Below are 144,179 nucleotides of genomic sequence, written 5' to 3' on the forward strand. Positions count from 1 at the left end.
CTTTACACACTGAATCTTGGCAGCCCAGTGTGGTGTGCCGAAGGATTCACATTGCCCCCGCTTGGCCATGAGTGGACACAGCAATGAGGTGGCCCTGACTGGGCTGCCAGACACCAGCAACAGGGAAGAGTCCTAGAAGATGTGACCAGAGGCTCAGTATACATTCCGGGCCAGACACCGCAGTGGGGAGCCGATAGCTGAAGGGAGAGGGGGGTCAGCTAGTCTGCCTTTTGTCCAGCTGGGGCATTAAAGCTGCACATGGCTGAGAAGGGCTGTGGGGGCAAAACTCATCTGCACAAGGACCCTGAACCCTGACACTGGGTGAGGCTCCTTTGTGTACACAATCATGATAGTATGGTGGAGAACCCCCGGGGCTGGTGCCAGGGCTTAGTGGACACAGCACTTGCTGAGCAAGCATGAGGACCAGTGTTTGGATCCCCAGCACTCACTAAAAATCCAGAAAGAAGTGACAACCTGCATATAATCTCAGAGCTAGGGTAGGGGGTGAAGACAGGAGATACCAGGGGTGGGCTAGCTGGAGTATCTGAATCAGTGGAGACCCTGCTTTCACAGATGAAGCAGAAAGCAATCAAGGAAGGCATCCAGCACCATCCGGTGCCCTCCAGGCACATGATCACAGATGTGCGTGTCCACCTGCAGGCATGTCTGTTCCTACACACTGGAACACACACACATACATGCAAGAATGTATGCACACCACATAGACACACACACATTAGAAATCAAAGGAAGTGAACACCTGGTGTGATGGTGTCTAGGAAATGGAGGGCCGTAATGTGAGGGTGTGAGCTACCACCATGCCCGAGCTCACGGGGTCTTTCATCCAGACTCTCCAGACTCTCCGTATAGATGACTGACACACACACCCTCTTGTTCTGAGCTGGGCATTCAGAGTTCACCTGGGAATCTCTGCCAAATGACGGCGGAGCGTCTTGTCTTGTTTCATCTTAGCTGAAGGGGAGGATCCAGGAGGAAGTATTTAAGAACATGTTGAAAGAGATATCTCCAATGTGTGGAAAAAGTGATTAACACTGTGGTTTCAGCCTGGGGCAGTGACAGAGGCACAGGAGCAGCTCCCTGAGCAATGCACGGCCGGTTTGTAGCTCTGTAGGGTTTCTATCATTCTGACAGTCGCTTCTGGCCCATCAATCCCTACTAACCTCCCAGGGAATCTTCCCCATCCACTGGTCCCGAAGCAGTCACGTGACCAGGCCTTGGCCAAGGGAGCTGGATAGAGTGGGGTTCCTGCTCTACAGCATGGTGGAGTTCAGGGGATGAGAGAAACTTCCTGGAAGAATCCCTCAGTTGATGCTACACACACGTATCTTCACTTCCCCCCACCCGTGAACTGGACAGAACAGCCATGCACAGTGCACATAAAGGACCTGGAGTTCCTAGCTGTAACTCCGAGGCAAGACGTAAAGCCTGTTGTGGAGTTAGTGCCCAGCACAACAGTGGAACAAAGTTGGGGTGGATGGAACACTGTGAGATGACAAACATCTAGACTGAGGGATGGGGCTGGGGATTTGTGTACAAGGGGATGGGGGTGGGGAGATGGGGAGCAGCATCAAGAGGTGGAACTCCTGCAGGAACAGAGTCCCAGGTAAGCGTGTCTTCAACAGAATGGACCGGGCGGGAAGGAAACTTCCGTCTACACACCTCTGTCATCAGCAATCAGGCACATGCTGGTCCGCGTTGTGTTACTGCTGCCCTATGTTCGAGTCCCAGGCTCTCTACTGCTTTGTATCACCTACCCTGGCCAATCCTCTCTCCTCCTCATGATCCAACTCTTGGGCATCCCGCTCCCTCCAGGGCATGCAGTGACTGGGAGGTGCTACCTGCTATCTCCTCTCTCATCCATTGGACAGTCCATGGTTACATGATGGTGCCTTGCTGCAAGGGACGCTGGGTTGTGTCTTTGTTCTGGGATACAATGTATCCAGCTACATCCAGGAGGCTGTAAGCTCCTGCAGAGGGATGGACTCCGGGATATGCAGCCCAGCCCCAGAGCTCCAGGGTGTGTCCGTGGCACTGACAGCCTTCCATCTGTGACTGCAACCAGTTCCAGGCAGGTGAGGGAACTCAAGAGATGGACAGCAGCCTGCACAGAGGGTCCCCGACAAGCTGGAGAAGGGAAGTCAAGCTGGGGAGTCCAGACAAGCTGGGATTTTCAGTAGTGAGACTTGTTTTCCTAGAAGTGATTGGAGGTCACAAATTCAAAGGTGAAAACGGAACCGACAACAGTTGGCGGCATGGGGAAGAAGCTGGAAACTGTTGCTTTGGTGTTTATGCCCCAGCGTAAGGGCACACTGCAGATGTGGCATTATTAGTTTTGTTTCTCCTGTTGGGCATCGTGAGCAGTGCCATCATGACAAGCCTTAGCACACATCCTCTGTGATGCTGGTCCCTCTATTTGTAAGCTACAGGCGTGGCTCTCCCCAGCAGCTCTGGATTTCTTGGTCTCTGACACCACATGGGGGAATTCAGGGACTGAGATGTTTCGTCCATTTACACAGAGAGATGTGACCAGGGGCTGGGGACAGCTTCTCAGTATGCACCCCAGGCCAGACACCGCAGTGGGGAGCCGATAGCTGAAGGAGGGGTGTCAGCTAGTCTGCCTTTTGTCCAGCTGGGCATTAAAACTGCACACGGCTGAGTCTGCTGCATGAAGTCAGTGCCGCAGCTATGAACACACCAAACACTCTTTTACAAGGGATTATTTCCCCCAGAGCTGCTGACAGCTCACCTCTCCATCCTGAGAACAACTGTCCACCCAGTTAGTGTCACAGGGGCACTGTCTTACATACAGGCAAGGGATGCAATCTGTATCCCTCACTCAGTTGACTGCTTCTGCTTTCTGAATGTCCTCGTGACCTTTATGTGTCCTGAGAGAGTCCCTGAAGGACCACAGGAACCTAGCTAAGGATGCACGTTCAGGTGTGTTTCTAAGGTTACACTTCAGGACCATTGTCTCCCTGCCTGTTGCTCCTCCATGTTGGGTGGAGGGTTGCAGCTAGTGTTGGAGATGGCCGGTCCTCTCTCGGGGAATGTAGAAGCAGGCAGAGAGAGGGAGCCACAGAGGTTACCGAGCCAACTGCTCAATGATCAAGTTACCTGATCAATGTTTGGGCAGCATCAGTGGGTCCTCTTCTTCTGTCACTCACCCTAGGACCTGTCACAACCTTCCCTGGGGACTGTGTGTGCTTTCCTCGGCTGCTCCAGTGCCTGGGTCACACACACACAAGTCCATGAAAGTCAGCTCCATCTGTGCAGGCTAATCCTTACTTTTAAGAAGACCGTTCATGACAAAGTTGGCCATAAGCATCTAACCATCTCTGCTTGTGGAAGTCAAGTCTGACTGTGGGGCTCCTCTCTCTCTCTCTCTCTCTCTCTCTCTCTCTCACACACACACATCTTCCTCTGCATGCTCCCCAGTTACCTCCAGGAAGCCGCACAGCAGCCGCAGCTGCCAGTGTGCACCACTCTGACTGCAAAAGCACTGTTCCAGTCACAGCTGGTTTCAACAGCCTGCACTGGATCTTTTTGCCAACACAAGTCTCTGCATTCTAGAGGACCTTGTTTACCCTACAGCTATCCTCTCTCAGGCCAGATGGGGAGCCCTACCCTGCTGGTCCAGCCTAAGGCCTTTGATTGGTGCAAGCACAGTCCTTCATTTACAGGACGGTTCACTATGATTGGCTGAATCACCCTGGCCACACCCCTTTTGAGTTTATGAGCAGGCTGTTTGGCTCACTGGCCCAGTCACCTTAGGGCAGAGAGTCCCAGCACTGGAAGGCTGTTTGGGAGCTGTAGCACTAGCCTGTTGCTTCTGCTACTGTTGAAAGCTGAGGATTACAAGAGCTCCCAAGGACTGCTGGCTAAATCCTACAGCAATAAACCTTTAGGTAGGGTCCTATTAGCCAAGCACTTAAATAACTCAGTGCCTAGAGTTGTTAGCTTCTAGGTGTGTGTGGTATGTGGCTACCCTCAGAGCCAAGCAACCACCATCTTGGGGAGTTCAGCTGCACTCCGTTGTAAAAGGGTATAACTCCTGCTGGGTTTACTGACCCTTTACACCCCATGGAAAGATGGGGAGTTGCAAGACCCTCTCCTAAGAATCCAGCCACTTCCTACAACCTGTTTTATATACAACTCTGCCTTAAGTTGCATGTGGCATCAGAAAGGAGTTAGCATACATAGGCTGGGAACACCAGGGGAAGGGAGCTCCATCTATGGTGCTGTAGGGCAGCCATCATCTCTTCATCCCTGTTGAAGTCGACTTTCACTGCGGCCTTTGGGACAGAAGAGCACCCACACCCCTGTAAGTCACCCCTTACCTATGTTCTGAAATGAACCCCAATAAACTCATTGGTTCCCACAAGTGAACTTTGGTGGAACTGTGCCTCAGTTTGTCATTGGAACCTCCAGACAAAGGACAGATGTTGCTTACGTTGTCCCCACCAGGAAGGAATTTTAACAACACTCTGCTAGTCCAGCTCTCAGGCACTGGGAACTTCGGGAGCCAAGGCTGACAGTTCTGGGGAGCTGCTTCTCTGCTCTGAGTAGAGTGGAAGGACCCAGACACCTGAGTGGAAACAAGCATGCCGGGTCTACCTGAGTTTATTCAAAGCTGGTCCCCCAAATGACCACCCTTGAAGCAGAGTGACCGTGGCTGGCACAGGTGTCTGGCTCTTAATTGCCTTTTTGCCTTCCACATGCTGGCCCTGGATGTCCAGGAGATCTTGGACCCCAACTATTGGGACTAGCAGATCTACAAGAAGACAGGTCACCCAGAAGTTTTCAGGAGATGCCAGTATACAGAAAACATGAGTCCCGACTCTCCACAGCCTGGAGCCACCTGCATACTTGGAGCCTCAGCAGAATCAGGTTCTGGATCTATGGATTTTAATATGGCTGGGAGTCCATGTCTCTAACAAGCTCCAGGATGTGCCTTGGCAGCCTGCCCATGAACCCTAAGGAGGAGTGAGGCCTCAGAGCATCCTAAAGGGATTGGGGGGCCTATTTTGGAGGCACCATGCATTTTGAATAAAGTTCTGGATATTTGGAACTGTGAAAACAACTTAACAGTCGAGAGAAGCAAACACAAACCTTCGTGGGAACCCAGTGCTACTTGGCATATATTGCAAGGCTCTCCAGGGAAGGGCAGAGGGGGACATGCACACTCAGGTACTGGGTGTCCTGACCTCCCCACAGGAAGCTTGGACAAAAGCACAAGCTGCCCTGTTGTCATCTCTTTGGTCTTTCTAGTATCTCAGGATGCCCGTGGGAACCTACAGAAGCGAGGAACAAGGGGCTGGAGAAATGGCTCAGAGGTTAAGAGCACTGACTGCTCTTCCAGAGATCCTGAGTTCAATTCCCAGCAACCCACATGGTGGCTCACAACCATCTGTAATGAAATCTGGCGTCCTCTTCTGGTCTGCAGGCATACATGGAGGCTGAACACTGTGTACATAATAAATAAATAAATCTAAAAAAAAAAGTGAAGAACAAGCCCCAGGGTCCATCAGACTCCGGTTCCTGCCAGATGAGACCAAGTGTCACACAAAGCTGGCCCTTCTTGCAGGTCTCAGCACCTGAGCTGATCGCCAGCAGATGCGCAGCTCTGAGGCCTTGAGCCACCTGGGAGGGTGGAGCAGCTGGTCCTCGAGTGGTGCGGACTGTGGTGATGGTTCTGAGTGGTTCTGCTTATGGCAGTACTGGGAGAGGCGGATCACAGTGATGGTCTCTGGGGTGTGTGCTTAATCCAAGTTCACATGTTAACTGAACACAGCTAAGTGTCAGCCTGGCAGTGGTGGTGCACACCTTTAAACCCAGCACCCAGAAGGCAGAGGCAGGTGAATCTCTGAGTTCGAGGACAGCCTGGTCTATAGAGCGAGTCCTGAGCAGCCAGGACTACACAGAGAAACCTGTCTTGAAAAACAAAACAAAAAAAAGTTGCTATACCTTTTCTCTGATCCAAAATGGGAGTTGGATTGACTGTAACCTGGCCCTTGCAGTTACATGGTGGGGAACCTTGAACTGTTCCCCCAAGCACAGAACACACGTTTTTTTCGTAAGGCCAAAGAAGGCCCAAGAGTCCACGACTACCTTTGTTGGGTACTGGACCCTCACTAGGTGGTAACAGGCCTCAGACCTTCCTAGGGTTTCACCATGGTCACGGGCTGGTCATCATGTGAGTGCAGATGGTCAGTTCAGCCCAGGACTCAGAGCACACAAATCAGAATTGCAAGTGAAATGTGTTTTGTTTTGTTGGTTTTTTTTAACCAGAGGTTTGTCTAGAAAAGGATGCCACGTGGTATCATGCTGGATGCTGCTGCACGACAAGAGCTGGATGTGGCTTTAGGAAGCTTCAGGAATGTTAACCAGAACCTATAGTGTCAGGCACCAGGTAGCAGTGCCTGGTTGGCAGGCAACTGAGTGGGAAATGTGGCACTGGGTTAGATCCTTGCCCAGAGAAGGTGTGGTTGGGACACATGGAGACCGTGAGGGAGTCTCAAAATGTGACGACCTGGGATTTGATGGCCCTCAGGAGTCATGTTCTATAGGACACACGAGACAGTGTGCGTCTAGAGACTTCATCATACCCAACGACCTGGGGCTGGAGTAGACACTCTTATTTTCTCTCCCCAGCCTCTGTATAGGGCTGTGAATCAAATCATGAAACACAAGGGTCCAGCTACACACACTGCCCAGAAGCCAGAGCACTGGTACCTCCCTCATTTACTCTCCCTGGGAGACCCCTGGCTGCAGCAATGGAGGGAGGGGTGGTTCAGAGAACTCTAAGCCTGCTGACTGTTTCACTCAAGACTAGAGACACAAACAAGTTTTTGTACTGGAGATCAAGCCCAAAGCCTTGGGCACGCTAGCCAAGTGCCCCACCACTGAACTGTCACCTGTCCAGTGTAGAAAAATTTTTATTAGAGTTTGGGTTTTTAAAATGAGAGAGACACCAGCCTCTGGACGGCTCCAGCCTGCAGGCCTGACTTTCAGCGCTATGTGACAAGGGCCCTTGGGACTCTTCTCACTACCGTACTGGACGGCTGTGTTCTGCAGGCTGGTGGACAACATGGGACATCATAGGAGCGTGCTGTGACAGAGGACAGAGTGGGGTGGCCCCTATGACACCGCAGACCCCCACTCTGTCCTGTCTAGCCTGGCAGATGGGTGTAGGATGGGGTGGGCTGCTCACTCCTCCCGACCATGCTCGATCCTGGGCTAGGAGGGAGTGGCGCCAGTGCCCTGTATGTGACGTGTGAGGCGGGTGTGCAGAAGCCTTTCTTACCTGAGATGGGACCAGTCGGGGAGGGGTGTGTCATCACATGTCCAAAGGCAGAAGCTGCCTACTATACATCCACGCCTACATGGGTGGCTCCGCCCCTGGGCTGTATGTGTGTGTCCCTCAGGCCCATCCCGCCCCAGAACCAGCTCTTTCTTCATGGACCCATGAAGGTCTGTCCCTCAGAACAGCAATTATTCCACAGCTCCTCCATCTCCAAGGCCAGGGCAGACCAGGAGGCGACATCATCATGGCCCTGCAGGACACTACTCTTAACCTGGCCGTGCTGAGTATCCCTGCAGCTGCCCCTTCCCAGTCCCCCTGTGCGCCACCTGCCAAGTTGCCATTCCCCTACTCAGGGCCTGGGGTAACCCAGCCACCGTTCCTTAACTGAACCCCCACTTTGATGCCAGGACAGCCACAAGCCTAAGCTGCAGGGTCTCAGCCCAGAACCATATGGGGGCATTCTGTGGAAGCAATGGGCAGGAGAGATGTCTCTACAGGCACACCCCCAAGCCACAGCACCCCGGGGAGACCCACAGTTCTCTCCTGGCCACACAGAGGGAGATAACAGGACGTCGCCTCCACTTAAGAACAGCTCGTCTAAGATGAAGCGAGGCAACTGCTCCTGACGGTTGGAGCGAGGCGCCTAGCCAGCATCTGTAGATCCTGAGTGTGACTGGTCCTCTGCAGTGGCAGATGTGGCTCAAGCTGCTGCAAATGGCAGTGGATCAGACGGCTGGCAGGTACCCTGTCCCCACTCTGTTCCCCGTTGGGCCATCAACTCGCTTGTGAAACCGGGGCCGTGGCCCCTATGGACACTGTGAGGACCTCCCCTTGTCCCCATCAGCCCACCTGCAGCTGACATCAGAGCTGCTCAGGTGCGGACAAGGCATCCCCGGGATGTGACAGCCAGGTGTGAGCAGCCCAGTAAGGTGCGAAGAAGCAGCATGGTGTGCAGAAGAGGAAGGAGCACCGCCTATGGCTGCTCCAGGCGGGGAGGGCACATGGATGCCACTGGTGGGACTTCTTGTCCCAGTTGGAGGCTACTCCAGCAGAGGGCACAGCACCCCTGGGTTTGGCGGAAGGAAGGAAGGAAGGACCGGGCGCTTGGAGCACAAGTCCTGCTGACTACTGGCCGGTATGTCCCTGCCCTCCTCGGCTCCTTGATCCGCAAAGCCGGCACTGCCCTCAGGATGCCCTTGTGGAGACTGAGGTCCACACGCCCCACAGCAGTGGCGGCAACAGCAGTAGAGATGGCGATGAAGACTCGTGTGCATCTGAAGTGCAGGAGCAGACTGCTAGGCTGTCCTGGGCCCCACTGCGGCCCTGGGGTCCAGGCCCGACTTCCTCTGCATCTGCCAGCGGCTCGCCACACACCAGCCAGTCCCGGGCTGTAGACTGGGGGTACCCAGGTGCTGCCTCCAGCTCGCCATCCAGCACCTTCCAGTACTCCTGGCCTCGGAAGAAATAGGATGCACCTGTAGGGTACAAGAGGGTGGCTGAGCTGGTCCCTCAGACACAGGGAGGCTCTGCATAGAACTGCGGTTTCTGAATAGAGCTGCGGGGGCTGGGGGTGGGTGGGTGGGCAGAGGTAGGACATCTTAGGCTGTCTGGGCCATGCATGAGCCTGACTTGGGCATCTGGAGGAGACTCTGGGACACAGGGACAGATTGTCAACTTCCACTCTTCCTTGCTGGAGTTTGCCCAGCATCGGTTCTGCGTGCATCTCTTTTGGTGTTGGAGGGGAGGCTACAAGTAGGGTACAGGTGCTCTAAGGAAAATGTACAAAGGCTGGAAGTCCGGTGTGTTTATGGAGTGAAAAGTAGGAGGTCAGGGCGGGTGGCAGAAGGGAGCAGAGCCCATGAGGGAGGAGAGGGGTGAGGTCCTGAACCCCTCAGAGCTCACGACAGGTTAAGTGCGGTTTAGCAAATCCCGCCCCCACGCCCCATCACAATCCCTATCTACAGTCAAGGAAATATGCTGGACAGCACTGTCCCCTGCCTGGCGCTCACCATCAGACCAGCGCATGGCGTCATCCAGCATGCTGGGGACACCCCTCCACAGGGGGCCCTGGGCAGGGTAGCCAGGGTCCATGCGCCGTGTGCGGTCATCATAACGCCAGTACAGCTGGTCCTTAAAGAAATAAGTCCTGTCATTGTGGGCCCAGGAGAAGACAGCATCGATGCCACCTGGCGGGAGGCTGAAGTCGGAGACAGGTCGCGGGTACCCTTCCTCTACGTTGTTGTCCTTAAACACCCAGTATCTGTCTCCTGGTGGTGAGAGAAAGAGCCATAGGCTGCAGCAAAGGCTCCAGTCTTGACTTTCATGGGTGTCCCCCATCTTCACCCAAGGGGCTGTACAGAGTAGTTACCCTATGTCACCAAGTCAAGGAGGAGCCCTGTCTGACATTTAATGAGCACCTACTACATACGTCTTGGTGTGCATCTGAGAATCAGCTCCTATTCTGGCAGTCACTGAGAGACAAGGAACCAAGACAACTTACCCTGCTCTATGACTGTTATGTATGAAGGGTAGGAACGTTCCCTCCCCCGTTTGGAGACAGAGTCTCCTACGGCCCAAACTGGTCTCAAACTCACTACGTAGCCTAAGGGGTGACCTTGAACTTCTGACCCTCTGGCCTCCATTACCTGAATGCTAGGATTAAAGGCAGGTACCACCATGCCTTGTTTATGGGCTTCTAGGGACTGAACCCAGGTCTTCATATGTGCTAAGCACGTGCCGTAATAACCGAGCCACCGACCTAAGCCAGGTATGGCCATCTTATGGCAGAAGGCATTCAGTCTGAGGCCTAATTACAAGTGAGATGCAGGTCTCTTTGTGAGACTTTATAAACCAAGATGCTGAAGAACCGTTGGGTTCCATGGGAACAAAGATGTGTGGGCTGGGACCAGAGAGACTCCATCCAGGGGTACCAGTGTGTGGGGTGAACTCAGGGCAAGATGCTCAGGTGGCTCTTGCTGTTTCCAGAGTGGAAACAGTATGTCCAAACCATCAACAAATGGGATGGGTCAGGACACCGTGGGTGCTATTACTGATCCACAGGACACACAGGACACACAAGGGGTAAAACCTGGGGTGGGTAGATACTGAAGGCCCGAGAGAGTACTCTAGATTGGAGACCAAAGACACCACCATGTAAGGGAGATCCTGGCTGGGACCCTGGTGATGCAGGAGTGGGTGTCTATGGACTAGATGAAGGCACAGTCGCTGTAACCTCATTGGCTTGGGTGGGCAGCAGTGCTTAGGAACAACTGGTATTGGGGTTCTCGGCTCAGTCTCAACTGAAAGTCCCAGAGAAGAAAAAAAATACTGGCCACCCTGGGGATACACAGTCAACTCTAGGCCAGCCAGAGCTACACGGTGAGACCCTGTCTGGGTAAAAGGAAAGGCACGATGATGATTAACACTGTCAGCTTGATAGCAGGTAGAATCCAGCCTCTGGGCGTGCCGATGAGGGATGTTAATCTCGAGTGGGCTGAGGTGGGAAGACCCACCCTGAATGTGGGCAGCACTGTCCCACGGGCTGGGGTCCCGGACGGAATAAAAAGGAGAAAGTGAGCTGAGCAGCAGCTCCATCTTCCCCGACTAAGGGGGACGACGTGACTGGTTGTGACCCGCTGTTTCATCCTCCTGCCACCCATTTCTTCCCTAACATGCTGGACCGGAACTGTTAGTCACAACAAAACCTTATTTGCTGCTGTCGGGTATTTTATCACGGCATCGAGTCAAGTGACCTGAGGCCAAGCTGGCTCAGTGGCCTCAGAGGGACCTGAGCTGGGAGGGTGACCTAAGAATGGTGGCAACTTTGAGCTAAGGGCGAGCCGCTGCTCACACCAACCCCAGGTTTCTGTCTGTCCATGTCTCCCTGTGCATGGGCCCAGGAGGCTCACACCTCACACGTGTTTCCCTCCTCCCCCTGCCTTAGCTTCTTCCTTCCTAACTTAGGCTGGTCTCAAACTTGCCAACCGGCTAAAGATGACCTTGAATTTATAATCCCCCTGCTTCTAACTCCCAAGTGTTGGGATTAATGCACCCCGTGCGTGCAATGCCTTTGTGCACGTTAAGCAAGTACTCAACCGATGGAATGATATCCCTAGGCGCTCAGCGCCCAAAGTTTTGGGAAACAGTCTTAGTATGTAACCCAGGCAGGCTGGGAATTTGCAGCAACCCTCCTGCCTCAGCTTCCCGAGTGCTGAGATTATAGGAATGTGCTGCCTTCCTGGCCCAGGTCTCTTTTCCCTTTCTGTGGGATAGAGGCGGACGGAAGAGACACAGCCCATCCAAGGCTAGTAGTGAAGGCTAGGAGCCTTGCTTCCGAGTTAGGGACAGGGTAGGGTGGCCTAGACTGAGGCAGCTGCTAGGGGTTGTGGCCTCACAGTTCCTCTTGCATTTCATGGCCTCTCTGGGGCCCCTGTGGCCTCTCTCTTAGTTCTCTGCACGCAGAAGGGATGTTTCTGCCTTGGGGGTCTTCACACTGGCTCACCTGACCTGGACCCTGTTCTTGGAGTTTCTGCTCAATGCAGGTCCCTAGATAGACTTCGCCTGCCGTTGTTTGTTCTCTCCCATTGCCTCTTTGAATAAACTCTCTCCTGTGGAGGAGCTCTTCACACCCTACCTCACCCCCAACTTCCGCTGCCCCAGCAGAGATTTTCCTTTTTTTTTTCTTTTTTGGCTTGCTGTGTGTATCTGCAGTGCCCCCTACAGGATGAGACGACAGTAGGCCTCCATACACATCCAAGGAGTACACTGCTCTTCAGACTGGTGGAGCAAACTGCTCGCTCAACCAGGCTGGAGGTGCAAGGTTACAGCCAAGGGTTGGCAGGGTGCAGGGGAGGCCAAGGCAGGTCAGATGGCACAAGGGGAGGCCATGGCCAGCTGTGGCCCAGGAGAGAAGCTCACTCACCTTTGAAAAAGACAATCTTGTGATCGCTGGTACGCTCATACACGGCATCCACACTGTCCAGGTGCAGCGGCAGGCCCCGCCAAAAGCGATGCATTTGAGCTGGCTGCAGGGACACCAGGTGCCGATCCCGGGTCAGCCGCCAGAAGTACTTGCCTGGGTGATGGAAGGGAAGGTGGCTGCAGGAGCCTGGCTATGGGGATCTGTCCTTCCATTCCACAGGGTCCCCCAGGGTCGGTTACCTTTGAAGAAGAAGGCTTCACCTCGGATCTGGGCCACGGCATCAAAGTGGGCAGTGCACCTATGAGGCATGTCCTTCTGGGGCCTGCAAGGCAGAACGTGAGAGGGTCTGAGAGGGAAAGCAGCCGGCTGAGCTACGGCTGCCAGAATCATGAGGGGGAGCATCCTGGAAGGACCCACAATAACCCTGTGTCCGCATGGTAGACGGAGCTCACCAGGCAAGAAAGGGCAGTTAGAATGAGGGCCCCATAAGGCTATAAGCTGCATCGTGAGTCGGAGGCTAGCCTGGGCTATATGAGACTGACTCAAAACCCCAAAGTTAACTCCCCTAAACCTAAAAACACCAGACGATAACAACAGCACCCGAAACGAACAAATAACAATGACAAACAAAACAAAAGCAAAGAATGTGAGCTTCAGTCGGGCTTGTGGCCACACTAGGCCTACAGTCCTGTACTCAGGAGGCTGAGGCAGGGGGATCACTATTGTCTGGTCAACTCAGGTGTTGGGTTTCAATTGCCTGGGAAAGAAAAACATTCCTAGGAGGGACAGCCCTTACGACTTAGGAGGGAAACAAAACTCCTAAGTCTCAGGAAAAGTTCCTGAAACTTACAAGAGTCACAGGCCCCTTCCTAAGGTTACGTAAGATGGCTGGGGCAGAGGAGATGTCACAACTGGCTACCTGCCAGTCATGCAGGAGTTTCAAGGATACAGCTTTTTTCAGTTCTCACTCAGCCTGGGGTGGGCTTTTCCGTCACGAAGCTGTCTTTGCATCACCTATACTCTTATAGGAAGTAACCCTCATGCTTGCTCCTGTGAGTAGCCCTGGAAAACTTACTGGCTCACTATCCTAGACTAAAATCCTTTCTTTGGTCTGCTGTGGGGGCCTTATCTAGGGTAAAGAAATGTTTTTATAACTCCCTATGGAGTCATACAACACCGGGCTCCACAGTAAGACCTTGTCTAAAGCGAGAGGGAAAGGAGCTGGGGGAAGTGCTGAGTGGTTAAAACCCAGGTTGGGTCCTCGCATTCGCACTGGGTAGCTCAGAACTGCCTGTAACTCCAGCTCCAGGGGATCCAGCGACTCTGGCCTCTGTAGGCACTATAGGACCATGCACGAAGCCACACACAGACACAAAATTTTTAAAAACCCTTAAAATTGATGGAAGGGCAGAACGGCTTCTCAGCTTCCCAGATAGGTCAGTGTCTCAGCACACAGAGCCCCGTGGGTAGGAGTCGGGGTGTGAGTGTTCACTGATGCACACTGCAGACAGGAGAACCATGTTACACGCCCGAGACTGAGAGGGTCCTGTCGACCACAATGCTAAGTATGCAAACATGAGCCCCAGAGCATCACCCGACACAAAGGGAACGGAGAGCAGAGCTGTGTCAGGGACAGCGAGTGTGAGGAGCCCTGAGGACAGCGTGGTCCATTTGCTGAGAAACGGCCAGTCCTGAGGGTCTGTGGCAGAGGGCTTCCCAGCAAACCACCTGCCAGGGCCACACACAGTAGTGTGCCATGCATGAGGACACTCTCCCTTTGTCACAACGCAGAACCCTCCGGCAGTGTCACACATGGGTGACCTAGAGAGCTTGGTGGGAGGGGTTGGTAGGAGAGAAATGATTCTTGCAGGGACATATAGCTCAGTGATAGAATGTCCTGGGTTCAGTTATCACTTAAAAATGAAAGAGAAAAGAAAAAGAAGAAACAGCAAAGCCAAGCGTGTGGCTTTGTTTCATTCAGCTCATATCTGAACGCCAGCACGCAGGAGGCAGAAGCAGGGTGTTCATGATTTTGAAGCTGGCCTACGCCATGCAGCAAGTTCCAGGCCAGCCAGGGTTACACCGCAAGACCCTACCTGAAACGAATCTGCAGAGGGTCAGTGCGGTGGCTCAGTTCATTACAAGGACTTGCTGTCAAGGCTGATAGCCAGAGTTCAGTCTCTGAATCAATATGGTGGAAGAAGAGAGCCAGTTCCCACCAGCTGTCCTCTGACCTCCATACACACTGTGTGCCCACACCAAATGTGTGTGTGTGCGTGCACACATGCACAATCACATATGCATGCACATGCGCGCATGTGCACGCGCGCGCGCGCGCGCACACACACACACACACACACACTGGGGATGAGTATTTGCCTAGCTTGCACAAAGTTCAAGATTCAACTCCCAGCACTGCATTAACCTGGATTAGTGGTACACGCCTGTAGTCTCCGCACTTGGAAAACAGAGGATGAGAGGGTCAAGGCTGTCGTCATCCTTAGCTACACAGGGGGTCTGAAGTCATCTTAGTATACATGAGACCCTATCTCAAACACCAAACCAAACCAAAAAGTACCAACAACACAAGAAACACACACACTCCAGCAGATAGGAAATAACAGTGGGTTGATCATATTGACTCATACCTACAATTCCAGCACTTGAACTGTAGATGAGTGTGGGCACAGCAAGGAGGCCAGGGTGTGGGGGTTGGGGTCAGACAAGAGAAGGGACAGGCTGAGAAACAAAAGGTGTGCACTGTGCACTGCTGTACTGAGAGCCCAAGTCCCAGGGACAGCACAGATGTGCGCCGGGGAACTGTCTGAATAAGCACAGTTCTCAGTCAGCTCTGCAGAGGGACTGGCAGTAAACAAGCCACTGTTTGCAAGATGTCCTAGCCCCCAGGTCCTGGGCTTTGTGAACCAGGCTATAGAAGAGGGACTATTTGAGGTTCATTGTAGCTCCACGGGGTAGCGGGTCCTTTCCCGTCCCATCTCCTATTAGGAGGTCTAAGAGAAGAAAGTGCCCCTTGGGCCCAGTCAGCACATACAGCGATGCCTTCCTCAGGATCCCAGGCTATACTGGGTATTATGTGCTTGGTAGGGACAGCAGGGAGCTAGGCCAGGCTGGCTAAGGTAATGTGACAAGGGACAGGGCTTACGGGGTGCTAGACCGATTGCTGGGGGGATCCGGCAGGAGGGGTGGTTCTTCAGGCTCTGGAGTATCCAGCTGTGCAGTAGGGGACACGGACTCCCGCACACCTGCGGAGACAGAAAGTGTGTGTTCAACCCAGGGCCTTAGTCTTACCAGCCTATCCTGCGGCCCTGGGCATGCCAGTCTGGGCTGTGAGGCTGGGGGCCCCAGGTTCTGCTCATTCAGCCAGATGGGTGTCTAAGTGGGGCAGACCACAGCAGCAGTCCTGTGAACTATACTGTGCCCCAAGAACTTGTGGAGAGCATCACTGTCCCTCACAACCACGCTCCTGGGTGGACACCCCTGAAAGATGGAAGCCAGGTGATCCACAAGAATTCCGCACCAAGGTCCACAGCGCTAGTCACAAGAGCCTGACAGGGAAGTAACCCTGTGCTCAATGTTGAGTTCATTCAGCCATGGAAAAGAACCAGGCCTGACTCCGGTCGGGGAGAAACCTTGAAAATACCACACTTGGGGAAAACAAACAAAACAAACAAAACCACACACACACACACACACACACACACACACACACACACACAAACCCACTAGCCACAGAAAGCCTCATTCTGCATGGCTCCCTTTCCTCCGAGTGTCACACCTCAGGCAATCCTCAGAGACAGTCCCTTGGGGTTAGTTCAGGGTGGCAAAAGTTGTGGACCTAGGTAGGGTGGCGCCTGAACAGCCCTGTGACACACGTGGAGATGAGGGATTTTACTGCATTAGAAACAGCACTGGGGCTGGAGAGGTGGCTCAGCCGTTAGGAGCACCAGCTGCTCTTGCAGAGGACCTGGGTTTGGTTCCCAGCACCCCCATGGCACTTCACAACTGTCCATTAACTCTAGCTCCAAGGGATCTAACGCCCTCTTCCACACTTCATGGGGCAGCAGGCATGCATGTGGTGCACACACATACCCACAGGGCAAGAAATTCATACACATAAAAAGGAGTGACCCACAGGGTTGAAGAGGCAGCTCAGTAGTTATGGGTGCTTGGGACTCTTGCAGAGGGCCTGATTTCAGTTCCCAGCACCCACACTGCCTGAAACTCTAGTTTCAGAGGGTCTGATGCCCTCTTCTGACCTCTGTGGGCACCTGCATGCGTGTGGTGCATGGACATATATTCAGACACTCACACATAAGAAAGAAAATTCTGCAAAATAAACAAAACCACCACCACCACCGAAACAGCAACAACAAAAACTCCACACAGATGGGGTGGGGAGATGGGGCATGGAAAAGCAGATTAGGGGAGCGCAGAATGAAGCTAGAGGCAGGATGGGGGCCAGGCTGGCTCTATTTGGGGAGGAAAATGTTTCTGTATATTAAACATCACCTTTGTATATTAAACATCACCTCTCCCACCCCATTCAGAGTACCATCTCTTGGATGAACATAGGGGCAGACACCTCTACTTATTTCCAGATGTGACCTGGGAGCAGCCCTGGACCAGATTCTGGTCCTATTTTGGCTGTTTATACTCCTGTGGGGCAATACCAGGCAAGCTGCCTGCCTCTCACTCTCACAGATCGACCCTGGCAAGCTTTCTACCTCTTGGTCCTGTGGGCTATTCTGGGAAAAGTGCCTGCCTTTTGGTCCTACAGGGATATCTTCATAGTCTTATGGGCTATCCTGGGAAAACTGCTTCTTCTGAATCTCGTAGGGATGTTCTTTCATTCTTATGAGCTATCCGGAACAAGCTGCCTGACCCCAGCCCACCAAGGACTCCTCCTCCCTTAGAGTCATGTAATTAGATGGCCAATTTAGCACAGACCTGGTGCTTTGAAGGCCTGGATCTATCTTTACTGCTGCCAAGGCTCTTTGAGGGACTGATTGACATCCCTGGGGCTCTACGCACCAGGGGGAACAGCACTAGAAGGCCGAGACCTGTGTCCCACACTCTGGGCTCCTCTCCTCTCTCCATTGTTCTGTTTCCAGCAGATGTCACGTGCCCACAGAGTTCTAGACTAAGAGGGCACAGCCATAAACAGAACATACAACTACCTGGGGCATCTGTTCCTAGCACCGCCCTCCATGTGGTCCATACTGGGCTTTAGGGACACTCACCATATAATTGCCAGACACGCACCCTGTCCTCGTAGGGAAGCCCGTAGCGGAGTGGGTCACCAACAGGGCCCTGGTAATACGGTTGCATGATGGAGGTTGGGGCAGCAACATGGCTCAGACCAATGGCATGACCAAACTCATGGACAGCCACTGCAAACAGGTCCATCCCATGGGCATCTGGAGACACAGAAGCTGCATGAGCCGGGGAGGACAGGACCCCGTCACTGATGATGGGGCTGGAATACAGAGCCGGTGCTCAGAGGGTCCCTGAATCCTGGCTGTGCTGGGAACTCCAGCTAGCCACGTGAGTACTGCAGACCTGCTCAGATCATGCTGGGCTCTGATGGAGGCCCTGTGTGGCAGAAGAGGCTTCCCAGGGGTCTCTTACACTTCCACAGTATGGAAGCCAGCCTGTTTAGTGTCTGACCATAGTGGAGACATCCCAGGATTGGCAGGATTTTCCAGGCTCAAATACAATAGCTGTCACCCCAAGACTTGAGAGATCTGGGTTTCAGCGCACTGGGCAGAGAATTAGCTGGTTTGCCAAGCCACCTGCAGACACTCGGTGGATCAGATCATGAGAACGGCCCACCAGGTCTCAGTTAGTAGCTAACTTATGAGTGGAGTAGGACTCAACTATTTAAGTCTAACCTGGGACTCGTTCTGGGGGAGACAGCTGCACCTTTTTAAAAAAGATTTATTTATTCATGTATTTATGTATATGAGTGTTCTCTGTCTTCGTGCACACCAGAAGGAATCTGACCCCACAATCAGACGGTTGTGAGCTACTACAGATGCACCTATCTTTAAAAGGTTCAGGGTGTTACTGTGGGGTCTGCAGGGCCCACAGGGGCTGCCCAGGCTCAGGGTTCTAAATACTCAGGACTGACCCCCTACATACCTGAGGAACGGAAGGTCCATGCCTCGTCATCATCAAAGTGGGTATCCCCTGCCGTGTGGTGGTCACCGGGGAAGAAGGCATGGGCCACTGTGCCCCCGGGGCCATCAAAGGGGTAGCCGTCATTGTGGTCGGCCTTGGAGAAGTCGATCTGGATGTCAGCAGTGTTACCCGCTACCTCGTGGAAGTTCAAGGGTGTGATGTCACTCCAGACTTTGAGGGCGTAGTACATGAGCGCCCGCACAGTATCCCGGCCCAGGGGTGAGTCCCGTGGGAAGGTCCGGACCCTAGGGGCAGGGTCAGAGTAGAGGCCAGCTGTCCCTGAGGTCTTTACGGACCTCCCTCTGGGGTAAAATATTGCCCCTCCTTGGCATCAGTGTTCCCTTATCATCTGCCTTTTTCTAGTCCCCAGGAGATGAACACAGATAAGTCCAGGGGACTCAGGAAACGCCAGCTCTCCAGACGGCACGGGCAGGCTGCATCTCAGGGCTTGGTCCACCCTCCATCCAGTCTACACACTGGTGGGATCCTCTCTGAGCTGGTCTGGCCCCCGGGGTAGTAGAAAGACAGAGAGACACTATCCTGGGGAGCCCCCACTCCGGCCACGCACCTCCAAGAAAGGTTCCTCTTGCTCCATTTGGTTGGTGGCAGAGTCTGTCGCTTCCTTCTTGTATGGGCCCCAGGGGGCAGGTCCGGAAGGGAGCAGCGAGGGGTCTTCATCAGGGCCAGAGTGGCCTCATCTGCATGGCAGACATAGGTCAGCAGGTAGACCTCATTTTACCTCCCCAACGAAGACCCCATGACCCCTCAGAGCCAATGGTCTCAAGGCCAGGTGTGTTCAAGCCCCACCTAACCCCCACCAGGTTAAGGCAACATTCACATTCATGGCTCTGGCCAGTCTGAGTTCTCAGTGGCCAATTTCAGGGTCCTGAGTAGCCAGGGTGGGTATTGCCAGGCTGGCACAGCCCTGATGGGACCAAGAAGCTTCCTGGTGCCTCCCGAAAAACTAACCCAGGATGCCGGTGGTCTCCAGGCCGCCAAACTGCTGCATGGCAGTAATGGCCTTGGACAGTTCCTCCTGGGTCTGTAGCTGTCCTGTTGCTGGGTCTGCAGGAGGCAGGTAGCCAAACCTGCTCAGCCATTCCTGGGGACACAGAGCAGAGCAAGAGGCTGTTAGGGCAGAGCCCAGCGGAGGAGGAGCTGGCCAAGCTCATGGTTGCAGGGGAAATGCCGCTTGAGCCCTGGCCACTCCTACCTAGCCCCATCCCAACATCCCTGTCCTTTAAATCGGGTTATAAGCCATGATCAATGTTTGCCAGCAACCACTAGATGGTGCTGCAGTCCACATGCCAATTGTGACAACAACTCTGCCTGCTGCATGGACCTGTCTGGCTCCTGATCCAGAGGTCCTGTAGGGCAGGATGCTCTAAGCCAAAACCACCCACCTTTTCAAGAAGAGCCCAAACATGGGGCCCAAATCTAACCTGTAGACTTGTTTATTTCCATCTCATCAACACACACACACACACACACACACACAATTTTGAAACAGGGTCTTAACGAATAGTCTTGGCTATGTAGATCAGGTTGTTTTCAAAATCCCAGAGATCAGCCTGCTTCTGCCTTCCAAGTGCTGGGGTTAAATGCATCTGCCACCACACCCAGCTACACCACTCTTTTGAGAAAGGGTCCCATGTAGTCCAGTCTGGCTTCAAACTTACCTTGCAGCCAAAAATGATCTTGAGCTTCTGATCCTCCTGCTCCTACTGCCCAAGGGCTGGGATTACAGGCACGTACTACCATGCCTGTTTCGTGTGGTGCTAAGGATTGAGCCCAGGGCAAGTACTATCCTTACCTATTTTTTTTTAATGTTTAGTTATCTAGTTGTGGTGGTGCATGTCTTTAATTCTAGTACTTGGAAGGCAGAGGCAGGCAAACCTCTGAAAGTTTGAGGCCAGCCTGGTCTACACAGGAAGTTCCAGGACGGCCAAGGCTACACAGAGAGACCCTGACCAAAAAAGACTACAAAAAATTAAGTTACATAGTTTTGTGTGTGTGTGTGTGTGTGTGTGTGTGTGTGTGTGTGTGTACGTGTGCACATGTATTCAGATAACCTCAATCCCCTAAGAAGCACTAGTCCCCTTGGAGATGGACTTAACAGGCAGTTGTGAGCTGCCCAAGGTGGGTGCTAGGAGCCCAACTAGGGTCCTCTGCCAGAGCAATAAGTACTCTTTTAAAAAAAAAGAATTTATTCTAAATTCGAATTGTTTTATTTTGTGTGAGGGGGTTTTGCCTGCATGGATATATATAGCCACAAGCATGCTTGTTGTCCACAGAGGTAAGATGGCATCAGATCCCCAGGACTGGAGCTTTGGGTAGTTGTAAAGCCCATGTGGGTGCTGGGGATGAACCCAGGTCCTCTGCAATAGGAAGGAGTGCTCTTAACCAGAAAGCCATCTCTCCAGCAGCTTCTCCACGCCTTTTTGAGACACTGTCTCACCATGTAGCCCTGGAATATGCTATGTAGACCAGGATGGCCTTGAACTCACTAAGATACTCCACATCTGTCTTTGCTTCCCAGTGCTGGTGGGCACTGAAGTTGTGGTCATCATGCCCAGCAACTACTTCTGTTTTGATGAACACACACACACACACACACACACACACACACACACACAATACCACCCTATTCAAGTCCTTCCCTGACTCTCCAGTCCCAAGGACGTCACCCAGACTCCTCTCTTGCACTGGTTACTGCTGCTGAGAGCTGTTGCTTGGGAGTCCAGTGGATGTGGTTGAAACTGGGTTTCATCTCCCGGGACTCCTTGGGGTGTCAAACAGCGGCAAGCTGCCCAGGCTAGGAGGTCCAGCCTGGATGATGTAATTTGCATACATTTGCAGTGTGCCCGCCAGGTCTCTTCTCTGCATAACATGTATCCTCATTGGGGTTTCCCTGTTTCACAATTCATCCCACCTCAACCCGTCCTACATCCTGTTGGTGTATATGGGGATGCCAGGGACCGGTTTCTAAGGCTGAAGGGCAGGACCTTCAAGCAGCCCGGAAAGTGAGAGTCATGCCCCGGGCACACGCCCAGATCTCTCTACTGCCCCATTTTGGGTTCTGTAAGGAGGCCATCTTTGGTGAGACCCTGTTCAGAGCTCTCCTCTCAAAAACTGTTTTAACATTTTAGCTGTTTTCACGTGTCAAAACACACACGCATACGCACACACGTTTTCACAGCTCAGACGCGGGGCCCCATGGCTGCCTTTCCTTCCTACAGGAAGCCCCCCTGAAGCTTCCTCAGAGAATGGATCCCCCTCCTGAGAGTGTGCATAGATGGGGAACAGGGGCTGGAGGCTGGGATGGTAGCCCTTGCTTGTCTAGAACAGACCGTAATTGGGCTTGGCAGCATTGCACCTGCAATCTCGGATGCCCTGCCCCCACCAAGAGAGAGCTTAATACTCTTGCATGTTGGCAGCCCCCTCCCTGTATCCAGGAGCCTTCTCCACAGTGCTGAGTCCTGGGAGGGGCTGATCACAGTGGACTTTGGCTTGGGGAGGTGGGTGATCGCCAGCACTGGCCTCAGGTGGACACCCAAGGGGCAGCCAACTGACCAAAGTCATACATCAGCAGAGGATGGGTTGTGGAGGCCACAGGCAGCCAGCTCATCCATCTCCAGGCGGGTGAACCCCAAACGCTCACATAAGCTTCCCATTATCATCTGGGACTAGAACCTGATAAATGTCAAATGAGGATAACGGGCCTTTGAGACGGCAGTTAGCCTAGAGGACTTGGGGTTGCCTAGGCTGACAAAAGCCACGCAGAGGACAAGGTTTCTGCAGAAGAGGCAGCCTTGACTGACACCTTGCACCTAGAGAACCGAGGCAGTCCCATGTCACCCCCATCTGACCTGCTCTGACCTCTGCAGGTGTGAAAGCCTCTCCCCACCTCCCCGTCTGCAAGATGGCCAGAGATAAGACTTCCTTGCTTCCTCTCCCCTGTCCCCTAATAACTATTGAGCCAGGACCTCACACACCCTGTCCTGGGCCGCCAGCGCCCTGCTTGCCTGCCTGGTCCTCCTTCCACTGTCGCCACGGAGACAGACCGCTGTCTCCAGGGCAACGGAGGCTGCAGCAGACTGGTGCTGTGAGGCTCAGGGTGAACCTTCCAGAAGGCCACTGGGGAGGAGGGTGGGGCCGGGAGAAGGGGAGTCCCACCCCCCAGGGCAGACACCCCTTCCTCCCAGCCCAGTCAAGGAAACTGGACCATTACTTCAGACCATGACTGAGGTTGGCTGAACAGTCCCGGGATTCCTGCACAGATGTAAACACACACAGTCAATCAGCGCTAGCCCCCTCCTCTTTCTCATCTTGCTGTTGCGTTTATCACCATTTGACACAATGTGTATCCTTTTACAGCTCTAACGAGGCATAATATGTACAGTGTTACAATCCTTCAGATGGTTTTAGCAAATTTATAGAGCCACCCCAATCCCTGCGCTGGCTTACCCAACTGTCTTATGGAATCTGGGCAGCTCTGCCCACAGCCTTGATCAGATGCCACTGTGGCCCCCAGGAGCCTGCAGACCTTGCCTGGCACCTGGACTATTACTAAGCTTACGACCACCCCCCATCCCTCTCTAACTGTACCCACCAGTTGGAGGCAAATGGATGTCACCAGCCCCATCTCACAGGTAGGGAAACTGAGGCCTGGAAGCTGAATCCAGATTCTTGTCCTTCCAACCTATGTCAGGAACAGGGCCAACTCCTAATATATATATATATATGATATATGATATATATCGTTCATATCACATATGCTAACTGTAGGTGCTCCGGTCCGTAGGCAGTGCCACCTTTGGCCACTCACTCCTCACATTTACCACTTTCCCCCATATAAAAGCCCTCAGGCCCTTGTAAGGGCAATGCCAGTGGGGACCCTCCAACCCTTACAGGTGAGGCATCTGAGACCCCGAGGAGCAAGGAAACTGTCCACAGCTACGCAGCCCATGGGATCCATGACTCATCCATTTATTAATGAGCATGTGTTTGTGTGTGGAAGCCAGGGGACAAGCTTGGGGGTGACCCTCAAGGTACACTGTCCAGGTCTTTTGCAGCAGGGTCTCTCATTGGCCCAGAGTTCACCATAGAGGTTAAGATTGTCCGGTCAGCATCTCCAAGAATCTCTTGTTTCTTCATCCCCATTGCCAGAATTATGGTCCACAGCCAGGTGGTAATGGCACACAACTTTAATCCCAGCTTCTGGGAGGCAGAGGTGGATGGATCTCTGAGTTCAAGGCCAGTCAGGTCTAAAGAGTGAGTTCCAGGACAGCTAGGCCTACACAGAGAAACCTTGTCTTGAGAAATCAACCAATTAACCAACCAAACAAAAAAACCAAGAATCTTCCACCAAGCCAAGTTTTAAAAAATATTTTTTTTAAATGTGTTTGTGAGTGGGTAACTTGTCTATGAGTGCAGAAGCCCAAGGGGGCCAGGGGCATCTGGTCCCCTGAAGTTAGCATTCCAGGAAGTGGTGAATCACTTGCTGTAGGACTGGGCCTCAAATGTATATGCTCTTAACTGCTGGGCCATCTCTCTAGTTCTATGATCAGCTTTTCCAGCGGTTTCTGGTGGTTGAACTTGAGTCCTCACGCTTGCCTGGCAAGCACTTACCCAACCAAGTGAACCTCCCTCCAGCCCCTGCGTGGCCCTTTTATAAAGAAAGATCCTAGCAGATAGCCAGAGTGGTTCCCTGCCTGGGCCTTTCTGACTATACCAAGGGCTGGTTGTGAAGGGAGACAGGTAGACCAGGGCGGATCTGTCCTGGAGGGGAAAATTAGCGGAGACCGTGCACACATTGTCTCTGGCCACTTTCATCCTGAAGGCAGCTGCTCCACTGATTCTGAGCTAAGGGCCACTGAATGCCTGTGAAATACGCAGAAAGCTCCACGCAGTCCTCAGGATGTGGGGAGGATGGTGGGCGCTGTTTTTTTTTTTCTTTCCTGCACTTTCCGTCATGCACAGTGGGTAATCTGGAAGTCACTGCGAGTCGGCCCGACGAAGTAGGTGCTGCTGCTACCCCATTTTACCAACTACGGAAGAGAAAGAAGCACAGAGTACCGAGCCCTGTCACACAGTATGGGAGTGCAGAGTTGAGGCTGGAGCTGGCTGGATTCTGGGCTTACCCCGTAACCACTGCAAGGGAAGGGAGGGATGTGACAGAGGGGACAGTTAGATGGACACTCGGGGAAGTTGTTCTGGGCAGATACAGGGTTGTCATTGTCTATAAGGAGCCCTGGGGAGAGTATTCACGGTGGGAAGGTTTTCCTGTTTGGTTTTGTTTGTTTGTTTTTGTTTTTTCGAGACAGGGTTTCTTTGTGTAGCCTTGGCTGTCCTGGAACTTACTCTATGGACCAGGCTGGCCTCCAACTCACAGAGACCGGCCTGCCTCTGCCTTCGAATGTTGGGATTAAAGGTGTGCACCACCACTGCACGTCCTGGTGTGAAGGTTTTGATGCAGGAAGTAGCTAGGTATAGCACCTAGGAAGGAGATGGTTACTGAGGGGTGAAGGGTCTGGGGACAAGGACAGAGTGGGACTTGGAGCTATGAGGGGATGCATGCCTATTACATAACCATCTCGTCTTTGCTGGGAGCCAGGTGCCCGGCGTGTATAAGATGTCTTTTCCTTCCTGGACCAGCACTGGCCTGTACACAGACCCAAGGCCAGGTGGTACTGAAAGTTTAAAGTTTACAGTTAAGGCGACAGGCATCTGACACACCTGAGGAGTTCCCCAGCAGGCTCCTCATTGGACAACGCCCTGGAAGGCTTCTGAAGTTGTCCGGCTTCCCCGCAAGAACAGGCTGTTCCTATGGGCCCATTTGCCAAGAGAGAAGACTGAGGCCCTATGAGCTGGTCACAGAGCAGGTAAGCAGCAGCCTGGGACTCAGCCTAGATCTAGGTAAATGGGTCTCACATTAGATATCCACAGAGTGGCCGGGTGTGGACGTGCACACCTTTAACCCCAGCATTCAGGAGGCAGAGGCAAGCAGACCTCTGTGAGTTCCAGGTCAGCCATGGCTACAAAGACCCTGTCTCAAATGGAAGCAAAGCACAAAGTAGTGAACATTGAGACTTGTTTCCTTCTCTCTCTCTCTCTCTCTCTCTGTGTGTGTGTGTGTGTGTGTGTGTGTGTGCATGTGTGTGTATGTGCTAGGACAGAACTCCGGGTCCTTCACGTGTTAGACAAATGACCTACGCGATGTGGTTTGGATGAAAGTGACCCTCCCCACCCCCCAGTTCATATATTTGAACACTCGGTTCCCAGTTGGTAGAAACGTGTGGGGAGGATTAGGAGGTGTGTCACTGGAGGCCTAGCTTGAGGTTTCCAAAGAATTGCCATTCCCAGTGTGTTCTTTGCAACCTGAGACGTGGGCTCTCAGTTATTCCTACAACCAGGGCTTCAGCCCGGCTGTCATGGACGCTACCCGTCTGGAACTGTGCTCAATCAAATGCTTTCATTTCTAAGCTGCCTTGGTCACGGTGTTTTCTCAAACAGAGAAGTAACTATGACAGTATAACACTGACAGACAGCATCATCTTCTATTTTCTTGAGACAGTGTCTCACTAGTAGCCCTAGATGGCCTGGGAACTCCCTATGTAGAACAGGCTGGTTTTGAACTCTCAGATCCGCCTCTGCCTCCTAAGTGCTAGGAGTATACGATTAAAGGTGCATATACCACCATATCCAGAACTGGTCCTTTCTGTTTGTTTTTCAGAGCCTTAGGTTGCTCAGGCTGGCCCTGAACTAGCTATGTAGCCCAAGACCCTAAACACCACATCCTTTTCCCTCTGCTTCCTGGCGCTGGGATTACAGGTGTATGCCAACATGCCTGGCTTATTTGGTGGGGCTGGGGCTGGCAGCCAGTGGTGTGTGCATGCTAGGCAAGCACTTTCTGAGACAGAGTCTTGCTCGAGAGTCCATGCTGGCCTTCATACCACCCTCCTGCCTCAGTTCTGGGCAGCCGCAGTGAATGCCCGTAAAAGCAGGTCTGGCACTATGTTCAACTGCTGCCTCGCCACCTTGGTTTGGGTCCACAGCGAACAGTTGTAGTTCCCAGAGCATAGCTATGGGCATAAGGAGGATTTCTTCGTGGGCCCAGAAAGAGTGCAGGCAGCAGGGAGAGCTAAGATCAGGACAGGAGGAGACTGTAGGCTTCAAGAAGGAGACACACAGGCCAACCCTGAACTCCATGTCCCTGCTTCTGCCCGTCACCATTGGCCATCCTTAATTCCAGCACACCAGCTTTCAGTTGTGGGCATAGTGAGATGAAGATCTGAACCTGCCCAGCCTGAGTGGTACCAGCAACGGGAGAGACTGCTGTGGGAGGAAAACCCAGAGTCGAAACTTCTGGGGTTTATTTGTTTAGCTGCCAGCATGAAAGGGGCTCTTTAGCAGGATCCCTAGCAGTCGCGGGCCCCCAGATACCTAGACTGCTTGGCGCTGCCGAGACACAGCCACACAGCATGCCCTACGGAACCAGGCCTGGCTGAGCGATCTGACATTTGTGAATGAAATATAAGGGGGTGACGGCAAGAATCTGCAGCGCCAGTCAGTGGATGAAACAGTCTCCAAGGCAGGTTGTGGGTGAGAACCACAGGGTGAGAACTGGGGCCTGATCTGGCTGTGTGAAAATTGTCCACTTCCCCATGGCTACCCAGCTGGACATCTGAAAGGGCCGTCAGGACGCCACTCTTTCAGAACCTTCCCTGGGGTTGCACACTTTGCTGTGAGGCATTAACCATTCAAGAAACGGAATAACAAAACAAGGCCCACTAGGCTGTGAGGAGGCACAGCCCCGGTGTTCTTCCAGGGGGCCTGGGGCCTCTTCTGGGCTTTATTCACTGGCGTTGGCCCCTCCCGGCCCAGCCGTGGGTGCAGCGCTGTCTGGCAGCGGTTGATCACAAAAACAAAGGCGCCCTTCTCCTCGGAGGCATCCAGACTTGAATACGCTCAACAGCCCGCAGAGGGCGGTCTGAGGGGCATCAGAATGCTCCCACCCATAGCCCGCCCATCTTTTGCAGCTCGGAGCCCCTGTGCCCCAAGCTCTTAGGTGCCATCTCCTAGAGGGCCACCAGAGGGCGCCCCCTACCACCACAGAAGAGACAGGCAGATGAGGGTTCCCACACCCGGGAGGATATTGTCCTGGGAAGGGGGATGCCTGCTGCACCCTCCCGCTTTATCCAGAACTGGACGACAGGGTTCTGCTGCCTCTGACAAGGCTGCGGTCACGCACCCTGCTCAGTGAGACCTTCAAAGTGTGGATCGGCCGGTGACCCTAGGGTGCTCAGGAACTCAACAGGGGAGGGGAAAAGTAGATGAGGTCCACAGGTGCCAGGGGGAGGAGCCAGCCCCACCCCAACCTCCAAGGTCTGGCTGTTACAAAACTTCCTAAAGGCTCTGGGCCTAATGGAGAAGTTGGCTGGTCAGGGATTCCATCGCCCCAACTCCACCTCGGTGTCCTCTCTCCCTTAACCAGTCCTTTTTGAGACACCCTGAGAACTGGAACACGAAGGGGTCTGGGCTCTACTGTCACCTACCCAGAACTGGGACTGGATGTCCCACTGCTCGTGGCAGCGGGGGAGAATGGCTATGAAAGCCCAGGAACAGGAGTGTGAGGAACCCCTATTTTAGAGACCACTAGAGTGGGAGGAAGCCACCCCTAGGGGACCCTCAGGCGTCTGTCCGCAAGTGGGCAGAGAAAGCATGGGGCCGCTGATACCACAGAGGCCTGGGGGTGGCAGAGTCAGCCTCTCACTCAGATCCAGGGGCAAGTCTTGCCAAACAGGGGGTTGCTCCCGCCCTCCCCAGTGTCTCCTCCAGCCTGACATCTCCAAGGCACCTTGCCTAGACCTAAAGGTTTACGAGTCCCCATTGCCAACCGCCCGTGGAGTGGGGACTCTGCCAGGACCCCATTAGGATATTGGCTAGCTTGTGCCGGGCAAGAAGCCGCCCGGGCTGGGTCTCTGGATCTCAGAGGATCAAGGGCGCCCAGGCCGGGGCCTCCTCCTCGAAAGAGGGCTTTATCCACCGCGCGCGCCTTTGCAGAGGCTTCGCGGGCCTGCGGAGCCATAAAGTCTGATCGAAAACCTTCCGGGTCTCCTGCGGGGACTTGGGTCAGGAGGGCAGACGAGAGGTGAAAAAAAGCCGGCACCGCGGCCCCCAAACAAGGGTGCCCTGCTAAGCTCGGGTCTTAAGGTAGCAGCAGGGTTGGGAGTTGGCGGGCCGGGGACAGCAGCGGGCTTGACACGACAGAGGTTGCCACCCGCACCGGCGGGACAAGGCCGACCGCTCCCGTGGAGGAGGAAGGAGAGGGGGTCGCTCCACGCACGCCGAGCAGGCGGTTCTCCCAACATCGTCAGCAGAGCAAAGTCGGGAACCCCAGGCTTTCCGGACGCCCACATGCGCGCCCCCGGCTTGCGGTGCGCGCCCCTGACCTCCCACTCCGGCCGCGAAGCTCGCGGGGCGCATCGCTCCGAGCGACTGTGACGCCGGTCACCCCGCCAGAGGTCTCTGTGGAGCTGCTTTAACCAGGGACCCGGCTCCAGCTGGGCGACCACCTCCCCGGGGCGCCCGTGGCTGCGACGCAAGATCGCACCGAACGGGAAAGCGACCGCTGTCCTCCTACACCTGCAAGCGTGCGTCCCGCTCAGCCCGAGTCCCAGGCTCAGTTTCCCTGCCTTGGAAATGGGTCCGCCGCGCCCGGGATCCGCGCACCTCTCCTAGAGGAACAAGGGAGAGTCTCCCTTCTCTCTTGCACCTCGTGAGAGCCCGGGGACTCGGCTTCCGGAGTCCCGTGCCCGCGTCGCACACTCACCACCCCAAGACTGAGGTCCTCTGCGCGGGGCGCGGGCGCTGCGCAGCCCCCGTGGGCCGCCAGAGAGAGCAGAAGCAGCAGCGGCGGCAGCCTGGGCCCGGGGCTTGGAGGGCCAGGTCCCCGGGGAGATCCAGGTCCCCGCGGGCGGCGTCCCATCCCGCTCTCCGAGGCGGGGTGGCGAGGATCCCCGCGCCCGCCCGCAGCCGGCTCCGCGCCTCACTCGGCTCCGCGCCCGCTCCGCTCCGCGGGACTGAGCCGCGCGCCCGCCCGCCTCCGGGGCAGGGCCATGCTAATGTATGCTAATAAGAAATCACCCCGCCCACTCCCTTAAAGGGGCCCCCCCGCACGGGCGGGACCGGATAATCCGCACCGAGGGTTTGCCCTCTTTGAGAGCTGGAGCTCCGCTCCAGGTAGGAGAGCGGGGATAGTAGGGTGCGAGTGTTCAAGATCCCCTGTCTTCTGCTAGAGCTCCCGGTCCAGTTCCAGGTCACTCAAGACCTGGAAGACAGCCGCAGCGCGCCTGATGGGCGCACGGGGGAGCCCGCGGGCCACAAGAGTCCTGGGGCGAGAGGGAGTGAGCACCCCGATGCGGAGGGAACGGAGGTGGGGGAAGGGGGTTAGTGTGATTCCGACGAGCGTAGGAGGGAGCGTGGGATGGGATGGGTGAGCGTGGGTGGGAATAGGGGCGTAGGATGGGAGGGGCTGAGGCCGAGAGCACACCTGAGTCCTGCAAGGAGCACGGAGCGCAGAGCACTTTGTTACCCTGGTGCGCCAGGAAGCACCTGGTTTCTGCGGCTGAGTGTCTGCGGCAGGTGTGAGAAAGGAGAATTTGTGTTTTGAGGTGCGGGGAGTGAACCCCCAATGCTGCCGACGGCCTGGACCGGCTCTCTCTCCCTGAGCCGCGACCGAGTGGGAGGCTATGAATAGCTCACATTAGCTGGGATCTGGCATCCGCTCAGCACTTTACATAAAAAAAAAATTTCTTTCTCACAACCCTTTAGAGGTGGAAACCATATTTCTCAATTTGTACACAAAGAAACTGAGGTCCAGAGAAAATAACTCCTAAGCAGGTGACAATGTGCAGAGCGACAGAGGGGAAACTGGCTGGGCTAGGGGACAGGGTTCAACCCCTCCTCTTCCCCCAGTTCAACTTCTTATCACCTTGGGATGCAGCTGGATCCCTAGTCTCTCTCCCATCGGTCTCTCTTTACTGTTGGTGTTGTTAGGATTACAGTCTGTTGTCTACATAGGGAAACGGAGGTTCAAGTGATGTCCCCTGAAGGGGAGGGTGGCTCCCTGCATCCCAAGCAAAGCTCCCTCCCCCAAATCCTAGCTGTGGGACTTGGACTGTGCAGTCCCTGTTGCTCTCAGGGTCTGGGTGGTTTGGGAAGAGGTTTAGATTCTGCACTTACTTCAGCACTGTGTAGTGACAGCCGGAGATGGCTGTGTATAGATGTGTGTGTGTGTGTGTGTGTGTGTGTGTGTGTGTGTGTGTGTGTGTTGGGGTTTAGGACCTTAATGTGAGAAAGCTGGTGGCCCAGAGGGTACCCAACCCAGCCATCCAGCAACAAGACAGTAACATCTTGGGGTGCTTCGCTATGGGGGACAGACAGACTCCATACCACTCCATATCAGCCTATGAAAGGGTGCTGTCCACATTTAAAAGTGGGTCTTCCTATATCTCAGTTAACCTAATCTGGGTAATCCTTTAAAGGCGTGCCCAGAGGCTATCCAAATCTAGCCAATCTCTCGCAGGTGTGCTGGGGAACTTGTATCCTAGGTGATTATAAACCCTATCGAGTTTACAATATTAACACGTGGCATTAACATCACATTGATATTAGAAGAAACCTCAGTCCCCATCGAGAAGCTTTGTGCTCACCTGGTAGATGAGAAGAGGGGGACTGACTGTAGGTAGCATTTGTAGTTACTCTCTGTGAGATTGGCTGCAAAGCTCCAGACCTCCTGTTCTGTCTGTACCAAGGTCTCTGGCCTCCTGTGCATGACATCCCCATGAGGGAATGAGCCTTGGGAAAATGCAGCGCAAATGGGAAAACAGCTTCAGGCATGGGTGTCTCTAGAGGTCCTGGCTTCAGAGTCTGTGGCTAACTCCATCTGGCACCTTCTCCCGAGGTGCAATCCTTTGCCTGTCTGGCTCTGCGAGATTCTTCCAGGGCTCCTATAATCTGGCAGATGTCCACTTGACATTATACACATGCTCTTAGTCGGACAGAAATCTTTTTTGTTTAGGACTCTGTCCTGCTTCAGCCTCCTGAGTGCTGGGATTTTGGGTGTGCGCTCCCATGCCTGGCTTGGATAGGCGGTCTTTGCAGGTATGATTGGGTTAAAGACCTTGAAATGAGCTCACTGGGCGATTGTCCAGGGGACCTCAAGCCACTGTCAAGTGTTCTGATAAAAGCAGGGGAGGCTGGGCATGGTAGCAGGAGCTTGAAATCCCAGCACTTGGGGAAGCAGAGGTAGGAGGATAGTAAACTCCAGGCCAACTTGGCCTACAGTTTCGTAAGTGTATTTAAAAACAAAAACAAGCAAATGAGGACAGAGGAGAAGCCATAGGAAAGCTGACCACATAAGCAGGGAGGCGGAGGGTGTGATGTGGCCACAAATAGCAACATCAGGATTATGGTACACTTGGAGCAGGATAGGCTGACTCTTCCTTTGAGTCAGGGAAGGAGCTGTCTGCCTATGGCTGTTCATAACCAGTGAATCTGTGGCCCTCTGCCCTAGACCCTAGGCACTTCCTACTCAGTCCTCGACATCCGTTCTGGCCTCCGTCAGGCAGACTGAGTCAGAGTCAGGCCCTTCTTCCCAAAGATGAGCGAGATGTCACCACCCACATCACGCTCTGGAAGACAAATCCAAGCTCCTCTTCCCAGCCTGTGGCATCTTGCTCTGTTCCGACTTCACCCTGCCTGTTCCTACCTGCTTCCCTCATCTGGTAGAGTCTCTGACCTCCTCCAGGGGCCTCCAGATGCCGAAGGACCTTTGCACGGGCTCTCTGTGTGGGGTGGTCTTGCCTTATGATTCTTTGCCTCAGATCTCTGCAGACGATTTGATTGTTGCTTCATCTCTAAAAAGCATCCCTTGCCCCTGGCACCCGCTCACTTAGCACCGTCTCATTCGCACGCACGGCAGCTCTCCCCCTCTGCCATCTGTTGGAGCCTCCTCTGTTCACTGCTTGCTTCCCGGAGGCGTCAGCCCAGAGGGCAGAGATATCTGCTATCACCGGCTCCTGCTCTGGGTACAGTGGGGATGGGTTCAGTAGGCAGTCTCTACCTTCGAGTGGGGGCAGTCTCTATCTTCGAGTGGACCTCGCTCAAGCCAGTGTGCCCTTTTGCCCATCTTCAGGCACGTGGGGGTGGGAGCCTGGTGGCACCATTGTTAGCACCCAGCTGGCCACTCCTCTGCTTTGACAGGAATTATGCTAGTCCATCCCGGTGCTGCCAGATCTGAGCTCTGGAGTTCCCAAGGCTTAGGGGCTTGACTGGCAGACCCAGAGGCTTAGAGCTTCTGAGAGCCAGGTGGCCTATCGCTCTAGGCTTTAGATGCCAGAGACTCAAGAGTCTCAGCCTGGAGGCTTATTGCTCTGGGCTTTAACCACGATTGGACTTGACACTTGGCAGCTGATGTAGGTAGCTTCCAGTGGTAGTGAGCTGCGGCAGCATCTCCAAGTGCTGCAGTTCCTGAGAAAGGTGTTGGGACTTCAGCTTCCTGGTGGCTGATTTTGCCTAGCTCAGGCCTTGCCCGCTGGGGATCTCTGGCGCAGCACTCCAGGAGTCTCCCAGACTCGGCTCTCCAACCCTTCCCCTTCTCCCGGCTTCTGCTGTCCTGCCTTTGCCTCTGCTGGCCCTCTTCCTGCAGTTCTGCCCTGGCTAGCTTTTGGAGCCTCACGTGTTTGTAAATAAGAGGAAAACTTGTGGGAGTCAGTTCTCTCCTTCCAGAGTGTGGGTTCTGGGGAATTAAACTCGGGTTGTCAGCCTTGTGTGAACGGGCCTTTGTTTGCCAAGCTATCTTGCTTCCCCAACATTGTTTCCCCTTTAACAGGATTTCATGTTAACTATGTTAACTATGTAACAACTCTGACTGTCCTGGAACTCAGTTTGTAGATAAGTCTGACCTTGAATTCACAGAGATCTGCCTGCCCCTGTCTCCTGAGTGCTGGAATTAAGGCATTTGCGAGCATGCCTGGCACATTAAAAAAAATTATATTTATTTTATGTGTGTGTGATCCTGTGTAAATTTATGTGAACCATGGACATGCAGATCTTTGAGGAGGCCACAAGAGGGCGTCTGATTCCTTGGTACCTGGAGTTACATGTGCTTTGAGCTACCACATGGGTGCTAAGAACTGAACCTGGACCACGCTGTTGACCACTGAGGCTCAGCATCAGTTCCAGCCATAAACCGCCCATTCCCCCATCCACCAAGGTTTTAAAAAATATTTATGTGTGTGCATGTGTTGCCTGCATATATGTCTGTGTATCAGTGTGTTCTGTTGCCTGAAGAGCTCAGAAGGCATCAAATCCCCTGAGACTAGTTATGAATAGCTGGGAGTTACCCTATGGGTGCTGGGAAGCAAACCCAGGCTCTCTGCAAGAGCAACTGCCCTTATCCACTGAGCTGTCTCTCCAGTCTCCCAAACAAGGTTTTTAACCTTGTTGAGTAAGTTAAAATGGCCTCTCCAGCCTCTGGCATTGGCCATCCTGTCTCTATGGACTTGCTGTCCCCAGGATCCTTCCTCGTGCTACTGAGACACTGCAGGATTTGTCCTTCTGTGGCTGCCTTGTTTCATTGTCACACACTGTGACCTGTGTCAAGGTTCCTCTTTTTTCCCCTAAGGCCAAATAAGCCGGGTGGTGGTGCACGCCTTTAATCCCAGCCTGTTGGAAGCAGAGCAGGTAGAGCTCTGAGTTTGAGGCCAGCCTGAACTACAGAGCAAGTTTCAGGACAGCCAGGGCGATACAGAAAAACCCTGTCTAGGCAAAACGAAAGGCTGAATAATATTCCACTGTCCACAGGGAGCATATCCATGGCTGTAGGTGCACATGTGAGCTGTGCCTACCCTTTCTATTCATACTATGCCCCTTCATTTGTTTGGTATCCCCTTGGCAGCGTCTTTTATCCTTGGGTCCCCTGCAAGTCTCCCCCTTATTTCTGGTCCTGGGTCCCATTCTGCCTCCTCCATCCTTCTGGCTGTCGTGTGTCCCTACTGTCCCAGCACTGGCCTCAGCTTGATCTTGCACTGGCTTCCTGGACATCCCTGATAATAATCCCTTCCAGCTGATTGGCCAAATCTGATGCCTTGCCTCCCTCCCCTACCGCCCAGATACCTGGTAGACAGTGCTCTCCACTCGGAACTGTGGCCATCTCATTCACATCTCTTAACACGTTATTCCAGAACTACTCATTCTGAACACTAAAGAGAAAGGAAAATATCTTGCCCTCTCTCCTTCATTAAAGTCAACATATAAATACTGCTTTTGCAAGTGTTCTGTCCTCCCAGTTACAGAGATCTGCTGTAGAGGAAATAACCGAGTATCAATCCTAAGACGTTCTGGAAATCAGCTTTTAAGTTCAATCATGGGAGCCCCGAGGCAGAACGATGCCCACCAGGCACGTTGCCAACAGTACCATGCCTGCCTCATTCCTGTGGAACTGAGGACATGCATCTTGGCGAAGCCACACCCCCATCCTCTCTACCGTGCTCAGGAAGCCTAGGTTGTGAGCCGGCTGGGAGGCTCTGGAACACCCACTCCATGGGTGTGGGGTTGTGCTCCTGTCTCCTGAAGTCAGAGCACCGGCCTTCCTGCTTGACAGCCTTGGAATGCGCAGTTTGTGTTCATGTGCTTTATGGTTTTTTTTTTTACAATAAGATTCTAAATTTAGACTATTTAGAGTCATAGAGATATTGTGGAGACAGAATAGTGTATTCTGGGCATTGTCACTGACTTGTACCATAGCCACTTATACCGCCACTGCTCATGGGCAGTTAAGGGCCCTTCCATCAGATTTAACCAATAGTGGTGTATGCCTGTAATCCCAGAGTTTGGGGGATTAGAGGCAGATGGATCAGGAGTTCAAGGCCAGCCTTAACCACAAAGCAAATTTTAGATCAGCCTGAACTATGTGAGAAAATTAAAAGATTTAACAAATGGTTTTGGCAACCGAGTTTCTGCTCATGTCACCTGTCTGAAGGTTTCCTCCAAGCAGGACATGATGTTTATTGACCGCCTTTCCTCGGCAGCTCAAGACTTACTTTGGGGGAACCGTCTGGTACAGTGTTGCTGAGACTTGGCTCCTATTTTTCTCACCACCAACCCAGCGCTCCTCTGAGGTGCACTGCCATGTCTGAGTTTGCCGAAAAAAGTCATGGCAGAATTTCTGTTCCATTAGGCAAGAATCTGTGACTCAGCAGGGTGGTGGTGGTAGCACACGCCTTTAATCCTGGTATTTGGGAGCAAGAGGCAGGGGGATCTCTGAGTTCAGGTTAGCCTGGTCTATAGAGGAAGTAAGTTCCAAGACAGCTAGGGATACACAGAGAAACCCTGTCTCGGCGGGGGGGTGGGGGGTGGGGGGTGGGATGTGATTTACCTTGGAAGACGGTGGCCCTGACCACCTGGTCAGGGTGTTTGTATCTCTGCTGTGTGATATTCACCTGGGTCCATCCCTCAGAAAGGAGTTGCTGCTCAAGGGGGTTTGTGGGGGGGGGCACTGCCTGCAGGGATGCCGGAGCAGTTCCCAGGTGGTCCCACATGAGTTTGCTGCATAGTGATGTCGTAGCTGTCTTAAACACGCTCAGTGATGTTCACAGGGTGACAAAACCATATGTGATGTGCGATTGGGTTTGAGGGTCATCGGCCCCCTGGCTGGAGCTACCCCGAGAACAGCAAGTGTTCATGTGAGGGATGAGCGCCCCCATTTGTCCCTTTCCCATTTACTTTGCTGTCGGTTATGGGCATCAGCATGGATTCACGGAGATGGACTCGCGCTGGAATCTAATGCGACGTTAATTGCGTTGCTCTGCTTGGGAAGGCTCTCCAGGTAAGCCCCGCCCACCCGAGATGTCGTCACTTTGGGCACATCTGAATGTGGCTTCTACCATGCCTTTCCTGCCCAGTCCTGGCCATCAGTAGGGAACGGACACAGGGGCTACAGTGGGCACTGGATGTTAATGCTGTTGAGGGTTCAGAGCTGGGCTTCTCTTACCCTCACCTCCAGCACACTGCTCTCTCCCTCCCTCCCCTCTGCCTGGGTCACTTTTGCCCCCCCCCCCCTTCAGTTCAAGACCTGCCCATTGTTCTGCATCCCTTTTGAATGCTTTCATGGCTAATGGGCTGTGCTGGACGCTGGCCTCCCACTGCCCTCGTGGGGCTTTCTGAGGCGGGCACAAATCTGAGGCTGCTGTTTTTCTGTGGGAAGGATGTGCCCGGCTGGGGCTGTTAAAACCAAGCAGAGGCCATGAGCAGTACAGCGAGGCCTCCTCTCGATGCAGGAGCCCATGGCTGCCAGGTGTTGTGTTCTGGGGGCTGGAGATTTGCATGCAGACGAGGGAGGCATCCTCAGAAGCTGAGCGCAGCTCCCAGCTCCAGAGGTTCTGTGGCCTATAGTGTAGCAGCTATTCCATTTGTTTGTTTTTTTCGTCGTATGTTTTTGAGTTGGGAACCTGGGGTCATTCCAGGTCATTAAAGGCATCGTCCTAACCTCATCACCATGGGATCTGCGCTGGGAAGGACCCAGGCTTCTGTTCTGCTGTGTGAGATGTGGGTTGAACGGGGAAAATGCTTTCTCAAATCTTCTGCTTCTGATGTTCATGTTTCCCTAAACTGCCCTCACTGAACAGCTTATGCGCCTGTAATTAAAGCAACTTTTCACACTGCTGAAATGAGTTGGTGCAAGCCGTCCTTCAGGGGACCTTTGCAGTCTAAGATGATGGAAACCTCGGCGGATCCGGGGGAGCTGGAGACACAGGCCCATTGACCCTACCCAGGGCCTGGGCAAGTGTGTAATCACCAGCCCTCATATTATGGGGTGCAGTGAGCCCTGGGTGTCTATACCTAGCCTCCTTGTACTTTTTTGGGGAATAGCACCTCATTTCCTCTCAGGCTGAATGTCCTTACTGGATACAGGGTGGTGCTTGCTGCACCCATGGAAAGTTGTTCTCTGAACCTGAATCCCAAACAATTGGAAGGGGCAGGTATCACTGCCAGGGTCTGGCAGGGCTGCCAATACTATACTCTCTTGGGGAGGGAGAGATGGCTCCACCCTGGGGATAGCCAGCAGCTTACAACCCTGAAAGCCGAGATCAGATCCTCAGATAAGATCAGAAAGAAGGTGTTCGGGTAAGGGACAGCTTTGTCCTCAAAAGGGCTTTGCCTAGCTTGAGGTTTGTTTACAAAGGAGGCCACCTGGGGTCCTGCTCAAGTAAGTACAACAAACACAACCCACACGTTCCCAAGTGCTCTCTCTCTCTCTCTAGAACCTAGGTATTACCCTAGGGTTCCTGGACATCTCAAAACAGAGACTGTGAAGTTCCTCATTCCGTCGTGAGTGGACAGAAGCACACAGAGTTCCAATAGGAGAGCAGTAGTTATTAGCACCCACTGGGGCCCTCCCATGACAGACAGGCACGTCCATAGAGATGAGAGTGGCGTTGCTCTTGCTGTGGACTCCCAGCTGACACAGCAGTGAAAGGGGAATGCCCTTGAGCACCAAGGAACAGGACGCGGACAAGCAGACTGGCACTGAGCAGCAGCCCAGACACCAGCACGGAATGCAGAGCAAGGCTCAGTAGTACATGGCCAGTAAGCAGTTCACGTAAGAGCGGCACAAATGCTTCCAGTTCTTAAGAACATATAAATTATTTTACTTTTTGTACATATGTATTTGATCTGCATATATGTACCATGTGTGTGCCTGGTGCCTGTGGAGGCCAGAGACCTAAGGCTGGAATTACAGACAGCTGGGAGCTGCCATATGGGTGCTGGGTATCAAACCTGAGAACTTTGGAAGAACGACCAGAGTTCTAACCACTGAACTCTCTAACTGCTCCTCACACTTTTTTTTTTTTTTTTTGACACAGGTTCTCACTCTGCAGCCCTGGCCGGTCTGGAATTATACAGACCAGGCTGGCCACTTCATTTTATTGATCACTAAAAAATAAGAAATTAGAAGGTGGCATACACCTGGCAACTTGGGATGTGGAGGCAGGGGGATCAGGGAGGTCAAAGTCATCTTTGACTACACAGTGAATTTGAGGCAAAAACATAAAGTAAATATAAAAAAAAATTCTTCAAACATACAAAATCTTTTAAAAAGTTAAAAAAGTTCAAGGCCAACTTATCTATATAGCAAGACCCTGTCAACAAATCAACAAACAAAACACGCAGGCCCCTTAAGTCCATCTGAGTCACTGTAGGAGTCTAGAATCACGAGGGTGGCAGTGTCTGTCACACGCGGCCAGGACTTTCACTCTCCTGACTTAGCCAGCGCTCAGTGGTCCTGGCAGACAGGTGTGGTGTGTGATGTTTCCTGAGGTCTGGGCTGTGGACAGGGAGGAGTGGCCCGGTGGGAACCAGAGACTCAGATTAGGTATGCTCAGTGTCACGAGTCCTCTGAGGACAAAGTTAGTTTATAAAGTCACCATTCGTAGCTGAGGCCACTGGGGACGGAGACAGGGGTCTGACACTGACAACCCGACATACACGAGGGAAGCACAGGCTGGCCACCAGGCTGGTGAGGATGACAAGGCACACCCGACACAGGTGGGGGGTGGGGGAGCCCAGCCGGTGCCTCAAAGGCAGGTGGTGGTTCTGTCTGCTTAGGAGTGCTTGCTGGGCCAACTAGGGGGCCATTGTCTCACTGACACCCATTTTCTAGGGCCACCAACTCCATCATCTGCCCTGCCCACACCAGCTTCTGGGGGCTGTGAGTGTCTTGAGAGAAGCATCAGAACTTGAGTGGGGACCACTGCAAGGAGGGAAGGAGCGCATTTCTGGTCAGGTACAAGGCAGGACCTGCAAAGGAAGCCCACCTAGCACAGAATAGTCTGAGCACACTCGAGTGTCAGCCTATGCCAGCATGTCTCCATTTCTCATGTCAGGAACCTGTATGCTTCGCATGTGAGCACTGGGAGAGTAAAGGCCTCCTGAAGGGAGGGATACACAAACCTGCAACTTCACGGGGCAGTTGAGGCCATGTCAGGATGACCCTGTGACTGGCTGGTCTGGCAGAGGACACAGAGGACACAAGTGGGACATCCCCTTCCTCAGCCAGGGAGAAGCCACCACTGGAGGGAAGTCCCGTTTCCCCACAGGCTGACACACGTTAAGTGGCAGAAAACCGAAAGCAGGAGCCGCCCTGGCTGCTAGCTAGAAAAGGTGTTTCCTCCCGCTTTATTTGATAATACATTTTCACAGAAACATGATATATTTACAAATATACAGGTAAGAGACTGCTGGTCAAAAATTTGAAACTGAAAATATCACCAAAAATTTACAAAAGCCACCGACTGACCCAGGGAGTCGGGCTGGAGAACCTGGAGGGCCGTGTGTAGGTCGGCACAGAGCTTGCAGCTCAGCTTCTGGCTGGGCTGTGGGTGCTCTGAGCTGAAGCCCAGCACCTGTGGCCACAGCTGCACACGATGCTCTGCTTGGGGCCGGCTCCGTGGCTGCCGTCTCAGGATGCACTGGTCTGCAGGTTTTTTGAAGCTGCGAGCATTGCTCTTACTTTGGCCATGAGATCCTGTGTAGGTAAACATGGAGGGCATTTCAGTCTCCTGTTAACCAGACTTGTGAGGAGATCGTGGTGAGGACAGGCAGCAGAGTTTCCAGCATCCTAGTTGTGAACCCGTACCAGCTGCACAGGGACCAAAGTAACCCTCTGTCTTGTCATAAACCTCCCAGAGCTGTGACCCCACATGGCCTGGGGGTACAAGTAGAGCCCAGGATGTGTCAGTCACCTGTGGAAGACTTGGGCTCTACAGCATAGCAACCCCAGGAGGAGGACATGAACTTCCTGTGGAAGACAAGGATCCCCAAGAAGTGATTCTTCCCCATTCCCTGCCTCATGGGCTCTTACTTAGTGCTTGACTGTGGCAGGGCCCAAACCACTGAGTCAGTAGGTGACCTGCCCAAGATTTAGACCTGGGTTAGTACTGGAGACAAGGTGTGAGAAGGAAAATTATCAGAAAACAAAAAATGGGGCCCCCATTATAAAAGCTGAAAAAAGAGGGGCACGCCCATCTTACCTGAGTTATTTTGCTCTGCACAGAGGAAACGATTGCTGAGGAGATCTGGCCATCTTTTTCCTGAGAAACCCCCCTAAGGCAGAGGAAAGAGCGGAGGCTCAGACACACTCAAGAATCTGAAGGCTGGTTCCCATGCCCTGGACTCTCAAACTAATTTGAAAGTAGCAACAAGCTTAGGAACACACCATGTGCACGAGGGGCTGGGGCTGTGCTGGGTGCCTTCCTCTACTGCTCGCGACTCTTTTGTGAGACAGGGTTTCTCACTGTCTGTTCTTCATGGGTTGGACGCTGGACCCTCCCACCTCCACCTCAGCCTGCTGGACCTGCAGGTGCATGCTGCTGTGCCCTGCTCTTCACATGGATGCAGGGATCAACTTCAAGTCCATGTTTGTGCTAGGAAGTACTTTATCCACCGAGCCATCTTCCCATGCCAGGAACATGCATTTTTATACCCACTTCATAAAAAGAACCTAATTTACATTTTAACACCATTACACAAATGCTTGTAAAGAGGAAGCTAACAAAGGCAGCACCTGTCAGGTAGGCAGGCAGGATCAGAACCATAGCCCAAGTGATTCCTAGTTCACACATAAAGCTTCTGTGGATGTGGACATCACCCTTGTCCTTGTGGCCGGGGTTTCCTACACTCACTTTGGGATGGCCCCCGTCAAATGCAGAGCCCTTAGGTGAGCTGCGTTCCTCACAGAGTGGCCATGAACCTGTCTGAACTGAGTATGCCCTGTTCATGCTTACGGAAGCTCCTACCAAGAACACACACTTTAATCTCACACAGCCAGCCCTAGACTCAAGATTCCCTAGACTTCTAGGCCTGATTGTTTGGTAGATGCAATTCCAGCATGGATAGCCTCCTGAGACCATTTGTCACTGAGACCCACTAAGTTTTGTATGGTACCTCAGGTGCTCTTTTACTCACGGAAGGAATCTGAATGTCTGATAAGGCAAGGATTCAGAGGAGGTGCACCCACACGCTCCTGTTTGAAGTCACCCACTTCAGGTCACCTGGTATCCCCTATTCCCAGAGAAGCAATGGGGGCGGGGGCTCCACTGAGGCACTCACAGCCAGTGCTGGCCAGGTCTCACTTCCTCCCCTTGCTTTTTCTCTCAGAGAGCCGTCTGGGGGTCACGGTTACCTGGAGCGTTCCTGGGAAGAACCTCGGCTCTCCACAGGAGAGATGCTGGCCGAATGGGCTGAGTGCGCAGAGGGACGCTGTGCTGCCTGTTTGCTCGGGGACGTTGACTGGGAGCGGGCTTTGGCCTTGGTGCGCGACCGTGATCTCCGCTTCTTCTTCTTCTCGTGGGGACTTCTGAAAGGGAAGTGCTCTTGTCAGGGAATGCAGCGTGACAAGAGGGCAGTCTGAACTTGTTTATTTCAAAGGCCCCTCCTGTGGGTTTTCTTTCTTTCTTTTTGTTGTTCTTTTATATTATAGGCTGGCTTTGGACTCATTCTGTAGCTGAGGATGACCTTAAACTCCCCATCTCCTTCCTCTACTGCCCAAGTTCTGGAATTAGAGGATGTACCACCAGGACTGGGGTGTGTAATACCCACAATTGAATGAGGGTGTCGTGCATGCCAGCAAACACTTTAATAGCTGAGTACATTCCCAGCCTCATGTGCATGCCTTAGACAGCTGTAATCCTTCAGTCAATTGAGCCTGTATGTCCACAGGGTACTGAGCTTTAAAAGAACCATCCAGAATCCAGCCTCTCCATAGGGGAAACTTAGACCTGGGGAAATGTCTGGCATTTAATGTACAATGAACAATCTATTTGCATTGAAAATAGCAAGATAACTACCAAGGGCAGCCTGTAGGAAAGTCTATACTGCTTTCTCATTCACACCAAAAGATAGGGAATTATCAGCCAAATCCTGCATATACCCCTTTGTGGATGATAACTCAGGAGGAGGCAGCCTGAGCCTGCTCTGCTCTGCATGTCTGCTGCACCCAGTGTCAGCTGAGCTCTGACCTGTGCCCTGCTTCCACCACAGGACAGGGCTGCCGAGCCCACCAGTCCCAGCAGGTCCCACTCCTTCTGAAGGCTCTGGCATTGCCTCACTGTTTCTACCATGTACAGATGTAGACACATACACAAACACATGTGCGAAGACTGTGAGGACACATACTTGGTAAAATGCAGTGTCTCCTCTCAGATCCATTTCCTACATACAGGACAGAGCTACTGCCAGCCTGCACTCCACCTCCCACTAAGCCTGTCTTGAGATGCTTTGGAGCTCTATCACTGCCTCCCAGAGTCTTTCCTCCCTCTTGGGCTGCAGGACACTGCCAGGCAGCTCACCGCTTGGCTGTATCTTTCCAAGTGTGTCCACTTTAATGGGAACACTGCTAAGTCACTGTCGCCCTTTTCTCTTTTGCAGTCACCAGGGACCCAGCTCTTAGGCATTTGGTTTTCAAAGAGACACAAAGGCCCTTCCCAATCTGGCCTAGCCCTCTGTCCTCCAGGAAGGCATAGGCATGGAGGTGAGAGGACGACTCTGTGGACAGTTCTCCCCTTCTTCCATGTTGTCGTGAGTCTTGGGGCTCACCCCAGGACGTAAGGCTTGCACAGTAAAGCACCTTTACTTGGGGCTCACCCAGGACGTAAGGCTCGCATAGTAAAGCACCTTTACTTGCTGGCTTTCTCACCAGCCCTGATTAATCTGAACTTCGCTAGAGCAAAGCAGTCTGCTCACTTTTTAAGTTGCTGAGGTGCACTTTGCAACTGGGTCCTCCGTGCTGTTGCTGAGTGACCAAAGCAACAATTGTGGCCTGCTGTTTTGGAACATTCCCTCAGTGTACTTTTCAGTCTATGCCATCCTCCACACTCAGCTCTATAGGAACCAACACTCACATTACTGTATGGGTCTCAGCAGTATTTCCAAGTCCCCTGTAAAACTGGGCATGCCCCCACATGTTCTTATACTAAAAGTAGCACTGTCCAGGTGCAGTTGGTAACTTCACACCTCCTTGCTTCTGTGGCCAAACATCCCCAGTGCAGTCTGGGGAGAAAAGCAGTGGTGAAGTACGGCAGGTGCACCTGTAACCTTGTAAGAAACGAAGCTGTTTCTAGACGGCAGCCTCAGCTGTGAGGACTGGCTGGTGAGCATCCTCGCCTGACCACTCTAAGTGAGGCCAGTGAGCAAGGAGAAACTTGCTGGGGCTCCCTTACTCCGGACTGCTGATGTTCAGCATCCTCTTGAGTGTACCTTGCTAATGTGTTTCTCTGTGAAGTCGGTGGCCTCCGGTGTTGACATGGACTACAGAGACAGGCACCATGGGTATCTTTTTCACTGGGAGAACAACTGCTCGGTCTCCTAATTGCCCCTGGAAGCAGGCTTTTGACTTTAGCGATACTGACTGTATTATGCTTTCCTCTCATTGGTAGGGTCTTCTTTTGTGGGTGTGTATGTATGCTCATGTGGGAAGAAAACCTAAGGGGCCTGCCTGCCTGTTTCCCCGGTACTGGTATTATGAGCACGTACCACATGTCTGGCTTTTTTGTGTGGCTGCAGTAGATGGAACTCAGGCCCTACTGTTGGTGTAGCAGGTACTTTACTAACAGAGCTGACTCCCTAACCCAGCAGGGCTTTTATCTACCTACCTACATACCTATCATCCATCCATCCATCCATCCATCCATTTTTTAACATCTTAAGGAGTCTCAGGCATACATTCTGTTTTCTGGGTCTGGCTTTTATATTTGGATAGCTGATCTAAATAGAAGTAACATCAGGAGTTTGTTCTTTCTCATCTCAGTGTCCAGTGGGTGGAGCAGGTTCTGCTAGAGGACTCTCCTGCAGAACTGCTTCAGTGCTCTGGTCTAGCAATAGGTCATGCCACAGTGTTTACCATAAAGCTTGACTGTGGCTTCTACCAGGATCTAGGTATCTCCAGGTCAAAGTCCTGCACCTTAGCGCTTTGACAATCATTGTTTCAGTTTGTCTGCCAGTTCTCCAAAAGTCCTAGGATGTACGCTGGGGTTGGGCTGGATCTACAGATCATAGAGGAGAGGCTCTATGTTTCTCAGAGCACTAGTCTGTGAACACAAATATGCAGAATCCTTGCTAGCCTAGGGATTAGTCATCTGGTCTTGGGGTGACTGGGGAGTGGCCACTTCTCTCTGCTGAGAAGGCCCCTGAGTGGTTACCTCATCATTCCTGCATGCTGGATTCACAGGGAAAACTGGTTTGGAGCTGGGAACCAGGTCCTAAGAATGTAAATTCCAATTTCTAAATTGGATTTTCCCAAGCAGATCAAATGATGTCCTTCTTCTGTGTCAGTCTGAGACTCTGTCCATCTCTCAGAGACAGAATTTCCTTATTATCCATTATAGGTCTGCAGGCCTTTCCTGCCTGATTAACTACAGAATGGCCAATTCTTTGACCATTTTCCACGAACAACCTTTAGTTCTGCTCCTTTCTTATGCTGCTGTTTTTTGTTTTGCAAATGTCTCACTTCACTTTTATAATTTCCTTGCTTCTGCGCTGTCTCCTCAGACTGTGAAGATGTGGAACTGGACCATGTTTCTACACGGCTGCTCTTCTGTAGTCTAACACCAACATTACAGAGACTCATTTCCTAGCTGGTGCCCTGCAAAGGGGAAACTTTCACATCACTTTCATACTTCCACACCACTCCCTTCCAAGTAGGACTCTTTCAGTGATGACTTCTCTCAGCAAGGGTACGGGGAAGTGTGCCGCAAACACACCTGTGGCTCTCCATACTGTTACAGGTCTCTGGCACACTGTCCTGGTCAGTGTTGGGCACCCATTTTAAAAGCAGGCGTACCCTTGGGCCGCTGGCCCTGGCTGTGTCTCTTCTGTCTGCTGCACTGTATTCAGCTGTTTCTGTTCTGAGTACTAAGCACTAAGGTTCCATTTTGCACACATTTTGAACATCACATCATGATGCTAAAATGCCTGCCTCAGAGAGTCAGCTGTCACCTTCACTGTTATGAGAATGGGAAAGTGGATCTTCCTTGCCTTTTAAAATCTCATCTGTTAGTATATTTATTTTTAAAGTTTTTTTTTTTTTTTTTTTTTTTTTTTTTTTTTTTAAAGGACAAGTCCCACAAGATCCAGGCGAGCTCAAACTGGTCATGTAGAAGAGATGATGGTCCCTCTGATCCTGCCACCCCCACTGCCACTAGGCATGCCCAGTTCATGTCCAAAAGCTAGGGACTGAACTCAGAGTCTTGAGTCCAACTGAACTGCAGCCCCGGCCCTAAGTGTTTAAATAGGGTGGAGGATACAGCTCCATTGTAGAGTGCTTTGCTTAGCCATGTGAGAGGACCTGGGTTCACCTCTAGCACTGCCCAAACACCCAAGCCCTAAAAGCCCACTTTATAAACACGTCTAAGATCTGTCTGACATGCTTGCATCTAGAAAGATTTTTCACAAAGCATTTTTAACTAGCCACCTTCTCATAGCCTCATTTGTCTTCTTTTCCTTCCTGAGCTTCTGCTTTTTTTTTTTTGAATGAAGAGTTGTTTTTTTTTTTTGTTTGTTTGTTTTTTGTTTTTTCGAGACAGGGTTTCTCTGTGGCTTTGGAGCCTGTCCTGGAACTAGCTCTGTAGACCAGGCTGGTCTCGAACTCACAGAGATCCACTTGCCTCTGCCTCCCTAGTGCTGGGATTAAAGGCGTGCGCCACCACTGCCCGGCTGAATGAAGAGTTTTAAATGTTTTATATCTCAGCTTTTATTCATTTACTTAAAATAATCATGTTTTGTTTTTGTTTCTTGAGACAGGGTCTCATTGTGTAGTTCTGGCTGTCCTGGAAATATGGAGGCCTGGCTGCCTCTGCCTCCTGAGTGCTGGGATTAGAGGTGTCTGCCAGCAAGCCCTGGGTTCTTCTCCACTTTAAAAATAGATTATATATACTTATTTTGTGTGTGCATGCAGACACTTGTTTGTGTGTGTGCCAAGGCTTACATGTGGAGGTCAGAGGACAATTGTGGGAGTCAGTTGTTTCTCACCATGTGGTTTTTAGAGACGTCAGGCACCTTTACGCACTGAGACATCTTGCCAGCCCAACCTTTATTTTTTCAGCTATGTTTTCCCTGGTTGTTGAGGGATTGTAACATACATCTCACTTCCCAAGCTCACCTTGAACGAGTAACACTACACACCCAGCAAGGGCCGTTCAGTCACTAACTTCTGGTGTTGTGCCACATGCAGTGTTCTGTACAGGGAACGCAATGGCAGGAAGCCATTCCCACCGATTCCTTCCTTACTGCAGGGAAGTAACCAGGACATCCTGTTGACTACAGTGCCATTGAGTGTACTCTCTGAAACACAATTCACCATGTACTCACATGCTGTGTGTGGATGCTACTGCTGCTTGCTTTTATGTTTTGCCAATTTTGGTGTGTTATTTTTGAAACAGGGTCTCGTGAAAATATGTAGAGGATGACCTTGAACTCTTGATCCTTCTTTCTCTACCTCCTGACTACTGTGCACTGCCATGCCTTGTCTACCAGATTTCACTCTAAAAATGAGCAGTAGACTTAGATCCTGATTTCCAAACTTTCACTAAAAGGAAGCAGGTTATGCTGGAGAGATGGATCAGTGGTTAAGAGCACTGACTGCTCTTCCAGGGAACCTGGGTTCTGTTCCTAGCACCCATATGGCAGCTCACAACCATCTGCAACTCCATTTTTCTTGTGGCCTCCACAGGCACCAAACACACGTTATTATGCACAGACATACATGCAAGAAAACCCTCATACCCACAAATAATAAAATAAAAAATAAAAACGAAATGGAAAGGAAGTTGAGTAACAGAGAAAGGACGGACCCCGGAGCTGTAGCAGGAAAGGCAGCACAGCCTGGACATGTGCACAGAGAAGCTGGCTAGTGTTTGAAGAGCACCATGACCAGAGTCAGAACAATGTGACAACTGGCTTGGAGGCTTTTGGAGTCTGTCACAATCAAACAGAATAAGGGAATGGGAAATATACAGTCAACAATGTCCAGAGCAGTGCTAAACAAGAGAGGGGATAGCTAATGACTGAGGAAGAGACAGGACTAGAGAGAAGCCATTCTTGGCATCACCAACTGACTTGGCAGAAAACTGGGAACAGAGTCCCAGGGTCCCCTAGAAGGTGATCTGCTTGTACAGAGACAGAGGCAACTTTAGATGAAGGACTAGGTGTAGCATCACTAAGGATGCATTCTTCAGAGTACTAGGTGTTCCTTCCATGGACGAGTACCATGATCCTGCCTGTGGGTCTTCTGCAATACCGCTCGACTCTTTAATACATGTGGGAAGAGCAGTGGACAGAGACAGAGGGAAGCAGGAGAGGACATGCAGCTAAGTGAGCTGCTGACCAAATGTGTGTGGGTGCTCTCAGTACCACATTAAAACCCCCAGTTAGTGGGCTGGGCGGTGGTGGTATACACTTTAATCACAGCACTCAGGAGGCAGAGGCAAGTGGATCTCTGTGAGTTTGAGGCCAGCCTGGTCTACAGAGTGAGTTCTAGGACAGCCCAGGGCTACAAAAAGAAACCCTGTTTCGAAAAACAAAACAAACCAACGAAAATCCACTCTAGTTAGTTTAGCAGGTGGTAAGCAGTCTGCAGGAAACTGCTTCAGATTGTGCTCTATCAGAGCAGTAGCATGCCCCTCCTTCTGGGTGATGTATCAGGGTATCAGTGAATCAGCCACAGGCCACCCACAGACTGAGAGGGAAGGGTGGAGGGAGTGTCTGACTTAGGGCTGAAGGTGCTGGATGGAAGCGGAGCAGCTCCAGGTCTGGGCGGAGGACACGGTGGCTGGCAGCTGCACACTCTTCAGTGCTGCTCCTAGAGCAGCGCTCAGCTGAGGGGCCTCGCCCTGTCTTTTCGGGATGACAGTGTTCCAGCAGAAATGCCAGAGGCCCCACAAATCCTGATGCCTAAGACGGGGCTAGACACCCCCCACTGTGGACACTGGCCTCTCCACTACCTTCTCCCATCATGTCCCTCTGAATGCAAAGGTGAATTTGAGGGCAAAGCAAGAATTCTTCTGCTGAGAGAGATCTTTTGCTGTAAGAATTAATTTTAGACCATGCCCTTTACATATACCAAAGGTGATGATGAACTTCAAATGTTAAACCACTTGCTTAAGGAATGAATTCTATGTACTGCAATAGCTGGTAGGATTATGAAGGCTGGAATGTAATTTATAAATGTGAACTTGTATTGGAAACCTTTGCCAACACCCATCAGCCTCCCAGCTTGTCTGCTGGCTTTTCAGGTTAAAGAAAGTGATCTCTTTTTTCCAATCAACAGCCATCCTGTGACCAGCTAACAGGCCGTTTTGTACTGCTCCACCTTAGGCTACCTCCAGAGGGGGGATTCTATGACCACTGCTCCTGTCCTAGGATTAGCATTTTGGACAATAGCTGGGGCCCCAGATGTGTCCTGTTCACCTGAAACCCATGGTCTGTCCTCTAAAAATTCTAGCTTTTCTGGCTGTTTTGTCCCATGACAGAGAGTGTTCTGATGACTCCTGTTCACTTGGGAACTAAAGAAATCCACTAGGAGACACTAGCTGTTGCTCCAGGGTTGCCCTGCTGCAGCCATAGTCTAGATTTTCAATGTCTCCCAGATGCCTATACACAAAATATTTGGTTCCCAAAGTGGTGCTTCAGGGACAGACTGGGACCATCAAGAGGGACATCAAAGGGTTTGGCCCTAACATGGGCACGTACCACAATTTACTGCCCCAGTACAGGCCCAAAGGAACAGGACTAATCAAAGCAAACCTTCACTCTTTGTAAGCTATTATTTCATGCACTGGACTATAGAGACGGAAAGGTGATTAACAGGAACGGAAGCAGACACCACGGAGTGTAGACAGGTTTACAAGTTAGAGATGAGCCAGAGAAAGCGCTAGGGCCCCAGTGTGATAGGGGAGGCCAGGGTAGCCTGGGGCTCTCACCAGGTCAAAGTGCCAGGAAACTGTGGCTTATAGAGTTAAATGGGCTATCAGGGGCCAGGCTCAAACCTAGTAGCTGGGATTTCTGCTCTATAACCATATTGGCTGACCTCCTCCCTGCCCTGCTCACCATCGTATGCCACCCAGTCTCCAGTGTCCATCACTGGAGAAAAAGCAGGGCACCGAGACAAGGAGTTTGTACTTTTCAGCATTGACCCCTCTGTTCCCTACAGACAGGTAAGAGGAACCAGTGCAGATCCAGCAAAGACAGCAAGGTCCCTGAGCTGGTGTTAAGGAAAAACAAGGTGCAGAGCAAGGTCATGCGTTGGCTCCAAAGGCATAGACACAACTGTGCCCTGAATCCCCCCATATGTTCCTGGTAACACACTGCCCCAAGAGACAGTAACCACTGCTAGGTGAGCCTGGGTTCCCAGGAGACATTACCAATGAAGTTACTTGCAACTGCCTCACACAGGTGACATCAAGACTTCAGACATACATTTTTTTTTCCCCTGTGAGACATGATAGCCTACCTGGAACGGGTTCGTTTCCTGCTGGCTCCAGGGCTACCACTCATCCGGTAGGCAGTAGGGACACTTCTGTCTTCCCGTCGTCTCTCAGGAGAGTGTGCTCTCCTTCTTGGGGACCGAGAGCGTGACCTAGATAGAGAACAAGGTGAACTTTAGCTTTTGTCTGAGGCCTGGTCTGTGTGGTATGCACCTCCCTACTATGAGGCCAGAGAGGCCCCTGTCTGAGGCGCAGGCTGCTCAGGCAGGCCCTGCCCTACTGACACCAGCTGGGAGGCACAGAACCTCTCCCCACCCCTGCCTTGCTACAGCACAGCGCAGGTCTCCAGGAGGCTGCACTTGCTCCTCCCTGCTCCTGCCCTGTGCTCACTCACGGCCTGAAGCTTTCAGTTCACTCAAGCTGTTCCTACCCTTGGGCAGGGAAAGGCGCTGACATTCTGGCAGAAGGGAGAAACTAAAGGTTGAGAAGCCAAGGACTGCAGGCTGCACCTTGCCATCTCTCCTGTCACTCATCTCAGGCTATGCGGCAGGAGGTAAAGGACCACGCTGCAGGCCCACTGGCATGAAGCCCAAACCCTGCACCTCTCAGAACATGATGCCCTCATGACAGACTGATTAAGTTTATGGGAGGTTTCATGGACACAAAACCATCTATTAATACTTATTCTTTGTTTGATTCATGCTCAGATTTACTCCACATATGGCAAGAGAGACCCTCAGACCCCTCTCACCCTTTGTGGATGTAGAGGTCCTTAATACAGGTTCCTCAATGAAGGCTTGGGATTTTTATTTGCTATTTTAGGAAAATCTCCAATAAGCAAAAATTTAGGGGGGAAAAACCCTACCAAACCCAAACTCCTCTCTTTGTTCTGTTTCCATGACAACCCACTCAAAAACAATATAAAGAGAGCAGTTTGATTCCACCATTTGAGAAAGTTCTTCATTAACTCATTCTAAGCACAATGAATTCCTCCCTCCCAACAGAAACAACACACAAGTTGTTCAGGAATCAAGTTCTGGTCACACCCTGGCCCCCATGTGGGGCCTCTCCAGCAGGGCTGGCCTAGGTGGTGTGCCTCCCCAGACCTTCCCTAGGCTACACAGACTACAGAGGTGGGGGCAGTCAGACACCTTGACGGTTTACCAGGTTTCCCCTCAAAAGAGCTCCAGGAGTCAAAGCTGCTCGAGGCCGAGGCTGCCTGATAACTCTCCTGCTGTGCTGCCGCCACTGCCGAGCTGCTGGGACAAGGCTCCACACTCAAGATCCCTGGGGAGGCTGAGGGCCTGCGGTCGGAGGCACATACTTGACATTCAGAATGAAATGTGCCGGGCTGGGTGCTACCAGAGCCGTGAGTAAAGCTCCGCTCACTCAAAGCTTAGCACCTATGGACGCTTAGCAAAGAATTCTACAATAAACTCAACAGTTAGGAAAAATAAGTTAGTTTTGAATGCCTGCAGATTCAGAATGTTGAAGTACAATACCGTTTTGCAGTGGCCATTAGCATTATGAATTCCTCAGAGCACATGGCTGTTCCCAGTAGAGTTCCAACCTTCTGGGAAGGAAGCCCTGCTCAGAACAGGGCAGCAAATAACAGCCGGTAATTCTTTAGGTTTCACTTTAATTAAGTAGGTCTTACTGCTTTTAATTTTGTTAACCAGGCTCTTAATGTTGATGCCAGGACAGTGCAAGAGCCGGGAATCCGGCTTAAAGTCAATCAGTAGTTCAGCGTCACCATAGGCCTTCTTAAAGAAGACAAATCAGCCTCATGTAAAAACTTCCAGGCATAGTGAGTGCAACGAAGATATCCCTTCTTGAAAGACCACAATGCTTTGCTCTGGAGGCAGGAGACTTAATGATAAAATTCCAAACTATTGTCTGAATGCCAGTGTCTGCTCCTCCCTGCTCCTAGGCTTCTCACAGCTGTGGGCAACAACAGGCTACTTGGCAGCCAGGGTCCGGGTCTAACCTAGTAGAACCTGGCTACTGGTGTGAAGGTTAACTGGATAGGGTGAAGTCACCTTCTGTTCACCCCATTCACAGGCATGGCATTGTGAAGTGCAGGCACCTGAGCCTTACCTGGCTTGGCCACAGGTCACCTCAACATAATACTACTGTCCTACACCCACAGGGGTGGCACCACACGGGAGGTCCCAACCACCCTCCTTCCTTTAACAAACAGGTTTGCAGGACTAAATGTGCTTTCCTGGTCTGTTTGTTACATTGTTTATCGCTGGGAATGGGATAGTAAAGACTCACTAATTTTACACTAAAATATGACCTCAATTTAACCTGCACAAGGTCTTTCTTACTTTTTTTTGAGACAGGCTGTCCTGGAACTAGCTCTGTAGACCAGGTTGGCCTTGGAGACCCAGCAGCCTCTACCTCCCATGAGCTGGGGACTAAAGGTATGTGTCACCATGCCCAGTTTTCTTAATGCCAAATAAAACTAGCAAAAACCAACCAAACAAACAAAATCCCCTTAGCCTGCACTCTTCCCGTGCTCGAAGGGATTTATGGAGAAATGTCTTTATCACGCAGTTCTCCATACTGCTGGGCTGCCCACAGGCCTTAGCTGAACACTGAGGGGATCTGACTATGAAAGCTCAACAGATAAGCAACTTGACGTGTCACTGGTGGACGTTAGTGCAGTAACACCCAAATCATTACTGTGACTTAGCCATGTGCCTGCTGCTTCACCTCAGGAAGACAGAATGCTGGACACAGCACAGCTGAGAGCTGGACAAGTCTTAGGCTTTGGTCAAGGCTGACTCAAATCCCTCACAGTCACTATGCTTTCGGAGGTACTGGGCGTCACTAGGAGACTAAAGAATTTTGCTAAGAAGAACTTGTCTTTGCAGATCCAAAGTCACCTACAGTTTGGACATATGAAGAAAGCAGTTTGCGCCTTACGAGCACATCACACAGTAAATGAACATCACACTGTCCTGCATTTTACATCAGACCAGAACCACTTAATAGAGAACACACTTCAGTTACAGTATGCTATCACGGGAGAAAGCCAACGACTGCAGCATCTTACTTTGAGCTAGCAGTCATCATTTAAAAATGACCACTTAGGCTGTGCCAGGCCTGAAAAGTAAGTCTAGTATGTCCCATTGTAGATGTTACCATGGCAACGAGTTACTCTACCTGAAAAGATAGTTAAAGACAAATAATGATGGTATCATCAACACTTTCTGCACTGTGGTTAGAATGTCAACAGCACATAGCATGAACTTGCCATCCCATTTCAGTCACAGTTGCAACGTTTTATTTGGTGTCTTTTTGTCTTCAAGATATTGTCTTAGTATGAAGACCAGGCTGGCCCTGGACATCCTCTCTTCTCCTGCCTTGGTCTGAGTGCTGGGATCATAGGCATGGCTACTGCACCTGCCATAACCATGGCTTTCAAACAGCTTTGATCCTGGGAACAACAGTGTGGGCAGGGCCTGGATCAGGCAGCTTTGCTTTCAGCTTGGGAAAATACAATCCTAACCCAGAGAGCATGAGGAACAAGAGCGAGAGTGAGGTCCATGTACAGCCGAGGACAGCAGCTTCTAGGGTCCATGTTCCAAGCTCTCGGGGTGTTTTGCGTACAGACAGTAGTTAGAAGGTGGGTCACATTACCAACACTCTTTATCTGCAGAAAGGCTGTACATGTCTTGATATTTATCTAAACTGTAAAGCCAAACATCAAATGCTGTAAATTATGTGAGTTGTTTAACCAAATTATTCAAAAGGATCTTTTTGATCCTGTCTCAGCCCCTGAGGTGGACGTTTGGGGAGCTTTGAGAATGACCAGCTGTAAAACATTTTCATTGAAGGTCAAATTAAGATAAAAGTGAAGGCCTACCATCAGAGAAGAAATAATGGTCAGAAACATTTCAGCTTTGTTTGTCTTTTAACTGACAGTTATACTAAGGAGCAGGATTTTGCTCCTGGACCTGTAGGCACTGAAGATATAAAGTGTTATAAATAATGCACTTGTATAAAATATACAAACCTAAGTCTATTGCAAACTTAAAAACACTTTAAAATGTAAGATAATATATAAAATAAGCTAGTCCATTATAGTTAAGGACTACAGTTAACTGTAGTCAGGAACTTACAAGGCAGGTGTTAGGTGAACACTCCAAGTCAGTAGCACCACTACCTGGGGACAAGCTGGGTAGCCAAAGCACAAGGCAATCTGCCCTACCACACACTGAGATTAACGTGGGTGCCTGAGGTGAGGAAGGGCCTGGGCAACCAACCCTCTCTACTGGCTCAAAGCCTGGGAGTCATGAGGAAACTGTTTTTCCCCCTGTCTGAGCCCTGGAGCAGAGGAAATCAGGGTGAACTGACTAGCCAGAATGAGACTGAAGGATAGGTACAGCCTGTGTTGTTTGGATCTGTAACACAAATTCTAGGAGCTTAAAAAAATAAATAAAAATCTAAAGCATGACCACAACTAAATGACAAGCTTTCTGGTAATGGTACAAAGTGCTGAACTTCCAAGAACCAGAACCAAAGGCTCACCATGTAGACAAACACACTCAGTGAAGACAGTCATACACACTAGTGACTGCTGAATCTCATTTTTAAACCTTTCAAACCTTTTAAGAGGTATGCTCTGAGACCTATAAAGTTCAAGTTTACTAATTCTGTTGCTAGAAATGCTAAACTGCTTCTTTAACACCTGGCTCCTTATCAAGAGGGCTCTTTGGTAAAACGTTTAGAGGCAGCAGGCTGAGGTGAAGAAACAGATCCACACAGCTGCCTCATCCACACTCACTTGCAGACACTCTGTAGAACATCTGAACACAGACTGAGTGGGAAGGGCTGCTGTACCACTTCACACTCAGAAGCGATCAGCACAGGAAAGTTCATTCACACAAAATAACTCCAGCATTACCAGCCTATGAATTTCTACAACTCAACACGTGTCACTCCCTTTATGTTCTGTAAAGCAAACAATCCCCCCACTCTCTATAAGGCAGTCTCATGGTCTCAAATTTGCTATACAAAGATAACCTTGAATGCCTTGATCCTTCTGCCTCCATCTTCCGAGCGCTGGGATCACAGGCATGTGTGACCATGCCCACTCACAACTTCGTTCTTCAAAAAATCTTGATGGGAGGGAGAGGATAAGTTTTTTGTTTGTTTGCTTGTTTTTCAAGACAGGATTCTCTGCGGAGCCCTGACTGTCATGGAATTCACTCTGTAAACCAGGCTTTCCTGGAATTCACAGAGATCTGCCTGCCTCTGTAGGCGTGTACCACCACCCAGCAACTCATTTTGTGTGTGTGTGTGTGTGTGTGTGTAGGTCAGAGGGCAATACTCGGTGTTCTTCTTCAGTAGCCATTCACTGTGAGTTTTTTTAAAACTAGTCTCATTTTCCCTAGTTATCCTAGAACTTGCTATATAGATCAGGTTGGCCTTGAACTCAAAGATCCACCTGCCTCTGCCTCCTGAGAGCTGGGAGTAGGGCTTTTGTCCACATATCCAGCTCATTCACCTGACTTTGGGACAGTCTCTCACTGGCCTGGACTTTGCTGATTAGGCTAAGCTGGCTAGATGAGCCCCAGCCGGTATCCACCTCCCATGCTAGAACTGGAAGCACACACTACCAGGCCTGGCTTTTTCACCCAAGTCCTCATGTTGTATAACAAATTGTACTGACTGAGCTAGTACCCTAGTGTAGCTTAGACTGCCTTAAACTGGAGATCCTCTTGCTTCCACCTCCAGAGTGAAGAGTGAAGTATAAATAAGCTATGCAGAGATAAGAAGCATAAATAAATCATTTAACCTGTAGTGGCTGATGAACTTTGAAAAGCCTAAATAATATCTGAAAGATTTCGTTTAGATTTGCAGGATGCCACACACACACACACACACCCTAGTGCATTCACCAGCCTAGTGAAAACTATGCTTATTTTAAACATACATAACCCCTCCCCCCCGCCCGGTGTGTTCATCAGCCTAGTGTACCCTGTGCTCACTTTAAACCTTCTGCTGGCTCTACAGGGTGCCAGGAGGAGGCTCAGCATGCAGGGCAGACCAAGAGCAGGAGGGTATGAGCGCCTGCACACCCACCTCGACCGCCGCACTGTCCGGTAGGCACTGGGCAGGGAGTGCTTGGCTTTTGAGTGGGATCTAGACCTGGGCTTGGAAGACGAGTGGTACTTGGGGGAGCGGGACCTCGTTCGAGACCGTTTTTTGTGCTTCTTCTTCTTCTTTTCTCTTTCTTCTTCTCTTGGTGGGTCTCTACATCTGCTTGAAGGCCTTTCTGGAGGCTTCACTTCTAACATGGGCAGAGTTCTACCTCCAACCAGCAGAGGACAGGGCATGACACCGGTTTCCTGGAAACATAAGTGAATGTGTGGATGTCAACAAGAAATATAACACTTGAAATGTAGATAGCTCAGGGGCTGTTATTTATAAAAATTCCCCTGCTGGGTGTATGGATTACACCTGTGACTGAGACATGTAGAGGGCGGAAGTAGGAAAACTGCCTTGAGTTTGAGGCCAGCTTGGGCTACAAAATTTAATTCTAGACTAGCCTGGTATATAGTGAGATCCTGTCATAAAAGACAAACAAACCTCTGGCCTTTCAGGAAAAATATGGTTTAACTAGTCATCGATTGCTACACATGGAAGATTTCTCATTTTGTGCCTAGATGATTTAGCAGTAAGGCTTATGGGAAAACTCAAGGGAGATGCTCTGTGTGAGCAGCCTCTCATACTGCCCCTGATGTCTGGGAGCCCTGGAATGGGATGGGGACAGAGGTGGTGTGCACATGCATTTGTAAACCTGCAACTGTGGGTACGGGGGCTCTGCCATCGGGCCCATTCTGGCAGCTAATTAGCATCTCTGTACACAATTCTTACAAAACTACCAGCTCACAATGAAGAGCTCTGTCCAGTAGGTTGAGCTGAGGCCAGATGGCTACCTGCAGTTGTCAGACAGGAGGGAGAGCTCTCAGTTTTTCCTTGAACTCCCTTCTGCTTAGGCCACCAGCTCATAGGCTTATCATCACTGATGCAATATTCTTAGCTAGTGTATATACTGCTTAAAATTTTAGTATACCATTAATCTCTTTCTTCTTTTAGATAGGGTCTCACCTATGTATTCCTGGCTGGCCTGGAACTCATAGAAAGTGCTGCCTGAGTGCTGAGACTAAAGGCAATTTCTGTGAGTTCTAACATATCCATCCAGTACTAATTTTCTATGTCAATGAGTACATTTAAAGACATCACTTAAGATCACACCTTGATATGTAAAGCCATCTAATGGCCAATGGCACTGGGAAGACTAGCATGCAGAAAAGGACCATGTATGTCCCTGTACATGGTGGAATGCTACTCTCTGGGTACCTGCCCATCCTGAGGATGTGACCTTATCTCATATGAAGAGCCTGCAAGAACTCTTATCTACATCTAGGTGGTTAACTGGGTGAATGTGCCAATATTTATGGGCAAAGAACACATTAAGTTACTCAGCAAAGTCAACGACAGCCTATCCATGAAGTTTCTTGATAGTGACAACATTTTGGGTTTGACTCTTATTATTAACTGTCAATTTATTATGAGTTCTTCAGTTTCAAAGCAGTCAGACACTTATCACCATCTGCTCCTCATGTTCCCTTTCTGTTGAAGCAGTTCTGCTGAGATAATCTTTATGTGCACACACAATCAGGGAGACCATTCCAGAGCCAAACATCCATGGATTATAGACAGGGTTAGTGTTGGCAGACAAGAATGGAGTCATCCTGAGAGAAGACAGGGGCTGGGTCAGCACTTTGGTGCTGCCAGCAGGCTGATGACAAACAACCTACATCAGAACACAGAGGCAATCTTGCAACCATGGCTTGTTTTTATCTATATGCAGATATGGCTTTACATATTTTTTTTATTTTTTGCTATTTTGGAGACAGGGTTTCTCTATGTAGCCCTGGTTGTCCTGGAACTCACCCTGTAGACCAAGCTGGCCTTGAACTCATAGATTCATCTGCCTCTGCCTGAGTGTTGGAATCAAAGGTGTGTACCACCATCACCCAGTGGCCTTATATTATTTCTTAAAAATTAATATAGACTAAAATATAAAATTATATAAATATATAGTTATCAATGACATGGAAAATGTATCTATATATCAATTATGAAATGTTATGACATACATAATTTTTAAAAATTAATAATATAAAAATAAAAATTAATGCTATAGAATATATTTATATATTATCTGTTTCGAGTGTGGAGGTCAGAGGACAGCTACTGAGTCTGTTTTCTCTTTTCACTATGTGGGTCCCAGGGATGAACTCATGCTTTATTAGGCTTGGCAGCAACTGTGTCTACCTGCTAAGCCTGCCCATGCTGTCCTGTCTGGCTTTCACCCCACTTTGAGATAAAGTCTCATCTAGTGCAGGCTGACTTTGAATCTGCCATAACTAAGGGTGATCCAGAACTTCTGAACTGCCTTACCCCCAAGTGCTAGTATTATCGGGTGTGCTAACATCTATCAAAGACAAAACCTAAGACCCTCTGCATTCCAGCTTACAGATGTCTTAATGAGTCTCTTTGTTCATTGTACAAATCAGAATGAAATAAGAGATTCAGCAAGCTTCATGCATGCCTGCCCATCTCCTTCCATAACCGCAGGATTCACATTCTTGTGCTCCTTCCCTCACACCGATGCCACAGTGCCAGATGAATGCCCTTAGCTGGGGCCACAGTGTACCATGGCTGCCTTCAGCTGGGTAAACTCTGTTCCTACTTTCTGTAGGAACCGACCTTATGTGAGGAACCAGAAGGCAGTCCACCTTTGTGGGGCTCTGGAAAATGGGGTTGCTATGTTCTGCCACCTCCCTGAAGAGCTCATTCTGGCAAAGACAGGGCAGAGGTCGGCATGAGGACAGGACCACTGAGAACATGTGAGGTGGACACAGAAGCAGCGGGTCTCAACATCCAGGAGGTGGAAAACAGTCTCTAACCACAGATACACTGCAGACTCCAAAGGCACTTACAAGTGTCAATACAAGTTAAAAGGGCGAAGGAGCCAGGAGTGGTGGCTGAGGCAAGAGAACTGATATGTGGTTCAGCCCCCTTTCCCTTTCCAACAATAGCAAACCAGAGCAAAGAGCTTGTTCTGAATTATGAGGGAAAACCAAGTGTGGAAGTCTGAATGAAAATGGTCCACAAAGGCTCACAGGGAGTGACACTATTGGGAAGTGTGTCACTGGGGATGGGCTTTGGGGTTCCAGAAGCCCAAGCCTGGCCCAGTGGCACTCTTTCTTCCTGTTGCCTGCTGATCTGGATGTAGAACTCTCAGCTAACCCTCCAGCACTGTGTTTGCCTGCACACTGCTATGTTTCCTACCACGATGATAAGAAACTAAACCTCTGAACTGTAAGTCAGACTCAATTAAATATTTTCCTTTCTAAGAGTTGCCAAGGTCGTAGTTGTCTCTTCACAGCAATAGAACCCTAACCAAGACCAAGCATAATAGATATTTGAAGACACCTGGAGACAAAGCCTTGCTATGTGGTCCAGGCCGTCTTCCAAGTACGGGGATTCTAGGGGCATGCCTGAGAGATTGTTATATTTTTCCTAAATATTTTAATTTTTAAATCATATATGTATGTTTGTATCTGTATGTGGGTATGGCATGCAAGTGTAGCTGCTTACAGAGTCCAGAAGAGGATATCAGATCCTCTGGAGCAGGAGTTGCAGGCTGCTGTGAGTTGCCTGCGATGGGTGCTAAGAACCAAAATCAGGCCCTATAAAGCTGTATGTACTTACTTTTAAGCACTCCCACCCCAAATCAAAGTTTAGGATAAGAAAAAGAAGAAGAAAAGTGGCCATCATCCTCCCTCAGTCTCCCAATTACGATTACTGGTGTGAGCCACAATGCCCAGGCAACATTACAATTTTTTTTCAAGATTTATTTTCTGTGTATAGGTGTTTTGCTTGTTCATATGCACTGTGTGTGTCTGTGGGGGCTAGAAGAGGGCGTCAGAGCTCTGACAACTGGAGCTATGGATGACTGTGAGCCACTATGTAGGTGCTGGGAATTAAACTCTGGAAGAACAATCATTGCTCTTAACTGCTGACCCATCTCACCAGCCTCCCAAGAAAGATTCTGAAATGACCACTTTGAACTGCTCTTCAGAAGCACCGAGTCACAAGACTGCCCCTGGGTCTGCATTCCAGCTGTGTCACCCTTCAAGCCTCGAGGTATTTGATGCACTGCTAGTTTTCTTACTTGGAAAACTTACATTTCTAAAAGCTTCTTGAACTCCGCCATGAATTCCTAGATACCCATGAAGTATTCCCCCCCCTCCCCCCCCCCCCCCCCCCCCGCCAAAGAAAAGTCTTAAAAGATACCTATCAAGAATCCAGAAGAGAAGACCCAGGGTTGGGGATGCAGCTCAGGGTAGGGCACTTACCTGCTACACATATGGCCCAGGGCTCCTTGACCAGGTCTAGATAGGCATGACCAGAATTTTCACTGAATGACATACTGCTGCCGCCAACAGCATTTACTCAGAGTTCCTGGTGCTAGGCATTGCTTCACACCAAAGTACCATGTGACGATCTTGTTCAAGGCCACCACTTAGGAAGGAGCTGCCTGGGCTAAGACCTCTTGGTGTTGAGGATGAGCTCAGGGCCTCCCACACATTAGTGCTCTTCCACTGAGCACACTCAGAGAAGACAAGAGTGGCTACAGTTTGCTTCTTCTTTTCCCTAATTACAACATAATGCAGATACAAGTGATCTCTGCCCTAGTGTAAGCTCAACAATGTGGGTGCGACCACTGAGGACCGACCTAGCCATATCTGTCTGACCACATGTAGCTGGAGCCCCTGCAAGGGTAGTCATGAGCTGAGCTTCCTGATCAGGATCTATGGCTGTGTTCTAAGACTGCAGCCTGCCTTTGGTGTGTTTACAGGTAACTGTCACGGCATCTCTTTTCACAGACTCAAAGCTCTCAACAAAGCCCGTGCCTCTATGCTGCTGCCATCTGACTCAAGGTTGGGGTTCCATGGGCAGAGCAGGGCAGAGGCAGCTTTCCTCTACAAACCCAAGCGGGCTCTCAGGACTTCTACATACCTCTACACTGAACGCACTCTCCTCAAGTTTTCCAACTTCTGTTTCTGGAAGAGGATTTTTTAAGGTTTGTAAAAACAAAGCTGCTTTCCTTTTACGTTCAGCCTGGAGCTGCTTCTCCTTTGATTCCTTGGATGCCTGGGCCAGCTTTTCCCGTGCAGCAGCAGCAAGGCGGTCCTCCAGCTTTTGTTTTGCTATAGAAAACAAGGAAGGGAGAGTTTACGATAAGCAGTGTTTTACTTCTAATTCTCACAGGCACCTTCTGGCCATACAGCACTGCCATTTCAACAGCAACCTCAGAGCAGACAGACACCTGGGACAGACCACAAGTTTGAGAAAATAAACTTATTATGTTTATTATTTTTATGCTTAAAGGGATGTACTCCAAAGGCAGCGAGGCTGAAGGGGTTCCATGATGGTAGAAGCTGGGGCTGGATTCTGGGAACTGCAGAATGGCTCTCATGCACAGGAGCCCCCAACACTGCAAGTGTCTGGATGATCACTGCACTTAATTATGCCTTGTGGGAAGTGTCTTAGTTCAGAGGGCATGAAAACTACTGAGGTCACGCACAGAGTGCAAACAAACACAAGTGTGACTGTAAGTGAACTGAGGGACAGCAACTATGGGATCATGACATGCTCTCCTCTGGAAGACATTGGCTCCAAGAGCATCCTTTAATCAGTGCTGTATGGTCTATTCATGCATACCCAGACACTGCAATCCAAGAAAACCAGTTAGTACAGGTAAAAGCACAAATGCATTTATTGAGTAACTCCTTCACTATGGAATACGACTTATTTTGGAGGTGCAGATGTCCCCAAAATGCTAAGCATTTTACCACAGTTCCAGTCCCATTCCATGTCCCTCACATGCTGTTGGCCATGCTCTGACCCCTGAAGATGATCCAGAGACATCAACTCTGCCAGGCATCATCTTCAAGGGCTGATGGTTTTGCCGAGAGACATTCCTACAAAGGGCCTCTCCCAGTTTGGTGCATTAACTGGAGCTGGGAGTCCAGGCCTGGTGCCTCACCCTGGGGCTGTTGTCCAAGTACAAAGTGCGTCTCCATTAGAGCTGCCCACTTAGCGCATTAAGCTGCTCTGAGTACAGATTGCCAAGGGCACTGCATCAAGCTAAGGAGTGCACAGTGCCACACAACACTGCATGTAGGACTTTCAGAGCGCTCCTGCATGGCTCCAGGCTTTGATTTGTAGTCTTAGAATTTCTGGTTTGCACATAAATCTTATATTTGTCTTTTATCTTTCAAGAACTTTAAAAGCTATCAACAAACCTTGCTTTGCTTCTAGCTCCTCCTGGGTGAGCTGGGGCTTCTTCTCCTCCACGACCACACAGGGTGGGGCTGCGGCTGGGCTGGGGTTGGCCACGCTGTTTGTGCTTTCCTGGCATTCCCTGCTTTCTTCATCTTCTTCACTATCATCATCCAACTTGACTCGGTTTTTTTCCAGAGGAAGTAGGTCATTTTCTTTGGCCTTGATGGCAAAGCTTATTGGAGCAAATGAAGCTGCTGGGAAAAGGTGACAAGTGTGATACAGTTTTAGGCACCAGAGCAAAACGTGCAGACATCATAGGTACCAGCACTTACAAGAAAGATGGCGGACAGGCGATAGCACCTGTAGTGAAGGCACACTACAAGGGAATCTTGTTTAAATACTTGAGGCAAGGCATCAGACTGGGGTGTGTGTCTGAACCATGCTTAACAAGGACAGCATAGTGGTGGTGTCATAGCAGACACACCTGCTGAATATGAAACGGTCACCTTTAGTCTGAATAACCAATTTTGTCATTTTCCTTTTTGTAATGTGTGTGCTTGAGAGTATGCCATGTGTGCAGGTCAAGGTTAGAGGGCAACTGGGAATCAGTCCTCTCCTACCACATGGGTTGTGGGCATTAAACTCAGGCTGGCAGAATTGGTGGCATAAGCCTTTACCCACTGAACCGTCTTGCTAGCCTGCCATTTTTCTTTAAAAAAAAAATTTTTTTTTTCAAAAACAATCTTATATGTAGCTGAACTGGTATGACTGAGCATGTGACATGGCTCCACTAAGAAATGGTGTCTAGAAAACCACGTTACATTAAAAGAAAAAGAAAGCCTGTCCTTCAAGCAAAATCCGAAACAACACACAGAATTCATTCTTTTATTTAGTGAACATGGCAAGCATCCTGTCAGACTGCGATCTATACCTATCACAAGTATTTCAATGTGTAACAAAAATTTAGGTGATACCCCTAAACACTTCAGAGAAACGCAAAAGCCTTAAAGGATATCTGTCAACACTGACTCTCTGTCACTCACTACACTGAGTGAGTGGCTCCTAGCAGTCACAGATGAAGTCAGACACTACAGCCTTCATCCATGATGGGCATCAAGAAGCTACACTGAAGGGCATCTGCAGAACAGCTGCCTCTGAGTGAGGCAGACTGTGGGACACTTACTGCAGTTCCCCTGCACCTCTCCCTCACCCTGTCCCCCAAGCTTCTCAAGACAGGACACTTGGCCATGTGCTGGGCTGAAGAGAATTTATATCTGTGACATACGCCCCATTTAATACGCAAGAGCCAGGAAAGCAGACTTCCATGCGACTCCTGGTAAGAAGCGGAGCGCACTTTGAGCTGCTGTGGTACTGTAATGCTGATCCAATATTAACCAAAGTCCTCATCTTTCATAGTACAACCAAGATGTCTATGCTAATGCATATGAGGATCTGTGGCAGCAGATTCTGAGTGGAATGGAAGACAGGGACAGAGAGACACAGAACAACTGCAGTCCAAGGGCCTACTGCTGAAGGCAGCGGAGTACTTGGTGAGGCGATGTGGGCTACTGTTCCACGTGCTGTTTTTGCACATGTCTTAAGGTTCCTTAAGAAAACTTAAGTTTGCCAGGTGTTGGTGACGCACACCTTTAATCCCAGCACTCAAAAGGCAGAGGCAGGCAGATCTCTATGAGTTTGAGGCTAGCCTGGTCTACAGAGCAAGTTCCAAGACAGCCCAGGCGACACAGAGAAACCTTGTCTAGAAAAAGAAAACAAAACAAAACAAAAAGAAAGAAAGCTAAGTTAACAAAAACAAATCCTTTCCTGCCTGTGGTAATATGGTCTCTTTAATAAGCAGAGGGTCAAAGACATTTTTAAAAGAGAAAATTCATAAAATGTTAATCGACTCACTTATGAAGTTAGACAAAAAATACAAGATGATTTAAAAACACTTGTACTGTTTGCAGAAAAGGACAAGCAGATCATGACAACGGAAGTATGTGAGCACTTTGCAACACAGTCTGGAGAGCATTCAGTTAGACACAGAGCCAAAGCACCCTTACCCCCATACAAGGAACCTAATTACAGAGCCACTTAACCTGTGCATCTCAGTGTCCTGTCTCACTGTTGACGACTGATTAGATTATCAGGGCCCGTACCCCATGGCACTGATGAGAACCAAGAGGCCAAGGCCAGGAAGCTTCTCTAGGTAAGTCAGCCCAGACAAAGGCCCTGAGAATTCTGGAATATTCCGGTTACACAATTTGCACACCACATCTTGCATTACCACTGATCCTAAGCTCTTTCTCCAGGTGGCACATACCTTGTATGATCCAGCTATGCCCTTCTGCACTGTGCTCAGCTGAGACAGGTGTCCTTGCCTGCTGCCTGTAGGATCTGCTCCTTTTGGCACATCTGACCCTCAAGGATGGGTCCAGCACCCATGGCCTCATAGCTTCTTCTCTTACTTCTGGGTAATAACTGCATGTGTGTGTACACATATATATGTGTATATTCCGAGATGAGCTCTTAGCTATGTTGCAGGTACCTGACACCGCCTAGATGAGTATTACTATTATTACTAATTATATGTTGTTCTTGTGGTACATTCATGTGCCCAAATGTGTGCAGATGAATACATCTGTATGAGAGGGAACAGAGGTTGATGTTTTTGGCAGTTGTTCTCCACTTTGTTTTTTGAGACAAGATCTTTCACTGAAACTGGTATTTATCAATGGCTAGCCTAGCCTGGTTGGCCAGTGAGCTCAGGGAGTCCTGTTTCTGGGCCTCCTCAAACCACACGCGAGGGTTACAGCCATCCCTGGCTTTTTAGTAGGTGCTAGGGATGGGACCTCAGGTCCTCATCCTTGCATAGTAAGCACTTTACCCACAGAGCTATCTCCTCATCCCTGATACATTTTTTTTTTAAAAAATCTGTTTTTAGAATTTTAATTATTTTAGATTCATTTGTGTGCATATTTTGCCTGCATATATGTATGTGCATCATGTGCATACCTGGATTCCCTAGGACTGGAGTTATGGGTGGTTATGGGTACTAGGAGAAGACTCCCAGTACTATGGGGGAAGCCAACCCAGGTCCTCTGCTCTAAAACACCAGCACACTAGTCACGTGTCTTCCTCATCTGAAGAATGCCCTCAGTCCATTTTCTGACCCAGAAAAGCTCTTTCTAGAGTAAGGACTTTAACCCTTCATCGTCCAACTTACTGTCATTTGCCTTTTAACTTTACTCTGGCTCTGTTTCCTAGATCTGTAAGCCTGATTTCTGGCTTCAACTCTCTGATTCTAAGGATCATAATACATATACTATATATATATGCAGGTTATAATACATATATATTATATATATGCAGGTAATACATACATGCATACATATACATATACATACATACATACATACATATATATACACACACAATTACTTTCCTTCCCCCTGGCTTTTCCTCCTTCCTCTCTCTACCAGGTCTCATGTAGGCTCACAAAGCCTTGAGCTCCAGATCTTCCTGCTGCCTTCACCTCCAGTGCTGAGATCATGGGCATGCACTACCCACACTGACTACATTTAGAAACTGAACTTCTGGAATCACTGCTGTTAGACACCTGAGTCTTATAACTCTTTAAAAGTTAAGGGGGCTTACAAGATGGCTCAGTAGGCAGGGAGCTTGCTGCTAGGTTTGACAACCTAAGTTTGATCCCAGAGACACACATGTTGAAGGAGGAGTCAAAGAGGAGCTTGCCTGTGCAGCCTCAGTTATCATTACACTACTGAAGTTTCAGAAGACCAACACTCTCTCGGGGCCTAGGGAGACAAGACCCCAGAAGTCTGCTTGCAGACAGGTGATGGAGAGGCCATCCCAGGGCCCTGGAACAACACCACTGCTTATTCCTGTCACCGCTTTAGTACAGTTGGATTCCATTTAATATTTTAACATCATGCTTCTAAGTGCTGAGGTCTATAGATTGCTGAGCTCTGAGAGCTTCTTAATTCTGTCTCCCATAAGCCCCAGAGAAGCTCTACTGACAGAGACGATCTAGTTCTCCAGGGTAAATTAAGCCAACCTTTAATTTGTTTTGGCCTATTGCCTGGTTCTAGAGGCTGTGCACCAACCAATATTTTAAAAATCTGCCAGACTAAAAATCTGTCAGTTTTCCTTTCTTTCTCTTATTTTCTTGAAATACTTTTGGCAATCTATGTTTCTTTGAAATGGTATTTTTCAGTGATTTCAGTTTATTTCCATTTAAGGTTATGTATATGCTATCCATGTAGATTTTGAAAAAGATTTACAACTTTGTGTTCATATCTGCATTCTTCTTCTCTTGAGCACATGCAACATATTTTACTGGTCTTTAAAAATTACTTTCTCAGTAATTTCTTAATTTTTATTCCTTTGTTTCTGCTTTCCTTATAAGCATTTTATAGATTTTGAGATGTTCTCACTGTCAGAAAGCTTGTATTAAAAATCCTGCCTCAGCTTCTTCAGCACTGGGTTCTAGACCTGTGCTACAGCTGGGCTTCCATCCTACATTCTGCTCTCTGCCTTTCCACCATCCTGTCCGTCCCCTCCCCGACCCCCGCCAAGGACTGAACATGCCCAGGCCATGTTGTACTGCATCCCAGCTCACTTCCTAGTTTCTTGAGTTCAATGTTCATTTATTTTTTGTTCGTTTACCAACATAAACAAGTAATGCTATTGTCTTTTTTGCAATAGTATCTTATTTTATTTTTGCCCCCAGCAGTGTAGGAAACAGAATCCAGGAAAGTGCTCTACTGCTGAGCTATGCCTTAATCCATAAAACTTCTTTGATGTTCTTACTGTCCTTATTTCTGTGGACTCAGGATTTTGGGGTGCTACTATGCCTACAGGCCTTCCTGTTCTAGCATTCAGAGGTACAGAGAAATGATGCACCGACTTGCCTTCTCTCCTCTTCAGAGAAAAGCCTGGCTGTTTCCACCTGGATGAACTTCTACATCTGTCCCTATCCTTGAGATTTCTGAGACCTTCCCAAGCCGTCTTCTAGTCAGACTGACCTCGGTGATTTCATCATGCTTAACCTAGCAGCATTTCTGAGCAGTCTTCTGAAGCTGTCAGATTATTGGCAGCCTAAATTTTATAACATCCTCAACTCGTTTGAACATAAAGACGTAAGAATCTGCTCTGATACTTAGGGCCAGCAGCTCAGTTGTTGTCTTCTAAGTCTCAGCCCCTCAGCAGGGCTGTGCTTTTCCACCCTGAACTGCAGAGGAGCAGGCCTGTCTCTTCCAGGTCTTGCTGCGGGCTTGTGCTTCTACTGCCACCACTCTTGAATTAGCCACTGGGCCCCACGGCCCCCAATTGTCCCTTTATTTTAATCTCAAAAAGCCAATGCTAAATAAAGCAGTCCCTAGTAACCACAAGCCTCAGGGGAAGCAAAGTCCCAGGTGCTGGCCAGTATACCTCTCCAGACTGAATCACTACAGCCACCTGTCACCACACCAAACCAAGAACCTCACTTATCTCTGAACACTCAACACAACCTTTTCTGCAGTCTCTTTTCCAGTAAGAGGAAGTTAACAGCTTCTTCACAGAGCTCTGCTAAGCAGTCTGAAGCAGTCTTTCTTCTGTCTTCTCTATTGCACCAGCCACTTACATACACCTGTCCTGCTAGTCCACATCATCTCATGAGGGACAAGGCAAGGAGACCAAATGTGAGTGAGCGCAGCACTGACTGACTGACAAGGGTACTCAAGGGAGCTACTTGGACAAAGGAAACAAACCTCATCACAATAGTTTGCACCAAGCTGGGACCTAGTGGAGAGCATTTGCTCAGGTGAGCAGTGGTGCAGACCCTAGAACCACAAATAACCAAACAGTTTCAAAGGTCTGGGTGAGGAAGAAATACTATTTGAATATTTATAAACATGTCCACTAAATGGCTCGGAATAGGCTAAAAACTGCTGGATACTTGAACTAGCATGCATTTTCAGGGTTCCAAACATCATGTTTGGATAAGGATAAGGTGAACGTGCTTAAATATAGTAGTTCAAGAAGCCAAGCCCAATGAGCCCTCATGGTTGAGGTACTTAGTTCTGTCCCTCAGGAGGGAAATCCATGAGGCCTAGGCTTCACCTGGACAGCGCACCTTTTACCAGCTTCCCGTCCACGGTGCTCTTGCTGGACCCAGCCTCCTTCTTCCCGCTGCCTCTTCCCCCAGTCTCTGCCATACCCTCAGCAGTGCCGTCCTCCCCCGCTTCACTCGACTCTTCAGCAGCAGTTTCTGTGGAAGCCTCTTCAGCCGTGGATGCTACCTGGAAAGAGAGACAGCACTGTGCACTGTTACATGACAATTACGCAGGTTTGTCAGTATATTCCACAGTATGTGCCTATAATCTCAACAGTAGGAGGTAAAGGCAAGAAGGAGTTCAAGAGCATCCTGGCCAAAGAGAGTCTGAGGTCAGCCTGTGCTTCATGAGTCACTCTAAAAAAACACACTGAAACAATCTCCCAACCTGCCGAAAATAGCATTTCCACATTTCAAATTCTGACTAGTAGTTTTCTTGTGCTTTCGAGTGTGTGTGTGTGTGTGTGTGTGTGTGTGTGTGTGTGTGTTACTGGGCACTGGACCCAGGGCCTCTGGTATGCTAGACAAGTAGTGAGTGCTCTGCCACTGTGCTCCATCCCCAGGCCGGCCTGTATGTTTATAAAACAACAGTCTAAAGTGGTGAAGAAGTACCTTTTCCTTGGAGTCTGGTTACTGACGATACCTTCAGAATAGAATCCCCCACTGACTACAGAGGAGTGAGCAGCTTCAGTTTCAGCAATCATTTCTGGCAGAATAAGCTCAAGAGTGCAAGGAACTATGCAAGGGACTGTGAACTTGGCAGCTAGGCTCCAGCTCTGCCCCTGGAGGGCAGTGAACAGCTCCAGCACATGCACCATGAGGTGCGTGAGTTACATGTAGTCAACGTAAACTGGGCACAGTGGCACATCTGGAACCCCAGCACTTGGGAGGCAGAGGCAGAGGCAGGGCTACATGAGGCTATGTTTCAACTCCCCTCCCCAATATTGTTAAAAGTAGCCTCTGATGCTTGAAGCAAGTGTTTTCTGTTTGGAACATGCTGGAGAAGTGGTCACTAAGGCACGAGTGAGTGGGCGCTTCAACAGATCTAAGCTTCACCTCTGAAGGGAAAGGTTAGACATAATGTAGACTTGAGAATAAACAGGAAGTCAGTCCTGCACTTGTCGTCAGAGCTCATTTCATGCCTTCCCCACCTTCAGTGAATACCTGTGTGCTACTGCCTCCTTCCTTTTGCAGGAAGAATTGCTTCTTAAACTCATAGTAGGCGTTGTACTGGTGCCAGGGCTGAAGGAACTCAAATCTGTGAACAGAGAAGCATTCAGTATGACCCACACACAAGCTTCAGTGTTTCCCACATGGTTTGCACTGTCATGGACATCTCATAGACACTGGTCATCCCAAAAACTTCATAGATTCCACATGGATTGGTCTTGCTCTATCCAGTAACATGTGAATCAGGCAGAGGACTACCTGTTCTCCAGGATCATATCACAGGTGAAAATGCAGTTCATGTTTTATGGACACAGCCACAGGTAGGGGAGAAGGACCCTTGGAAAGTGTGAATTCCAGTCTTTCAAGCACCTACATTTTTACTGCACAATAAAAACAACATCAAAACCCCTCTTCAACTGTAAGTAATTTAACAAGATGTACAAAAATGTCTATCTAAAGATACTCCAGGGAGGATGAAAGAACAAAGGAATAGTGACAGGATTTCAAGATCGCTAAACGAAAATCCCAAATCTCACAAACCTGACATGCTTAAAATTTTTTGAGTGTTTTTGCAACGTGGGAGCTTGAGCTTAGAAATTTATGAATACCCACCCGGCAAACACTGGCACTGAACCACACCCCAGTCCAACCCCCAGACCCTCACCTCACCTTTGATCATTCTTGGCTCGAACACTGGTCTCAAACTTAAGGCCGTTCCTAGCGACGTACTCTGCCAGCTTGTCGATCACAGGCTGGATGTCAGGGGGCGGGGGTATGATGGCCACGGGAGCAAGCGCACTGTGGAGAAGAGCTGGTGAGCAACCCCGACCTCAGTGTGGCTTGAGCCTGGCAATGGCAGCTGGAGGGTCCTTTCGGGCTCAGACATGAAAGAAGACTAGGTCTAAAGCAGTGGTTCTCAACTTTCCTAATGCTGTGGTGGCAACCCCAACCATAAAATTGTTTCCGTTGCTACTTCATAATTGTAATTTTGCTACTGTTATAAATCATAGTGTAAATATCTGAGATGTGACCTCTGTGAAAACGTTTTTCGATCCCCAAAAGGTAGAGAACTGCTGGTCTAAAGTCAAGAAGCCTTCTAACTAACCTAACAAAGCCAGCTCCTGAGCACCACTGTCAGTGACAACGCAGAAAGCTACGTGTGGCACCCTGTAAGCCCAAGGCTAGAGAGTGGCTTACACAGCTAGACCCTAGCTCCAAAACCAAACTAACAGTGGGAATTTACTAAAGAATGATGTCCAAAGTCCCATGGGTAGGTTCAGTCTTCCTCCCAATTAGTATTCCCTTTTAACTATGAGCTACTTCTTAGGAACAAAACAAGGAAAAGACATTAAAACAGCAGGCTAGCATGGCTCAACCTCCTTCACTCCATGTTTACTTCTCAGCAGTATGGCTCTAGGTGTTAGTCCCCAACTCCTCCCATATGCTAGGCTAGTGATCTGAGTGATATCCCTAGCCCACAGTTCACTTTCTAAGTCTTAGAGAGAGGGGCTTTAGTCAAGTTTTTCTGCCGCCTCTACTGGACTTGAGACACATACAGGGGCCCTCCATGGGGCGCTGAGCACTCCTGTCCTTCTGCCATCGCTGGGTTTTTACAGAGATGCCAACTATGTAACTGGTGGTCTCAAGGAGTGGCCAACAGAGCCCTACCCTCACCAACTATATATAAAACCCTACAAGCTTGACAAGTTCAGTTCACCTCACTTGGACCCTGCCAAATACTGCCCTGCTGAGGTGTCAACACACTGAACAAGAGCAACCCAGATGTGGGATGCTGCCCAAGAGCCACATTTACACATGGCTAGATTTCACTGCTTAAGACCCACTTTCAGTGTTAAATAAGGTCTTACTCTGCAGCTCATTATATAGCTGAAGATCACCTTCAATTCCTGACCTTTCTGCTTCTACCTCCACAGTGCTAGAATTACAGGGCTGGAATACCTGTAATGAACTATTTAGCTGGTTTTGAACTTTTTTTGGGGGGGTGGTGCAACAGGGACTCACTGTGTTTCTCTGGCTGGCATAGACCTCACTGTATAAATCAGGATGGCCTTGAACTCAGAGACCACCTGACTTTGCCTGGCCATAGCCGTGAACCTTTGGTCCTTCTGCTTCAGCTTTCCAAAAGCTGCGAGTCCAGGTGTATGGTACTAATATATGAGTAACTACGCTAATTCTGGAGACACATGTATGCAATCCAGAGCAAGAAAACTGGTGTGCTGCAGCAGTCACCACGCTGGGCAGATGGCACAAGTACCTTGTGGTGGTGGTTGTGGAGGTAACCCCACTGCTTGTTTCAGCTGTGGTTGGGGGTGGTGGAGGTGTGGTCCCAGGAGGTGGTGGTACAGTGGTAGTCACACCAGGTGAGTTGGACACGGTCACTCCAGCAGGAAGAGTGCTGTAGTAAGTAGTCACATCGATCCCAGGTGGGGGTGGTGCCAGGCAGTAGGTGCCATCTGGCAACATGTAGTAGCTGTAGTACATGGCTGCCACAGTTGCTGTAAGAAACACGTTCTGTGAGCAAAAGGCCAACCACAGGTGTCACAGCTTGAATCTATAATGTCCCTCATAAGCTCATGTTTTTGACACTTGCTCCCTAGCTTACGGTCATTGGAGAAGTTGTGGAACCTTTAGGAGGTAGGCCTGATTGGCTAGAGGTCTGTTATTAGTAGCAGGTTTTTGACAACCATTTCTTGGTGCCTGGCTCTGGCTCACCACAATGTGAACAGTCTCACCTTCAAGCTCCCACATTCCACAGTGAATCGAGACACTGTGAAACTTTGAGTTAAAACAAATTCCTCCTAGTTCACGTTGTTTCCATCAGATATTAGATCACAGCAATGTGACAATTACTACTATAACAGAATAGCAAATGACTAGGAAAGAGACTCTGGCCAAGTGCAGCATCGGTTCTGTCCACTCCAGCCACACTGCTTCTGTATCTTTGATAGGTTCACACTCTGGAATGAGTGGACAGCAGGCAGGCACAAGAAAACTCACTGCAGACCATGTGGATTTTTCTTAACCAACCCATCTTCTTCCTCTGTGCAATAAGGGTAGGTGTGGAAGGCCTCTCTAAATGTGGAGTGAACCCTCCCCCTGCAGAAATAACTGATGGGCGGCCCTCTTTCCACAGGGCTGGCCAGGTAACTCCTTAACTCGCCCCTGCTCGGACACTGACTATGCTTTCTGGAATCTGTTTTCACTCTACTGCTCCTTTAGAAACTGCTGTCTACACGTCCTGCATGGAGTCACTGTATTCAGCTCAGAAGTCCAATGCTGCTTCTGGCCTTTCCTGTCAGGGGCACCAAGGCAATAGGCAGGCCCTAACAATGGCACGAGAGCCAGGCTTCTCAACGGTCCTGAGCCTATTAGCTCATCCTGCACATTTGAGCCCCATGGGCTTTTGGGTCTTACCACCCCCAAATCACACAGGCCCTCACTCTGTTGCTTCTGTCTCTGGTACATATGTGAAATATCTCTGCTTGTCTTGAGGCCTCTCTTAGATTTAACCCACTGGCTCCTGTTTTTGGAAATCCTCCCACAGTTCAAGGCAGAGGTGGGAACAGATAACCTGTGGTAATTCCTTGCAATGCTAAGACTGTGGGCCTGCTACTGTCCCAAGGGTGACATATCTCAAAAACAGTGACAAGTTCTTGGCAGCTCCTGATGCACTCAGCAAGTAGAGCTTAGCTGTGCTGTTCTCAAATAACCCAGTGCTGAAATAGCGCCAGTGACTATGGCTCACATTAGCCCATTCCTGCTGGCTCAGTCTCCCTGGCTACACACCCTGAAGCAGTGAAGTCTACAGCTCAAGCATCTTATAGCCTTGTCACCAGCTGACTCCAGGACACAGGTTCCCATGCAGCTATTTGTACCAACATCATACCATACCAAGTTAAAAACAAAAGTCACACACACAAAAATGCCCCACAAACATATACCCACAGACTTCCTGAGTTTATAATATAAATTACAAATACACTAATTGACATTTTATAATCTTACTTTAAAGCCTTATGGTAGCCTTTTTCAAAAAACGTTAATACTACTACCAATCAAGTATTATGTTTGTATTATCTTTGCAAAAACTTTGCTTACATTTAAAACCACATAATGATTTAAGGTTTCATATTTTGCAAGATAAAAAGAGTATCAGACATCAGGCAAATAAAAATGTAAACTTACTTAATACTACTGGACTAACCATTCAAACACAGCCTACAACATTATTCAAAAAGTCACACACAGAACATAGTGAGTCATGAGGTTAAATAAGATGTTACTACAAGAAAAAAGGGGGTTGGAGAAACGGCTCAATGGATAAGAACATACACTGCTCTTGCAAAGGGTTCAAGTTCTGTTTCCAGCACTCACACTGGTCAGCTTATAACTCTCTATACCTCCAGTTCCAGGAGATTCAACCCCTTCTTGTGGCCCTCACATGCACAGCACACATACATGCAGAGAAACTCACACACATGAAAGATCCCCCCAAACCAGAAACCAACAACAAAAACTTTAAAAGAAAAAAAAGTGACACCTACAACCCGCGATCTGAGTAGTGGAGCCATGCAACATAGGTGCCTGGCACAGGGAGCTACCTGTGCTCTTCAATTCTAGGCTGCTCCCTCCAGAACCCCTCTCCAGAGGCCTCTGCTGTCCTCAGCACTTTATACTGAACTTTCCAAGGGTACTGCTTTTCCCCCCATCTTGACATGGGGTCTTGCTTTGTTCCCAGGCAGGCCTTTAGGTCTTGGAGTCAAGTGACCTCCCTGCGTCAGCTTACTGAGGCAGCTCACCATGCCTGGCCAGAACTGGGTTTTTAACCGAGTGAAACTATGATGTGACATTAAGCTAAATGTATTACACGAGAACTAGAAAAACACACTAGATGAACTGAGAAACTCCAGCAGTTGCCCAGGCCATCTAGACAGCAACACGAAAGGTGAGCTCATAACATGGAGGCACACTCAGGAGCATGTCTCCAGCTCTGCACAAGCTTACATGAGCCATACTCTAAGGCAAGGCTGGTGGAGTCTGCCTAATAATCATTTACTCTGTTCTTGAACTTGCTGTATTGTAGAGGATGGACTCAAGCCCCTCAGCATCCTGTCCTCACCTCCCCAGCATGGACACACACTCAGCTGATACAGTGCTGGAGAGACCAAAGCTAGGGATTTCTGCGTGAGGCAGCCACTCTACCAACAGAGCTACAGCCCAGTCCTATCTAACCATCTTCCAGAGCCCTTTAACTCTTGCTGACAGTCTGAGCATAGGTGTGTGGAAGAAAATGCCACAGCTTTCCTGAGACCTTAAGGCATGCCTAGGACATCAAAGGAGAGATATTAAAAAGTTCACAGGTCATCAGCTGAGTCCTTCTGAGATGCAGCAGTGATCCACCCTCTAGCTGTCCCTGGTGATGCACCCTGAGGTCAGGGACCAGTCCACTCTGACTTTGTCCTGAGGCTACATACCATTTATGCAATGTCCTTCAACCTCCTTCCCACCTCTAGCTGGTTGGCAGGTAGTCCTCAGGATTTTCTAAGGTCAAAGGCTTTGTATTTTAGCCCTCTGATGATTGCAGAATTCCCATCTCCAGCTCTGGGCTGCATCTGTCTGAGAACTGTCCACTCAGCACTCTGATCTGGTGGGTTCAGACATGTTCTAAACCAACTGTGTCCAGAACCGCCTTGGGCTTTCATCTAAACCCTTTTAGTCCGCAGTTCTGGTTGAGGGAATGCCATGCCTCCGGTCAGTTTCCTGGACCTCTTGGCAATAGCTCTGCCCAGTGTCTGTCTGGGAGGTACTCCCAACAGTCCTTCATCTCCTCTTCTGGGGCCTCTTGAGAACCACGCCACCTCATCCCTTAGGTTTCTCTAAGTCTTTGGTCAACCACTGATTGACCTTCCTAAAATCCTTAGTTGGAATCAGGTGCAGGCCCACTGTGCTGTGGGAACATCTGCCACTGCAAACAGCACTGAGCCTGAATGGCTGTTTATTAGTACACACACGTTAACACTCATAAAGGTTTAACTTGAAATCAGTCACAGTGAGAGTGACAGCAGAATTAATAATGAAATGGAGCTACTACAGTAATACATGTAAAGGAAGTGAACAGGATTATTCTGCAAACACCCCACTGTGCTGTGCACATCCTTCTTGGGGTAATAAATGAATCAGTATCTATGTGACAGGTGAGGCATTAGGTGACACAGGCACAAGGATATAGCAGTGCCAGACTACTTTAAAAGTGTCATTTGAACATGAACTCCATGATACAACAGTTGATGATAATTCCTAAGTGACCAGCAGGAGGATAGCATATACAGTTGGCCAAAGGGACGATCAAATCTGGATGGGAAGGACTAAGATAATGTGAGATCTTATCATACAACTTATAACAGTGCACAACTTAAAACTTTTGAATTGCTTATTTCTGGAATTTTCCACTGAATATTCTCAGACTGTAGATCCCATGGAAAGCAGACCGCAGATGCAGGGCCTGCTGTCTCTTCACTGTTGGCCATCTGTTTTGTTCTCCAGAATGCTGTGCCAAATGGAAGGACTCCGTCCAGGCATTCCTGAGATAGCACTGGCACAGTACACTGTTCAGTGAATGTACCAGTCGCACAGGAGACATCAGGGAGTCTTAGCCTAGGCCAAGGGATGGGAAGTGGTAGCACAGACTCCCCAAAATTGGAGGGAAAAAAAACACAGCTATACCGCAATTTGAGGTCCACCCATTATCTATCCAGAAAGAGCAAGAGTCTCAGACATCCAAGAATTAAAATAAGAAATATGACTCCCCGTGGAGTCTTTTGTGGCAAGTTACTGGAGGATGTGCCCCAACAAACAAAACAAGAACCCCAAAGAGACTGTATGGAGCTAATCTACTCAGGTGATGGAGAAGCCACAGGAAAGCCTAGGGCTATAAGCTGAGAACACAGTCTCAGATTAGAGTGGCAGACTGGGAAACAGCTGCCAACAGCCAACATACAGGTGCACACTGGCTGATGGACCTACTGTCCTCAGCTTCAGAAGCAGTCACTGAGACTTGAGAGATGGCTCAGCGGTTTAGAGCACTGACTGCTCTTCTAGAGGACCCAGGTTCAATTCCCAGTACCTACATGGCCAACTGTCTGTGAGTCTAGTCCCAGGGGATCAGACACCCTTACACAGACATCTATACAGGAAAAACACCAATTAAAAATTGGTGTTTTTTAATTAAAAAATTAAATTAAAAATTTTTAATTAAAAATTTTTTAATTAAAAAATTAAAAAAAAAATCTTGATTGGTGGGTCTCTAAGGGTATTTCCAGGAAGGATTAAATGAGGGGAGAGGACACTCCCTTGACCAAACAGGAAGAGGTGGTCCAAAGGAAAAATCATTGCTGCTGCGTTTACTTCTTGCTAGTGAGTGCATCCAACTCTCCTGGTACTGCTGCCATCATTTGACTCCTGCTTCTTTGGTCTTGCCACATAGGTGGAAGACAGTAAGTCCCCAGTAGTCTTCCAGGCTTTCAGTTGGGACTGCAAAGGCATCCAGCCGCTTGTAAACTGTGCACCTATTTGTTTCTCAGACTCTTCACTGGGCAGACAGCTATTATGAGACTACCCAGACTGATCTGTGCCAGGATAGCGAATCCTCTTTTGTAACATACACACTGTATTCTTTTGTCAAGAGTACCATGTTAATACAGACTGTGGTACCAGGAATGAGTCCAAAACAACAACAATCTCTGTAACAAGTCCAGGCTGCTCTGCTACTTGGGCTATATGATCCAGCAAACCTGATGATTCTTAAGGTGTCAGTGGTATGTAAGGATGGTGTTTGGAGCCTTTGGCAGGGCCCCAGAGGTGAATCACAGTGGAGGCCTTTGGGATTTTGGGGCAAGGCTTTGTTGTCATCTATAAACAAGGGTTTCTTTGAGAGACTGCTTTTGGCCTGCTACTGGGTCTTAGTGGAAATGACAATGTACTACCAAGTTATCACATCACTTCAACAGCTCATCATAGCCTGGGCATTACCTACCAAGTCATGAAGTTGGACATGCAAAGCAGCAATCCATCATCAATTGAAAGTGGTATTTATGTGACTGAGCCCCAGCAGGGCTAAAGTCACATAAAGAAGTTGCCCAAATGCCGATGGTTCCTATTCTTGCAACAATGCCTTTTCTCCCCAAGTGTGACCTCATGAGGTGTGCTCTGTGACTGGATGACCAAGGAGGACAAGAGTCCATGAAGAATACAGTAAAGGAAAATCTTTGTAGTAGGTACAACTTTGGTCAAAACAGTTGTATATTTTTAATTTTTATTCACTATTTCATTTTTTTAAAATTATTTCTCTCTGTATGCATCCATGCTACTGTTGTGCACTGAGGTCAGAGGACAACCTGTGGGAGATAGTTCACTCCTCCCACTATGAGGGTCCTGGGGATTGAACTCAGGTTATCAGGCTTGGTAGCAAGCACCTTTTACTCAATAAGCCATCATGCTGGCCATATACACTTTATTTGGACAGATGTGCAATTATACAGTACCTGCTAGGCCATACCCAATGGTTTGGGTGAACAGCTGGGGACTTGGAAGGAACATAATTGGAAAATTGGTGAGAAAGACATTTGGGGAAGAGGAATATAGATAGATCTCTTCAAATTAAGTGAAGAAACTTGTGTCCTATGTAAATGCTCATCAGATGGTGGTATCAGTAGAAATGAATGTCAACAAGCAAGTAGGATGGCCTGTTCTGTAGATAGACATCAACTCCTTTCCCTGACAATTCTTGCCATTACCCAATGGACCCATGAACAAAGTGGTCATAATAGCAAGGGTGGAGATTATGTATGGGATCAACAACATGGACTCCCATTTGCTAAGGCTGACCTAAATACATCTGATGCTGAGTGCCAAGGAACTCATTTCATACTCAAAGTGTGGCAGAAAGCTTGATAAAATGGTCGAATGACCTTTCCAAGACAAAGCTACAGGACCAATTAAGTGGCAGTAGCGTGAAGACTGTTTATGCTCTGATTCAGTGTACAGAATATGGTAGTTTTTCCTGTAGCCAGGATTCAGAAGCAAGGGGTAGAAATGGGTCTGGTACCACTCATCAATACCACTAGTGGCTTTCTAGCAACATTTTAGCTTTCTGTTCTTGCAATCTTATGTTCTGCTAGCCTAGATGTCTTGGTTCCAGAGGAAGGAATGCTTCTGTTAGGAGACACAAGAAGGACTACAACGATTCAATTAAACTGGAAGCTAAGACTTTCCCCTGGCCACTGAGATTGCTGATGTCCTTTGAGACAACAGACTAAGAAAGGAGTTACAGTGTTATTAGAAATAATTGATCCAGACATCACAAAGAAACTGGACTGCAATGGAGGAACAGAAGAGGAGGGTCTTTGTTGGTGTGACCATGTTCTGAGTAAGTAAGAAACTTTAACAACTCAATCCAGGCAGGATGATAAATGAACTAAAACCTTCAGGAGGCTGAGGCAGGAAGGACAAAAATTCTAATCCCTCCTGTATCATGAAGGACGTTTCAGGTCACACCCACAGGTAAAAAACCTGGGCTTGATGAGTATATGAATAGGTAGCAGAAAAACATAAACCACTATGGCCAAGAGACCAATCACAAAAATGAGGAATGTAATTGCCAAGTACGCTTCTGTCTGACACTGTTAAAATGATCATAGATTTAATAAGCAGATATTTATGTTTTCTTTCTTTTCCTATTCTGTTACCATATAACATGAAGAAAATGTCAGAACTTAAGTGTTATATTATACTTAAGTTATACTTTGAAGATAGCATTCTTCCAGGGCCTTTTGTTATCTACTCCGGGGGAAAAACAAATATGTTTTTAGTTGTACATAGTACACTTATGTCACAGCAGGTTGAATCATGACTTAGTTATCGTTGTCATTTGGAAATTAAGCATGATATAAAAAGTGGGGGCAAGTTGACAAGGGTTGACTTATGATGCTTAATCTTGTCAACTTGATGGCAAGCAACTTGACAGAATCAAATGAGAAACATGCCTCTGGAGGCCTGTAAGTGCATTTGCAGGAAAGATTGGACAGCATCTTCTAATGGGCAGACCAGATAGATAAAGATGTCTGAGGCAAAACAGTGCTGCGTGCCTGTCCGTCTTCATTTCTTTCTCTCTTAAAAAGTTTTATTTATCTTTATATGGATGGGTATTTTGCCTATATGTTTGTCTGTGCACCAATGTGTGCTGGTGCCCTCAGAGGCCAGAAGATGTTAGATCTCCTGAGACTGGAATTACAAGTGGCTTAAAACTAAACCTTGGTCTTCTGGAAGAGAAGTCAGTGCTTTTAACTGCTGAGTCATCTTTCCAGTACCCTGCCTTCATTTCTTGCTGGTGAGTTCATCTAACTCTACTGTTGCTGCAACTGCCATCTTTTGTTGATATCAGACTCCAGTGTCTTTGGCCTTCCAATATATACTGAAGACAAGCAACTCTGGAATCTTCCATGTCTTCCAGTCACATGCATTCTGCAGTTAATTCTCATTCTCTGCAGCATGTGGAGAGCAATTGCTGGACTACCCAGCCACTACTTTGTAAGTCATTCTAATGAATCCTTTTTAGAATATACATTTACATACACACCTTCAACCAGTTCCATCCCTCCAGAGGGATAAGACAACCAAAAGAGAAACCACCAGGTTGGAGTATTAAACTCTGGACATGAGGAAGCTTGAGGAGCACATGTGAGTGAAATCAGATTACTGTCTGTCACAGAGAAGATCTCAGAGCACCTAAAATCAGGATGTGGAGGAATGGAGGTACAGACACAGCAAGGGCAGGTAGAGCCCCACCCAATACCAGAGACCAATGCCACAAGTAATCCTGGAGCCCAAACTGGCACTGGGAGGGGGAGAGCAAACACTTCATAACAAGAGAGAACTTGACTTTCAAACTATAGATATATCCTACTTTAATTAAAACAAAAATTTAGCATATACTAATTATAATCAAAGAAATGAGGAACATCTTACCCTATTCATCACATTCTTGAGCTTACAGTAAAGAGGAAGCACATTATTGACACCCCCCCCCCCCAATACTGGTGACTACACAGAGTCTTGTGTGTGCCAGGCAAGTACCCTACCACTAAGTCACATGTCCAGCCCTCCCTCCCTCCCTCCCTCCCTCCCTCCCTCCCTTCATGGTTTTTCAAGACAGGGTTTCTCTGTATAACAGCCCAGGCTGTCCTGGAACTAGTTCTTGTAGACCAGGCTGGCCTCAAACACACAAAGATCCACCTGCCTCTGCTTCCTGAGTGCTGGAACTGAAGGTGTGTGCCACCACCGAGCTTATTTATCTATTTTTGTGTGTGGTATGTGTGTGATGCATGCATGTAAGACTATGGTTATCAGAAGTCAGAGCAGGACTGGGTGTCATCCTCAGTTGTTTCTGCTTTACTAAATCAGTTCATCATTTCGGCTAGTCTGGCAGGCCAGTGAACTCTTGGGATCTTCCTGTCTCTAGCCCAATGCTGTGATTACTGGCATGTGCAACCAAATCTGGCTTTTATGTGTGGACTGGGGCTTTAGACTTAGGTCCTCATGCTTCCAGACCAAGTGCTCTTAACTACTGAGGCACCCATCTCTCATTTTTTCCTTTATTATTTTGAAACAAGTTCTCAGTAAGTTGCCCAGGCTGGCCTGTAACTCACTCTGTAGCTCACGTGGGCCTTGATCTTACACCCTCTTTCCTTAGCCTCCTGAATAGCTGGTGTGAAGGCCTGGAACACTAAACACAGTAGCATGGTCCCTCTCAGTGACTTTTGCCCCCCACCCATTTGCTAAGTACTGATTTATGTTAGCCAGCTGGGCATTATAGACATGCAACTGACAGGGTGAGCCACCTCAACAACAGGACAGTTTTTAAGATGGAGCCATGGGATCAGGACCTTTGCTGAGATGGTGGTGAAGCTGTTGCTCCTATCAAGATGTGAAGAACTAAAGAAGTCATCTATTAAATGTGTGGGGCACATGGCTGCTGACACAGCATCGATGAGGAACAGGCTGGCAAACACAGCTGTACTTGGGAATTTCTACCCAGGACAAATCAATTCACTCTGAAAGCAGACACAACTAAAGCGCTCCTTTGACTCAGCCCTGACTGCGTCTTGGTGACTGCCGACAGACAGAACAGCAGAATGGGCTGGGAAGGCTTTCTGATGCTGTTTAAGATAACTGGTGCGCTAGTCTACAGCTAACAGCTAATGACAAGAGCTCAGCAGCATCTGGAGTTCATCCTCCCAGATCCACAACCCTCTGGTATTCCTAGTTTTTTAGCAAGCAAGCACCACTAGCAATCTTGGCTTGATTGCTAATCCCTCCTGACTTGGCTCTCCCCTCCCATCTATTTTGCCCTCAGCCATTGGCTCCTATTGATTTCTGTTATACCTCCTCCGTTATCCCAAACAAACTGATGAATTTTCTGCATAAAGCTAACAATAAAATATTTTATGCAGGTTCCAGAACAAAAAACCAATACCAAGTGTTTCCCCAAGAAGAATGGTATACTGAAAGGGCAGTTTCTTAACAAAACAGATTTTTTAATAAACTAAAATGTATAGGGCTCCATATAAAACCAGGGAAATGAAAATGCAATCTCATGCAAGCACATTCCTAAGCATAATCATGATGTAAAACTGCCTAAAATTGCAGTCTTCAGAACGCACTCCTGTAGAAGAGTAACAGACACATGGATACTTAGACAAGTTACCTTACTATTTAGGACCAAGAGTGGGGGTTAGCAAAGTTTTGTAGGGAGACAGATATTGGAGAGTTGAAATGATGGCTTAGTGGGGAAGGGTGTTTGCTGCCAATCCAGACTCCCAAGACCCACGTAGTAGAAGGAAAAACCTGATTCTTGCGAGTTGCCCTAGGACTTCCATTTTCCTGCCATGGCATACCCATACCACTATATACAGATACACAAAATCAATTAAAATGTAATAAAAAGATAGACACAGACTGTGTACCTGCAGGCAAAGCTGTAGAGAAGATGTAGCTCCTTATACAATGTGAGGAAATTAGAACAAATAGCCATTTCCCCTTCTATACAGCGTCTGTCAGTAGCAGGGGTCGTCTGGGACCTTGTCGCCCTCCCACCTTAGTCTCCTGACTGCTGACAAGGGACTGCTACTTCTGACAGCCCAGATGTACTACTGAGGAGACTGGCATTTTTTTTTTTAATTGAAAAAATTTCCGCCTCCTCCCCGCCTCCCATTCCCCCCCCCCATTCCTTTTCCCCTCCCTCTCCAGTCCAAAGAGCAGTCAGGGTTCCCTGCCCTGTGGGAAGTCCAAGGTCCTCCCCCCTCCATCCAGGTCTAGGAAGGTGAGCATCCAAACAGGCTAGGCTCCCACAAAGCCAGTTCATCAAGTAGGATCAAAACCCAGTGCCATAGTCCTTGGCTTCTCATCAGCCCTCACTGTCTACCATGTTCAGAGAGTCCGGTTTTATCCTATACATTTTCAGTCCCAGTCCGGCTGGCCTTTGTGAGCTTCCAATAGATTAGCCCCACTGTCTCACAATCTTATACAATAAAGGAACTTCTGGAGGCATTACCATCCCTGACTTCAAACTCTATTACAGAGCCACAGTATTGAAAACAGCTTGGTATTGGCATAAAAACAGAGAAGTTGACCAATGGAATCGAATAGAAGACCCAGATTTTAACCCTCAATCCTATGAACACCTGATTTTCAATAAAGGAGCTAAAAGTACTCAATGGAAGAAAATTCAACAAATGGTGCTGGCATAACTGGATGTCAACCTGTAGAAGAATGAAAATAGATCCGTATCTATCACCATGCACAAAACTCAAGTCCAAATGGATCAAAGACCTCAATATCAATCTGAACACACTGAACCTGATAGAAGAGAAAGTGGGAAGTACTCTACAACATATGGGCACAGGAGATCACTTCCTACGTATAAACCCAGCAGCACAGAAATTAAGGGCAACATTGAATAAATGGGACCTCCTGAGACTGAGAAGCTTCTGTAAAGCAAAGGACACTGTCACTAAGACAAAAAGGCAACCTACTGACTGAGAGGAGACTGGCATTCTTCATGGATTACCCTCACCTAACAAACTCTGCACCACACATCCTGTGCAGACATGGGCTGATGGAGCTCACTCTGGCTCAGCTGATGACAACTCTGGACAAAGGCTGCAGTCTTGGCACTTTCTACAGAAACACTTGTCTGTCTCCCCAACACCACAGGTTTTATTTCAGAAAGCCAACTTAAAACAAACAAACAGACCAAAAACAAAAGAAAACAAAACAACCAGCCAAACAAACAAAAACCTGGTTAAAATGCTTCTACATTTGGTATCTGAAAGTGTCAAAGTCTTTCTGAAAGCCGGGAAAGTCAAAGGAGTAGCACTCCTCTTAATCTCACAACCATGACTTTCTTGATTTTGAGAAAGGGTCTCACTCTGTAGACTAGGTTGGCCTTGAACTTGTGGTAATCCTCCTGTATCTGCCTCATAAGCGTGGAGATTACAGGCACAGGCATGAACCACCATACCTAACTTTTGGTCTCACACTCTTTTCTGCTCTCTTGATGCAGTGGCTGCACAGACAGGATGGTGAGTGTGTTACTGACACTTATGGATCTACTCCCTACCACTCTGCAATGCTGTGCTGAATTAGTCTACACCACTGTGACCAAAATCCCAAACATAAAGAATGTAAGGGAGAAATGAAGCTAACTTGGCTCATGGTTTCAGAGATTCTCAGTTCACATTATAGTAAAACAGAGGTAAAGAACAAGACTACGGATAGAAGGCAGGGCAAACCCCACATTCTCCAAGGGCTCTATTGGTTTCTACTTTTCATCCCCTCTCAATAATGCTGTCATATTACCAGGACATCAAGGCAATGACTGACTCCTGGTTAGATCAGAGTCATCACGATCCATTCAATATGGAAACACCCACCGATATGTTCAACAGTTTAACACACCGTTTCCTGTGGTTTCTCAGGAAACACACTCCCAAACCAGCAAGCAGTATGCTTCATTCACCTCCTGTAATTAGTTTCTCAGCACAATCAAGATGACAACCTTTGGGCACATGAATCCCAACACCATAGTTACACTCACTCCTAATTTTATCTGCAATGTAGTCAGTTCCATAAGGAGGTCACCACAAAGCATAACTTAGGCAAACCTGCAGGTGACTGACTGCCAGGGAAGACTTGCTCTAATGCAGTGGTTCTCAACCTGTGGGTTGTGACTACTTGGAGGGGGTGGAGGCCTAACGACCTTTTCACAGGGATCACATACCAGATATCCTGCAAATCAGATTTTTACATTATGATTCATAACAGTAGCAACATTGCAGTTATGAAGTAGCAACAAAATAATTTTATGGTTGGAAGTCACCATAACATGAGACACTGTATAATGGTTGCAGCATTAGAAAGGTTGAGAACTAGTCTAGAGCATTACAATTTGGCTTGCTGCCAGAAGCTGGCATTTCTCATGGATGTGTTTTTCTAGGACCAGTGTCAGGATGATTATTACCATAGTAATCTCAGTGTCAGTGAGATTATCATCTTTTCCCTGACAACAGATGCCTGTTGCTATCTGCATGCTGCAGCAGATATTGTAAGGGCCTCCGCAAGGCCCTGCCTCCTTCACACTGAGATGAACACTCAGGGGAGGTCAAAATGACTTTAGCATGAATGTTGGCACCAACAAGTCACTGTTACTGCTGAATCCTTCCTTTTCAGATCAGGAAAGTCCACACATTCAGTGGATACTGAAAACCCTCAAGGTCTCCAGAGGCAAATGGGGAAAAACTGAACTGAGAACCCAAGTTTCTCTTTTCCAAGGAATTAGCTCAGTTCTCTGAAGTCCTTGCTTCATCCTCTGAACTCGGGTACCTGACTGTCAGGAATTCCCAGAAGATCCCTTCCTAGTCTAAAGCAGTCAGCACTTTCTAATACAAAATCTTCTATTACAGAGGAGAAAAACAAAGTCAAGCAATCTCAAAACTCCTTAAAATGCAGTGCCTACAGTTTTTAAATAGAAAAATGTCATTGTCCTTCTCATAACAGGCTCACCACACTGTCTCGAGGACATCCCATCACAGCAGAAGACTGCTGAGGTCTGTCAACAGGGCGCATGCACTATGATGTTTGAGAAAAGAAACACCATATGCCACACTAGTTTACCCACCCTGTTGAAACTTCCAGATAAGCTATAAAATGTCTCCATGGCTGGGGAGATGGCTCTGTTGTAAAGTGCTTTCGCAAGAAGCATGAGGACCTGTATTGAAGGCCCAGAACCTACAGGAAAGTGCAATATAGTGGTGAATATTTATAATCTCAGCGCTAGGGAAGTGGTGACAGGAGGATGGATCCCTGGGGCTCTCTGGTCAGGCTGTCTAGCCTAATTGGTAAGTTGCAGGCTAATCAGCAACTCCATCTTAAAGGACGTGGAGTGTATACATTTCTAAAATCCTCTGACAAACTTAAGAGCACACATGTACATAAACGCACACATGCATGCACACTCACAAACACATTATATTTTTTTAAAAGTGTCTTTAAGAAAAGACTTATTTTGATATCACCAAGTGGGAAATTGGAATGACATCTGCAGTGGTACATGAAGGTCACATCTGGGAAGAGCCACCAGATGCATCCACTGCATCCAGTATGTTTAAAAACTCCTTCTTTCCTTGGAGGATTAGATTTTCCTCTAGAAAAGTCTCTCTAAACTAAGAATTCATGTGTGTGCATGAGCGAATGCACACATGTGGAGATCAGAGGTCAACAACAGGTTTCTCCCTCAGTTCACATCTCCCTCAACTGCCTTCTACCTTATCATTCCAGATTATTTATTCCCTAGGCAGAGGGTCCTAGACAGAAAGTCAACAACTGAGCAGGTCTCTGTTCTGGACTGTGGATGGGATGTGACTAGCTGCTTTAAGCTCCTGTCACTGTGCCTTCCTTGCTATAATGGACTGTGATCTGGAACAGTGAATTGAACAAATCCTCTCTCCCAAGTTGTTTTTCATCAGAACATTTTACCACAGCAACAGAAAACAAACTAGAACAAAAGGTAAGTGTACAGAGACTAGGACACTGTCAACCAAGCATGGGTCAGCATAGGCTTGCCATCTGCTTTTTGCACAGGCTCCAAGTGCAAAATTGCATATATATATTTAAACATTAAAGGGAAAAAAATCAAGCAAAATAGTTGTTTTACAATAGAAAAAATGTGGTACTCAAATCCTGCTGGCTACACACAATTTTTGTTATTGTTTCCCTGATAGTGTTTCGTGTAGAACTTGTGATCCTCCTACCTCTACCTCTGGTTCATATAAAAATATTATTGTTGCCCAGTTATCTTGTCTATGGTCTATGGCCATCTTCATCTGACAATCACAGAGGTGGGCAGCTTGGTAGACACGCAGGACCTGGGAAGTTGGCAATGTTTACTCTTGATATCTAAGAAGTTCTGGCCCTTGCCCCACTGTAGAGCTTTAGAAAGCAGACTGAAACACTAACACAGAACCAACACAGTGTGAACAGACTGACCACAGAAGACAGAAATAATCACCCAACACCAAGGGGAGGCAGAGCCACAACCAGGGAACAGAACACTCACAGGAAAAAGTGTCCAACAAAAGGGAATGTATGCCTTCCACTGAAGGTGCACATGGGAAATGCGAACTCACTAAGCAATTGGCATTTAACCTAGTGGTATTCCCCTGGTGCTCAGGTGAAACAGCACACAGCTAGCTAGTGAGCAGGGAAGCCTTTTCCTGAAAACAGGGCTGAGTCACTATCTATGCTGTAGACGAGTGTGGCTCAGTAGATGCTGTTGCTATGTATGTTAACAGGCAACAAACACTTTCAATCATAAAAGAATTTAAAAGCTCCAGACCCAGCAGACAAAAACTAGTTCAAGCCGGCATGTGCCATCCCACGGTTCTCTGTGGTGTTAAGGGTTACACTGGGCTCTGGTTCGCAAAACTCTGAGGAACAGAAACGGGTATCTGAGAACTTCACACCCAGACCAAGACATGATCTTCTTTTATATGAAAGTTAAAAGCTGGCTTTTTTTTTCTTTCTTTTTAAACTGAGTCTTGGTCTCTATATATGTCAGGTTGACTTCAAATGCAAGAGCTTCCTGCCTCTGCTTCCTGAGTGCTCCAAGTACAGAAGCTACTGGGCACCAGCAACCAGGTACCAGTGGGTATTTGTTTTTCATTTATGCAAGGATGTGCAACGTTCTAAAAAGTCCTTGCAATAGAGTAGCTATGAGACACAAAAACATCCAAGAGATGAATCAATGAAACTCAACTGGAGACACTGCAGGGGAAACACTCTAGTCAGCCACAGAACTAAGGCTAAACAAGCAGGAATTACAGTTATAGACAGAATAGCATTTATGTAATGCTCATAAAATCTCACAACATGAAGCTAATACTCCTAACAAAAACTAGGAATCAGGGATGAGTAAAGGGAACATGGACCCAGGTACATAAGCTAGGTAAGTGCTTTACCATTGAGCTATAAAAGCCAGGGAAGAAAATGATTTCATGGGGACTCATTCCCTCCAAGACAAAAACACGTAACTTTCCTCCTTGTCCTTACTGGTGTCATGACTGAACCTGAGATTCTGTGCCTGCCATGCAACTGCTCCACCTCGGATCTCCAGATCTCTACTCTGAACTAGAAAGAGTTCTTTCAGGGCTGAACAGCTGTACCTACAGTTCTGCACTGAGTTTAAATTGCAGGGTCTGCAGCTAAGCTCAAGTAAAATCTCCTTCTCACCAGAGCCCACACTACTCAGATTCTGCTGCACAGCCCCAGCTCATCCCTCTCCTCGTTGCCACGGTAGTTGCTTGGGCTTGAGCCTCATCAAGGATGTTCACGAATGCCAAGAGGCACAGAGCTTTCCTTGCTTCTTCCTACCTCCCTTGACTAACAACTACACTCCTAAAAAAAGAAAATGCCACAGCTAGCAGCAAACCAACTGATTAAACACTGGGATAAGGACCAGTGAGATGGCCGAGTGGGTAGACAGGATTGCTGCCAAGTCTGAGTGAATTTGATCCCTGGGACCCACATGATGGGTGGACAGAACTGATTCCCACAAGTTGTCCTCTGACCTTCCTGTATGTGCTACATTGCATATGGGAGCACACACACAAATAAATTTAAGAAATATAATAACACAATTTAAACCAGGATAAGGCTAGGGAAATGGTTTAGCAGGTAGAACTGCTTGTGCACAGGACTGATAAACTGATTCCATAAAATTGTCCTCTGACTTCCACAAGAACACCGTGACACACACATCCTGTGTGCACACGGAGAATATTTAGTCACAAGGAATACTTTAATTTTAGTTATTTATAAAACATTATACAAAGTATTGTTGGTTCTGACAGTGGACAGTATTTCAGCATTAACGCCTCTTGCGTAATTTATTTATACTAGTCTATAAGGATTTATTGCTAAGTAGCAAAGTAATATAGAATAGAGCTTGAAAAATGGTTCACTAACAAGCTAGAAATAAAAGAAATTGTTAATTTTATACATCTAAATTTAAAGAGCTTCTAGAAAAAAATTCACAAAATAAAAAATCAGCTATTCTATTTCACAGGCTGCCCAAATCCAGGAACATTAGTGGAAAGTGAGTCACAAGGAGCCTGGGTGCATCCTGAGTTGCTGAGTAAACACCACAAGGAGAGCAGAGTCACTAGCTTTGCTAGCAGAGACCTACGGGGCTGAGTGTCTAGACAATAGCTGGCCGTGGAGGCAGTTTTGAAGTTGTACATCAATGTCACAGCTGTAAAAGACCCACTCTGGTCAGTAGTGGAACCCTAATCACTATATATACCTGAACATCTAAGGCTGGGGAATGCAGCTCACTGGTATATTGTTTTTCTAGCATGCATGAAGTCCTAGGTTTGTCCCCATCACCACCTAAAACCAGGTATGATGGTGCATGCCTGCAATTCTAGCTGGTGATGGAAGCAGGTGAGTAGGAAGTTCAAGGTCATCTTTGGCTACAATAGTTAGTTAAGGCAAGCTTAGGTTACATGAGACCCTGCCTCAAAAAAAAAAAAAAAAAAAAAACCAAAGATCTGCATGTCTGTTGGCAAGGGGTCCATATCACTTTAAACAAGCAGCTCTTTTTTTAAAATATTTATTTATTTATTATGTATACAATATTCTGTCTGTGTGTATATCTGTAGGTCAGAAGAGGGCACCAGACCTCATTACAGATGGTTGTGAGCCACCATGTGGTTGCCGGGAATTGAACTCAAGACCTTTGGAAGAGCAGGCAATGCTCTTAACCACTGAGCCATTTCTCCAGCCCCAAACAAGCAGCTCTTGAATCAAGAGGCAGGCAAAGCAGCCACCACTCCACCTCAGTTTCTGTCCCCCAGTTCTCAATGGCACTACCGACGTCTTCCCCTCCAGCATGCTGGCCTTCTTTCACCCCTTCCTCAGAAGCTACACACTCTGTGGGCCCTGCAGTAGTGCAGGAACTCTGCTAGCATCAAGCTCCAGTGCCCAGGGGGTGGACAGGGGAGCAAAACACCCATGTAGCTCTTGCCATGCTCTGGTAAACTACCTCAGCCTTTGGCTACGTCTAAGGCCTTACTTAAAATGGATATCCTTAGAGAGTAATGGGGATACACTGGCCCAAAGGATGTGTATTTTAGATTAATGCCATTCATACTGCCTGTTCACATACACAATCCCACTGATAAAACACTGTCTGTCAGCTTCCTCTTCTCTGCTTCAGTGAAGTCTGCTTTTTCATTCATTTTCGTTAAGACTATGAGTAAAATATTTCAGTGGCCCCACCCCAACTGCGCTGATACACAGTAGAAACTTCCTAGATAAGCCCTTGCTCAGTGGCTGGGGAGCAGCTGAGCTGAACCTTTAAAATGGAAGCACAGTCATTTTTCATCTCAGAGCTATTTGTACCAATTTCTGAACAGAACGACACTTATTTCTCATTTGGCTGTGAACATTATTGTACATTAAACATTTCCCCTATTTTCTCATTAGTTTCATAAAATAAAACAAAATAAAATACCCATTCATAGATGTAATCAAGTGTTGGCTACTGGCTATTCCTCCTTAGCTGGGAACTTCCCCCATCTGGCTCTCAAATACAGAAGTCAGCTGTTGGCCATCCACACACTCTAGCTGGCTCTGTTTTCCAGACACTACTCTTGATGCCGTCTCCTCTCCAAGGACTCCTGGCTGTGCCGGCCTTCAGGCTCTCTGTGCTTCCCTCTGCAGAGCCAGCTAGTGCTGCTTCTCTGTGCTGAGGCTGCAGGAGCTCCCTGAGCAGCAGTGGTTCCACCTGACCTCAGCAGCCCATGCCAGGACACACCAGGCAGGGTGGGATCCTCTTTGGAAAGTTGAGATTTTGCTTTTTACCAGTTTTTTTCTTAAACAGTTTCTTTTTAGTTAAACTTACTGTAATTATGTATTGTGTTAAATTTTATGCCAACACACAATTTGAATAAGAAGAGAATTACTGTTTCTGTGATTATAAAGTTGAATGCTTTGGAAAAACTGGATAAAAAGCCAAGTGCTTTCAAAAGCTATTATATAATTACAGGAGAGGAAGGAACTGTGGAGGCCTACAAAAAAAAAAAAACAAAAAAAAAAAAAAAACAACAAACCTACAATGTGGTACCATAGTACTTGGTACCTGCTTCTCAGGACAAAAACCCTAAAAGAGATGGAGAGGAGGGTGAGGAATGGGGAAACATACTTTGCTGGAGTCCAAGGAGCAGCTATGACCCAGATCTGAAATGATGGAGAAGAGCACATAGGAACTCTTATGGGAAAGAAAGGAAGGAAGGAAGGAAGGAAGGCAGGCAGGCAGGCAAAGAAAAGATAAGATTGGGCCAGTAAGACAAGGAAAATGCCGTTCAGCCTGCAAGCCTAGCAATCAAAGTCTGATCCCAGAACCCTTGTGAAGGTGGAAAGAGAGAACCAACAGTCATTCTCTCACTGCCACACTTGTGCTGTGGCATATGCAGTGTCCATGCACACACGTTGTTTTACACACACACACACACACACACACACACACACACACACTAGTAAAAAGATAAAGATCGGGGCTGGAGAGATGGCTCAGTGGTTAAGAGAATTGCCTGCTCTTCCAAAGGTCCTGAGTTCAATTCCCAGCAACCACATGGTGGCTCACAACCATCTGTAATGAGATCTGGTGCCCTCTTCTGGCCTGCAGGCATACACACAGACAGAATATTGTATTAATAATAATAATAATAATAATGATAATGATAAAGATAAAGATCAATCCCAGCCCCTAGGGAAGGTCAGCCTGGTGATGGTGAGACCTTCTTCCGAGGACTGATTTCAGGCCCACAACTACCATCTTCAGACCTATTTTTACTATATACTTGTTTAAGGCATCAACTATTTCATGGGCCTCATAGCAAAGTAACATTTTATTATGTTAGCAAATGTTCCCCTATATTAAACTTCTTTTCACATTTCTCATGTTCTGCCTTACTATTGTTTAGATAACTAGGGAAATTTTTACTAGAAGAAAGAGAGAGAAAGAAACCATCATCGTAAACCACCCTGAGTTTCACTTGACCATTATTGCAATGTGGAATCTTAAAATACTATGGAAATAACTATCTTCAATGTTTCATTCAGAACATAATAAATTAACATCCTAAATGCACAAATGGGAAAATAAAGGCCTGCAGAAGTAAAGACACTCATGCAGACAGGGTTTCACTCTGCAACCCTCGCTGGTCTGGAACTATGAATACCAGGCAGGCTTTCACTCACAAAGATCCACTTGCTGGGATTAAAGGTATATGCCCTCAGGCTTGCGGTTTAAGATGTGCTTTCATTTATGTGTGTGTCTATGTCTGCTTGTGACTGCAGAGGTCAGAAGAGGGTGCTGGATCCCTTGGAGTTGGAATTCCAGCCATTGTAGGCTACCTGACATGGGTGCTGTGAAATGAACTCAGGTCCTCTGCAAGAGCAATACGTGCTCTTAATCACTGAGCCTTCTCGCCAGCTCTCTTCTTAATGTTTTAAAAGTTACTCACTAGTAACCATTTCTGAGAGTCCTATGTACCCCTGGAATAAAGCAAGAGGGCACTGTACTAGCAGGTCAGGCATGACCTTTATCTACACGTGCAGACACACGACTATTTAACACACTAGTACAATAGCCTCTGGAATACCAGTACAGCAAACACCAAGCGGGCAAGCTTGGTAAGGAAGGCATATATGGACACAGCCAGCATGATCCCCACAACCCCTTGACAACAGTTGCTTTGCATTCCTGTTCCATATTCATATTCATTAGCCCCTCAATCTGCCAGACAAGTTCATTCTCTTTATAAGAACCAAAGGCTGTAATCTTACTAAACCTTGAGGCAAAACAGTAACTCAATGTATCACTGTGGTTCTGTGCAAGAACCACACCAAGCAAGCACTTGTTCTTTGACTCAAGTGCAACAGAGACCAGGCACTCACCTTGCACTGAGTCCCGACACTGCTGCCCAAGACCCCAAAGTCTCAGGCACTCCCCGCCCCTGTCCTGTCAGCAAAGTTCTAAGAACTGGTGGACATGAGCAAGGTTAATGAATGATGTGGTCACACAGATGCACGAGTGGGAAAGAAGGAACTCTGAACAATCTGTTGGATCTGACCCTGATACATACAAACCGAGATAAGTCACAGGTCACTGTCTGCAGGCAATGCTCTAAATATTATAATCAGTTACCAACCTTTGAAAGTTTAACAGTAAAACACATTTGAAAGATGTAGACTATATGGGCCAGGGAGAGGCTCGGTGGGTAAAGTGCTTGCTGTGCAGTTCTGCTAACTTGAGCTCTGGCCCCAGAGAACACATAAAGGCAGAACTGACTCCACAAGCATGTGACATGTGCACCACTCCACCATGCACACACATTAACAAACAAAAGGAAAAAATGTTGAAGATAAGAAAAGTCAAGGGAAAAAGGCTGATGCCATTCTGCACAGGGCCCCAGCAATTGCTTGACACTTAAGCAATCTAACTGCTGTATATGGATGAATTTACCACAAAAGAACTAAAATCAACAGCTGCGACTGGTTTTCTTCTATTTGGCTGCATTTGTAAGTGCTGTATTAATGGTTGGCTACAAACCAAGTGTCACCTAACTGAGCAGAGCCACAGCTGCTGTGAATGACCATCAATGGACCAGACAGAGATTTGGATTCAAGTAACTCTGGCAGCCTACAGCACCATAAGACAAGAGCAACAAGATGATGCAGATACTCAAAGACAAAGAGTACAGAGGGAAGTGAGAGTTTCAGGCAGGTACCCAGCAGAGCTGGAGCCCTGGAGAGACCAGGGCTGTTCCTAACTGCAGCAGTCTCACCACCAAGGATGCTGGAAGTTTTCTGATGGTTTTTGAGCAGTTTCATTGAGAAACAGATCCTAGGCTCTAGCCACTGGGGCTGGCTCTGCTGTAAAACCACAAGTTCACCTCTTGTACCCAATGATCTTTTAGATAATGGGCAGGAGGTTGTGTTAGTGGCTCCGAGGGCTCTGGTCTTTGTAGCTGATAACATGAGCATATCTGAAACCTATCAATCCCATATAGATCTGTTTGTTCTTACAAACTACAGATATCTAAACAACCTATTCTTCCTTGTGTCCAGGAGGCTTCATCAGGGCCTGATGTCCTTTTTGGTCCTTGAGAGCACTGTAGGCAGAACTAGCCCTCAAGCAGAACATGGCAAGCCTGCTTGGTCCTTTGACAACCTACACTGCCAGAGTTTGCCTCAGGCCACTGTTCCCACTAGACTGGGAATGATGAGTCTACCATGCTGCCTGGCCCACAGGGTCTGTGCACCACCACAGCTGACCTCTGTGTAACTTGTCCACCCTTTACTGACAGAATTAGTTTCCCTACCCCCAATTTCTTTCTTTCTTTTTTTTTTCTTTTTTTGATTTTTCGAGACAGGGTTTCTCCGTAGCTTTTTGGTTCCTGTCCTGGAACTAGCTCTTGTAGACCAGGCTGGCCTCGAACTCACAGAGATCCGCCTGCCTCTGCCTCACGAGTGCTGGGATTAAAGGCATGTGCCACCACCGCCCGGCTGTACCCCCAATTTCTATTGCTCTCTTTTATGGCTATAAAAAGATACAGGAACATGAATAGACAATGCATTTGATTTAAGCAAATTCAAGATAGTCTTGGAAGAGGAATGTGGGGGATGGGCAAGATGGATGGTTCGGTCAGTAAGCTGCTTGCTGTGCAAACAAAGAAATGACTTTGGATTCCTAGCACCCATGAAAAAGCTGGGAGCTGCGACTTGTGCCTGGGAGGTAAACACTGGCCAACCAGTCTAGTTAAACCAGTGAGCAATCCTGTCTCAATAAAAGTAAGGTGGAAGAGAGCAATCCAATCCAGAGAGGAATCCAACATTTGCAGAACACACGAATACCTCCTAACTCTATACATACAAAAAAACAAAAACAAAAAAAAAGTAGAGAGAGCAATTGAGGATAGTCAGCACTGGCCTCTAGCCTCCACATGCACTTGTAAACAAGGGTGCAAGGACACGAACATGCATTGCATGCACACATACACACATACATACATATACACACTTAAAAAAAAACAAAAAAGCAGAAAATAGGCACACATGAGGTAGGGGTGGTTGGCAGCACACCATTCCCTCTCTGGACTGCAACCAGACTGCTTGGCAGAGCCTCCTGGTGCCACTGATTAGGTCTTTCATGAGCTTTCCCTGGGGCTACACAGGGCATGGGAAACACGCAGGCTATACACATGGATCACTTCCCAAGTGTGTACTTGAGCCAGCAGAAATCTCCTGAAGGCTGCAAGATGGCTGCCTGTGGGATGTGACAGCAGGACATGTAACATGTAGTCCTGTAACACGAGTTCCCCTGACTGGATAGTCCAGATTGATGTGGCTCAATTTGGTTATTTAAAGATTATTTAAATGATCTAAGTTCCAGCCTAGGTTTTCTAGGCACAGACTCTCAAAGTTCACTCAGAAACTGATTTTTTTTAATGATAGGGTCTCACTATGGTAGCCCAGGCTCACCTTGAACTCTGAGATCTACTTGCCTCTGCTTCCCAAATACTAAGATTTAAAGGTCTGTGCTACCACATCTGGCAAGTAACTGATTTTTACAGTCTTGTCACTTTATTAAACCAAAATGCCACATCTGTGTGGAGACAGAGTGCAGAGAAGTTAGCACATGTAAAGAATGTTTACCCTGGGCAAATGGCAGCTCTCTTTTTAGTGCAAGACCCACCCTCCAGGCATGTTGCTTCATTCGAGGAATGGAGTCTGCAGCAGGGCAGCACAGCACAGGCTGATCCTTCTTTGCTGAAGGTTCCTCTTTTCACACAACACTCACACAACGTTGCTTAGCCTCAACAGCAATGAGACTTGACACTGAGCCTAAGGTTAGATATTCTGGGTCAGTCTCCAGAGTGCTCCCCTTCAATTAGGTAGAAAGGTAAGAGAGCAGCAATTCTTAAAAGCCAAAAGAACATAATCCCTGTACATCAATATTCTTAGTCACACACCCACTATTCAAGCAGCTGATTCAAAATACAAAGGGGAAAAGTTGCACTGTATTGAACAGTCACTAATTTTTCCTTGTCATGACCCCTTGAGCAACAAGCATAAGCAACTATTCACACAGCATGTACAACATATTGTAAGTTCTCCAGAAAGGATTCTCTTAGAGGCTATGAGAGAAACCAGGAGTTTTACTATCTGTGGGGGGGTAAGAGGTGTCCCTGAAACCAACCCCTGTAGAAATAGAAAAATGACTGTACATGCTAAGCAATCATGACAGGCAACCCTACATTTCCCCATCCCTGCTTGCTGTTCTTCTCAACAAAATGGTACCTAATCTGAAGCCAATACCAGGGTATTTTCATGGCACCAAACAACTCTACAGGACAGCAATGCTGTGCTGTCTAACAAGTCTCTGCTCCTTCCCATTCTTAACAGTCAGTGCACTGCTCAGTGCAGCAAAGTTCTGAACCATAGGTGTCACTTCCCAGCCCCCACCGCTCTAGCCAATCATGAGCTAAAGGAGGTGACAGTGTGGCTTTGGGAAGCTGGGTAGGCTGACTCTTCCTTTCAGGAATATAGAGAGCCACAAGCCAGGCAAGCATGCCTTCCAGGAATCTCCCTCCTGGACCACAAAGGAAGTCTTAAGGGAAAGCTCCACAGCACTGAGGGACAGCATGGGGGTGAGGGAGAGCTGCAGCTGGACACAGAAAGGACACTCTAGGTACTCACAGTCTGCTGTGTACTCCACCTGGGAGGGCTGCGCAGGTGTGCCATCTGCAGTGGGTGCGGCTGGAGCAGAGCTGTCAGCCTGTGCTTTACGGACAAGGGCTGCTAGAGGATGATCTGGGTCCACCACCTTCAAGGGCTAAAGACAAAGAAGACACTGGCTTTAACATTTTCTATGTTCTGCACCATGTATAAAACCTTCCTTGAGAAAAGACTCAACTTCACAGTATTGTGATTATGCCTCAGGAAAAGCCCAGCACACATCTAGATACAGTGAAAGCTGCCACTGCAGAGCCACTATGTCAGACCCTGAATAACAAAAAGGGAGAGCCGGGAGGTCATGGAGGCAGAAGTGATCACAAGACACCTGTCAGAACCACACCCGAGCACAAGAGTGCTGCCACATGCACACTTGCCCTGAAGCTGCTTGTCAATGCTGGCCTACTGGTTCCAGTATGCTCCTGTAACTCTCCCCCTGCACCTTTGAAAATCACCATCCTCTGTCCTTCCCCTGAACATGCCACCTCCATGAGAGCACACACTCCCAAACACAACTTTCTTGCCAAGAGCCACTGTTATTTAGGCTGGACACACACACAGAGGTCCTGTCCACGTGGGGCCAGGTGCTCCAGCTGGCTGAGAGTACTAGAGGAACTAAGCAGGCTTCAGTTCCAGAACAACTAAGCAGAGGGTGGACAGCTACTCAAAGTATAGGCATCCAAACTCACACAAAACTTCAAACTCTACCCTTCCTCACTGGGATGTAATTTCTCAGCACCAGCTCTTACCTTCCCATTAATCAAGAGCCACTCCTCTCAGACATCAACTACCTTTTGTGACTGTGGAGAGCCGAGCTTCAATCTCATAGATTCTTTCCTCTACATCATAAACTGTAGAGGGAAAGCGTGCAAGCATTGACAGTCTCCTCATAAGGATGAGGGGAGGGCCAGAAGGCCAGAGGTCAAAGCACGTATTTAGGAACTGTCTATGGAAGGAACTAAGGCTTCATGAAGCAGCCATTTAAAAAGCATAGAATCCAATCCTAAATTCCAATCTACACAACAAAACAACTTCTACGTCGTCCCCAACACTACTTATATAACAAAACAACAATCTTCTGCTTGTGCAACCTGTAATGTGGGGACATAGGTAAACAAATGATTCTTTACCACATGGAACACAGACGTGCAGACACCTCCGTGATAAAACAAGATACACAAGATACAGCTGTAGCACAGGAAATGGTAGTTTCGTGTTTCCATATGTAAATGAGCAGCAATTTTGTGACAGTGTAAACACACAGACTAGTGAGAAGATAAAGACCTTCATCAGCTCTTCCAGGCGGCTGCTCTTCTTGGAAGCAAAGAGAGACGGGTGTAGGTAACTCCCATCCTCCTCCTCATCTTCATCTTCATTGTCAGAGGTCGTCCCCAACTCTGAAATTGAATTCAAGATGTTGGCTATCAGGTATGATGGCACACACCTGTAATCCCAGCACTCAAGAGGCAGAGGCAGAGGCAGAAGGACAGCTACAAGTCTCAGACCAGTTTGAGCTACATACTGAGATTCTATCTCAAAAATTTTTTACTTTGGTTCAATTGCTTACATGTATTAAACTATCACTGTATTCTATGAATATGCTCATTAAATTCATATTTAAAGAGAGTCTCCTGGGCATGGTGGCAGATGCTTCTAATTAATCCCAGCACTTGTGAAGCAGAAGTAGGAGGATCTTTCAAGGATAGCCTGGGCTACTTAAGAAAGAATTTTAAAGACCAAATTAAACATGGGGCTAGAGAGATGGCTCAGCAGCTAAGAGCATATATTGTTCTTACAGAGGACCTGTACTGGGTGCTCACAACTGCTCCAGGGGACTCAAAACGTTGGCCTACCCAAATGGATGTGGCGAAGACTCACAAAGATACAATCACATACATATAAATAAAAAAAATAAATCTTTCTCTTTTTTTCTTTTTGTTGGTTGTTTGAGACAAAATTTCTCTGTGTAACCCTGGCTGTCCTGAAACCTGTTCTATATACTAACTCAGAGTTCTGCCTGTCTTTGCCTTCCAAGTGCTGGGATAAAAGGCGTGTGCCACCTGGTCACATAAGAAATAAATCTTGAGCAAACAAACAGAAAAATCTTAAGTGAAAAAAAAGACAGACCAACTCTTCTTTTTTTCCAGTGAGTTTGATCCCTAGAACCCACATGGTAGAAGCAGAGAACTGACTCCTGCAAGCCATTCTCTGAACTCCACAAAGTATGCCATGGCTTGAGAGGGCTCATACACACAATATTAGTAAGGAAACATGGAAGGGGACATCGGTTGGACATGGCGGTACATGTGGGAGCGAGAGGCAGGTGGATCTGAGTTTGAAGCAGTGGGGTCTACATAGTACGGGGAGGGGAGAGGAGAGGATGAGAATGAAGAGAGGGGAAAGGAGGAAGGGGGACGAACACAATGAGTTGTAGAAACACTTGAAAGCAGACAAGGGCAGAGTCCTGCAAGGCTTTTTCTTGGTTACCTGAACACAAAACCCATGGGGGAATATTCTTTTTGGTTATATAAGCTGTTCAGAAAAAAGCCAGATAGGAAAGAGCACCGCCCCGTCCACCACACAGGCTCCCTTTGGCATTTACTGCAGTGCTATAATAGGTTTTTATTTTCAAAAAGGGCAAAAACCTTCTTTATTCATGAAAAAAATATTACCAAAAGAAAACAAATGAAAACAATGAAAACCCAAAACCACCACCAAGGTGGAACAGATACAATGTGCAGGTAAGATCTGCACAGCTGGGTTGGGATGCAGGTGCAGTTCTGTGGCAGAGTGCTTCTTTGGAGGGGCAAGGTTGTGGGATGGGGAGACATAGCTAGGGAGACTTCCCCTGGGTGTCACTCAAAAAGGAAAAAAAAAAAACTGGCTTTCTAAGAATCTGGAATGGAGACAGTTGAAAAACAGTTTCAGATAAGTAATTCAAGACCAAGGAAGCATCATTTTGTGAACATGTGGGATTTAACTTCCTACCCCATGCACTGGGATGCAAGCACGTGCACTGGAGAGTGAAACCATCTCCTTTGTGGACTGTTATGCTGCCAGAATGAGAGGAAACATTCCCAGCCTCGGCATCAACACTGAACTGTACTCTAGCCATCTGTAAAGCATGAACTAAGGACGTAGAAGGGTGTGTTGGCAGGCTATCAGCAGTTCACAGGCGCCTGAGAACTCAAGCCTCCATTTCAGCCACGCTCCTCTGAGAGCAGGTACCTCTGTATTGACCATCCTCCCAACCCCGAGAAGCCAGCACAGACCCACATACTTTTCTTCTCCTCATTCTTGTTTTCTGCCAGCACCGTGTACCGTCCTTCCTTCATGGCTTTCTGGATGAATTTGTAGTAGGGGTTGAGGTAGTGATCAAATCGCAGGAAATCGAACTGCGAGTTTCGTGCTTGCTTGGCCTTCAGCATTATCTCAAACTGTGCTCCCTGTTTGCACACGAAGTTGGCTGTGCGCTCGATGATGGCATGCATTTTGGCTGTTGGTGGCTGGGGGAAAACAGTCATGTGATCAGAGTGTGTGTATACGTACGTAAATGAGCTACACAATTTAATTAAAAGAAACAGCCTGGTTTTACTGTCCCAATTTAAGAAATAAGACATTTTAAGGTTAGAAGGTGGCTCAGAAGGTGAATATGGTCTACACCGTGCCTGACAACCTGAATTCATTACCAGGATCTATGTGGTGGAAAGAGCGCGCTAACTTGAGAGTTGTCCTCTAACCTCCATGTGTGTATAATTGTACATGTGTGCTCCCAACGCCCCCAAATAAATAAATGTTCAATATTTTTAATGTTAACAAAGATATTAACATTAGAAAACTACATAGGAAAAAGACTGAAAATTATTTACACTAAGAATGGGTGGTTAAAAATTCAAGATGCAGCTGGCTCTGGTGGCTTTAATCCCAGCTCTCGGGAGGCAGAGGCAGGTGGCTCTCTTGAGTTCAAGGGCAGCCTGGTCCAGGATGGCCAGGACTCTTACACAGAGAACAGAGAAACCTTGTCTCGAAACACCTACCCCCTTAATATCAAGATGCTTACATAACTTTAGGACCTTATCCTTTATAAAATAAAATAGCTTAATTTCTCAAGTTTAGTTCCTCATTAATACTGCCCCCTCACTTTAAAAAGGAGAAATGTTGACATAGTGGGTAAAGGTGTCTGCTGCTAAGCCTGATGACCAGAGCTCAACCCTAGAACCCACATGACGGAAGAAATGACTCCTACAAGCTGTCCTCTGACCTTCTCACAGACACAGTGGTGCACGGTGACCCAACCCCCCAACAAACAAATGAACTGTAATAAAACATTATTTTAAAACAGAGAAATGTTTGCAGTTTAAACTATTTGGCTCCTGAATAAATTCTGTTCCATGTCAAAGGGAATCTGAGTGCACTGGGACATGGGCCCTGATCCAGATTTCACCAGTTTTGGTTTAACAGAAAGACTTGTTTGTATAACAGTACATTCTATAAACATGCTAAGAAGCAAGGATCACTTCAGCACGACCCAAAAAGACAGGCATGATTTCACCATGCAGGCTCTTAGTGGACCAGGTCAACTGTTGGCCTCCATTACTTAAAAGCAATACTATGATAACGTTGTGACTACAGTGGCTCAAACACAGCACCAATCATTGCTCAAGACAAAGCAACCCCTTCACACTTTCATTTATTTTCTGTGTGTGTGTGTTCTTGTGGTCAGAGGACAACTTGCAGCAGTCAGTTCTCTTCTACCACATGGCTGTGAAGAATAAAACTCAGCTTGTCATGTTCGATGGCAAGCATGTGCTTTCACCTGGCCCAAGGTACCTTAAGAGCTGCTACCAAGATAAAATACAACTATTTCTCTAGAGAAGGCTATTTATAATGGTTAATTCTAAGTGTCACCTTGACAGAATCTAGTACCATCTGAGAGATGGGACTCTGGGCATGCCTATTGGGGATTATCTTGATTACAGAGGTGGGAAGACCTGCCCATTGTGGGCAGCACTCTCCCCTGGCTTGGACTTTGGAGTCCTTAAGTGGAGAAAGGAAGCTGAGCAGCGGCAAGCATAAATTCCTCTCTGTTTCTGATTAGGGATGTTATATGACCAACTGCTTCAAGCTCCTGCCACCTGGACTTCCCTGCCAGGATTGTGAGTGAGAATAAACCCTTTCTCATTCCTCTGTCAGGGTATTTCATCATAGTATCAGAAACTATGGCAGCATTCTCTGCATCTTTACCATAAAGATCTTAAATTCTCTTTCATTTAGGACCATCATTACCAATCCAGCACTACAGAATGCTATTTTAAAATATACTTAGTATGATAGGCATGTGGTATGTTGATTCCAGCATTCAGCAGAGATGGAATCTCTATCTAGGCTAGCCAAGGCCATATAGTAAACCCTATCTCAAAAACAAACAAGTCAGGTGGTGGTGGCGCACGCCTTTAATCCCAGCACTTGGGAGGCAGAGAGAGGCAGGCAGATCTCTGTGAGTTCAAGGCCAGCCTCGTCTACAGAGCTAGTTCCAGAACAATCAGAGAAACCTCGTTTTGAAAAACCTAAAAACAAACAAACCCACACAAAAAACAACAACAAAAATAGTTAAAAAAAAAAATAACTGGGGTACAACTCAATGGCAGAGCACAATGAGGCCCTGAGTTTGAACTCTGGCACTAAATAATCACACATGAGCCCCAAACAAACAAAAACCTCAACTAACAAATATGCTAAGTATGCATGTCACAGAGCCTACATAGCAGAAGGAAAATGTTCTCCGCTCTCATATATACCTAAGTCCTGTGTTGAGAGCCCTTCTCCCTAGAAACTTCATCAGTGTGGCCGTAAACTCAAGAGTAAGAACTGAGAAGTGGGACAGCCAGAGGTCAGGAAGCCCACAAGAGCTCTGAGAAGTTCTGGATAGGTTCAGCCGTGGGAACAGTAAGAGATGGTTCAGGAGGAAGGCAGAAAGAGGTGAGGGGGGTCTGTGAATCGGCCCAGAGAAAGAAAAGAAACACTCTGTTTGCCTATAGGTTCAGATAAGCACGAGATCAGTCACACAACAGATAAACAAAACCACGGAAGAACAAGGAGGGGATGCAGCAAAAACTTTCCCATCAACTGGGAGTGAAAAAGAGTTCTCCAAAACCAAGCTTCAGAACCCTGTGGCACAAAGGAAAGACACAGGACTTTGGCAGGACATAGAAATGACCAGGAGAATCACACACCAACACAACACCCAGTGCTTCAGCAGCACTCCCAGGTGGCAGACAAGGGTCCCTCTTTTTTCAGAGATAAGTAGACAACAACAAAGCTACTCAACACTCAGCTCTTAGACCCCAGGGTATCTCTAATTTCAGTGACTGGAATTTCCAAATGAGAAATACAAACAAACACAGAGATGCCCTGGCACAGATCTGGGTCACGGCATGCCCACAGGAGGTGCTTACTGTCCCATAACAGACTAAAGCACACGACATCTAATAAAGTCCTCTCTCCTTTCCCACTGTGTACTCTTCCAGAAACATGCCTAACAGCCTGCTAAGCAGCAGAACTTCTGGACCCTAGCCTGACCAGTGTTGGGTGGCAGAGCCAGCTCTGAGGCAAGCCCATAAGGCCAGGAGTCCCTGGCAGACATTCAAGCTCAGGAACCACCATGCTAGGTGCAGATAGCCATGTCAGTCATCTCTAATGTCTTGGGAGCAAGGAGAGGGTGAAAAGATGGGCTGAGCAAAGGATTCTGCCCTTCACCCCATGTGTTACAGGGATCCACGGGTCAACACAGTTAGCCAGAGGAGGTGGCTAGCTGACATGTGGGACTCAGGGTGCCTGCAAAGGGGCAGGTGAGTGTTGAGACACATGATGCATAAATACATAGTGAAAGGAAAAACAGGTCTTTTTGTTTCTCTTTCCTTTGAGCAAAAAGACACACCCATAACAGTACTAGAAAAAAACTAAAATCCTAAAATCCAAAGCGCTTGAGTCTAGAAGCAGGCATGAACCAGCGGCTAGAGTCATGGTGGCACGCTGGCTGGCAAGCATGCAGCAGGAGGCAGGCAGTGATCCCAGGTGCTTTATGTTCACTAGGTTCTCACCCAATAGCTAATGTAAACCAAAGAGCTCTGAGAGCACCTACCTCCTTACCCACCCAACTCAACCTTCAGGTCAGGATCAATAGCAACACTCAGGCATGTAACCAAGCCACCACGTATGTTGAGTCACCAACCAGAACTGCTGCTGCAAATACTGTCCCCTCTCATTATCCATCAACACACAAAGGTTGTATGAGCTACACAGTACCCTGCCACCAACACTCCACAGTTTAACGATTTTCCCAATGAATGCCCAAAGCCACAACTGAGAAAAGGGAGATACTGACACTGTCAGAGGGGGAAAAAAGAGAGGGGGGAAAAAAAAGCAAAGCAGACACTCAGCCAAGGACTCAGGGACCTCTCAAACCTTGATACTGGAGAATTGTGCCAACAGAACAAGACTCCCTTAACTGTCTGTGGGTCCGAGGTAACTATTAAACAGCTCAGTGATGCTTATGTTGCGACTACACAGCTGTTAAATCTAACAACAGGAGCTAAGCCATCAACATTCTATTGTACCTTTGTATTTTATCTGAACAGACATAAACTTGTGTTAAAAACAAAAGGGCTGAGGAGAAGGTTGAGTTGCCGAAGCACTGGATTGTACAAGCATGAGGACCTGAGTTCAATCCCTAGCAGTCAGGTGAGAAGCTGAGCACAGGCACGTGCCTGCAATGCCAGGATGAAGAAGCTTGAGACTATCTAATCTAGTAGCTCAACAGGTGAGTCCTGGGTCCCAGTGAAATATCCTGTCCCAAAGAATAAGGTGAACGAATGGCTCCTGAAAAATAGCTGACTTCTTGCCTCTACTTGTAGGAGTACATAAGCACACAAAAGACCTCACACTTGGGAGATGGAGGAAACAGGATCACAAGTACAAGGTCAACTTAGGACATATGTTGAAGCTATCTCAAAAAAGTGGGATAAGGAGAGGCTGGAGAGATGGCTCAGCATTAAGAGCACATATTGTTCTTGAAGAAGACCCAAGTTTGAATCCCCGCACCTTTGTAGGCAGGCTTACACACTTGCTTGTAACTCTTAATTTCCAAGGGAATCTGATACCTTTTTCTGGCCTCCTTAGGCACCTGCACACATGTGTAAAATGCACCCCCCATACATATAATGAAAAAATTAAACAGCCAGGTGTGGTGGCACACACCTTTAATACCACTTGGGAGGCAGAGGCAAGCAGATTTCTGTGAGTTCCAGGACAGCCAGGAATATGTAAAGAGACTGCCTCAAAAAATCAAAATCAAAATAAAAAACAAAACAAAACAAAACCCCATACAACAACAAAAAAGTCAACCTCCCTCCCGCCAAAAGAAACAAATTGGGGAAGGGGACATGGAACCCATAGTTAATCCTAAATAAAAGTATTTAGTATAAAATACAGATAATGCAGCAAATGATTTTTAAGGTTCAATTTCAATAGGCCTCTGATGTAGAATAGTCTGTATTGGAATATGCAGAAACAAACTATATCAAAACAAGAATACGGGGCTGGAGATGGCTCACTGATTAATAGCTCTTGCTGCTTTTCCAGGGACCTGGGCTTGATTCCCAGCATCATCTACCCATATTGGGCAAGTATTAATTGCCTGTAACTAGCTCCAGAAAAATCTCATACCCTCTTTTAGCCTTTGTGGCCATCTTCACTCATATGCACAACCCCCCCCCACACACACACAGATATACATAATTTAAAATGAACTTAAAAAAAACCCAAGAAGAATATGTATTAATGTAATATTTAGGACATTAGCTCTTTAGGTAAACGTATTCAGCTCTAACTGTAGCAAAGCAATCAAAAGATAGAAATAGGAAAGCAAACACAACTGCAATCACACAGAAATTTCTACCCAGATATGTAAAAGATGAAAAGGAAGAGCCAGGCACCATTCTTTCTTATGATGCACAAGAGGAAAAGAGCAAGAGATTCAAGTCCATGCTGAACTGAGGGTGGCTACTATCAACAGAGGGTGTCAGAGGTGTCACTGTGTGTGGGTTATGGTGTCTACTGTCCTCCTGGCTACTGTGCCAGGCACAAAACCTGGAACCTTCATACCTCCGACTGGCACTGAGTGAGAATACTGTCAAAGTAAACACGTTTTCCTAAACACAATCCCTTAGGAACCCTTTCCAAACATGACAGATACTGGGCTGGAGGCACAGGCCTGACATCCCAGCACTAGGTGGGGGTGGAAGCAGAGAGGGTCGGGAGTTCAAGGCCAATCTCAGCTATATACCGAGTCTGAGATCAGCCTGAGTTACATGAGATTCTGTCTCAAAACTAATTTTAAAAAGTACTGGCAAGATGGCTTATCAGACAAAACACTGAATGAACTGGCACCTCAAGAGACAGGGAGGTTAATTCACAAAGCTCTACCTCTGCTTTCTTCATCCATGGAAAGTTAGCCTGGACACGTCCCATGGACCCAAAAAATGTCCAGTGAATGTAAGGTAAAGAGCAAGAGCCTCCACAATTCATACTAGAAAAGCCAGAACCAGGTACTTTGCTGAAAACAGGACTGCTTTGAGCACAACTGTTTTCACATCTGTATGAGGACAGCAACATCTCAGTCCAGCCCTGACTTGGCTGATAAAACAGAGATTCCCCACAGAACTCCAAACAGATCCAACACAACTCGCTGGTATGCTGAGCTGTTCTTGATGGTGGACTTCCACTCTCTCCACCCCCTGCCTCTTCCTTTTGTTTTAAAGTGTACGTTCTTAAAAAGTACAGTTTGTATGTATGCATGCATGTATGTATCTTCATGAGGCTATGTGTACTGTGTGCGTAGGAGCTGGCAAAGGGTAGAAGGTATGTGTGTGATCCCCTGGAACTGGAGTGCAGGTGGTTGTGATGGGGGTGGAAGCAGATGCTGGGAACTGAACCAGGGTCCTCTGAAAGGAATAAAAGCAATCTACTACTGAGTCATCTCTCAGCCGCACCCACCTTCTGTTTTCTGATAGGGTCCCTGTTTGGAGCACCCAGGTGGGCTTGGAACTTGAGATCCTCCCGCCTTATCCTCCCAAGTCCCAAGATGACAGCTGTGTACCACAACATTTGGCACCCATTAATCTTCAGAGGTAAGTACACTGTGCTTTCTCATTCAACTTACAAATAATCTTGCAGCACAAAGTACCTAAACAGTGGATGTGTTTTACTGAGCTCTCACGCACCACAAAGAACAAACCACAGTGCAAAGGCTTGTGAACCAACACACATACCAGCTCCACGTCAGACGGGACACTTAATCCTAATGGGGCAATGAAAGGCTCTTCATTTTCGTCCAAGTTTTCAGTCTCATTTTTTTCTGTTAAAAAAAAAAAAGGAAAATTAAGAACTGCAGTATGATGCCCCACCAACAGTAGGTAACTATACAGTGTGGACTTTTCCTGACTCTTCACCTTTTCACCACAATTTCCACAAACCCCTCCCAGCTTCCTGCTCTATCCCATTAACTTGATTGATTATCCTCATTCAGGGATTCCAAAGAGGTGGTGGTGGTACAGCTACAAGAGCATGTTTTTGGAACAGGTGGAAATCTGAAATCCAGCCTGGTTATTTCTGAACTCCGAATCCCAGGATTCTGGGCATATGTTTCTCTTACATCTATTTCTATGCTTGCTTCAGAGCAGCCCAGCTCATTTCTTTGGTGTAAGGGAGCTAAATAACATGGCCACCTTCCCCTGAGGAAAATGCTCAAAGCTTAGTTCTTAATGTTTTTTTTTTTTTAATGTTTTATTGCGGGGGTAGAGGGTGTATAAGTGTATGGGGTGTGTAAGCGTGTGTAAATGTGAGTCAGTGTGCATGTGGAGGAATCAGATGCAGAAACAGGCACACATGCACTCAGCTAGTACAGCAAGGTTGAAAATGCTCAGCAATAATGAGAACACATAATCTTAAAAGTCAAGAAATATTTAGACATGTTGCTGGCCCAGAAAAACCAAATATCTTATATGTGACACTTGAATTTTACAATCAGTGGTACTAGGTTCCACATGAATCCTACTATGTTTACAGTATTTTACTAATTAGTGCAAAATAAAAAATAAAAATCATCAGCTGGGCTGGGCCTGGTGGCCAAAGCCTGTACTCCCAGCTTCTAGGAAGACTGAGACGGGGTGTGGGGTGTGTGGGGTGTGTGGGGGTGGTGATGACAGGGACACACACACACACACACAATAGTTCAAGGTCAATCTGGGTTACAGTTCAAGGTCAACCTGAGCAACTTAGTGAAGCCCTGTCTCAAAATGGAAAGGGAGATAAAAAAGGAGTTGGTGATGTAGCTCACTGGTTCAGTGCCAGCTAAGTTCAATCCCCAATACTGAAAGAAAATTGTCAGGCTCCAGGAACATGATTTTATGATGAGAGGAAGCCCACGGAGCCACACTGGTATTCACTACCCTACTCAGTACTAAGCTACAACAGATCTAAGCCCAGACCAGTGGGTCAGCAAACAGTGCAGAGGGGTACCACCAACAGGGGTCATATGCTTTGCCCCAGCCACTCCACTCTGCTGAAGCACACCATTCCTCCTGAGCTGTGATCCAACAAAAATGCCTTTACATAAACCTGGCACCTGGCCTGTGGGCAAGGATAAGACGTTAGGAATACAGTGTTCCTTTCTAAAGATAGTTGCTGTAATCTTAAAAAAGAAAAAAAATGCATGACCTCTCTGTATTTCAAAGTTCTTTAGTCAGAAAATAGTTGAGATGCTGGGGAGCGGCGGTGCATGCCTTTAAGTCTAGCACTTGGGAGGCAGAGGCAGGAGGATCTCTGTGAGTTCAAGGCCAGCCTGGTCTACAGTTCCAGGACAGTCAGGGCTGTTACACAGAGAAACCCTGTCTCGAAAAAACAAAAAGAAAAGAAAGAAAAAACAAAAGAAAATGGTACTAGTATGGTGACAGTATGTATTTTCTCCTTCTGTTGATGAAGCAAACAAAATACCCAAAACAAAGTTGAGCAGAAATAATGTGGTCCAGACAAATCAATGGGTTTTAGTTCTTAGACCTGAAAGAATTCTAGCACTTCACAACCTCCATAGGACAGTTAATTTCAGAAGCCAACACAGGTGCCAGCACTTGGGAGGCAAAGCACTGAAACAAACTTTAGGCCAGCCTGGTCTATATAGTGAGGTATAGGCCAGGCCAGACAGGGACATACAGTGAGAGCCTATGCAAATTTAAAAAACAGGACACACACACACTCGAGGGCAGCACAGATCGCAGGTGGTTCCTTCAATCGCCTTTCCCAACACAGTCCCAGATACGCTTGCAAAGCCTCAGTAAGTCCACATAGCAGCTGTGTGTGTTACATTTTGCCCATAAGGTGATGAGTGTGGCTAGCACAAGGGCAGGAAGGAAGGCCTGCATGGACATCTGTTTGCCTGCTATTCTGCTACCCCACTCAGTGGGTGGAGTGAGGTAGGGTCGAGCTAGTGCAGTTGCAGGACACAAGGGTGGACAGCGCCTGTTTTGAATATGCAGCTGTGATCTCACTTCATCACCTTCAGGAGCAGATTCAGCTCTGACATAAGTCTCTGCAGGATGTGATCTAGTTTCCTATTTTAAATATCTGAACAGCTTTCCAATGTTCAAGGTTTTTCTCTTCTTCAAACAGAACATCCAGATTGTCAGAGAATTATCCTTAATGGCTTAAGTTTATATCACTGACAAAAGCTAATCGGTATGTCCTACTGTGACAATGGTCTTCTCAGGGCTCACAGAAGTGACCAAGGGCTCTGCTTATACTGCAAGCACTTGGAGTTTTTGATAGCACTCTTTTTTTATGCTCAAAGGTGCCGCATTAGCCTAGGAAGGGCACCAGCTTCAATCTTTAATGTTAACAAGTCCCTCAGGTGTCTTTCCACTGGTCAGGTCTGTAGGGGATAGGCTTTGCAGAGGTTCATGGGAAAGAGATGGATATTAATGATTCCTAGGCAAAACTGACTTTCCAGTGACCCCAGAATGAATACTAAGGCTATACAAGTGTGGCAGTTTGAATAAGAATAGTCCCATAGGCTCATATACAACAACACTTAGCCAGCAAGGAGGGGTACTATTTGAAAGGATTAAAACAATTAGGAGGTGTGACCTTATTGGAGGAGGAGTGTCACTAGTGGTGGGCTTTGAGGTTTCAAAAGCCCAAGCCCAGCCTAGATAGAGTCTCTCACTTTCTGCCTATGGATCAGAATGTAGTTCTCAGCTACTGCTCCAGGGCCTGCCTGTATGCTCCCTGCCATGATGGAAATTGACTAATAAGCTTCTGAACCTGTAAGTAAGCCCCAAATGAAATGCTTTCTTTCATAAGATTTTCCTTTGGTCACAGTGTCTCCTCCTTCACAGCAATAGAACAATGACTAAGACAGAAGAATGTGTGTTTGATGCAGAAGCATGGATCCCAGGATGAAGAACTCCGTGAGACCCTAAGTGAGACCTAATCCAGGTAGCTAATCAAAGTCAGACCTGTCTTTCCACTGCCACTCACAATTCATCTTCTAGCTTTTAGCTTTGTTCCAGCAAAAGGCACCTCATAGTGTCCCTATAGGACAAGTGGCAGGTTCCTTTCCCCTCACCTCTCTGTCTCGAAGGCTCCTCCTCTTCCGTGGGCTCTGATGGGTCGTAATAGTCACTGCCGTAAGTGAACCCTACGGCACTGTAGTTCCCATCCTCTGCCAGAGCTTCGCTCAATCTTTTGTATTCTTCCTCTTGAATAAAAATGAGAATTTTATTAACAAAAATGGACGTTTACTAAGAAAAACTTCATACACTTCTAAAGTGCAGCTATCAGTAAAGCATAAAACACACACTTTTTTCAATCTCTTTTTGAGGAGAAAATTTTTCTGGAAATGCACACTTGGTATCTATTGTTATGTACTTTTGCCAGTATGTGTTTACCCACAGATAGCAGAATACACGTCTTTTATGGAAAAATTCTTCCTGCTGAGGAAATTTTGGGATTAAAAACTGTATTAAAGATAATTAAGGCAAAGACAAGAACATCGATTTTAATTCATACAATACTGTTAAAGAAGAACAGTTAAAGAGTTTTGTTTTTTGTTTTTGTTTTTTTCAAATCCCAGTCTGCCCTCAAAAGCTGGGAAAATTCTCTGTGGTTCTACATATAAGCTATCCTGAGGTCCTCTCAGAACGCAAAGACTCCTGTTTTTCCAATCCACTGGGTACTGTCAAGATAATATCAGAAAGAGTGAGTATAAAATAAATAAATGGGAGTAACGTTTTAAATAGTTAAATTTTAAAGGGTGTGGCTAAAGTAGGTCTTTCTTGAGCAGTACCTTGCCTTGCCTCCTCCTCAAGCAAGTCCGTATGCAAGGCTAAATACCTCTCCTCATCACACAGCGCCTCTACCCGCGCCTCCTCTTCAGACAGCTGGTAGTCTCGGTTCCACGTGGCGTACTCAGCATCGTACGCAGAGAGGTCATGCAGGTGACCACGCCCGTCGTATCTGTAATGGGAACAGGCTGGTCAATGGATGGAAGTCTACACCCATGCTGGTTGCATGTGACAGTCTATACACATACTTACCAATTAAAATAATGAAATAAAAATATTAAATCAAATGCAAAGCTTCAGATATATACTTAACATGACTAGTCATAGCTCACCTACTTTTTAAACTGAAGTAATCATAACAAAGACTAAGCTCCTCTCTACAGTACAACAGAACTTAGAGCTAAAGGCAGACAATCCTTTAGGGCAGAAAATGTATCCCCCTTGCTAGCAGTTCTTACCATGTATGCTTTGGTCAACCATTCAATGCCACTTGCAAAAAAATATCTGTTCTCAGCAGTTAAATATTACAGCTTACATTCACACAGACCGAGTCCATAAATACCTATCCGACAGAACCAAACGGGCGAAATTTCCTCGCTTCTTCCTGCTAGTCCCGAACTCTCAGGAGAGATCTTCACCAAAGAAACTTGCGTCCATTGGAGGTAAAATCTTGGCTAGGCTCGCCCCTAGCCACTTGGCTGAGGAAAGAAGTGCTGGGTTATGTGGTAGAGAGACACACATACAAAGGAACAGTGACATATACATGCAGTTTAAGGAGGTTCACGGCAAACACTGCAAAACCACCAGAAGGCGCAGCATCTTAAACTTTAAATCCCACAATGAAGACACATCAAAGAAGACCAAATTAGGAATAAAAAGAGCACTTTCTGCTATGTTTGAACATAAGATCCAATACAGATGCTGTCAATGTACAACTGCCAGACAATAATGGGTTAGTGACGTTTGAGACTCAAATTTAGGTTGCAAAAGTGAATGTGGGACAACAAACAAAAGTTTGCATGATTTATTAACGTCGACTTTTGTAATGGAGACCAAATTAAGGAAGGAAAATGTGCGCCACAGGAAAAAGGCCAAAAATTCCTGGGAACCCCAATGGTTGCATTTTTATTAACTTTCAAATTTTGCTTTACTTTGATGTAAACCTCCTTAACTTACAAATGTATTACTTTCAAATATTACACATATCTATGTGTGGTGTTTGCTCCCCACCGGTTCTGGGAGATCTAACTTAACTCATGCACAGAATGGTAATGGAAAGAAACTGCATATGGAGTGGCGGCTTCAGCATCTGCCCCACTGTAACAGCACACATCACGGTGAGTGCCTGGGAAGCAACAGCTCTTGCCACCAAGCGAGGTTCAAGGCATAGCACATTCCAGCAGAGTGGACCATCAGATCTGCAACACTCCCTTCGTGAGTCCTTTTTTCCTAGATCTGTCCCCAAACACAGTTGGAAGGGACTGGAAAGGCCTACTGGTCATTAATGTGTCCGTTCTGGCCAGCTCAGAGGTCATCCCTACATGAACAGTCATGCATGTTCCATGTCCTCGCAGAATCCAGTTTTATTTGTCTCAAACGATGGGTTTCCTTCACTCGGGGAAAACCACTCCACAGCTTAATGGTTGGTCACTTAGCCTTTGAGTCCTGGCCTCAGAAGCCATATTACCCAATGGAAGGTCAAATACCCAAACCCAGGATGGTGGGGAAGGAGAAGGGGACTGAGAAAAATGAGAAGAGAGGTGGGGAGCAAACCACCCACATCATGTAATGCCATCCTTTTCAAATCAAACACCGTTTAGAGATCCACAGCCCCACCCCTTTACCCTCAACTCAGGGCACCCTTAAGTGGGTGTGATTTGAAAAGAAACAACACAAAGGTAACCCAGCTCCACCCTTCAATTTTAGGAAACAGTGAAACCAGCTCTAAGAACGCTACCCCTAAGAGCAAGGTCCGCACGGGGTCGACCGGCCTCCAACAGACGGCAACTTCACCAACTACCGCGGTGGGTCAAATGGTCGAGTAACCGCGGGGAGGGGCTCGCCGGACGCCAAAAGTCAAGCCGGCCAGAGACGGTTCAGGCTAACTCACGGGGTCCAAAAGAAGCTTCTACCCACGGCCTTGGCGTGCGGCGCTTCGGAGGAACAAAAGCGCACTCCCGGGCTCCCTCCCGCACAGCGAGCGGAGGGACAGCGGCACCCGCCCCACGGCGCGGGCGGGAGGCCCGGGCAGCTTCCACCGCGCTGAGTCGCTAGCGGCAGCCCGGGCTCGAGGGGTTGCGGGAGCAGGAGTCGATCCCTCCGGCGACGGCGCGGCGCCAGCTCTGCCCGGAGCCTTAGGGCCGGTTTCACCGTCCCCTCCCCCCGGATGCCGGGGAACGTGGGGCAGGGAGCCCCCCGGGTCCCCGGGCTCCGCAAAACCCCCTTTTCGGTCCTGGCCATCAAGTCAACATCAGGCGAAATCAAGCGGGCGAGGGAGGGGAGGGTCGACGGGTGGGGGGAGGAACCGACCTGTCGATGAGGATCTTGTGGTCCCCCATCCAGGGGATGAGGTGCTGTCCCTGTTCCTGGGCCAAAGCCCGCTCGTCGTCGCGGAACAACTTGCAGGCATAGCCGAAAACCAGAAGCTCCACCCGGTTGCCCCCAGTGCCGGCACCGCCGGGCCCGGCCTCCTCCTTCGCTCCTCCTTTCCTCTCTGGCTTGGCGCGGCCCCCGCCGGCACCGTACATGACAGCGTCCCCGACGTCCGGGCCGATCTGCTGCTGTGCCGCACAACGTCCCAGAGGCCTCGCCTGTCCTACCCCCTCAGTCAAAGGCGCCGCATCCCCGTCGCAACTTCAACACAGCCGCCATGGCGGGCAACAAAATGGAGGAAACGCAACTTCCGTTGGAAAAGCCGCACTTCCGGAAACAACAGTGGTAGATTCGTCACGGCTACCGGGGCCACTTGAAACTCTAAAAAAAAATACGACCTTGTTTTTCGTTATTCGATTCTGTATTGCATTGGAAATTTCTGTTTATACAAAACGTTCTATTTCTAATTTTTGGTGGCCACCTAGGGTGTGGCGAAAGTGCGGTTTGCGGTCGCGCGCCGACTTCCGCTGGGACTGGAGAGGCTGTGAGATGTGAAGGCTAAGTGGGATCTTGTTGGGATCGTGTCGCTGCTCTCTTAGGGAGGCCGGCGGAGTTTTGCTCACTTCCGACACCAGTTTTTTTTTTTTTTTTTTTTTTTTTTTTTTTTTTTAGATCACTAGGAAGCCAAGGTCCTGGCCGTCTGACTCAGAAGGTTTCCAAGACTGTGAGCCATAAATGTTCGAGTGCTTTCAGTGCTGGGGGGACTGCAGTGGGTGAGAGAAACCCAGCTCGGAGACAGCGAGGCTGGTTGTTTCCTTCTGGGAAGCAGAGTTTGTTTGTTTTTTTTTTTTTTTTTTTTTCCCCGAGATAGGGTTTCTCAGTGTAACAGCTCTGACTGTCCTGGAACTCACTCTATATCCCAGGCTGCCTCTGCCTCCCCAGTGCTGGGATTAAAAGCGTGCGCCACCACCGTCCAGCTCAGAGTTGGGTTTTTTGTTTGTTTGTTTTTTAAAGCAGGGTCTCACCGTGACCCAGGTTGGTCTCGAACTCTGGCAATCCTGGCTCAGCTAAGTTGCTGTTATTACCGGCGAGCGCTCTGCTGGGCTGCAGTTTCTCTGATATCTGGATCAGATTGTTGGGTGGAGTGGCACACCGATGGTCTTGCTTAGGAAAGAAATCTCCGTGTTTCTATTTTCATCTGTTCCCTTTCAGTTCTCGTATGAATCCAGGGCCTCAACACTTGCTAGGTAAAATACTCTATCACTAAGCAATGTCCCCAGGCCTTTTCTTGCTCAGTTTCCCAGGTTGACGTTTACTTAGTTTGTGATAATGTATGTGGACTGCCCGAATTAGATCCTTGGACCACCGTGATGGAAGGAGAGAACCCCTCGGGAGCATCCCCTCCACACATGCGCGCACGCACACGCACACACAAGCACAACTACATTTTTAAAAAGTGGATAGCAAGTGAGGAAAACACTTGATGTTGACCTCTGGCCTCTACATGCATGTGTGTTTGCATGAAGGTGCACATATGTACACATGTACACACACTAGAAAACATACTAAGTGAAACTAGTCAACCATGTGGAGAATGCTGCTTTGCTTAAATATGTAGTACCCAGGGCAGAAATATGTGTGTGTCCATTGATCCCAGTCAGAGTTCATTCAATGAATTTTTAGTGAAAACGTTAACAATTACCCTCTCACACACTCACAGAGTTTCTCTGTGTAGCCTTGGCTGTCCTGAAATTCTCTTTGTAGACCAGGCTGGCCTTGAATTCAGAAACTGGCCTGCCTCTCTCTCCCAAGTGCTGGGATTAAAGGTGTGAGAGACCACTGCCCAGCCTGAAAACTTTATGTAGTATAAAAATACTGCTATTGCTGGACGGTGGTGGCACACGCCTTTAATCCCAGCACTCGGGAGGCAGAGGCAGGCGGATCTCTGTGAGTTCGAGGCCAGCCTGGTCTACAAGAAATGGGTTAGGCAAAATATGAGAATTAGCCCATAAGAGGCTAGAGCTAGTGGGCCAAGCAGTGTTTAAATGAATACAGTTTGTGTGTTGTTATTTCGGGGCATAAGCTAGCAGGCGGCCAGGGTGCTGGGGACGCAGCCCCGCCGCTCCTATTACAACAGACTTGTGGCCCCTATAGCTCACTGTCTTATTTAGGGTTTCTGTTGCTGTGAAGAGACACCATGACCATGGTAACTCTTTTTTGTTATTATTATTCTCTTTATTTATCGCTTTGGAGCCTATCCTGGAACTCATTCTATAGACCAGGCTAGGCTTGAACTCACAGAGATCTGCCTGTCTCTGCCTCCTGAGTGCTGGGATTAAAGGTGTGTGCCACCACAACCTGACCTAACCATGGCAACTCTTAAAAAGGACATTTAATTGTGGTGACTCCCTCACAGTGAAGAGTTCAGTCCATCACCATCATGGTGGGACATGGTGGCATGCAGGCAGACATGGTGCAGGAGGTAGCTGAGAGTCCTACATCTTGCAGGTCACAGGAAGTCAACTGTAATAGAGGGAGTAAGTAGCTTGAGCATAGGAGAACTCAAAATTCACCTCCACAGAGACACACTTCCTCCAACAAGGCCACACCTCCTAAAAGTGCCACTCCCTTTGGGGGCCATTTTCTTTCAAAGTGCCACAGTCACATTCCTATAGGTATATAATGTCATGAAGGCTGCCTTTTGGAGCCACACATCCGTGATGTAGCTGATGCTATTTCTTGCACCGGGCTGCTTGCTATCTGAGCCTTGGCTCATAGATCTAGGCTTCTTCTGTCCCTCGGGCCTTATTTGTGGGTAATAAATTGTTTTCATGTAACTTACTGCATGAGTGTTTTCTGCCTCCCTGGGTTTAGTTAGATACACTGCTAGCCAGTGCACAGTGAGTGTGTCTGCCTCACATTGAGCTTTTGAGATCTCTGCGTCTTGCTGTGCTTTGGAAGCCACCACTGGCAAGTCCCTAAGGTCAAGTCCCACAATGTAGATTGTGTACCTTAGAACAATTTCTTGGCGGGGAGGTGGTACAAACTGGTATAGAAGTCTCAACAGAAAAGCACCCTGGTTTTATCCTGTGGAAACCTGGCTGAATTCATCAGGAGTCCTCTGTATGTAAAATTACCAAAAAGATAGGGAATCAGGTTGGTCCTGATCAAAAGGTATTAGAATGTCACTGTGTGGAAAACTGTCCGGTGGTACGTAAATATGGATGTGCACACAAGAACTATAGGTGCGGTGGGCAAACTCTGCAGCTTTGCTTGCTTTTTTTTTTTTTTTTAGTTTTTGAGACAGTCTCATGTGAATGAAAAAAAGGAGGACATGACTGCTCCTAAGGGGCTGAGGTTTTTATTATCGATATAAAGGAGAGTACAGGTATCTGGGGGAGTCCAGAGTGGACATAACTGGAGGAGAGGGGAGAGCCAGGAGACTAAGAGGCCAAAAAAGAAAAGGAGATGTGGGATTCCCCTCTGTATGCCACAGCTTTAATCCTAGCCATATTATTTAGCAAATTAACGACTCATATGGTCAGAAAAAGAAAGTTATATAGTAAAGATAGATTCAGATGAAGAAAACCTCTAAATGGTTTATATTGTGCTTAAAAATATATGTAGGCTTGGCAAAGAAAAAATAAAGAAGGATAAAGTCCTTAAAAAAGAAAAAAGAGAGTAGTTTGATGTGGTGGCAGACACCTTTAATCCAAACACTTGTGAGGCAGAGGCAGACAGATCTCTGTGAGTTCAAGGTGTGGTGGCACACACCTTTAATCCCAGCACTTGGGAGACAGAAGCAGGCAGATCTCTGTGAGTTCAAGGACAGCCTGGTCTACAGAGTGAATTACAGGACAGCCAAAGATACACAGAGAAACCCTGTCTCAAAAAGCCAAAAATTAAAAATAAAAGTAAAAGAAATAGAGTTTAAAATAAAGTCACATAAAGATGGAAAATACTCAGAGTCTGGATTTTGTATGTGATTATATTGTCTTTGAATTGCTTAACAGCTGAGGAAGGAGCAAGAGCTACTAAAAGACATTTGAATATAAATACTGCTGAATTAATAAAACATGAATATTTTGTAAATGCCTTGTCTTCAAAATTGAAGTCAAAGGATATGTTACTTTGGAGAAGAGGTTTTGCTTTTGTTTCAACAGGAAATGAGAGGCTGTGGATTCATTTTGGGCTAAGAAAAATAAGGTTTGATCAAGGAAGACCCTCTGAGAAATCTCTAGTAGGAATGGATGACCCAGATATCTGAGTTCTACATCCAGAAGTTTCAAGACTGCTGGCTGAGATGATCAAGCCTGACAGAATATTCCATTCAGGACTTAACCATAATTCAAAATTTTCTTTAGGTCCCCATAAGATTATCAGTGCCCCCAATCAGCAGGAAGTATCCTGGAAAACTATGCCCAAATTCCCAAAAAATGGACTATGGATATTTTACTTTGTTTAGAATGTTGGTTACAAGTTGTTATGGATAATGGTTAGGAGCAAGCTAAACAAAAGATATTCAATTCAGAGTTCTCGTTTTGTTTTGTTTTTTTAAAAAGGGGGGGAAGTGCTATGGGACAATGGTCTTTTATCCTGTCACTTGTATTATTTTTAATAAAATGCTGATTGGCTAGTAGCCAAAAAAAGAGGTAGCTAATAACAAGACTGAGCTATAGGTCGAACCAATATTAAGCCTCTATGTGGTTACTTGGGAGTGATTGCAGGACAGAAACTTCCACCTACAGTATGCCAGCCAGGAGGATTCTGGAACAGGTAGGGCTGAGAGATGCTGAGAGAACTTAGCTTTGATATGTTAATAGGTACCTCAGCTGTTGAGACCTAATATTATGTAGCCCAGGTTTGGCTTCAAACTTGTTATGTAGCCAGTGATTACCTTGAACTTCTGATCTTTCTGCCTCTCTCCTGAGTGCTAGATTTATTGGGGTGCACCACCACAGCTGGTTTCTATGGTCCTGGAGGTGGAACCCAGAGTCTTATACATACATGACAAGTACTTTACAAACTGAACTATCTCCCAGTCCTTCGTTTGCGTTTACAGCTTTAGAGGCACCCGATTTAACCAGACCCCTGGAGCTTGCTAAGGCTGCTGCTTTTCAGAATATGTGACCTATAAGAGAGCCAGGAATTTTGTTATGCATAAGGGTGTGTTTAGGCCCTCTATCATCCTGGTGTGGCCAAGGAAGCTTCATGGGTCATGCTCAGCACAGTCCAGAGCTCATTGTGTCTATTTTCACAAGGCTTAGAGTCAAGCTAGGAAAACAGAGGGTAAAAGATGGGTGTTGTAACATTTTATAACTGCATGGTTGATGTGGGATTTCCCTTTGTATGAATAAAGAACTGCTTTGAGCCTATAGCAGAGCAGGGAGGGGCTGAGCAAAGCTACATGGGGAGGACTGGACTGAATGCTGGGAAAAAGAAGGACGGAGTCAGAGAGAAGCCATGTATCTCGCCCGAGACAGATGCTGGGAACTTTACCTGGTAAACCACAGCCACGTGGCGATATACAGATTAATGGAGGTGGTTTAAATTAATATGTAAGAGTTAGCCTTAGCCAATAAGAAGCTAGAGCCAATGGGCCAAACAGTGTTTTAATTAATACAGTTTCTGTGTGATTACTTCTGGTCTAAGTGGCCAGGAACTAACTGGAAGCCTCCTTACTACACATGGTCTTATGTTTCCCTGGCCTGCTATGACCTCTCCCTGTGGAGGAGGATGGCCTTGAATTTCTAATCCTTCTGCCTCTACCTCTCAAGTGCTGAGTTACAAGCATGAGTCATACCTGGCTTTATGTCAATGGTTCTCAACCTTCCTAATGCTGCATTGTCTTAATACAGTTCCTTGTGTTATAGTGACCCCAACCATGAAATTATTTTTGTTGCCACTTCATAACTGTTAACTTTTCTCCTGTTATGAATCATAATGCAAATATTTGTATTTTCTAATGGTCTTAGGCAACCCTGTAAAAGGGTTGTTTGCCCCCCACCACCACCAAAGGGGTCACAACCCACAGGTTAAGAACCACTGTGTTATGTAGTATTGGGGCTATAACAGAGCTTCGTGTGTGCTAGGCAAGTGCATCACCAGCTGAGTCCCAGCTTCCCATTTTGCTGTTTTGTTGAGATGGGGGTCTTACTACATAGCCCAGGACGACCTTGATCTTCTGGCTTCAGCCTCCTGAGTGCTGCAATTAGAGGTCCATGACTCCACACACATCCGCCATCTTGTCCTTAAAATAAAGGTGTCATGGTTGCAGTGTGCCCCAGGCTTCTCTTTCTCAGTGTGGCTTTTAACAGCTTAGTTAGGAGATGAATGAAATGGAATTGTGCCAGATACAGTGGCTGCACACTGGCTGGCAAAGGGGAATTTTATTTCTGAGATAGAGGCAGGAGCTTATCTCAAATCTTCACGGTGATTTCACCTGCCCCTCTTTCTCTTCTCTTCTCTCTCTCTTTCTCATTTCTGAGAGCGCTAAAGCCTCAGGGGAAGATGAATAAAAACAAGGACAAAAACTCCAGGTTCTAACAATCACCTTAAATGTCCTCCCTTCCCCTGATCACTGGTACTGTTTTTTTAGGTTCAGAAGCAGCTAGAGAGAGGAGGGGGTAGAAATGTAAACCTGTGCTCAGCTCACTTTCTTCTTTGTATGAAGTCTGGAACCCAGCCCATGGGATGGTACCACTCACAGTTAAACTGGGGTTTCTTACCACCTTGATTAGCCTAATCTGGGGAGTCTCTCCCAGGCATGCCCAGAGGCTTGTCTTCTAGGCGATTCTAGAGCCTGTCAATATTAAGCTGTAAATCAATATTAAGTATCACCACACCCCACTCCATCTTTGAGTCACTAACATGAAGCTTACATTGACATAGAAGGGTAGAGGTATGCATAATCAAGCAGTCCTATCTTGGCTGTGGCTGTGGCTAGGACACATCTTTAATCCCAGCATTCGGGAGTCAGAGGCAGGCAGATCTCCGTGAGTTCGAGTCCTGGAACAAAGCAAGTTCCAGGACTGCCGGGGCTATCCAGAGAAACCCTGTCTTGGAAAAAAAATTAAACAGTCCTGGTCAAGGGGTGATCTTCATTGTGTTGGTTTCAGTCTGTCCTACAAGATGGCTGACAGACAAAAGTTATTAGAATTGTGTGAAATCTCTGGGTTTAACTTTCCTCCTTTCTCATCTGTAAACCTGTACTTCTTTCTTGAGAATCTCACTGACAAGATTAGGAAGTTCTTTCACAATCAAAACACACCAACTTCCTTTCGACTTACCTATATGAAGAACTTCCTCGACTCTTTTGATCTCTTTTTGTTGTATCAGCCAGCAATCCTGTCCAGCGCTTCTCAGAAACCACTATATGGTCTCATTTGTGGAAGCTATAACAACAATTCTTTGAACAATGTGACTTTGGAAGTCTTTAAGACCATATACACAGGGTATTGTGAAGACAGTCAAGGCTAGCTCTCTCATGACAGGTCCATACCATTAGTTGTATACTGTGTCTCACTCTTCAAATCTATTCTAAAACATTTTCTCCCTTGCTTCTCCCTCTCCCTCTCTCTCTCTCTCTCTCTCTCTCTCTCTCTCTCTCTCTGTGTGTGTGTGTGTGTGTGTGTGTTTGTTTTTTTTTGTTTTGTTTTTGTTTTGTTGAGACAAGGTTTCTCTGTCTAACAGCCCTAGCCGTTTCATACTGGAAATTCTTTTATAGGGAAAAGCCAACAACCTTATTTTCACCTGAAGGAAGTCGTTGGAGAGCTCCTCGGCTTCTGCATGGGGCTGCATCTTCCGCTTTTGCAGATGGGATTATACGAGTCCCTTGGTCCCTGTCCCTTTCCAATTTAGCTGCAATACCAGAGCTGGATCTAACTTGTGCTGTGGAAGCACAGAGAGAATTAAATTCACGTCAGATCATAAAAGAAACTCCATTACTTATACAGTGGATGTGGAGGAGAAAAACCCAGTTGTCTGGAAAAGAAACTGTGACCCGCAAGTCTTGGGTCAAATGTGTCTTTGAGGCTGCACACATAAAAGCCAATATCAAGCTCGTCACTTGGGTCTTCAAGTGAACCCAGTATGCCCTCCACCCAACCCCCATCTCACCGTATAGGCCAGTGTAGCCTCAGACAAGGTGGCCTCAAACTCAGGATCTGCAGGGTAATAGACTGAGCATGCCTGGCTCCAAAGAGCTTTCTTTAGGATCCTGTCAAGACGTTTCTTCCTTGATGTGCAGCTCTCCATAGGTGCGACAGAACACCTGAGAAAAAGAACTTAAGCTGGGCAAGGGCTGTGTGGACTCATAGTTCAGAGGTTTCAGTTCATGGCCATTTGGTTCATTGTTTCTATATAACTGTGAGACAGAAAAAGATAGCGGTGAGGATGTCAGGAAGGCCAGAGCTGCTCACTTCGTGGCGTCTGGAACAAGGGAGGGAGGAAGAGAGAGAGAGAATGAGAACACAGAGGAAAGGAGTGGGGACCATACATATTCCTTAAGGGCAGGCTCCCTGTGGCCTTCCTTCTCCAGTCAGGCCCACATCTCAGAGTATCTCCCAGTAGTCTGCAGTTAAGCTATGAATCCACCAAAATATTAATATACCATTAGGGCCAGAAACCTAGCTATGACAATTACCACAGTGGAGACCATGAGCCTTGGGGAGTGGGGGCACTTCAGATCCTGACCTAGCTTGTTTTCTGTTGCTGTGATAAGCACCACAACCAAAGCCACTATGGGAGAAAGAGATTTATCGGGCTTATGGGTTAGTGTCTATCATCGAAAGCCATGGCAGGCACCCAAGCCAGGCAGGAATGGAAACAGAGATGAAGGAGAAACGTTGTTTTCGGGCTTGATCGCCAGTTCAAGTTCAGCAACCTTTATTATACAGATTTCCCAGGTCCCCTTGCTCAGGAATGAACATAGCCCACAGTGTGCAGACCCTCCTGCATTAACTAGCCATCAAGAAAATGTCCCACAGCCATGTCCATAAGTCAATCCGAGGGAGGCAATGCCTCAGCCTCAATTTTGTCTTCCCAGTTTGACAAAAACTTCGACAGATCCAGACCATAACACCTGATAACAGTTCCACTTTCAGGAAGGAAGGTCTCCAACTAGGACCAGCTGGCCTGGAAGAGGGCAACTAGGAGGAGGGTCCTGGGCATCGGCTCCTCCCTCTCCAACCCTGAGCGAGGACAGAGGTGAGCATGGTACACTCCTTATTGGCATAACAACACAACCGTGTAGGTCTCCTGGGTTTCTCTGACCTCAGATTCCTCCTTTGATAACTTGGCCAGAGTCCTTGTGTGATTGACACCCACCAATCACAGTGCCCTTATGCAAATTAGAAAAAGCGTCTACTGTACATGATGCTTGACTCCTTGGTGAAGGGACAATGGGCTCCCCTTCATCCTCTCCTCCCTTGCAGGCAGTATACAACCTTTGCCACCATCCAGGGTGACACTGACTTGGGTTTCAGGAAATGGGCTCCAACCAGCTAAAGTTAAAACGAGTTTACCCAGCTCTTCCCTGTAGAAACTCATCCACAAAAAAGAAACCAGACGTGTGTGCGGAGATACATGGCACAGCAAATTTATTTAGGAATGTGGAAACTCGGGAGGCAAGGTAAGTGCTGGAAACGGAGGATGTGGTTTGTGAGTGATTGTACATCATGCTTGCTGCATACCAAACAGGCACTAAGAAGCCTGTAATGTATACAGAGACACTGGAACAAAGACACCCATTATGGTGCTGAGTGAAATAAAAGATCGAGATGAATGCTTGTAGATAGGAAATTGCTTAAGTAAGTTATGGAGCATCTCACAATGGGGCACGGAGCCATTAAAAATAATGAGGGCACTGAAATATAGCCATTTAGAATCATGTAATATAAAAATGTACTACAAATGCAGCCTTTTGTGTGTGTGTATGCCCACTGGGGGAACAGGTGTGTGTGTGTGTGTGTGTGTGTGTGTGTGTGTGTATAAGGGGACAGGTTTGTGTGTACTTGTTTATAGACACACTCTCTTGGAATGGGCCTTACAGTCAGGGTGATCAATGCTGTCTTCAAGTAGGCCAATGATGTTTTATAAAGTCAACAACAACAGTGGAGCCTGGAGGGCTGCTGGGAAGGATAATGGTTAAGAGCACTTACTGCTCCTCCAGAGGACCCAGGTTCAGTTCCCAGCCCTACATCAGGTGCTTATAGTGGTCTGTAACTCAGTTTTAAGGAATCTGGCTCTCTATTCTAACCACCATAGGCACCCACACAAGGAACATGTACAGATGAACACACAAGCCCATAAATATAGATAAAACCCTATAAAATGCAACTCAGCTGGCAGAGTGTTTTCCAAGCTTCAAGGGCACTGAGCCCAACCCTCAGCACAAAGGGTACATGGTGGTGCATGCCTTTGAAGGCAGAGGCAGGCGGGTCAAGAGTCTAAGGCCAGTCTCAGCTCCATAGCAAGTTGGAAGCCAGCCTGGTCTATGTGAGAGCCTGTCTCCAACAAAACCAAAACCAAAAAGGAATCCTCCAGCAAGAGAATGAAGTTTCTTTTTCTCCTTTTCATCCCCATTTCGTACTTCACCCCTTTGAGCCTTGGGCCTGCCTCATTTGGGAAAATTAAAGCAATAAATAAAAGTGTGACAATTGCAGAACCAGATGCTCATGCAAGGTCCTTGGTGAAGCGTCTTGGTGGTGGTGGGAAGTTACCCACTCTGGGTCCAGATGTTCACACCTCTGTTACACACACAAGCTGGGAACCATTGTTCAGGGCCTGCTGTGTTTCTTCCCCAAATCTGTAGTCATCTCACATTTGTCTGTTTCTTGTTGTTGTTTGTTTTGTTTTTGAGACCAGGTTTCTCTCTGTAGCCCAGGTTGGCTTGGACCTCACTCTGTAGCACACACTGACCTCAAACTCAAAGTAATTCTCCTGCCTTAGGAATACAGGCATGAGTTAGCATCAATACGCTATCTTCAGGAAGTTGTGACTGTTGAGAACAGTCTGGGTTTGCTGGACCAGAGGTGCCATGTGTAATGGTCTGTCCTGTCCCTTTAAGAGACAAGCCATGCCCACTTCCTCCCCAGGCAAGCTGATCTTCAGCTTTTAGCCTGAGTCTCTCTCTCTCTCTCTCTCTCTCTCTCTCTCTCTCTGCCCTTCTCCACTTCTCCCCTTTCCCCTCCATAACCCACTAAATAAATATCCAACCTCAGAGCATGGCATGCCTATCTGTCTCTGTCTCTCACTCAATGGGGCTACACTGTCCCTGCCTGGGACTGGCTGCTTTCAGGACCCACCACCCGCTGCAGCCACTGGGAGACTTGTAGCATTTTACTTTTACTTTTACACAGTGTCCACACAGAGGCCTCCCGTCCCTGCTCTCTTCCTGACCTCACATTTGACCAGGATGCTAGGTCAAAGCCCGTGATCCTGTCTTCGTGCTTTCGTCTGCTCTCTCTGCGTCACCCACACTCGACCAGCAGTCCCCCAAGCCTCTCTTCTGTCCCAGGGTCCCCCACTGTTTCCTCATGTGGTGCAAGTTCTTCCACCCGAGGCCCTCTTAGCTGTCACTGTCCCCACTCTCCTTAAGTTCAATGGTTCTGGCAGGTTAAAGACGCCAAGAAATGCAGTCCCCAATCCTTGTCCTCTTGGGAAGGGACATGGTCAGTGCTATATTCTCATCTGTGCTGGGCCAGGAGAGCTTGGGCAGGGGACAGGGTTGAGATCAGATGAGGAGAATGGTGAGCGGAAGGCTGGCTCAGGTGGGACCTTGTTGTGACTAAAAGCAGCCCGGAGTCCATAGTCCTGAGTAGCTCATGTTTGGGTGTTTTCATAACAGCTTTCAGGGACTCCAATCTCACCGCAGCACACTGCTTTGAGCCTGAGAAGACACCAGTGGTTAGCACTCCCTCCAGTTTCCACTCTCTGCTCATGCCTCTTCCCCTCTTCTAGGGCACAGACCACTGTCTGTGCAGCCTGGAGGGACTTGGCATTTCAGCCTTCCCAAGCAAGGACCCTGAATCCTGAGACAAGGCAGTGAAGCTGGTAACTCATCGCGGAGTATCTCCAATACTTACTAGAATATTCTGGAAGTTTTTTGCATTCCAATGTGATTGGAGGCATTCATTCCACTCTAAGAGTTCAAAGGCCAGGCAGCACTGTCTGAAGGGACCTAAGTTATGTCACTCTTTCCCTTCTGAGGACAGACATAGGACAGACGCACAGAGTCCTAGGAGTCTTCCAGGATAGAGATGAGGCCCAACGGGCCTTGGTGCAGACACTTCATTATCGGATGCAAAGACAGCCTTGCTAGGAGATACCTGTCTTTGTACTTCGTTTTCCAACTGTCTTCAGAGTGTCTGTTGGAGAGGTGTATGATGCCACTGCCTCCCTGCACTCTTCCAAAAGAAGAGGAGTGCAGAAAGTTAAGATGGAAGGAAGGAACAAGGTGCTAGCCCTGGACAGTGCAGGATCTCCTGGCACTAACTCCAGCCCCTGCTCTGTTGCTTTGATAAACTTCCTGATTAAAATCAACTTTACGGAAGGAAAGGGTTTATTTGGCTTATGCTTCCTGGTCATAGGCCATCGCTGATTGAAGAAATCCAGAGCACAAACTAAACGCTGGAACCTGGAGGAATGAAGCGATGCCAGACCCTGGAGCAGTACTGCCTAACGGTTCACTCCAGGCTCATGTTCTTTCTTATTCTGTCCAGAACCATTTGCCTAGGGATAGTACCTGCCATAATGGGCTGAATCCTCTCACATTCATCAGCAATTAAGAAAATGCCACACAAGGCTGGGCAGTGGTGGCGCACGCCTTTAATCCCAGCACTTGGGAGGCAGAGGCAGGCGGATCTCTGTGAGTTCGAGACCAGCCTGGTCTACAAGAGCTAGTTCCAGGACAGGCTCCAAAACCACAGAGAAACCCTGTCTCGAAAAACCAAAAAAGAAAGAAAGAAAGAAAGAAAGAAAGAAAGAAAGAAAGAAAATGCCACACAAACATGTCCGCAGGGAATAATTCCTCAGCGGAGGTTCTCTATTTCCCAGGCGTATCAGATTCACCACAGAGATTCCCTTTGGAACAGCCACCTCCTTGCTGACTTTATTTTTGCCCCTTCCCACTTCTGGAATGCTCCTTCAACACCTCCCTTAGGAGGTACCTTGTCTGGGAACAGAGATGCAGAAGTGAAGATTGCCCTGGTGTGGGGTTGGGGTGGGAGGATGGCAGAGGGGAAGTTAGAGGAAGATGGGGGTTGAGAATCACCACTTCTGGCCCTGGGGATTCTAGACGCCTAAGTGAGCATTTTTTCAGAGCTCACTTCCACATGTGCACAAGGAGATGCTGAAAGCCCTGGGCTGTTTCACCCGAGTCACAAGCACAGCTTCTGGCTGTGGGGACTCCAGCTGTGCAGTAGTGGCTTAGGCTGTGGGCTCCAGATGAGGGGTCCCTGGCTCAGGCTGCAATCAGAGGCTCTGTAGCGGTGCCTGCATTTCTCCCTCAGCCAGGCTTGCAGCAGTTAGCACCCCTAATTGACGCCACACTGTTTCCTTTCTGATTTCTGTTCAGCAAGGTGGCTGGATGGGGTCATGGGGTCACGACACAATCATGGCTTTACTTCAGCACTGGAGTCTAATCATGTTCTGGGGGCGGGAAGGGAAAGTCCTGTGGCTGGACTCAGGCAGGTGGGCCTTGGCCTTTTCATACTGGACGGTTGGGGAGATGCCTGGGGATGCCAACCGCCATCTCCAGAGCCCCAGGAGTCTCAGACCTCAGAAGGGCACAGGCTCTTCGCAGGCTCTATCTGTCTGAATGGCTCAGATTCAGTTTTTCCTCCTGAAATGCAGACAGTTGTCATGGATTCGCTATGGCCTCTTAGGAGGGAGTTTGGTGGCCCCCTGCTGGCAACTAAGACCTGTGTAGGCCCTTAGTATTTAACAGGACATTTGCTGATGGGGCTGTCTATGTGCTTGATTACGGTGCTGGTGTTTAGTCTGAGGCTGTCCGGGCCTTTGTTCTCCCCACCGGCTTCTATGTCCAGTCACCTTGAGGTCCTAGAGAGTCAGGCCGGGAGGGATAGGAGTCTGAGGTGTGAGTAGTGTGTTCCAAGGGCTAGGGCGGTGTGGTGGAGTGGTGTCCAGGACACATACTTGTCTCCTCTTTCTTCCCTTCCCCCACCTCTCTCTTTCTTCATGTGTACATTTTGTGTGGTAGACAGAGGTTAATGTCAGGTATCTTCCCCAATTGCTCTCCATCTTTTGGTTTTGTTTTGATTTTTGAGACAGGGTTTCTCCATATAGCCCTGGCTGTTCTGGAACTCATCTGTAGACCAGGCTGGCCTTGAACTCAGAGAGATCTGCCTGCGTCTTCCTCCCAAGTGCTGGGATTAAAGGATTGCGCTACCACCACCTGGCTCTTATGTTTTGAGGCAGGGTCATCATTAAACCTGGAACTCACTTATTTGGCTATACTGTTTAGTGACTTTCAGAGATCTGCCTGTCTCTGCCAACTTAGGGCTGAGATTACAGGTACATGTGACCATGCCAGCTTTTTCCCTACCTCAAACATGGGTACTGGGGATCTGAACATAGGTTCTCATGTTTGTGAGCCTTTACCTATTTGCATATAATATAATATAATATAATATAATATAATATAATATAATATATTTACTTATCTCCCCAGTCCCTCTCCTTTTTAATTTTAGAGTGTCTCACTTTATAACTCAGGTTGGACTTGAACTCATGGCAATCCTCCTGCCTCAACTCCCATTGATGTGTTTATTTTTTTTTAAATCTGAGTAGCACAACATGCCAGCCCGTCTACTCATGACTTTCCACTCATCGGTTCCTCTGCCCACCTCCCGAGTGTGCATGCACAGAGGTGGCATTAAGACAGGGCGTCTATCTTTGTGTGAGCCCCGTCTTTCGGCAGCCCATGGGGACTGGCCTCTTAGTTCCAGTCTGGTCTCGTGTTCAAGATGACTTTGTGCTGCATTCCCCAGGGAAAGTATGTCATTAAACTAACCTCAGTTCAGGCCTTTGCCAGAGCCTGTGTGGAGAGCTGTGGGTGGGTTGCCATGACGCCCACCCCCGTAACTCTCCACTTCCAGAGACCTTAAGACAAATGAGAAACCAGCCATTCGTCTGAGGCTCCCCTGGGAAGTGACCCCCTTACTCTTGCCACAGGGATATGGCTGTGACATACTGTTAGACACCTGAAGGAAGCAGGCTGTAAAGAGGGTTTTCCCAGTAAGGGAACAGCATGGACAAAGACCCCAAGGTGGAAGAACTAGCATGTTCTGGGGAGACCTGGGACTGCTGGTGGAGCAGAAAAGAGGAGTGAACACCAGGACATCTGAAGGCCACAGCACAGGGGATTTTGAAGATCTTGGTCCCTAAACTCTGGAATGGACTATAATCTTAGGAAATCAAAACCACTGAGGTTGGTGGGGCTAGGGAGGGATGGGGTCTTTGGATCCTGGAACATTTGTTCTGTGTCCCACCCCTCACACGCCAAGACAACCAGTGCTCTAGATCAGGCTTGATGAGAGTCTGTGCTCTTACAGGACTGCCTGCTCCACAGACACTGGGCAGGGAGCTATTTCCGTCCAGCTCTCAGGTTATATTGGGTCTAGTCATTACAGTGCAGCAGGGAGCCTCCACTGACCCACAGGCTGAGTCTCAGCCTCAGCAATCATGGCCTTGATTAGTTCATGCAAATGGAGTTCTGAGATACTTGAGGGAAGGGTAGTCTGCCCTGCCCACCACAATCCCTTCAATCACCTGGGACCCAGGGCTCCTGACGGGAGGTCTAGGTGACACCCCACACTTTGAGATATCTGGAGGTGCCATGTGCATCTGCAGATGGTGGTTGACAGTGATGGGGAAACCTTTTTATAGAGCTCATGTTAGGATGAGGGACTGTGACCGCCCCAAGTCATTGGCTGAAGCCTCCGTGTCAAGACACCTACATAACCTTTCTCTCTGTATGCACAGTAGCTGAGACACAGTAATCATCTTAAATGTTTGTTACTGGGACGCACAGTAGTATTAACCATGTACACACCGGAGTGTGAGAGATACCTGGGACATGTTCACCCCACCAACAACTTCTGTCTCCATGGAGCAACCCTATCCTTGGCAACAACACTTTCTTCACTGTTTCTTCAGGTCAGACCGCTTTAGACACATTGGGTAAGTATAATCGTGCAGTTCCTTCTCCTTTAAGACAGAATGCTATTCTGTTGAATGGGCGTACCACATCAGCTCCACACATCCAGGCCTCAGGATATTTGGGCTGCATCGAGATCTTGGCTCACATGAGTAAAAATCTCCAGATCCTGCCCCCTCTTGGTTCTGGATAAGTGCTCAGCAGTGGGATGTCTGGGTCACAGGCAGGCCTGCTTGTAGGGTTCTGGGGAACCTCCACACTTTCTCAGGGCAGCTGCGCTAATTTTCATCCCTATCTCTCCAAGTCCTGGCAACTTTTGTTACTTTCTGATTTCACTTTTTCATGGCAGCTGCTCCAATAGGGTTAAGCAATGGGGCACTGTGGTTCTGATTTGTACTTTCCCAGTGCTTGGTGACCTTGAGTGTCTTTCAGTGTGTCTGCTGGCCATTTATGTAGTGTCAGGGAGGTGTCTAAGTCCTTTACCCATTTCACCGAGGTGGTTTGTTTATTTTTTTCCTGTTGACTAGCAGAGGCTGATTACACATTTTGGAATTAACCCAATAACTTACCTGCCAGATATCATGGGAGTGGCCATCATGGGAGTGGCCATCTCCTCTGATGACCCCCCCCCCCCCGCCACCTTCTATAAACAGAGAAGTTTTGCTGTTGCTGTCTGTTTCATCAGCTGCCACTTATGCTGTCTGTAGAGCATCGGGCCCAGGACATCATCACGTAGTCAGGATTGTCCATCATCTTTCTAGACTCTCTTCCATCTTCCCTGAGGAGTTTCACAGCGGGGCCCAAGAGCTCACATCTGCCCCATCTGTGTTCATCTTTCGTGTTGTGTGAGGTGCGGGTCCAGATTTACGTCTGCACACGGATGTTGAGTTTTCAGGCACCATGGGTGGAAGTAGCTGATCTTGACATCTCTCCAAAGTCACCCCACCACTTCTGCGAGGCTTTCTTTCTGTGTTCTCCATTCTGTCTGGTTGGTCTGTCTGTCTGTTTTCATGTCCACAGCCTCTTACTTGACTCCTGAGTCTTGCAGTCTTTCAAGGTCAGGAGTGTGAAGCTTCCTGTATTTTTGTTCCTTAAGACTGTTTTGGCTCTTTGGGGGTCCTTTGATATTCTGTATGAATTTTATTTTCTAGTTAGATTCTTCTCCTAAAAAAAAAAACCTCATGGGTCCTTTGAGATTCTGCATTGATTTTATTTTATTTTCTAGATCTGCAAAAAAAAAAAAAAGAGGCTTGTGATGTTGGCAGGGATAGCACTGATTATACACATTTTGGGTAATACAGCCATTTTTCAATACCAGTCTTCCAAGATGAGGCGTCTTTCCATGTGTTTCTATTTTCTCTCAGCAGTGTTTGCAATCCTCCATCTAGTCTCTCTGGCCAAGTCCCTTCCTGGGTGTGTCCTCCTCTTCACTGCTACCGAAAGTGGAATCCTTTGCCTAATTTCCTTTGGGGTTTGGTCGTGTTGCTGTCTCAGAACAAGGCTGGTTTTCACATGTTGCTCATTCTGTGACCTTGCTGCCTTTGTTCATCATTTATGGTCACGTTTGGGGTTTTCCCTGAGTATGATCGTGTCATCGGCAAACACATCTTACTCCTAAAGCCCTCTGCTGAGGTGGAAGAAAAAACCTGCACAATCTCAGCATTCTCCCATGTGCAAGGCTCTGTTCTAGGGTTTATAATGGTATGTGTCCTGGGTATGGTTTGCTGCCTCAGGAAGAGGGTGTGTTCTGATGTTATGTGTGGCATTGTGTCCATCTGGGCAGCAGTGTCTTCCAGGGCTTCTGTTACCTCATGGTCTCTCTGACTGACCCACCTGTTCTTGGGGTTGCTGCTGTAATCTGCTGCTGGGGTATGTGGCCGTGAGACCCCTCACTGGTCCTAAGGGTTCATCATCCACCGTGGCTTTCCTGGCAGGTGCCGACACATTCACACATTGGGTCTCCTGGCAAATCCTCTCATACTAGGTCCCCCCTGCCTCGTGTGGCAGGCTTTCCCTGTGTCTGTTTTATCTGATACACCTGTGGCCCCCTCTGCCCTTCCTGCGGTTACCTGTATGGAATACATTTTTCTGTCTTTCCCTTTTAAATCTGTGTATTTCAGAATCTGTGTATCTAAAGCAAGTGTCTTCCCACATATACACACAAAGACTTTCTAAAAAGAAGAGATGGGATATGACTTAGTAAGTGAAGTGCTTGCTGTGCATGCGTGAGGACCTGGGTTCAAACACACATAACTCATATCAAAGTCAGACACGGCAGAACACCTGCAATCCCAGTGCTCCTAGAGCATGATGGGAGCCAGGCAGGAGAATCCCCAGAAGCTCCAGGACCAGCTAGGCTGGTGTACACAGCAACAAATAAGAAACCCTGCCTCAAACAGGTGACAGTGGGGACTTAGACCCAAGGTTGTCCTCTGACCTCCACACATGCACTAGGACACTGGTGTACCCACACTACACAGTGCACTAGGACACTGGTGTACCCACACTACACAGTGCACTAGGACACTGGTGTACCCACACTACACAGTGCACTAGGACACTGGTGTACCCACACTACACAGTGCACTAGGACACTGGTGTACCCACACTACACACGTGCACTAGGACACTGGTGTACCCACACTACACACGTGCACTAGGACACTGGTGTACCCATACTACACACATGCACTAGGACACTGGTGTACCCACACTACACAGGGCACTAGGACACTGGTGTACCCACACTACACACATGCACTAGGACACTGCTGTACCCACACTACACAGTGCACTAGAACACTGGTGTACCCACACTACACAGGGCACTAGGACACTGCTGTACCCACACTACACAGTGCACTAGGACACTGGTGTACCCACACTACACACGTGCACTAGGACACTGGTGTACCCACACTACACACGTGCACTAGGACACTGGTGTACCCATACTACACACATGCACTAGGACACTGGTGTACCCACACTACACACATGCACTAGGACACTGGTGTGCCCACACTACACAGTGCACTAGGACACTGGTGTACCCACACTACACAGTGCACTAGGACACTGGTGTACCCACACTACACACATGCACTAGGACACTGGTGTACCCACACTACACAGTGCACTAGGACACTGGTGTACCCACACTACACAGTGCACTAGGACACTGGTGTACCCACACTACACACATGCACTAGGACACTGGTGTACCTACACCACACAGTGCACTAGGACACTAGTGTACCCACACTACACACATGCACTAGGACACTGGTGTACCCACACCACACAGTGCACTAGGACACTGGTGTACCCATACTACACACATGCACTAGGACACTGGTGTACCCACACTACACAGTGCACTAGGACACTGGTGTACCCACACTACACACATGCACTAGGACACTGGTGTACCCACACTACACAGTGCACTAGGACACTGGTGTACCCACACTACACAGTGCACTAGGACACTGGTGTACCCACACTACACAGTGCACTAGGACACTGGTGTACCCACACTACACAGTGCACTAGGACACTGGTGTACCCACACTACACACATGCACTAGGACACTGGTGTACCCACACTACACACATGCACTAGGACACTGGTGTACCCACACTACACAGTGCACTAGGACACTGGTGTACCCACACTACACAGTGCACTAGGACACTGGTGTACCCATACTACACACATGCACTAGGACACTGGTGTACCCACACTACACAGTGCACTAGGACACTAGTGTACCCACACTAAACACGTGCACTAGGACACTGGTGTACCCATACTACACAGTGCACTAGGACACTGGTGTACCCATACTACACACATGCACTAGGACACTGGTGTACCCACACTACACAGTGCACTAGGACACTAGTGTACCCACACTAAACACGTGCACTAGGACACTGGTGTACCCATACTACACAGTGCACTAGGACACTGGTGTACCCACACTACACACATGCACTAGGACACTGGTGTACCCATACTACACAGTGCACTAGGACACTGGTGTACCCACACTACACACATGCACTAGGACACTGGTGTACCCACACTACACAGTGCACTAGGACACTGGTGTACCCACACTACACAGTGCACTAGGACACTGGTGTACCCACACTACACAGTGCACTAGGACACTGGTGTACCCACACCACACAGTGCACTAGGACACTGGTGTACCCACACTACACACATGCACTAGGACACTGGTGTAGCCACACTACACACATGCACTAGGACACTGGTGTACCCACACTACACACATGCACTAGGACACTGGTATACCCACACTACACAGTGCACTAGGACACTGGTGTACCCACACTACACACATGCACTAGGACACTGGTGTACCCACACTACACAGTGCACTAGGACACTGGTGTACCCACACTACACAGTGCACTAGGACACTGGTGTACCCACACTACACAGTGCACTAGGACACTGGTGTACCCACACCACACAGTGCACTAGGACACTGGTGTACCCACACTACACACATGCACTAGGACACTGGTGTACCCACACTACACACATGCACTAGGACACTGGTGTACCCACACTACACACATGCACTAGGACACTGGTGTACCCACACTACACACATGCACTAGGACACTGGTATACCCATACTACACAGTGCACTAGGACACTGGTGTACCCACACTACACACATGCACTAGGACACTGGTGTACCAATACTACACAGTGCACTAGGACACTGGTGTACCCACACTACACACATGCACTAGGACACTGGTGTACCCACACTACACAGGGCACTAGGACACTGATGTACCCACACTACACACATGCACTAGGACACTGGTGTACCCATACTACACACATGCACTAGGACACTGGTGTACCCACACCACACAGTGCACTAGGACACTGGTGTACCCACACTACACACATGCACTAGGACACTGGTGTACCCACACTACACACATGCACTAGGACACTGCTGTACCCACACTACACAGTGCACTAGGACACTGGTGTACCCACACTACACAGTGCACTAGGACACTGGTGTACCCACACTACACAGGGCACTAGGACACTGGTGTACCCACACTACACACATGCACTAGGACACTGGTGTACCCATACTACACACATGCACTAGGACACTGGTGTACCCACACTACACACATGCACTAGGACACTGGTGTACCCATACTACACACATGCACTAGGACACTGGTGTACCCACACTACACACATGCACTAGGACACTGCTGTACCCACACTACACAGTGCACTAGGACACTGGTGTACCCACACTACACAGTGCACTAGGACACTGGTGTACCCACACTACACACATGACACAATCATGATGAGCAAAATAAAAGCGTAGATAAAAAAGTGAAAGAATCAACAAGCCAGGTGATGGTGGTAGCACACACCTTTAATCCCAGCACTCTGTAGGCAGAGGCAGGCAGATTTCTGAGTTCAAGGATGGCTTGGTCTACAGAGTGAGTTTCAGGACAACCAGGGCTACACAGAGCAACCCTGTCTTGAACAACCAAAACAACAACAAAAAGAAAGAAAGAAAGAAGTTCGGATAGAAGCACTCCAGCTGTTAGTGGCCACTGGCTGCTTAACCTTCGGCCTTGTTCCTCTGTCCCTCCCTCCCTCTCGCAGCCTTCCTTGCTGTCTTGTTGATTTCATGTGGGCATCCCATGGCTTATCCTTCCTTCATCTCTTGTAGCTCCTCTCACGCTCACTGTGGGAACCACAGAAAACACTTTCGAGTTGTAACATGGTGTCTTAAACTGCCAACAACCTGACTTCAGTCACTCTGTCTTCTCAGGCCCCCTCGGCTTTATATCGGCTCATCATAGGCCACCACTCTTTGTACTTCATGTCCATTAACACGGAGGCACAGTGGCCTCAAAGGCAGGACCAATGACAGTTCTTTTATTTCTTTTTTTTGTGTGTGTGTGGATGTGTGCATTATACATTCATATGTGAATTCATATTCACATGTATATGGGTACGTGCATGTATGTGAGTGTAGATGCTATGTCTACAAGTGCATGTAGAGGCCTGATGTTGGGTGTCCTCTTTGGTCACCCTCCATTTATTTCTGAGGTAGGGTTTCTCTGAATCCAGAGCTTGCTCCTCCAGCTGGTCTTAAATAGCTTGCTTGCATTAGATAGCTCCTGTCTCTGTCTCCAAGTGCTGCTATTCCAAGTGACTGCCATGTTTATCCAGCTTTTATGTGGGTCCCGGGGATCCAAACGCCGGTCCCCATTCTTTTTTTTTTTTTTTTTTTTTTGGATTTTTCGAGACAGGGTTTCTCTGTGGTTTTGGAGCCTGTCCTGGAACTAGCTCTTGTAGACCAGGCTGGCCTTGAACTTCCAGAGATCCGCCTGCCTCTGCTTCCCGAGTGCTGGAATTAAAGGCGTGTGCCACCACCACCCGGCTCCAGTCCCCATTCTTATACAACAAATGCTTTATACACTAAAGTTCCCCAGTGTACTGATGGAGTTCCACAGGTCACCTGAGGAACCAAGTGATGAGGACTCATTGAATGAGGCAAGGAGGTTGAGTCTTCCTTCTTGGAAGACTACTTACAGACCTGCCACTACTTACAGACTTGGTATCCATTCAGTAGGTTTAGTTACGGGTAACTCCAGACTTCTTAAAACTCAGTGATCACTACTTACAGACTTGGTATCCACTCAATAGGGTTCAGTTATATGGAACCCCAAAGTTCTTAAAACTCAGTGGACACTGACATCCCTTAGCGCCTGTGTATTCTTTAAACAATGATGTGACAGCTCCCTCCCTCCCTCATGCCCTCAAGCTGTGCCTGGGAGCATCACTGTCCCTGCCTTGTGCCCCGCGCCTCATAGTAGATGGATCAGCGAGAAGCTTGAGGCCCAGAATGTGGGTTCACTAGTGACACTGGACAATGCGAAATGATGAGGGAAAGGGGCCATTCATTCATTCATTCATTCATTCATCTCTGCAGTTTTCACTCTTTCATTCGGTTACAATGTTCATCCTTCAGATCCCCTTAGGACGGGGCTGTGAGCTCAAATGTCCCCTAGGTACCAGCAGAATTCTGGGGACAGCAGATGCCTAGGAGTGAGTAGCAGATAGAACAGGGGGGCGGTGAGTGCACCTCAAGGACAAGAGCACAGCTAAACTAAAAGCCGGGGTGCTGGCAGCACCCCCTGTGGCAGGTCAAGTGTTCCCCAAGGAGGGCGAGGCTTCCAGAAGTCACATTGGTCACCAATCCTGGACAGTGTTCTGTAGAGGGCGGCTCTCCAAAAAACTATCCCACTGAACACAGAGAGGGTAGTGGGCTTAGGACGAAGATCCTCAGTGAGGTGTCACAGTCTCTATGGCAACTAAGGTTTGAGGTTCAGATAGGACAAGACTCTACCTGTGCCCAGCAGAGCTGTGCCAACTGCAGCTCACAACCTGGCAGCCTGTTGTGATGAGAGATACAGTCAGAATGCCGGCTAGCACGATCCTTACTGATGCAGAGGATCTCCATGGGAGTTCACTGTACTGTGGAGGCAAATAACGGAAGCCCAGAGCCACAGGGATGTCATATCTTGGCCGCCTCAGCTCTCTGACTAGTGGAATTGTGCTCAAGGATCAGCAGAATTTAAGTGATGTGGGACGTGGACAGGAATGAGTTAAGATATGGGCTCTGGCTTCCCTTCAGTCCTCCTGATGGGGTTTGAAAATGAAGGTACTGAGGGTGGTGGCTACCAAGAACTGATTCCTTGGCTTTGCATAAAGGTGAATCAGCTATACACTTGAGATCAGTGTCCTGCTGTGCAACGTGGAATGCCACCAGCTTTCCCATCTGCAGTCACTGTCCTCGGCACTAGCCTGACCTGCTCTTCCTGGTTCCCAGCTGGACTTTGTCTTTGTGGTCACAGTCCTCTACTCAAACCTCAGTGACCTTAAGTCATCCATCCATCATCTTTCCATCACCCGTTCATTATTTCCCACCTATCAATCTACCTATTCGATCATCCATCCTTCCATCCCTTCACTCAGCAAGGCTTGAGGTGCTTCTGCCTACCAGTAAGTTGCTCTGGGCTCTAAACGCTATCAGAAAACTCTCCCTCCTCCACCATTCCCTATCCCCTGGAGCTCCCCTCTGTGGGAGAAGAAACACAAGCCCTTGCCCGTTCCTTAGTGATTGCAGCTAATTCTAAATTGTCATCTCCCCATCGCAAGGGCTTATCATCTCAGTTTCCACATCTGTTAATGCACTTTGAATTATTCGGCTTTAACAGTTTTTACACTGCCCTCACCCCCATTATGTGTGAGCGCGCATACCACAACATGCGGGTGGAGGTTCCAGGACAATTGAAAGAGTGAGCTCTGTCTACCCTGTAGGTTCCAGGGATCAAAGTCAGTTCTTCAGGCTTGGCCCTGACTTGGCCCTGGTGGAGATGCCTCTGTCAGGTTGCAAACAAGACGACGGTTTCAGGGAGGCAGACCAAGCCCCACTTACTCCCTTGTCCCTGCACCAAGGAGGGTGCACAGCTGGCACTGAGGCCCTGGGGCTCTGGGATGAATCTTTCATGGGGCGCTGGGTCCAGGGGCTGCTGCTCCATGTTCCCCCAAGGCTGTCCCTGCTCTGTTGGGTCCTGCCATCTGGAAGAGGAGCTGTTCCCACAGCAGGGAGGCCAGGGCCCCTGCTGCTTTTCCCTGCATTCCTCTCTAGTGGGGCTGGCTCAATCCTGCCTGGTTCCACAGGACAGCTGCTCCTCACTGCAGGGGACTGGCCATTTCTAACCAGCTCTGACTCCTACATGTCCCCTAAAGGTCATAACCAGCTCCAAGGGGGCTTAGTGGTGATATCATCTGTTAAGAGCTTCAGATTGGACATTGCAGTTACCGTGAGAATTAGACTTTAGAGTTAGGGTCAGGGTAATCTCAAGGTTTTCCTCTCCCCTGGTGTTGTTTCTATTTTTTTTTTTGTTTGTTTGTTTGTTTTGAGACAGGGTTTCTCTTGTGTAACAGCCCTGGCTGTCCTGGAACTTGCTTTGTAGACCTAGCTGGCCTCAAACTCACAGAGATCTGCCTGCCTTTGCCTCCTTAGTGCTGATATTAAAGGCATATACCACCACCTGGGTATATTTGACAACAGTAGTCTAAATGCAGATATAAGATCATTTCCTTCATGTGACAAATCACCTCAGAGACACTTGGTTCTCCTGACAAGTGACTGGGGGTAGCCAGATGGATCCTGACCTGGAAAAGGGGCTCTCAGGGTCTGGGGTGTGGGCCAGGTGAGTAAAGCCACACAACAGGGAAAAGACTGGCCACGGCTACAATGGTCATGGTCTCAGCCTCCTTTCTAAGACCTCAGCCCTGTGCCTGTCCACCTTCCCAGCATTCCAGCGAGCCAGGCTCAGTGCTCCTCAGTGAGGGCAGCCTGAGTGTGTGGCAAGCAGTCAGTCTGTATCACCACCATGTGCTGTATCTGCAGCTACCACAGATGTCACTATGATGCTACTTGTTAGATGAGGAGATGGAGACCCTGACTGAGAAAACAGGAGGCTGTGACCTGGGGTCTGCAAGAGTCCAGGAAGTGGAGGGTGTTAAGTCTGGAGCATAGCCCCCAGCCCCTGGCATTCATTCCAGCCTCCCTGACCTGGGAGTTGCTTTGGTCTGGACTCCAAATCCCAGGATGCCAGGTTCTGACCTCTCCCGGTGTGTGTGGGGGGAATCAGGACCACTCACTCCCACAGGGTGAGACCTCCATATATTAAGAAAAAATAATAAGAAAAGGGCAGCTCCGCTGGTGCAAAAAAGTCCAATTAGGTCAAATCAAACCAAATCAAAATGCCCGTCGTTTTATTACGGGTGGGGATGGCCTGGCAGGGAGACAGGACAGCAGGGAGCCCATGCAAACCTGAAACCAAACTACGTATTTTCCCTCTGGGAGCCCATTTAAATACCCCGTGGGGGTGGTCCTGTTCCCCCTCCTGGGAGGGGTCAGAACCTGGGATGCTGGGTTTTGGAGTCCAAACCAAAGCAACTCCCAGGTCAGGAAGGCTGGGATGGATGCCAGGGGCTGGGGACTATGCTCTAGACTTAACATATGCTAAGTCTGCTCCACTCCAAGGGACCCAATGAGTCCAGCAGGCTCCACGAATAATAATAACAACAACAACAACAACAACAATAATAATAATAATAATAAACCCAACCATTTGTTGTGGTCTGGGGTCCACAGACCGCTTCTCAGACCCTGCCTGTGTGCAGGGCTGATCTGGAGATGGTTGGGTTGTCTCTCCTCCCACCTGTGACCTCACCAAGTAGAGTGTCACTGAATCCCAGCCAGAGGGCTCCTCTTGACCTCAGTTCAGCAAGGCCTAGAACACTGGCAGAAAGCCGTCTGGGAAAAGGCATTAAAATGGAAATTGCAGGACAATGGCTTACTTAGATTGCCTCTCTGTATTTGCTTTTACAAACCCTCAGCCAGAACTAAGTTTGTGGAGAAATTTCCCCGTTGTGGGTGGGCAGGTGGAGAGATAGGCGAAAAAATGAATATCTAAGCTTTGTAGGGATAAAACATTTATTCCATCCTCTTAGGTTCAGTAACCTGAGCCATATGAATTAAGCTGACAAGTTAACTGGAGGAAAAGCACATTTTTTTTTTCAAACTTTATGAGGACATCACAAGAATAAGCAAACACCCAAGTGCACAGTGAGGTCTGAGGGCTTAGATTCAGCTGGGTGGTGGTGCGAAGGGCCGAGAAGCACTTGAGAAAATACAGAGGCTTTGTCAAGTCTCGGGGACCCTAAAGAGACCAGCGGGAGCCATGGTGGTTAGAACTCTGAGAAGGATGAGGACACGTGGGCTCCTGGAAAGAGGACCATTGTCCCAGCTGTCTTAGTGACTTCTCTAGTTGAGGCTGCCAAAATATTCTGACGGAAACAACTTAAGGGAGAAAGGGTCTTTTTTGTCTCACAATTCAAGGGTCCTTCTCATCATGGTGGGGAAGTCACACAGAATTGAGGCAGGGCCTTGAGGTATGTGGATTCAGGATTTAGAGTGACAAATGCTTGTGCTTAGTTTGCTGTCTCCTTTTTATGTAATCCAGGATCCCCAGCCCAAAGGATTGGAGCTGCCCATAGCAGGTGGGGCTTCCCATCTTAATTGACCTTGCATAGATAATTCCCAACAGGCATGCCTATTTCCCAAATGATCTCCATTCTCAGAAAGTTGGAAATTGAGATTAATCATCACACCAGCCTTCTTCATGGGCCTCCTGTGACCAAACAGTACTTCTGGCCAAGGCTCCATGAGCGGAGAATACTTAACATAGGAGGCAGGATTCCTTGGGGGTGGGAAGTGGCTAGCCCTATGAACTAAGAAATGTGGGAATACAGTAATAACAATAATTGGTACTTTAAAAACAGCATTTGTGGTGAACCTTGCCCAGTTTTGAACTGTGTCATGTCATTAAAGTTCCTGCTCCTGGGATGAGGCACCATTACCACCTATGTCACTATTATCATCGCCGCTATCATCACTACTATAACCATCATCACACCATCATCATCATTATCATTGCCACCATTGGTACCATCTGCATCATTGTCAGTATTATTACCATCATCATCACCATTACTAACATCATTATCATCATCACCACCACCATCACTGTCATTAACACAGTCACCATCACCACCATCATGGCCCCACCTGCTTGCAGACTGTCCATCCCCTATACAGGTAAAACTGGGTCACTGTGATCCACTTCTCTCCCTCCTATTCCTTTCTTTTTTTTCTTCCTTCCCCTTTCTTTGCTCTTCTTGGACTTAAACTTTATAGTGACTTTCACAATGCCTTTATCAATTTCTCAAAATGAGATCTAGGCTGCACTGAGAAGAATGGAAAGCTGTTTCATGCTAGACTTTCTATTAAAGTATGTGACTTCCTCCCTTTTGTTCAGCATCTCTGCCTCTCTCTTTGCACAGCTGAGCTGTGCGGTCATCCTCACACACACTTCGCCGTGTAGCAAGGCTTGCTCACTCACAATCAAGCCTGGCTGCTCTTTTAAGTTCTAATCTTAGTTAATTCTTGAATTGGCCATTTCTAATAAGAAAGATAGCCTTTATTTCTATGACTTGAATTTCCCTTTAGGTCTTCACTGTTTGTAGTGTTAATTCAGCTTTTTTATGTACACAGTCACATATTCTGCAAATATTAATGAATATATTTCTTCCAGTTGGGTTTATATTATTTATTTCTGGTCCTGTGCAATTTCTAGAACCTTTACCAAATGTCCCTGACCACAACACCCAGCGTCTTCCCTCCGGCAGGTGCCTCTGATGCCCTGCTATGAGAATGGCTGTCTCTCCCAGTTCTGTGAACATCACACATCGACAATGCCCTGGATTTCATTTACACTTATTGTCACGAAGAGTTTTAAAAGTCACACCCAATTCCTGGTGACGGGAAAAGAATGATGGAAAAATTCACCCAGAACCGGGAGAGTAAGTTTAGCATGTGTCTGCCATGGTGCCCTTGCTGTCCTTGTACTTCACATTGACTCTTTGGCTTCTGTGCCTTGTATTAGACCCTTCATGTAAGGCCACGACCTACCCATCCACACAGGACCCCAAGGCCCTGTGCATGGTTGTGCTCACATAGGTTCGATGGACATGTGGTGTGCTCATCCATGTACTCATCCATGACCCCACCTCATGGTCCTCCTGTCACCAGCCTCACAGTCTGCAGATCTGAATGGGGTCAGCATCGTGAATGGTGGAAGCAACGCATGTTCAAGGGTGAAGTAGTGTTTCCCAGTTTCCGCCCAGAAACTTCTTCTAGGTGGGGCGTTATTGTGCATCTGGAACGTTCCCACTTCTATGGAGGGATTTTGGAGGATTGGAACACCAGAATCACTGGAGTCCCATGGTGTTCCAGGGGCAGAATCCTGATTCCCATCTAGGAAATCACAGCAGGTTTCAGTACCCTGAAGGCTTATGGTCACATAGCCTATGAAGATGTTTAGACCTGAGGCAGTTGCAAGAAAAGGGCCGTCTAAGAGGAAGAGGGGAGAAAGAGAGAGGAGTCTCTCTCTCTCTCTCTCTCTCTCTCTCTCTCTCTCTCTCTCTCTCTCTGTGTGTGTGTGTGTGTGTGTGTGTGTGTGTGAGAGAGAGAGAGAGAGAGAGAGAGAGAGAGAGAGAACGTATGTATGTGTGTGCATCAGGGGAGTAGCATTGGAGGTGGAGTGGGGACAGAGGGGGTGCCGAGAAGGGAAAGATTGAGAGGTTACCCCAAACAGACTTCCCTACAGCCCGCGTCCAGAGTTTGGCTCAGCCAGGACACCCAGAGGGACAACATGGCAGGGATCAAAGTCCCATCAACACCTGGGCCACTGTCTTAGCCCAGACAGCTAACTCAAAGATGTGTGAAGGATCCGAGACACTGAAAGTGCTGCTGTGAGGGGGTCAGCAGGAAGAACAAAGAGAAACACTGCTTTCCGAGAAGGTTCCTGAAGCAAAGAGCTGCCTCTTAAGAAGGTTCTAGACCCCCATCATTTTCACTCTCATTTCTTAGTTTCCCTGGATGTAGTAATGTCTTCCCAGCTCCATCCCTATTCCCCGGACATTGTACACATTGTATGACAGCTTCCTACATTGGTCCCCTTTCTCTTCAGCTTTTCCTGCAGAATAGGTGCTCACAATACTCATCAGTCTACTAATTACATTTATGCAAGGACCCAGTTGCTGTCTCTTCAAGTTAACAAGCCAGGCTGATGCATGCACGGTCAGGACACCTCTGTCTTGACAACATTGAAAGCTCCTCCCCCTGAGCCTTCATAGCTACCAGGACACTGTAAGGACACTGGCAGCGAAGCCCCAGTGTG

The 144,179-nt window shown here is 48.1% G+C and overlaps 2 protein-coding genes across 6 annotated transcripts; both read right to left on the reverse strand.

The window, feature by feature from the left end:
* Window positions 1–6,189: 6,189 nt before the first annotated feature.
* Mmp17 (matrix metallopeptidase 17) lies at window positions 6,190–29,568 on the reverse strand. The gene is made up of 10 exons (XM_041648931.1): window positions 29,281–29,568; window positions 19,416–19,548; window positions 19,015–19,144; window positions 18,408–18,691; window positions 17,507–17,683; window positions 15,409–15,508; window positions 12,485–12,567; window positions 12,246–12,398; window positions 9,334–9,591; window positions 6,190–8,799 (listed from the first exon to the last, which is right to left on the reverse strand). Exons 1-10 carry the CDS (start codon window positions 29,434–29,436, stop codon window positions 8,510–8,512), a joined length of 1,764 nt encoding a protein of 587 aa, XP_041504865.1. The 5' UTR covers window positions 29,437–29,568; the 3' UTR covers window positions 6,190–8,509.
* Window positions 29,569–39,659: 10,091 nt separating this feature from the next.
* LOC121445995 (splicing factor SWAP) lies at window positions 39,660–114,352 on the reverse strand. 5 transcript variants are annotated; one of them, XM_041648241.1, is made up of 19 exons: window positions 114,014–114,352; window positions 111,487–111,656; window positions 110,767–110,898; window positions 107,417–107,502; window positions 100,369–100,594; window positions 98,373–98,485; window positions 97,053–97,188; window positions 71,932–72,172; window positions 70,326–70,454; window positions 69,651–69,744; window positions 68,508–68,673; window positions 62,389–62,619; window positions 61,100–61,290; window positions 56,084–56,349; window positions 51,139–51,291; window positions 50,014–50,139; window positions 41,695–41,868; window positions 40,544–40,616; window positions 39,660–40,038 (listed from the first exon to the last, which is right to left on the reverse strand). In XM_041648241.1, the coding sequence occupies exons 1-19, from the start codon at window positions 114,229–114,231 to the stop codon at window positions 39,973–39,975; spliced, it is 2,991 nt and encodes a 996-aa protein (XP_041504175.1). In that variant the 5' UTR covers window positions 114,232–114,352; the 3' UTR covers window positions 39,660–39,972. The 5 variants fall into 5 exon arrangements, with proteins under 5 accessions (XP_041504175.1, XP_041504173.1, XP_041504172.1 ...); XM_041648239.1 differs by lacking the exon at window positions 51,139–51,291 and having other exon boundaries at window positions 62,389–62,622; window positions 68,592–68,673; XM_041648238.1 differs by lacking the exon at window positions 51,139–51,291.
* Window positions 114,353–144,179: the final 29,827 nt, after the last annotated feature.

Source organism: Microtus oregoni, unplaced genomic scaffold (assembly GCF_018167655.1).
Source record: "Microtus oregoni isolate MIOR12 unplaced genomic scaffold, Mior012 000003F_ref0000135, whole genome shotgun sequence".
NCBI lineage: Eukaryota > Metazoa > Chordata > Mammalia > Rodentia > Cricetidae > Microtus > Microtus oregoni.

Bases quoted from the DNA above. Each gene is read 5' to 3' on its own strand.
- Mmp17 (XM_041648931.1), bottom strand. From the start codon at position 29,436: ATGGGACGCCGCCCGCGGGGACCTGGATCTCCCCGGGGACCTGGCCCT. The intron at 18,692-19,014 runs GTGCGTGGCCGG...CCCTGCCCCTAG, and splicing joins AAGAGGAACCTTTCTTGGAG to GGTCCGGACCTTCCCACGGG. The intron at 9,592-12,245 runs GTGAGTGAGCTT...TCTCACCACCAG, and splicing joins CAAGATTGTCTTTTTCAAAG to GAGACAGATACTGGGTGTTT.
- LOC121445995 (XM_041648241.1), bottom strand. From the start codon at position 114,231: ATGTACGGTGCCGGCGGGGGCCGCGCCAAGCCAGAGAGGAAAGGAGGA. The intron at 56,350-61,099 runs GTATGTAGAAGT...TTATGTTTCCAG, and splicing joins AGAGTGCGTTCAGTGTAGAG to GAAACCGGTGTCATGCCCTG. The intron at 51,292-56,083 runs GTGGGTGTGCAG...CTCCGACCGCAG, and splicing joins CGGACAGTGCGGCGGTCGAG to GCCCTCAGCCTCCCCAGGGA.